This window comes from Peromyscus maniculatus, chromosome 9 (genome assembly GCF_049852395.1).
Source record: "Peromyscus maniculatus bairdii isolate BWxNUB_F1_BW_parent chromosome 9, HU_Pman_BW_mat_3.1, whole genome shotgun sequence".
NCBI lineage: Eukaryota > Metazoa > Chordata > Mammalia > Rodentia > Cricetidae > Peromyscus > Peromyscus maniculatus.
Genome location: NC_134860.1, coordinates 33,861,058 through 33,980,832, shown reverse-complemented (window position 1 = coordinate 33,980,832; position 119,775 = coordinate 33,861,058). Strand labels below are relative to the sequence as shown.

The 119,775-nt window shown below is 51.0% G+C and overlaps 2 protein-coding genes and 1 long non-coding RNA gene across 3 annotated transcripts; 2 read left to right on the top strand and 1 right to left on the bottom strand.

The window, feature by feature from the left end:
* Positions 1-24,492: 24,492 nt before the first annotated feature.
* Ppif (peptidylprolyl isomerase F) lies at positions 24,493-31,500 on the top strand. Its single transcript, XM_006991627.4, has 6 exons — positions 24,493-24,778; positions 26,093-26,123; positions 26,608-26,696; positions 28,643-28,739; positions 29,361-29,436; positions 30,634-31,500. Exons 1-6 carry the CDS (start codon positions 24,584-24,586, stop codon positions 30,767-30,769), a joined length of 624 nt encoding a protein of 207 aa, XP_006991689.1. The 5' UTR covers positions 24,493-24,583; the 3' UTR covers positions 30,770-31,500.
* A 5,614-nt stretch (positions 31,501-37,114) lies between these two features.
* Positions 37,115-39,347, top strand: LOC143267281 (uncharacterized). The gene is made up of 3 exons (XR_013042262.1): positions 37,115-37,398; positions 37,644-37,719; positions 38,411-39,347. It is a non-coding gene; the product is annotated as an uncharacterized LOC143267281 (long non-coding RNA).
* A 2,551-nt stretch (positions 39,348-41,898) lies between these two features.
* On the bottom strand, positions 41,899-96,199 carry Zcchc24 (zinc finger CCHC-type containing 24). The gene is made up of 4 exons (XM_006991628.4): positions 95,763-96,199; positions 83,647-83,847; positions 50,835-50,999; positions 41,899-45,705 (listed from the first exon to the last, which is right to left on the bottom strand). The coding sequence occupies exons 1-4, from the start codon at positions 96,006-96,008 to the stop codon at positions 45,592-45,594; spliced, it is 726 nt and encodes a 241-aa protein (XP_006991690.1). The 5' UTR covers positions 96,009-96,199; the 3' UTR covers positions 41,899-45,591.
* Positions 96,200-119,775: the final 23,576 nt, after the last annotated feature.

The window sequence follows — 119,775 nt, the reverse complement described above, 5'->3', positions numbered from 1 at the left end:
AAGACAGGCTTTTCCTTTGTAGCCCTTGCTGGCCTGGAACTCTCTATGTAGATCAGGCTAGCCCCAAGCTCACACAGATCTTCTTGCTTCTGCCTCTTGAGTGCGGGAATTATGGACTTTGGTCACCACACTCAGCCTGGTGAGACTTTTAAAAATTATTTTATGTGTCTGAGTGTTTTGCTTTCATGTGTGTATATGTACCATGTGTGTACCTGTTACTCTTTGAAAGCCAGAAGGTGGCCTTGGATCCCTTGAAACTGGAGTTACAGACAGTTGAAAGCTGCCATGTGAGTACAAGGAATTGAACCCAGGTCCTCTAGATCCTCTGCAAGAGCAGCAAGCACTCCCAAATGCTAAGCCAGTCCCTGGTAAGACATTCTTCACTGTGACCCACCCATCCTCCACTGTTGGGAGCCCACCAGGTCCCTGTACAGTACACTCGCCCTCTGCAGACAGGGAGTACATGGAAAGCTGCCTCCTCCCATCCCCACCCCTGCCCAGTAGCTCACACCAGGCAAGGTAAGCTAAGTCCCCTGACAGACCTTCCTGAGGCTCACCAGGGCAGAGCATCACCAGAGGCCTGTGCCTGCTCACCTCTGCTCCCCTTCTGGCTCTCCCCCAAGTTCCTGTCTGTGGTAAAGCACAGACCCATGGAGCGAGGGAGTCAGGTTCTGAGTGAATGTGCGCTGTTTTACAGGAGACGGCCACATCAAGGACACACAGAAATGGACCCACGGGGAAAATTAATTAGCTTCTCCCCAGGGCAAGCTTGGGAAGGCAAAGGGTCCTGTCTTTGTACTGGTGTCGCTAACCGTTGACCAATGCGGCTGAAAACTAGCAACTGTAGTCCCCTCCTGCTGTTTGCAGCCTGAGACTGCTCAATACAGAGACCTCCAGCTAAGACTGGCTTACCTTGCCCTCCCCCCCACGCTGCCCACAGTAAATGGCTGAGGTGCCCCGGAGTTGCAGAAGTTGGTGCCGCTCCATCAGAGTGCACACGACCCACCTGACCCTGGCTTCTCTGCATCCGTGTGTCTCTCCTTTCTTTAGTGTCTGTCCATTCTTTCTGCATCCCCTCGCCACCCCAGGCAGGTTTCTAGACCCAAGCTTCCTGAGGTCTTGGCAGATACCTGCATGCCTGCACAGTGAGATATTACTGTGTTGCCTTGGCGTCCCTTTAGGATGAAAGTTCAGTGCTCATCCCCAAAGTGAGCTCAGTTGAAATCATTTCTAGTACGTCACCTCCTCCAAGGACCTCAGTGTGACCAATCCAAATATCTACTTTATACAACCACGTCCCCAAGAGGGAGAGCTAGATTGAACCCTGCTGACCCAGCTCACATGGGTTGTACAGACAGACATGGTTACCCTCAGCTCTCAGTCACAGCTTGGCCTCCTGGAGTTTGCAGACACTTCCTTGAACCCACCAACTAAACTTCCCAGGGACACCTGTTTGGATAATGCCTAGGCCCAGTGAAGAAGGGATGTAATCAATGTCATTTTTATTTCCATCTGTTTCCTCTTTAGTCAACAAAGGGTGTTCCAACTTAAAGATCCTGAATTAAGCATCTACTTCAGTTCTGCTCCTAGAGAACCATATTTAAGACAGAGGTGTGGGAGCAGGCCTCAGAGGCAGGCTCTAATCCCAGAGATGGACCACTAAGCCGGTAACGATGAAGATCCAGCATTAGGGGCAGGTAGAAGTTTTGCCTTGGGGCTCAGGCATCGCACTTGGACTGTACCTGGGGAGGAGAGGGGAGGACCGGGGGAAGTACTCCGCTCTTCTTTGAACTGTGCTCCATTGGGATTACACAGCTCTACCGGGTCCTGCATCGCAAAGATGGACTCCCTCCAAGAGGAGGGCTTGTTGGCCTGTAGTCACAGTTTCAAGCACTAACTACTGTGCCGGTGCCCCCTGGGGGCTGGAGGCTGACAGGCCTCAGCTATGTAGCTCCCTTGAGGTTCTGTATGAGCTCAGCTCTATGGAGGTGATTTCACTCACAGGTGACCCTCTCACACATGGCTAGTGAATAGACTGCAGGCTCCATGGCACCAGTCTCCTTTTTTGGGGTCTTTCCATGTGACAGCTTCAGGTACTTGAACTTAAAACATGGGGGCTGAAAGTGAACACTCAGTTTCTCCACTTCACACACTGTAACCCCTTTTCTGACAATGATTTTGATTGGCTGTGCTTAGAGAGTTCCCACTTCTCTCTGCTTTTTCCTTGAATCCAAAAATGAAATGAAAGGCATCCTGCCCACATCACTTGGGTTTCTTCCTAGGTGACAGCTGGTGGGGAGACATCTCAGTATAAAGATACATATGTGTACTTGTGTACACACACACACACACACACACACACACACACACACACACACACACACACACCTCTGTTATATATGGCTACTCAGAATCTTCCCCCTGCTGAAAATCCTGTTCTACAGAAGAAACCTTTCTCCCATATCTGCTTCTGGTAGCCAGGGTATGTCCCTGCTCCGTAATCCAAGAGCCTGCAAATTTTTCTTTGAAGGATCAGTCATCCTTCAGATTCTATGGGGCAAAGGACAAACTGGAGCATTATATAGGCATTTATATAATTATTTATAACATAACCACTTAAAAACAAAACCTTTGTTATTGTTATTCTGTGTGTGTGTGTGTGTGTGTGTGAGAGAGAGAGAGAGAGAGAGAGAGAGAAGAGGAGAGGAGAGGAGAGGAGAGGAGAGGAGAGGAGAGGAGAGGAGAGGAGAGGAGAGGAGAGGAGAGGAGAGGAGAGGAGAGGAGAGAGATCTGTATGAGTCCATGGCATGCTTGGCTTGTGGAGGTCAGAGGACTATTTTCAGGAGTTGATTTTCTCCTTCCCCCTGGGTCCCATTGTGGAATAGAATTCGAATTCTCAGGCTCACAAGGCAGGCACTTTCACTGCCGACCCATCCCATCAGCCCCATAAAAAGTATTTTTAATGTGTGGGCCAGCCTGTAGAACATTTTCTTAACTGGTGATTGATGGGAAGATCCTAGCCCATTGTGGGTGGGGCCATCTCTGGGCTGGTGGTCCTGGCTTCTATAAGAAAGAAGGCTGAGCAAGCCATGGGGAGCAAGCCAGTAAGCAGTACCCCTCTGTGGCTTCTGTCTCCTGCCTCCAGGCTCCTGCCCTGTTTGAATTCCTGTCCTGGCTTTCTTTAATGATGAAATGTGGTGTGCAAGTGTAAGTCAGATGAACCCTTTCTTCCCCAACTTGCTTTTTGGTCATGGTGTTTCGTCACAGCAATAGGAACCCTAAGACAACAAGCTTTATTCACAAGCAGCTGCGTACATAGAAACAGGAGTTCAAGACTCACATCTGCTGTCTGGAGTGGGCAACTCCAGTCCTTGGCTTCCAGGGTACAGAGAGCCGCTCATGGCAGGCAATGAGATGAGTCAGCCTCCTGTCACAGTTCTTCATCTCCATCATTCTCTTGTCAAGGACTCATGAACCCATATAGCAGCTGTCATCCTACATTCTCAACTCCTCTCCACAGCTCCCCACTTGCTGAAGCGGGGAGGTATTCAGACAGGTGTGACAAGAGCCATTGGGGGGTTCTGTAACTATGGAGCATGGCATCACCCCTGCTCTCATGCCCAGCAGATCTGAGCCTGTCTTTACCCTCGTGGAGCCCTCAGCCTTGGCAGGGAAACTCACTGCCAACTTGTACATATCCAGCGGAGCTAGGGTGGAAATAAAAACACACACAGAGCCACATGGGCGAGCAGAACAGGGACTAGGGTACCAGGCACGTGATTAAGGAACAGTCACTGTCTGTTCAACACATCAGTTTCATGAGGCATTTAGTCTGTTGTATTTACTGTTTCCCTGGTGCCTAAAATAGAACCCAGCATGGGGCAGGTGCCTAATAATTGCATGTTATCCAAATGAAGGATGAAGAGAAGGCTGTCAGGGGAGTTGGATCATTGAGAATGAGTCAGAGGTGAGATGAACAGCATTCCTGGAGAAGGAACGGTATGTGCGAGTGCTCAGAGGCACGAGGGTCCATAGAGCATCTGGAGATGGCAGAAAGCCTGCTCTGCTCGTGGAAGAGGACAATGACAGTCATGAATCTGGTTTTGGGAATCTTGATCCTTATCTTGAGGACACTGGAGCAGGACACAAAGGTGGTAGTTGCTAATTAGTGGCCCTGGGTCTGGTGGGTTGTTTTTTTTTTTTTTAATTCTATTTATTTTTATTTTATGTCTGAGTGTTTGCCTACATGTGTATATATACAAAACACGCATGCAGTGCCCTCAGAGGCCAGAGGAGGGTGTTGAGTCCCCTGGAGCAGGAGGACAGAGGGTTGTGAGCTGCTGTGTGGGTGCCGGGAACCGAATCTGGGTCCACGGCGAGAGTACCAAGTGCTTCCAGTAGCGCAGCCAGCCCGCCAGCCCCCCAGCCCCCAGGTTTGGTCTTTGAACAGCTTTATTGAGACACAATTCCAGGCTGGAGAGATGGCTCAGCCGTTAAAAGCTAGGCTCACAACCAAAAATATAAGAGACACAATTCCAAGACCACTTAGAGTTTTGTTTGGGCTGGGGACATCCCAGGGTAAGAGACATCCAGCATGCTCGGTGCCTTGGGTTCAATCCCTAATGTAGGAACACGTTGAACTCAGTTGTTATATTCAGTGCATACATATCGATTTAAGAAAATTTCGTTGCCCTAAAATGAATACACACCCCCATTAGCATGCTTCTACCCCCAAAGCCTGGGGCAAGCACTGATCTACTTTGTGTTTCCAGATTGGCTTGTTTAGGACGGCTTACATACTCATAGACTGTGTGGTCTTTGGGGGTCAGCTCCTTTAGCATGCTCTCGAGGTTGCCCACACAGGAGCATAAATCTGGATTCCACTTATTTTTCTTGTGAAATAGTGTTCCATTATATAGATTTATCACATTCTGTTTTCTCACTTGCCAGCTGGGGGACATTGGGATATTTAGATAGGGTACCTGGAAAGATCCCCTGGGTACAGCAAGAGAGCTCAGAGGGTAAAGGCTTGTGGTCAAGACTGATGACCTGAGTTCAGCTCCTAGAATCCACATAGTGAGAACGAGAGAACTGACTCCCCCAAGTTGTTCTCCAGCTTCCACTCTTTTGTGCACACTCGGGCGTGCGCGCACGCACGCACGCACGCACGCACGCACACACACATACACAGTAAGCAAGTAAACAAACAAACAAACAAATAAATAAATAAATAATAAATGTAATATTTTTTTTAAAGACCAGTGGGAACAATGGACATTCTCAGGTATTACCCGTGGAAGTCTATCATGGTACAACCATCTGGGGAAAGTTTGGACATTTCTTATACAGTTAGATGGGCCTGTTGTTCTCCTTGCCGTCCAACAACAGGGGCTTCCTAAAAGAAACCCATCTCTGTCCACACAAAAGCTAGAGGCAAAAGCCAGCATTATCCACAAGCCCCCCCCCCCAACCCCCAAGCAGCCCAGCTGCTCACCACCACCAGGAGAGCAGGTAAACAAACCGAGAAATGGAGCAAAGCTTAGCAAATGGAAACCCGCTCAACAGTGAAAGTCGCAGCGGCTGTAGAAGGGCAAGAACAATGTGGTGTGTAGAAGTGGGCGTTTATAAAGGCTGTGTGTGTGTGTGTGTGTGTGTGTGTGTGTGTGTGTGTGTGTGTGTGTGTGTAGTGGTGTTGCTGTGAGGGCCCATTGTTCTGGTAGTCCTTGCAAACGAGCAAAACTCATTTGTGGAGTGGAAGTCAACAGAGAGGCTGTTGAGGGTACAGGGTGCAAGCTTAAAAGAGGGCGCAGGGCCCCTTCCCCAGTGACAGATTCAGTGCCGGCCTGGACTGCCTGACCAGGAGTATGCATTGGTTATAAAGCTCTACTTATAAGCTTTTCGAATTTCTTGACTATGGATTAGCCCTGAACAAAGGAAGGGGGTGATCCCACGACAGCCCTGAGAAGCTAGGGACAGCAACAGACCTCCTGCTGTCTCAGTGTGCAGGGGTGCAGCTTGGACTGGGCCCTGGCTGTGGTGGGGAGAAATGATGGACGAAAGGATGCTATGGAGGTTGGGGACAGTGTGGGCTGGAAGGGAGAGGTGGAGGTCACTCAAGCCTTCCCTCTTGCCACCCATGAAAACCCCAGTCCAGTCCCTTACCATCATAGCTTCTTGCCAAAGAAAACCAGGCCCTTGCTCTTCTTTTAACAGGAAGGTTTACAGGCTGCCACCTGGGTCAGCATCTTGTGACACAACCTGATTCACAAGAAAAGTGGCCCAGGTGACCTCCATGACATCATCAGAGGGAGGCCTCAAGTTTCCCAGATGTGCCTCCTGCTGGGAGAAGCAGCCATGCACTTGCCAGGGCCCTGGGCTAACTGATAGTTGGGGTGCCTAGAGCTTGCAAATAGAGCCACTTGGGATCTTTATCTCACCTTGGCATTCTAGAGACAGGCTGTGGCGGGGGAGGGACACCTGACCCTTTTCCCTACCTGATGGCACAGAAGTCAACATAGACCCAAGAGTCCTGGAAGAGAAGTGGGAAGCCCATGAGGCCTCTGGAGCAGGTCAAGGTGGGGCAAGAGGTGTCGAAGTCCCAGATCCACCTGCGTGCCTCCACAAGTGAGGTGTGCATCCCTGGGGTACAGGCTTCAGGAAAGTCCCAGGCGAGTGTCTTCTGTGATGATCTTTCCCATCTCACAGGCTTCCTTACGGGACCTCAGTAATCTGTCCAGGTCTCTGGCCTCCAGCAAAACTCGGTCTTTTTTCATACAATTCCTTGTCTCAAGATGCCCTGGGTTCAGTCCTAAGAACCACAAGTCTTTGAAGGGTAAGATAATGCTCTCCTGAGCTCCAGCATCTTCTCCCTTTCCATACCACGCACTGAATTCTCCTAAGATAAAGGAAGAGTTTGAGGTCTAGTATGAAAATATGGAGAGGACACAGATCTTCAGGGCCAAGTCTGATTCTCTCTCTCTCTCTCTCCTCTCTCTCTCTCTCTCTCTCTCTCTCTCTCTCTCTCTCTCTCTCTCTCTGTCTCTCTCGTAGAGACATTCCCAGGAATCCAGAAGACTCCCCTGTGGCCTTGCCTGACACCCCCCCCCCATTCATTATTCTGACTTTTGTTAACCATAGGTTAGTTTTATCTATTCTTGTACTTCTCAGGATGGACACACGGTCCATACACAGGCTATTTTTTCTTCTCTAGAGAATGCTTATGGGTGCCATCCATGCTGCTCTGTCTCAGTAATACATCCTTTCTCCCTGCTGAGTTGTATTCTATTGTGCGGGAGTGATAGTACCATACTGTTCATGGGCATTTGGGTTGAGTCTAGTTTAGGGATCTTGTTAACTTTATGTAGAGCATTTTGTGTGGGAGGCACCGACACTTCTCTTGGCCGTGTGCCTAGGAGTGGAATTTCTGGGCCATACATGAACACCTTCTCTGCCTCTACTAGATACCTGCTAAGGGTTTTCTATAGTGACTGTACCTATGCGTACTCGCGCTCATGATGTAGGAAAGTTCCAGCTGTACACATCCCACCAGCACTTGTTCATTCTGGCTGTTGTGGCAGCCAGGTGTCTAAGGTGACCTCACCGCAATGGGCCTTTACCTCATCTGATGACTAAAGATGTTGTGTGCCTTCCTCTCACGTGCTTAGGAGTCACCGGGGTGTTTTTATGAGCAGTCACAAAAGATAGCTCAAGTCTTTCCCTGCTTCTTCAGGGCTCTTTACCTTTCTTTTGGATTCACAGAAGTTCTTTATTTAGACTAGATAAGCCTTTGGTCAGGTGGATGAATGTGTCTTAAATATCTCCTCCCTTGTGGCTTCGTTTCTTTCTTTCTTTCTTTCTCTCTTTCTTTCTTTCTTTCTTTTGGTTTTTTGAGACAGGATTTCCCTGTGTACCAGCTCTGGCTGTCCTGGAACTCAATTTATAGACCAGACTGGCCTCGAACTCACAGAGATCCACCTGCCTCTGCCTCCCAAGTGCAGGGATTAAAGGCATGTGCTACCACCACCTGGCATGGCTTCATTTCTTAACCTCAGTTTTCTTTTTTTTTTTTTAATCTGCCCCCCCACACACACACACACATCCCTCCTCACCTCTAACAGGGTCTCATGTAACACAAGCTGGTCTCAAACTCTTACATAGCTAACAATGAGCTTGAACTTCTTCTGCGCCCCTTGCCTGGACCTCTCAAGGGCTGAGATTATAGATATGCACCACCATGCCAATTAGTGCTGTGCTGGAGAGCAAACCCAGGGCTTTCTGTGTGCTAGGCAAGCTCTCTACCCACTGAGCTATAGCCTTAGTCCCTAACCTCATTTTCTGACTGAGTCTTTTGATGGTGGAAGTTACCGGTGTCGACAGTCTAAGCTTGCCCATTTTCCTTTAGTTCTTTTGGTCCTCTATAGATAATCTTTGAAAAGCCTAGGCTTTGCGCTGGCCAGGTTCACCCCAGCTTCCAGCCTTCCCCCTTCAATCCTGAGATGCTTACTCATCCAGGCCGATCCATGCATCCATCTTTCCATCAATTTACCTGCCCACTCATCCATCCACCCACTGTACACTCACTCATCCATTCACTACCTCCATTGCCATCCCTCCGTCCATCCATCCATCCATTTGTCCGTCAGTCCGTCCATCCGTCCATCCATCCATTTATCTGTTTACGTACTATTTTAATTGCCAGCCTCCAGGTGAATGATGGCTAGCAGTAAGTTCAAGATGGTGGAGGAATTAGTAAGATAAACAAGGCTTCAAGGATCTCATGACCTCCTGGGGAAAAGACAACATACACCAAATCCTGGACGGATTTTGATCCCTGTCATGTTGTCCTGAAGTCTGTGACTATCAATCATTACTCTCTGAAAGTTCCATTTGTTTGTCCTTGATTTGTGACATTCCTTCCAATATTTGTAGAGTCCGGTTCCCACAGGTCTGAGTGTCACATAGAAAAGCTGATTCTTACCTCCATCATTTTAGATGCTTGGCCGTTATTGATAGGACCTGAAATAGTGTGTGGTACTGCCCAAGCACTGAGCTAAATCTTGCTGTGACTGGACTGTATTTAGAGAAGTATTTCCCAGTGGGCACAGTGACAGATCGGTTGTGAGGCTGGTCCTGTGGGACCCATTCTAGCAGCAGAGAAGACAGCGAATATGCCCAGGAGTTTCAGCAAGCCAGCAAGCCAACAGAGAAGGCTCAGAGGGAAACAAGAGAGAGGGGAGAGGAAAAGAAATGGGGGACCATCTGCCATAGGATGCGGGTTCTCCTTCCCGGCTGGAAAACTGAGGTGTCTTTCTCAGCTCTTTGCTCTGGTCTCAGGCCATAGAAGATCAAGGTCACAGCAAGAGGAAGGGCCGTGGGCCAGTGGTGGTCCTTCTGGGAGGCCCCCACCTGGGCTCTGGACACCAGCTTGGCAGATGCAACTCAACTGCCCAGCCCCAGCCTCTGCCCCCACATTCTGACCTCTTCCCAGAGACAGAGGCTCAAAGTACACACACACACACACACACACACACACACACACACACACACACACACACACACCATACTGGCCTCATCTTCCACCTAGCCAGGCACTGTTGCCGCTCTGAATCCAACCACCCAAAGTTCCCGGGAAGGCCTCACCCCCATTCTGCCTGGGAGCCACCTGCCCTCTGAGGACACGGGCCCTTTGTTGGAGAGGTGGCTTGTGGGAACAGTCCTGGGCAGCTGCTGAACCCGGTGGCCAGGCTGGTGCCAGGCTGGCCGGGAGCCTTAGCAAACAAGGCTCCTACACAGTGACCAGTAGATGGGGGAGGGGCACTGAACGACGGTCCACCACCACAGTGCCTCAGGAAAGGAGGACAAGTCAAGGTCAGGAAGCACTGCTGGCTGCCTGTGCCCCAGACTCAAGGATTCCTTCCCCGCTGCACACCCTGTGCTGGGATGGCTGTAGGTAACAGAGGCAGCCCCACTTCCTGTCTCCCACTTCCTGTCTCAGATGTCCCTTCCACCTCACTGTCTGCTGCCCTCCTAATTTTCCTGGGTTCCCAGCTCTCTCTCAGCCTCTGTGCCCTGCTCCCTGACATAGAGCTCAAGTCTCTATGGGGAGGGAAGGGACTAGAGCATTAAGGCTCACCAATGACGAGCCTCAGTGACTTGGTTTCTTCATCTGTACAATGGAGCTGGTGATCTTTGGAACTAACGATCTTCCCATCTCCCGTTATCTATGAGGACTCTGGCACTCAGTGAATGGGCAACACCTTGCCTGGTGGCTAATTAATACCTTCTGTTATTAGGATTTAGCGTCACTTTAATAGTAGACGCATTCCTCCTGTTTTCACTATGAGCATCCTGGGAGCAAGGACGAGGCCCGTCTTGCTCAGCCGTCTGTGTGTGGACCTGGCACAAAGCCTTACACGGAAGAAACTATTTGTTAAAGGCAGTAAATGGATTGGAGTGAGTTGGATGAAGGCTGGTCAGGGGAGAGGGAGGAGCCAAAAGCCATGCCCGGTTTGAGGCTGGACTTGGCTACGGCAGTGCCTTATCTGACTTTGTCTCGTTTAACCCACTGATAGAAAAGACTGTACAGTCCATTTACACTTCACACACTTACAAGAGGCATCCTCCCAGGGAGCTAAGGAGCCTCCTGGGCGAGGGCTTGAGGCCAGATTGGCCCAGGAGTAAATCTGTCATCAGCAGGAAGGATAATTCTGAAAGGAGACAAACCCCGGAGAGCCTGCCTCATGACCGGGTCCTATATGCAGCCAATAGGCTGCAAGCACCAAAGGAAGGCACTGCTTCACTAAAACTTAGGGAGGCGTTGAGGCCCCATTAGGGGGTCCTACTGTGGACTGAATTGTGCCCCCCAACTCACATGCTGAAGTTCTAACCCTAAGTCAACTCAGACTTAGTGAAAAATGGGGTTTTGTACTTACTTAAGATGCTGACATCATGCTGGGTGATAGTGGCGCATGCCTTTAATCCCAGCACTCGGGAGGCAGAGGCAGGTGGATGTCTGTGAGTTTGAGGCCAGCCTAGTCTACAGAGTGAGTTCCAGGACAGCCAGGGCTACATAGAGAAACCCTGTCCCAAAACAAAACAAAACAAAAAGATGCTGCCATCATTGGGATCTTTAACCCAATTGAATCAGTGAGAGAGAGAGAGAGAGAAACTTAACCATCTGTGCACAGCTGTGATCTCAGAATTTGAGATCTTGAGTTTGAGACCAGCCCCATCTAGATAATAAGACCCTGTTTCAAGAAAACACTAAAATCAGAAAATAAAGATAAATTAAGAAGGGGAAATTCGGACATCAAGACAGATTGGTATGGGGACAGGGATGATCCTGGGAGTGAAGAGAAGCTGGGACAGGGTCCTCACTCCCGCTCCCCCCTCCCCTGCACTGGAGAACAATGTGGCTCTGTGTTTTAAGCCTCCCACAGCTATGGCATTAGAGCAGCTCCAGCAAGACAATCCATGGCCTCCAAGACTGACAGGGAGCTCTTCCCAGGCCTGTGGGAGCATCAGCAGAGCAGAACCAGCCTGGGGGGTGGGGAAGAACAGCGCAGTTTGGGGTGTGGGTGAAACTGGAAGGCTGTCACTTCTCAGGTCGGCAAATAGAGAACCTGCAAAGTCTTTCATGTCACAATGCCACTCATGAGCCGCCTCAGCGGGGGCCACGGAGAAGGAGACTGGGAGAGAGGCCAGGCTGTGAGTCAAAGGTGATACGAGGAACAGGAATGGAAAAAGAAGGACAGAGTAGGAGGGAGGAGGAAGGGAAGACGGAAGGAGGAAGGGAGAGAGGGAGGAGGAGGCTTGGTGGGGTGTGGAGCTGATCCTAATCTTCAAAGACAGTCCAGAATGTCATAATCTCAGAAACTGAAATCCTTCAAAATAAAAATTTCTAAATCCTGAAGAAAAAAAAATCACAATTCTGAAAGATTAAAATCTGGAATGTTGAAATCCCAAAAGCTCAGATCCTGAAAAGGCACAATTCCTGCAGAGAAGACAAAAGGGAGATGGGGTCAGTTGTGCAATAAGGCAACCACGAAAATGTCAGTCTAAAACTGCACCCCTTGGGGGCTGGAGAGGTGGCTCAGCAATTCCGAGAGCTTGGTGCTCTTGCAGAGGACCCCTGTTCCACTCCCAGCACGCATCCAGGTTGCTCACAGCCACCAGGAACTCAAGGTCTAGGGAAACCGATGCCTCTTCCTCACCTCTATGGACACCCAACACTCACATATACAAACCTATGCACAAATACACATATACATATAACTTTATTGTCCTTTAAAAGCAATGTTTGGAGACAGCATGGTGACTCACACTGGTTTTTTTTTTTTTCTTTTTTCTTTTTGGAGCTGAGGATTGAACCTGGGGCCTTGTGCTTGCTAGGCAAGTGCTCTACCACTGAGCTAAATCCCCAACTCGCGATTTGCATTTGTAATCCCAGTACTCAGGAGGATTGAGTTCTAGGCTACACTCCCCTACAAAGATAGACTCTCTCAAGCACCCCACCCCATCCCTGTCCCAAAGTCTCTTCTGTCAGCACTGGTGTTCCTTCTAGCAGATGGAATTCTAAAAGCTGCTGACTGGCTGGAACACAACCAGGTGTGCAGGTGATGCTGACCCATATGATGTGTCCCCTGCCTGTCAGCAGCAACATCCTGTGTGGTCTGCATGGAAGGGCCAGGGGATGGATTTCCACATGGTGTGGAACATGGGAACGTGTCACAGAGAATGCTCACGTCTGCCAGTGTATGTCAAATCACAGAGGAGTGTCACGAGCCACAAGTCACATAGACAATGGTTGTAAACATGTCATCTGGGGGGAGCTGAGCCCTAAAACAGTAATAAAGCAACTACCAAGCAAGACTACAATCTGACCATGAAGTCAACCAGCTGTCAGCAACTGGCTCTATACATCTGTCTGTAACCTGTCCCTGCAATTCACTGTGTCGTATGGTTTAATTCCCTTTTAAGTTTTTTTTTTTTGCTATTTTATTTCCCTATTGTTTTAATCATCCGCATTCATTTTTACAATGCACTATGCTATGTATTTCATCTCCAAAGTATTTCAAATACTCACATTACAAATAATAGAAAGGTTTTAGAGAAGTTGATTCATTTTGTGTATCTTTTGTGTGCAAATTTAGCCAGGTGGACATGCATTAGCATGCTGGCTTTGTATTCAAGCACTGTAAAAATACGTATAAAAATGTTGAAATGCCTTCTGCGGGGCATTTACCCACCAACCCCACAGCTCCCCAGAGTTTTCTTCAGTGCGAGCAGCAGGAAATATTAGATAGAAGGATTTAGATTGTGGAGATGAACAGATAGACAACACAGGATAGCCTCGAGAGGGCCTGGAACCTATTCCAACAGGCTCTGTCTCTGCCCCAGGGTATTTATAGAGACGCCAAGGGGTGGAGCAAAAGACCTCCCCCCAGCACAGCCAAGTGCAGACCATCTCAGACATCTACACTCAGGCCGTGGTCCTAATCATCCTCTATGCGGACCTGCTGGGTAAAGCCACGAGGAGCCTGAAACCGGGCTCCCACACCTTCCATACAGAGAGAGAGAAGTTCCTGGTGTATGTTCCATCTGCCAAAGATCTCATCTCTTTAGGGATCTGTTTACACAGTGGTGACCAATGGAGGTTTTTATATTTTTGGTTGTGAGCCTAGCCTTTAACGGCTGAGCCATCTCTCCAGCCTGAGGTTTTTAATTGAACTTGTCAAAGTACAGACTGTCCATCACAGGGGTTCAGATAACCACGTTATAAATCTAGACGTGCACAGCCGCTAACCCTAGTGATGTGCATTCACACACCTGGCTTTTTGAACTAGTTCTCTATGGTAGGGTTCATCTGCTCATCAGGGTTATATCTGTGTGCTTGTCATTGGTGTGTACCTTGTGTTTATGCTTGCAAAAAATATGCATGTTGGGTCTGGCCATGCAAGTACTTGTCATACATGCATGAGGACTGTACTTTAATCCCAGAACCCATATTTTAAAAGTCCAAATGTAGTGGTTGTGCACTTGTCCCAGAGCTGGAAGGCAGAGACAGGGGGATACCTGGACCTCACTGGCTGGCAAGTATAGTCTCAGTAAGCTTTGAGCCAAATGAGAGACTCTATCTCAAAGAAGCAAGGTGGACAGCTCCTGAGGAATATCATCCAAGCGTTGACCTCTGGCCGTCACACGTACATACATGTACATTTATACCTACATATACATGTGCACCCACATGAACATGTACCTACATACCACCTTCTCCCACCCCACAGAAACGTATGTTATTATTGTGTATAGCAGCAGTTCTCAACTTCCTAATGCTGTGACCCTTTACCACAGTTCCCCATGTTGTAGTGACCCCCAACCAGAAAATTATTTTTCGTTGCTAATTCATAACTGCAATTTTGCTACTGTTTTGAATTGTAATGAAATATCTGACATGAAGGCTATCTAATCTGCAATCCCTGTGAAAGGGTCATTCAACCACCCCCAGGGGTCACGACCCATAGGTTGAGAGCCACTGGTGTATAGTATAGTAGCTGATAAAGAGTTCTGACATATTTTCATGTTTCTCGAAATAAATTCCCCTTAAAATGTAAATGTATGTCTTTTAAAGAGTTTTTCTAAATCTTTTTTTCCCTCTAGAATTATACTTTTGAGATTTCAGTCTTTCTGGATTATAAACTTTGGAGATTTCAACATTTGAAATGATGGCTTATAGGAATGTATCTTTTGGAAAGCCCAAATCTAGATGGGTTTGCAGCTCTTTGGAAAGCCCTATAGCCAAAATAAGCCATCGGAGGTTCTCAGAAAGGCATGGCATGGCACCCCTGATGCTTTTGATGGCTGGAGGGAGTACATCTCAGGGACAAAAAACACTTGGGCTGTGCGTTTCAGAGAAGCAGCCTGGGCCCTTCAGGCAGACAGTGTATGGGCAAAGGACCCCAGTGACTGCTGTCTTGTGTTAAAGGAAGCCTCGGGCCACAGATGGGAGCCACAAACAAGCCAAAGGCATTTTAGGGGTAAATGGTGGACCTGTGCAGAGGCCAATTGTGTCAAATGAAGCCCTCTGCTCTTCAGGGATGCTGATTTGGCATCCATGGTGTCCCAGTATCTTCTTCTTTCTTTCCCCCAGCATCTCCTCTCAGTTCTTGACAGCTCAGGAAAGGCGAGGTGATGGGGCTGGAGTGCTGGTTAAAGCTGTCCTTGCTACCATCTGGCTCTGGTCCATTTGCAAAGTCTCTTCTGTCGTCCGATCCAGCCACAAGGCTTCCAAGGTTCCCGGTCTATGGACTATTCTGAGCTTTCTTAGACCCCTTGGGGCATCTATTCCTTACTCCTACTCCGTCTGCCACACCATGGCAGGGTGTGGGGGCTTCAGTAGGCGCCAATATGTGCACACTTGGTTTGTTTGAGGCAGGGTCTTTCTATGGCTGTCCTAATTCACTATGTAGACCAGGCTGGCTTCGAACTTAGAGATCTGCCTGCCTCTCCCTCTGCCTCCACAACGGGGTTAAAGGTGTGCACCATCACACCCGATGAGTTGGTGGCAGTTTGGGGAGGTTTGGGATGTATAGCCTTGTTGGGAAAGTATGTCACTGGAGATGGCCTTTGAGAGTTTACAGCCTTGTACCACTTCCAGTTCACCCTCTTGGCTTTGTGCTTCTGTTTGCAGATATGACATCTCAGCGTCCTGCTCCTGCTGCTTTGTCCTCCACTTCCTGTTACACATCCCCACCATGATGGCCACTTATTGCTCTGAAGCCCTGAGCCCCAGGAAACCCATTCGTCTCTAACCGGTTTCTGTGGTCACAGCAACAGAAAGGTAACTAATACACCCAAGGGGGTACTGGAAAGCAACCCGCCCAGACACACAAGGGAAGGATGCTCTGGACTCTTGATCTACCTGGGATCTACTCAGAAACAAGGCTAGGGGCGCTTCAATTTGTCTTCCTGCCACCTGAGAGGCGTTGGCAAGTCTAGGGTGGATGAAGATGCAAGCTGGCTAGGAAGGCTGGCCAGGCGATCACGAATGATTTGCAAACAAATTACCCGTTTCCTGACACTTTGTTCAATTCTCAAAGCTAAACCCTGACATCCTTGACATTACTTCTGAAGGGTGTTGACTCAGAACAGGGACAGACAGGAAAACAAGAAAGATAGAAACACAGGCCGCTCTGGCCCTGTTATGCCTATGGTACCTTTCGCAGCATGGATGGGTTTTAAAAGGTTGGCCATTGTTAGGGTTGGGTCTGGAATGTCCCCTACGGCCTTTTGTGTTTGAACACTTGACTACCAGATGGTAGCCCTGTTTGGGAGAGGCTGTAGGACCTGGCTGGTGGAGGCAGGTCACTGAAGGTGGGCTTGCTTCCAGTCCTAGTCTGTTTCCTGACCAACCCAGGTATAAGACTTGCCACTACACGCTCCTTCTGCGTTGGCCAGAGGTGTCCCTGCTGCCACGGCTCCCTTGCCATGATGGACTGTACCCAGAGCAAGGTGCCTTTCCCTTAAGCTGTTTCTGCTAGATGTTTTGCCACAGTAATGGGAACCGCAACTAACCATGTCTCCAAACACTTCCATGCTTTTCCTTACACTTCATGCTTAGAGAGCATGGGCTATTTTGAAACCAGTAACCATATCAACGTTTCCTCCTGGCTTTTATGGTTTCATATTGAACTTTGTTGGCTAGTCTGCCAATAAAAGGCTTTGAGCTTGCACTTGGAGGCCTTGCTCTGCATTTGATGCTCCTCCAAGCAGCCTCCATTGAAGTGGCCTAAGCCACAGCCTCAGAACTGAAAAGAAACTCTGAGGTCACCTTGGATCACCACGCACCCTGAACAAACATACTATATGTAGTATTTCTTGCACACCTTCAGTCATGGGGAGCTTATTACTTCAAAGCACTGTAGTATTGCCAAGTGATGGAAAGCTCTTCCCGCTAAATTAATGCAAATTTGGCTCTGGGCAGGCCTATGGTGGACCACTGTGACTCTGTCTCCATACAGCGCTTGTCTCTCTGGAAATGGCAACACGCCCCAGTCCCCTCCCAATCTGCTCCCCACACCCTGATTCACAGGGCCCCTGTTTCCTTCCTCTGGGGCCAGTTCTGCTGAAGACAATCCCCAAGGAGCTAAAGCCTCTGTGTGGTCTCCCGAGGTACCTGGGTAAGCCTAGGACCTGTGATCTATATACTCTGTCTTAGGTGGTAGCTAAATATCAGAGATGTCTGTCACAGAGATTGAGATCTCTCTCAGCCTGACCTCCTGACCTTTTGGACTAAAACAACAACAGCATTAGCGGGAGGAATCACGTTCAGGCCCTAGGCAGAGCTGGCCCAGAACTCAGACTGTGGCCCACACGCTTAACCCCAGACAAAGCTAGTCAGCTTTGACTGGCTCGTGTCACTCCCGTAAGTTTTAGAGGCCACATTCATAAAGAGCAGGATCACACTAGTATGTATCCTCCAGGGCCAGGAAGGAGTTGAGATGGAGTGCAAGTGCTTTGTGATGGGCACTTTGTTTAGCCGTACAAAGGCCACCTGCTATGATTTTAACCAGACCTCAGCCTGCTGGGCTTATTCTAATCAGAAGAAAAGACTCTGGTGGGTGATAGTGATCAGAAGGTAGACAGTATTGATTAGCACATAAACACTGAGGAGAGAAGGGGGTCTATCCTAACAGAGGAAGGAAAGACCCTCGATGTTAGTAGTAAGCGAGACTGAGCGGACCCAGTCAGGAGACTGAAGAAAACTGCATGTGACAACAGCCCGCAGGAAGGGAGGGAAGCTGCAGAATTACAGGCTGTTGATTTCTGCGGTGGGCGGGGCTCGGGCAAGCAGCACTGGCAAAGGCCCAAGCCCCACATCTAAGCAACCTGGGCAGTGGGACCCCCCCCCCCCTTGCTTTGGGATACTGGAGCATTGAAAATGCTACGGTAAAGCATGGAAAGTAAATAAAGGTGGGGATGTTGTCTGCACAAAAAAGTAACTCAGGGCTGGCTGCTGTTGACTCTGGGTGTGAACTGTGCTTCTAAGTGTATTCAGGGTAGCAGGCTTACATGGTGCTCAGCTGTTGGAGGCCATGTGGCTGGGGACTGGCTGTATAGGTTCTCCAGGGAAAGACGGCCCGGACATGGGAAGAGAGTACAGGCTGTGCACTGATCTGGGCCTGGGTTCCAGTCTAAGCCAACCTCCTGGGACCCTTCTTTACGGAGTTACCAAGACTAGGTGGTGGTGACACATGCCTTTAATCCCAGCACTTGGGAGGCAAAGGCAGGCAGATCTCTGCAAGTTCAAGGCCAGCCTGTACTGGAACAAATTGAGTTCCAGTACAGCCAGGACTGTTGCACAGAGAAACCCTGTCTCGAAAAAAACAAACAAACAAAAAACAACAACAGACTAGCCCAGCTGGGTGTGGTGGTACACAGTTCTAACCCCAGCACTCAGGAGGCAGAGGCAAGTGCACCTCTGTGAGTTCAAGATCAACCTGGTCTACACAGTAAGTTCTAAGACAGCCAGAGCTGCCTAGAGAGACTCTGTCTCCAAAAAAACAGACTAGCTGGGATGGTGAATCTATGTGACTAAGCAATGTCAGGCTAGCTGAACAAGGCTATGTGGAGCAATGGCATCTGACATACTCTACCTCAGAGGTGTCATGTGGACCCACCAGGTCCTGCAGAAAGACACACAATTAAGACAGGGTGGGAAGAACTCCACCTTCTACTTCATCCTCGTCACACCTTGGACAAATAGCTAACCCTCTCTGGGCCGCCATTCTTTCACTTGTAAGACAGGGGCAGTAATCTCTGGGGCCTTTCTGAGGCTAGGGGTGACATCTTTGATGCAAAGCCCAGTAGGTGTCTACGAGTTAGCTGCAATCCCTAAACAGCTCAGCTTAACCTCCTTAAGCCTTCCTCCAGCACACACACACTTTCTCTCTCTCCCCCTCCCCCAAGCTCCTATTCATTTCCTTTAGAGAAACAATATAAATTGGCTGAGCAAGAGATAAGCGAGTCTCGTTTTGGTTGAGCCCTTTCTCCCTGCCTGTGCCCATGTGGTCTCTGCCAAGAGCAGCTGGTGACACCAACTCTTAGGTATGGAGCAATGGGATCCTCTCGGGCTGTGTCTGGGGCGGGATGTTTTAGGGATTTAGCAGCCTATAGCTGCTGAGCGTGGGACCCAACACTTGGTGGCTTCAGATGTCGAAGAAGCACTATTCCAGTTTTTGCAGCCGTGGACCAGCTGGGGGCTTCTGCTCAGGAGGCTGTAGGCCAGAGTGAGCCAGGGATACAGTCACCCCCAAGGCTCTTCTGGAGGTGAGGACCAACTTTCAAACACACTCACGTGGTGATTGGAAAGCTGCAGAAGACACATGTTCAAGACCTTGCATGTAGCCACTGTCAGGCTGGTTCCTCTCCACAGGGCCTAGGCGCTTGTGTCCCTCCATGATATGACAGATAGTGGTGTGTGTGTGTGTGTGTGTGTGTGTGTGTGTAAGAGAAAGAGAAGAGAAAGACAGAGAGGGGAGAGAATGAATGAGAGGAGCTGGGGGGAAAAACACAAGTTCGGAGAAGAAATTCCAGATTCACAAATGATCTTGGGTGCACCTTTTTCCATAGGCTGTGATCTGTCCATTACAATCGGGTCATTAGACCAAGTCCATCCTCACAGAGAGCTATGTGTGTCTCCGAGTTCCCCTGGATCACTTTACAGACTGCCTGCCTCCATGGGAGTAGGGGTGGGAAGAATCCCTTTTGTAGTATAACTTTTCTCTGTGCAGTGGAAAGAGCTCTGCTGATTCCTGTGTAGCCTCCCCCTGCCATGACTTAGAGTCTGGTAACCTTCATGGAATAAGGATGCAGCCCAGGCCAGCTGGCCTCACTGACTGCATGGGATGACTAAAGGCTAAGCTCTACTCTTGCATGTGTAGAGCTTCCAAATTGGATGTGGAGGGTGGAGCAAGGATGGGACTGGGATTCCCCTAAGGAAGCCATGGGTAAGCAGAGGAAAATTCCATCATAAAACCCCCAAGGACCCTAACTAAGGTCCTGATATCATGCTTTCAAATCCACCCTTCTATCTAGACATGGCGGGACACCCTATGATTCCAGTGCCTAAGAGACAGGAGGAAAGTGAATTTGAAGCTGGTGTGGCTTACATAATGCAATGAGACTCTGTCTCAAAAGCTGAGAAACCACTACCAACAGCCAAACTCCCTCTTTTATCTGGTTCTTCCAATGGCCTGGACAGGAAAGCATTCATCCATTCACTCACTCATTCATTCATTTCTCACTCATTCCTTTGCTGAGCCCCTCATACATTCGAGTTCCATTTTATTTAACAGGAACCCTTCTCTGAGATATCTATTGCTCACTCCTCTGTGCAGATGAGGAAACCGAGCCTCAAAGAAGCAAAACCAGGCAAAACACCTCTGGGAACATACACGGCCCTCAGGATGAAACCACACCCTGTGCCCACATAGGGCACCTGCTGTCACCCTAGCGCTTCCTGCACAGCCTCTCTAGACAATCCCAATTTATATGACAGCCACAGCATTCACCTCTGCCTCACACACCTGCATGCACCGTCACATCATGCTCCATGGCATCTGCTTTGTCTAGGTGTTGGATACGTTTTTCATGTCTTATTTCATGCATAATTTTATTTTAAAACGAACTCCCAACCTGAGCAAGGTGGCAAACCCCTGAAATGTGTAAACTGAGGCAGTCTGTAGACTGTGCCTCCCTGTGCTTGGGAGGCACAGGCATGAGAATTTATGCAAGTTCAAGCCCAGCCTGATGTACTTAGGGAGCTATAGGCCATTCAGGTCTATACAGCGAGACCCTGTCTCAATCAACTGAAGAAAAGGCAAACAAAAAACAGAAAGAAAGAAAAAGGAAATAGTTGCCAACATCCTTAAAAACTCGATTTTGAGCCTGGGGATGGGGCTCAGTTGGTGTAGTGCTTACCTAATGAGGCCCCAGGTTTGATCCCCAACACCATTTAAAGCAGCTGTGATGGTACACACTTGTCACCCCAACACTCATCAGGGAGACAGGAAGGTCAGAAATTCAAGATCATCATCAGTTATATAGCTAGCTGGAAGCTAGCCTGGGCTACATAAAACCCTGATTCAAAAGGGAGTTTCTGGAGAGACGGCTCAATCATTAAGAGCATTTACTGTTCTTCCAGAGGACCCAAGTTCAGTTTCCAGCATCCAAATTAGGTGGCTTACAATTGTTCAGGGGAATCTGATGCCCTCTTCTGGCCTCCATGGGCACCTGCACTCATGTGTGCCTATCCACACAGTGGTACACACATACACAGAAAGTTTTAAAAAGAGATTTGCTGGAGACTTCAGGTGTTCTGCTCTTACTGGACAGTGTGAGCCTATCCGGCTGTGCTGCTCCCACGGTCCCACCTACGGGTCTCTCTAGCTGGAGCGTGCCTCGACCACTAGGACAGCATTTATCATTTATCTTCCACTCCCTCCTTGTCCTTCCCAGCTTGCATTACTCTTGGCTCCCACGGGCAGCTGAGTTTGCAACGCCAGAACATGATTTTGATGCCAGTCTCTCCTGACTGCCCTTTGGCTCTGTGAGGCCCAAGCATGTTGTTACAGGGTCCCAGGGAACATGAACTGTCAGCACTCTTACATAAAAAGCCACCTGGGCAGTTTGGGCAGTGGCTTTCAAAGACGACCCAGTCTATAAGAGGGGGAGCCAACTGAGGATGTACTCTCAGATGGGCCCCGTATCCTCAGGGCTGGGCATGTGCCTAGCCACAGCTCAGCTTCAGGACTGCCTCACCAGACACCACTGAGGACAGGGTAGGTAGGAATGATGCCGGAATCCAGCCTGTGGTGAAGATGGAAGTTTTCCTGGCTCATACAAGGGAAGAAAGTATGAGGGAGCAACCCAAAGGAAGGAAGAGCGGGGAGCATTGTAGCAGCTACAGCTCTCAGTACTGCCCACATCTGACCTCGGTCTAGCCCCTAGAGACCTCCGTGACTCTCCTCTCATGGCATTTTTAGTTCCTGTTCAAGATAAAGAAGATGCCCTAATTAACGCCAGCCTGGACTGTTGCTGGCTCATTCTTCCCCCAGAATAAACTCTTCCCATTCGTTGTACCCAGAGGTGGTCATGTCCAGGCTGACTCCCCACGGTGGCAATCACCCCCCATGTCCCCTGTGCTCCAAGACTCACGGTTACCTCATTTTCTGTCTTCCTGTGCTGACCCTCCAAGGCTTCTCTCCTGCTCTTTCCCCGTCTTGCTCCCCAGTGACAACCAGGAGGGTTTGCCATGCAATAGCCCTGACCTTGAAGTCAGACAGACTGGTCTCAGCCCAACACACTGCCCCTGACAGTTCACTACTGCACCGTGGGGCCTGGGGACAGGGGCTGCTTCCCGGTGGGTGACGTCTGAGGCTGGGGGAGGCTGGGGGAGGGGAGGGAGTCGTGTGAATGAAGGCAAGTTCTCTTCTGCAGTGGCATTGTGCATACTTTTTCACGGTAGGAGATAGACTGAGCCCCCACCCCCCCACCTCTGCAGGCTTGAAAGATCTAGTTTTCTCAGTTCCCATTTTGGGTATGTTAAAGACTATGGGAGCCAAGGTCTAGAATTGGCTTCAGAAAGCCTGGGGCTTTTGGATGCTTTCTAGCAGAGCGTGTGCGGTCATCCCTCTTCACTCCTGTTATGTCTAAGTGTCAACTGCTGCTGCATAGACGTAGACCGTGCCAATGGTGCTGCATAGATGTAGACCGTGCCGGCGGTTCAGGCAGAGGAGAGGACAAGTGAGTTTTCCATGCAGGCTGCTCATTGTGGTGTACACTGACAAAAAGTGGGGGTTGGACTGGAGAGATGGCTCCGTGGTCAAGAGCACTGGCTGCTCTTCCAGAGGACCCGGGTTCAATTCCTGACTCCCACATGACAACTCAAAACTGTAACTCCAGTTCCAGGAGGTCCTGCACCCTCACACAGACACACACGCAGGCAAAACACTGATGCCCATAAAATGAAAAGAAATAAATTGGATTTTGTTGTTGTTGTTTCGAGACAGGGTTTCTGTGTGTGGCTTTTGGAACCTGTCCTGGAACTCACTTTGTAGACCAGCCTGGCCTTGAACTCACAGACAGCACTCTGCCTCCTGAGTGCTGGGATGAAAGGTGTGAGCCACCACCGCCTGGCTTGAAAATAAATAAATTGTTAAGAAAAAAGAGGGCACTCTGTGGAGTTGGGTGAGCTCCGCCCCTAGACTGGGACTTGGGAAACGACCTGTCAGACTAGTAGCATACAGCATTGGGCTGACAAAGCATTGGGCCATGAACCCTCACAAGAAGGGTCAGGCAAGCATGTGTATGTGTGAGGCAGGGAGCATGCCCTGACTTCGTGGATTTGCTTGGACTAGCCTGGCTGCTGGATGCCTTCCCACAAGCTGACTCTTAGATGGGGCAGGCCAGGCTCCCCTGCTCCCAAGGCTCAGCTCCTCTCTTTCTCTTATCTCTTAGGCTCGTTAAGACTTTGCAGTAGAGATCCCCCACCCCCACCCCACCCCAAACTGTATTCTGAAGCCATACCTGCATCTGTCAGTCTAGGCTATGCCCACCACTGTTGTTTATGGAACAGCGTTTAACAGTGAACAAATGCTTCTCTCATTTATTTATCCCTAGAATGGGTGTGAACAAAAAAATCAGGGTAAATTTCTCATTGCTCCCTTGCAGGACTGGTGCACGCCAGCACTTGGGAACCAGGCTTCTCAAGCCCTAGCTAGAGCTTTTTTCTCTCTGAGCCTCAGTTTCTCAACTGTAAAGTATGGTGTTGGCCCACGTGCCCTGGTTTGCTGGTATTCATTTGCCTCCCAGGCTGCTGTTGCGCACAATTAACTGTGACTCTCTTGCAGAGCCTTTCCTTCTCCATCATACACTGCCAACTTCCTGGCATCTCTTCAGACTGGTTGCTTAAGAAGTTACTTAATCCAGCACCTTTCTGGTCTGGCTGAGGTGGTGGGAATAAGGACTGTCATCCTGGGACTGAAGACTGGCAAGATGCACTATTGAGCAAGCCGCATTTTCAGTCCTGCTGGCCGAGGGTCGGATCTCTAGAAACAAATGGAGCTGGATTCAGCCCAGGATCCGCAGGCCTGAGGTCACTTGTGGGTGTCTTGGAAGGTCTCTCTGCTTATCTGTTCTTTCTGTTATCTTTCCCTTTCTAATCCACCTCAGATCCCCTCGTCTTTCTGACTCCCAGGGTCAGCATCTCTCTGGAGGCGCTTTCAAACGACTTCCCGCCTCTGTGTGCTTAGATGGAGAGGGAGGTGGTGGAGGTGGTGGTGGTGGTGGGGTCATTACACACGAACTGATTGCGCTGCCCGATGAAACCAGCAGGGGTCGCTAGCGAACAGGCTCTGAGGGGGCGTGGCGGAGGCGTGCGTGACGGGGCGTGGTCCCGAAGCCCGCCAGCCAATAAAGGCGGCGGCGCGTGGCCTAGGTATCGCTTCCTGGGTCGTGTGACCTTGGTTGTGGCGCCTCCGAGTTCTTCCGCGCGCTTCGCCCGACCCGCGACCCGCGACCCGCGATGCTGGCGCTGCGCTGCGGCCCCCGCCTGCTCGGCCTGCTCTCTGGCCCGCGCGCCGCGCCGCTGCTCCTCTCCGCGACCCGCGCCTGCAGCGACAGCGGAGCACGCGACGCGAACTCCTCCTCCTCCCGGAACCCGCTCGTGTACTTGGACGTGGGCGCCGATGGGCAGCCGCTCGGCCGCGTGGTGCTGGAGGTAGGGACCCTGGACCCGACCGGCCCGGCTTGGGCAAACCTTACTACTCGGGTCGCGTTCTGTGCCTGGCACTCCGGTGACCTTGAGCCTCTCACTGCCAAACCCTGGGCCTCGGTTTCCCTGTCTTAGAGAAGCGACATCAGTTTGGTCTGTTCCAGGGCGCTTCAACACCCTAAGGAGTGAAGTCGAGAGGGAGAGCTGGTGTGGAGGAAAAGGTCAAGGTCAGATAGCACTGAGTTGTCGACAGCCCACTGGCGGGTCAGAGCCTGAGGTTGGGTTTCCGAGACCCTCTGCGTCCGAGGCTGGACCCAGGGCTGGATCCAGGGCTCTAGGTGGGCCAGGCGTCTGAGGCCCAGGTGTTGCCCGGTGCTCACATAGTGGCCTGAGTTTAAGGCCCAGCGCCCTCCGGATCCGCCCCCGAGGCACCTGGGAAAGCAAGTGGGCGTGTGGTTCGACGGGGAGGCCAACCCTTTCCACTCTCCGAGGTCCACACTCAGCTCTAGCTCTTGCTCGAACCTTAAAAAGAAAAGCAGGAAACCGTCAAAAGGTGTCGGGAGGTCCTAGTGCTTCCTTCAGGCTGTTCCACTTTTAAACAAAGGGACCAGTGAGTGTTGACTGACCGATTTATTTGGGGTGGTGGTGGTGGTATTTATTGTTACGCCTCAGTTTCTCCTTGTGGAAGACGAAAAGTACCTTCCTAACCCCATTTGGTGAAGAGAGATTTTTTTGCTGTTGTTTTGTTTTGTTTCTCTGTGTAGCCCTGGCTGTCCTGGAACTCACTCTGTAGACCAGGCTAGCCTTGAAATCAGAGATCCACCTGCCTCTGCCTCCCGAGTACTGGGGGAAAGGCATGTGCCACCACCAAGGGATTCTGAAGAGAAGCTGAGAGGCAAGTGCAGGCTTGGATGAGGCTGCAGTCATTCCTTAACTGTCCCCTCCTTCCCTTCTGTGAGCCTCAGTTTCTCTCTGCACTGAGGAATGGCAACAGGTTCTACTAGGATACTCTGGGTCCGGGGACCCATGCTTAGGGCCTCCAGCTGCCACTTCTGTCCCGGAAGTGGGCCAGGATGACACTGGTCTCTTCTGATAGATAAGAAACTGAGGCTCCCTCCAACAGGCCTTGGGTTCAGGAAGCAGCTGCCAGAAACGATAGCTCCTTTGGCTGTTCTAGAAGGGTTGGTGGTCATAGGAAAGGAATGGTCCCTGTGGTTCTTTCTCATGATGCCTTGGCCACTGGGTGTGAGTGGTCGGGGGCTCTGTCCTGCACCTGCTTCTGGACTAACCATTCTCTTTTGTTCCTTTTCCTTCCCATAGCTGAAGGCAGATGTCGTGCCGAAGACAGCAGGTAAGGCAGAGGTGGAAAGTGAGCCAGACGAGGCTGACAGGCTTGGGGTTGGAGTGAGGGCTCAAACTATGACAATGTGGGGGTTTCTGCCTAAGCCCAGCTGCTGGGTTCCCCGAGGCAGCCTTTGTCCGTCTCTGGACCTTGCTGACAGCTCTGCTAACCAGTCTGAGAGTCGCTAGACAGCTCAGAACCAGGGGAAGGCCCGTGTCAGCTCCCAGAGATAGCTTCCACCCCGCTTCTGCCCGGTGGCACAGGGCAGGGTTAGATACATAGTCTCTGGGCTGCTTGCCATGTCATCTTGGCTGGCACAGCTGAGAGCTTGTATTCTAGTCCTAGTGTTTGCTCCTGGGTCAAAGCAGGGAAGTATGTGATTAGGAGTGGACTCCGGAGGAGGGAGGACAGGGTCTTTCCGTCCACATAGCTCACCTGGGGGATTGGCAGGGAGGCTGGCCTGCCCTTACCCTGCCTCTCCCTCTTTCTTCAGAGAACTTCAGAGCCCTGTGCACTGGTGAGAAAGGCTTCGGCTACAAAGGCTCCACCTTCCACAGAGTGATCCCAGCCTTCATGTGCCAGGTAATGGTAACACGGCCTCCGCTGTGAATGGAGCTGGCAGTGGAGATGCCCAGGGGGTGGTGAGGATCACCGGTAAGCAAGCAGGGGCCTGGTGCATGGAAGGGACGCAGAAGTCTGCTGGTGGGGGTGGACCTTAAGGCTTTGAAGGTTTCTCTGGTCCCTCCCTGGCCCCACAGTCCCGCAGCCACTTATAAAATAATCACTCAGAGGCTTAATATTAATTATCAACTGTATGGCCTATGGCAGGCCTCTTGCCAGCTAGTTCAGTTTAACTCAACCCATAACTATTAATCTATGTACTGCCATGTGTTCCGTGGCTTTACCTACATCTCATTACATGTTCCTAGGGCGGCAGTTGGTGTCTCTTCCGCCTCTGCCCCTCTTCTCTCCGTTTCTCTCCTTGCATTTCCCACCTGCCTCTAAGCTGCCTGGCCATAGGCCAAAGCAGCTTATTTATTAGCCAATGGGGACAACATATATTCACAGCATACAGAAAGACATCTCCCAGCAGCCACCAGAGGTGGACAGTCTCTAATCTTGGCATTCTGTGTGCCCCTGAGCACTGGGCATGGGAGAAGAGAGGGGATGGGAGGAAGATGGCTGAGTCAGGATCGCACATGCCTGGACTTGGAGGTGTCTTCCTGCTAAAGGGCCTTTTCCCTGTTAAAGGAACACATTCTGTAGGCACCTGTTCTTGTTTTACAAACATGTAAGTGTGGCCGCGTGAGGTTTGGGGATAGGTGTTAGTAACAAAAGCTTCTTGAGCAGACTGGAGGTCAGGGGTTAAGGGGTGGAGACCAGAAGAGCTAGAGATGGGCAGAGATGTCATGGCCTCTCGGAAGTCCTTTTCTGCCTGTTCGGGTTGGGGCTGTGCCTGCTGATACTTGGTTGTGCCTGGTTACACATTGGGTGTGACAGAGTGAAAGAGAGGCAGACAGGGCGAGGGTGGGGAGGGTGGGGATGAACCCACCCAAGCCCTGTGACCTTTCTGCTACAGAGAGGGTGGTGGCTGAGGTAGGCACTGAAGTGGACATCTGGAGTCGGGAAGGGACTTACTCCGTAAGGCTTGGAGGAGTGGCCTCTGGAGGCACAGGCAAGGTGACTGGGGACACCCTATTGGTGTCTGTGGATGCTTTAGCTGGAGAGGGCAGTTTGTACCTCTCACTCGAAGATCCTGTCTCAGAGAAACCACGGTGTGGCCATGGCCAACAACTGGGCACAGAACTGCTTTTGTACTCTTCCGGGCAAGAACTCCATGCAGGTCTTTCCAGGCTGCCCGGACCTTGGGCAGTCTCTAAGAAAGGTTCCCAGCCCCTATGCGCCATGTGTCTACAAAACCTTTGGGCTTGGGCTTGGGGAGGTTGATGCTGAGGCAAAGGAGGACACTCAGCCTGGGGAACTGGCCTTTTCCCCCAGCCCATCTCTTGAGACTAGGACCCCTGATCACCTGCTTGTGACTCTTAGGAATTGAGGGTTGAAAATCAGAATATCGGGGGCTGGAGAGATGGCTCAGAGGTTAAGAGCACTGACCGCTCCTTCAGAGGTCCTGAGTTCAATTCCCAGCAACCACATGGTGGCTCACAACCATCTGTAATGAGATCTGGTGCCCTCTTCTGGCCTGCAGACATACATGCAGGCAGAACACTGTATACATAATAAATAAATAAATCTTTAAAAAAAAAAAAAAAAAAAAAAAAAAAAGAAAATCAGAATATCTCAGGCATGTAGATTACTGAAAAACCAGCTCAGATAAGAAACCAGACTTGTTAGGGTGTGCCTCCAGACCCAGAGGCTTGGTTTTAGCTTTGCCCGTTCTATCTCAGGCACTCTGATGGTTGTTGGCCCCTTTGCCTGTGGGTGGGCCTTGGGTGGGTTGGGGCTGCCTTCTTAGGGGACCCACACTGCCAGCTGTGGTAACCAGTTACAAAGTGTGTTACTGTGTGCAGGCTGGCGACTTCACCAATCACAATGGCACGGGAGGGAAGTCCATCTACGGAAGCCGCTTTCCTGACGAGAACTTCACACTGAAGCACGTGGGGCCAGGTATGTGTGACTGTGAGCCTCTCTCTGGTGTCCTCTGCAGTTCCATACCATCTGGATGCCACCACTCGGCTGCCCAGGGAAGCTGTGGTCCACAGTCGCCTGACATCCCATCCTGCTCCTTAGCATCTGTTAGCATCCAGGCAGTTCAGCATTTCTAGCTTATTAGGTTTCCCTATGGCTTTCTCATTTGTAACTCTGTGAGAACCAGACTTTGTACTGTAATTCCAGCACTTGGGAGGCTGAAACAGAAGAACCCAAAGGTTGAGGCTATCTTGGACCACATAGCAAGACTTGTTTCAACAAACAAAAAACAAACTTTCCCATGGGAACTTGGTTGAGGAGTCTTTAAGCAGAACCCAGCCTAGAGGCCATACCTGGGGTTCTAATCAGCTCTCCAACTGAGATCCCTGAAGTCCTTCCATCCCAGCCTTTCCATAGAAAGCTAGCTACCAGTCAAGGCCCACGAGCTCCAGGGTCTGGATGTTAGTTAGCACTGGTTCTCTCTGGTTCCAGGATCTGCTGGTTCACTTGTCCTTGATGAGTGTGAGCCGTCTGTTCTTCCAGGAGCATCTCAGATGAGGAGCCTCCTGGGTGACACAGCCCCTCTGCTTTGTCTTACAGGTGTCCTGTCCATGGCGAACGCAGGCCCTAACACCAACGGCTCTCAGTTCTTTATCTGCACAATAAAAACGGACTGGTGAGTAGTCACATGTTAGGACTGCTGAGAATGCAGCCTGAGGAGGTTTCTGTACAGTCGGGAGGGCAGTGTGCAGCTGGAGTGCCTGCTCTGGGCCGGGCACTGCTTCCCACGGTTACTGAGGGACAATTTGGGGTGTCCTGTGACTACGTCACACCTGTGCTTTCCAGTGCTGCTGTTGGCTAGGATTTGATTTCTGTCACACACACACACACACACACACACACACACACACACACACACACACACACACACACGAGGGTTCCTCTACCTCACATTTGGGGAAATGCTTCAGTAAGTGACCTCATGGTGGTCTGAGTAGAAGCCATTTTGTCTGGCTTAACCTGATGCTTCCTTGGCTTGCTTCCACCACTTGTGGAATCCTGGGTATTGAGGCAGGTTTCCCTCAGACACCGTTAGCATGGCTGCACATGGCTCCTGGCCCCTTTGTGCCTCTGTCCCGCAGGCCTGAGCTGTCTAGGAATGCCTTTTCCCTGGTAAAACTTGCATTAAGCAGTACCTTTCTCTGCATCGAGTCCTTAGTGTTGCAGACCTCAGGTCCCTGGCCTTGAGGGGCAGCAGCTAACTGAGAACTTTAGAAAGCCTGTTTTCAAGACGTTAAGGAGACCTAAGTGACAGGATGACGTTTGCCAGCCTCTCTATTCTCCAAGCCCCGCAGGGCTGCCAGGCCTGGGCCTGTCATTGCTGGCTCCATCCTCTTTGCTCCTTCCATGGAAGCTGTAATGGGCCTTGCAGTTCTGCCCCCAGCTGTCATCGTTCTTGGCTTTGCTGGAGCTAAGTCCCTTTTCTGTCCTTGGAAGTCACAAATCAAGAGCTGCTCAACACCTCCAGGTTTCTCGCACTTGTCCCAGCTCTCAGTTTTCTTGCTGAACTGGTCTGTTTGTACGGATGTCTTGCCTTTTTGCCTAGCTCTGTGCCCATCATTTTCCTAGGTGGGATAAGAATAGCTCACTTCTCATAGGTAAGGTCACCAAGGTTCAGATCAAGCCGCCAGGTCAAAGGTGACAGAACACGTCCTGGGAGCCCGGCATCTGCTGGAGTGCGCCTGGGAAGCTCACAGAGCTTGATTAAACTTTGGGTCTGGGGTTCCCCGTAAGAATTAGTACCTTTGGTGAATTCTGTACTGGGTGGCCAAGGTGCTGCGTGTCTTCTCACTTGGCTCAACCTTCCTTGCAGGCTGGATGGTAAACATGTTGTGTTCGGCCATGTCAAAGAGGGCATGGACGTTGTGAAGAAAATAGAATCTTTCGGCTCAAAAAGTGGGAAGACATCTAAGAAGATTGTCATCACAGACTGTGGCCAGCTGAGCTAACTCACAGCCAAGGTGCTAGGACAGGAGCAGCCAGCCATGTGTTAATTGGCCCAGGTGCCCCAAGCACAGGTGCCCACGTCCCCTACTGAGTACGAAGGTCTTTCATAGGACTAGGCTGCTCTCAACGGTCCATCCTGCCTCATCCTGTTTCTGGGCATCAGTGTGGCCATTAGGCCATGCACCCTCAGCAAGAGGCCCCGTGATTGCCAATCCGGTGTGCCTTGGACATTGGCATCGCTGACCAATTAGCATCCAGGGACTTTTTCCTTGACCAGTGGGGACAGCAGTTGCGATTTAATGTTGTCTTCCTCTTTGCAATAATTTAATAAGATCTCATAGAAACGAAACTGTGACACTAGCTGCACTGTACTGCGTGTGACCTGAGTTGGCACAAGCCACAACCCCCCGAGCCTGGCTTCTGAAACATAACTCAGGGCTCTTGTGAAAGTCTCAAGATCAATGCATTTCCTCCCGGTTACTGTGAATCCTGCTGGTTGGCTGCTGTGACTTTTGAAGGGACCTGGGGGCAGACCTGTGAGCTGGGGCTGTCTGCTCAATGTGAATTCCTGTGCTGAAAACAGCCCGTGTGCATACTGTCCTCAGGAGGAACGTGTTCCTAGCAGGCTTTGCTTTTTCTGTATGTTAAATAAATCCAATCTATCAATGATAATATATGTAAAAGACTTCTGGAACAGTCCTTTGTGTGATAATAAATCCTATTTTCTATAAAACTGCTGTCTCGGGCTTTAGAAAGAAATCTGAAACTCAAGTGTTTGGGGTGTGTTTGTTTTTGTTTTGAGAAAAGGTCTTGCTGTGTGGTCTGGACTGGCCTAGAACTTGCTGTGTATCCTTGGCCAGCATCAAACTCTTGTGATCCTTCTGAATGCTGCTGGGATTACTGGCGGGTACCATTGTATCCAGCTGGAGCCAACTTTCCAATTACCATGTGTCAGGTTTGGTGCTTTGAACTGTTTTTTGTTTGTTCCTGGTGCTAGGGCCTGTGTGCATGCACGGCCCACCCTCAGCCCTCTGCTGAGGAGTTTTGTGTAGAACATCCCAGTTACTAGCGCAGAGACCTAGGAGACACCCTTGTTGCCATCTGTGCTGTGGAGATGATCCAAACAGAGGCTCATAGTCTCCACACTCCCCTCCAGGAGCTCTACTCCCAGGCAGAGTCCAGCTCTGCTCAGTGACCGAGCTTCAGCTTCCCTCAGGTGCATAATGTGTGCATGACACCTAGATCTCAAACTGGGCGTGGGCCGTGTCAGGTGCATGGCCTTGGGCCTGATGTCATCCTAGCAAGTTCTGGGTAATGACAAGAGGATGACACTTCCCATGTATCAGATCCTTAGGAAAGGGGTCTTGCCTAAGCAAGGAGCTGACGTCACTGGAAGTTAGGGGTGTGTTTCCCTGTCCATGCTGGGCCTCTGAAACTGGGAATTTTTCATATTGCTGAATTCTCAGGGAGGGCAAGCAGATGACTAAGAATTTCCTTAGGTGGGCAGGGACATGGCAAGTCAGTATCTCCTAGAGAAGGGATTTGGGCTCTGGCTGGGGTGAGTAATGCCTTCATTTGGTATGGAATTCCTGAGTCAGTGGTGTGAGGTTACAGGTGGGCCTGGTCACTCTGAGGTCATAGTGGCCAGGCTGGGTCCTTCAGAGTCATGGAGTTTCCATGAAGTCAGAGCTACGCTCCATGACTAGACCAGTAATTTCAAAGCAGTTCTGAGCACATCAGCCATCCTCAGGACACCCAGGGTGTCTACACGGTACTCTCCAGTTCTTTCTACGGTGGGGCTGCTGAGGGATTTCTCTTGAGAAGCAGGCCTCGGCTGAGTAATAACTGACATGGCTCATGCAACACAACAGCTAGCAGTTGAGTAAACTGAGGCTACAGGCTGGACTGAGATTAACCCAGTCAAGACAGTTGGCAAAGGGCAGAACCCTGAGTTCTTGGTAGTGCAGAAAGTACACACAAAAGGATTCTTGGAGGGTCACACAGGCACTTTACCACTGAGCCCTGACCCCCAACACCTCTCCTCACCTTTTTGTTTATTTTCCATAATGGCCTTGAAGTTGCTCTGTAGCCGGGGCTGACTTTGAACTTGTGATTCTTGTGCCTCAGCCTTTTGGGTTATAGGCCTGTACCCAGCCCCCACCCCCTTTAAGCAATTTACTTTAAAAATAAAGTGTTTTTAAAACGTCTATTTATTTATAGATCTATATATTTACTTATTTTACCATTTATGTTATTTTTCTCTGGTGCTATGGGGTGAAGTCCGGGCCTTGCCCATGTAAGTGCTCTGTCAGTGAGCTGTATAGGTCAAAGATGTGCTGTTGCTGTCTCTGGAGTGGCCTGCTGACTTGGGGTGCTCCAGGTACCAGTGACAAGTCGAAGGGAAAGCCAGCCTCTCTGAGCTGTGCCCTGCCTACTGTCAGTTTCTAAGGGGTCTCAGAGGGAGAAGGTGGCAGGGCTTGTGTGTTTTTTCTCACTGAGAATGTGTGTGCTGTGTCTCCATCCAGCGGAATCTAGGGGTACAGCAAGCATGCAAGAATTTTCTAGAACCCTCTCCCCAAAGGCAAAGGCAAGGTCATCTTCTGCAGTCCTCTCAGCACTGTGGAAGGCCTAACAAGCTTTGGAGGGGGGAGGTGTGCAGCATCGTTTTAAGTGACACCCTGGCTTGTTGCTGGCCAGCATCGCTCAGAACCTAATGAGGACATCAGTAGCCCTCAGTATCTAATTCATACATAAGAGGCAAGCCTGCGTGTGCTTCCTAGATGCCATCATATGGGACACCTTGTGTTTTCAAAAGCCCAAAACATCAGTTTTCTGAGTTGCATGATAGCTTTTCAGAATGACTTCACTGAGAAAAAATTTGCATATAGTAAAATTCACACATTTGAATTGTCCTATCAATGATTTTTGAAAACCACATCTATTGAGTAATGACCGTCATTTAAAGCACAAAAGCTCACTGTCTCTTCTGAACCTTCCCTCTACCTCTTTGTAGGTAGCCGCTGAGTTCTGTCACCCCTTCTAGGACTTGGTATGGAAATGGTGTCAAACAGGAGCCACTGTTTTGGACCTGGCATCACTAGCCTAGTGCATGTGAGACTAACACAGTGGTTCTCAACCTGTGGGTCGCAACCCCTTTGGGGTCGACTGACACTTTCTCAGGGGTCATAAATCAAATATTTACATTATGATTCATAACAGTAGCAAGGTGATAGTTATGAAACAGCAATGAAAATACTTTTCTGGTTGGAGGTCACCACAACAGAGGAGCTGTATTAAAGGGTCGCAGCATTAGGAAGGTTGAGAACCACTGCTCTAACATGTCTGGGGTCTGCAGGACTTTGCATCATGAAAAGCAGTTTCTGCAAATTTTTCCTAGGGGTTATAAGGCCTGGGACTCACAGGGTCCTGCAGTGCCTGAGCTGCTTTCTTGAGACTGGTTTTTACCAGAGCTGGTTTTAAACTCCTGCTCTCAAGAGATCTTACGCTTCTGCTTTCCATATAGCCAGGACTGTGTGGGTGAATGCTGTGGGACACAGTGAAAGGCACTTACACTTTGCTCTCAAGTCATTTATTTATTTATTTACTTGCTTATTTGTGTGTGTGTGTGTGTGTGTGTGTGTTGTGTGTGTGAGATGGCACTGGGGATCAAACTTAAGGCCTTACACAAGTATTCTGCCACTGAACTATAACTTAGCCCAGCTGTGGCCTACTGAATGCAAAACCAACTGTGATTTAGCTCAGGGATGCTAGACTAGCTTAACATCAGAGAAATCAATTAATAGAATATTTTGATTTCATATATATATATGAATATTCTAAATATATATATGTATATATATATTAGAATAAGACCCAAAAGTTACAGAATTTAATACTACAGAAGAAACATTTGAAAAACACAGAAACAGTATCAAGCTGCCTTCTAAACACTTCTCGTTATACAGACTAGTGCAACCCTCACCCCTCTTGGGAGAAGCCTCTTTATGCAGTCATAAAGGATGTCAGTCAATCCGGACTCACAACTGGTCAGAGTACAGAGAATATTTGACTGTGGAATGCTCAGCCTTAAATGGACATCTGTATTACACTCCCTCCCCATTTGGCTCAGGGAACATGTAGAAGATGAAACGGAAGGACTGTATGGATTTATATGTATATTTATATTATACTGGAATATGATGCCATTTTGAGATTAAAAAAAACAAAAACCTAGGCTGTTGAGGTGGCTCTTGAGGTAAACGGAGCCTTGCCACCAATCCTGGTGACTTACCTTTAATCCCTAGAACCTTACACACACAGTGGAAGGAGAGAACTGACTCATGCAAGTTGTTTTCTGACTCTACATAGGTGTTGTGTGACATGACTGTGCTTATAACACCCATACACAATAGATAAATGTTTTTAAAAAAGGAATATAAATGGCTAGTAAGCACATGAGAATCATTAGCACCATAAATCATTAGTCATCAGGGAAATGCAAATCAAAACTGCAATGAGATACTTCACACCCACTGGGATGGATAATATTAAAAAGCCGGATAGTAGTAAGTGTTTGCAAGGATGTGGACACAGTCTAACCTTCATGCACTGATGGTCCAGCCAACGGTTCCCTCAAATGATTAAACGGAGTCACCATTTACCCAAGAGAAATGAAAACGTATCCACACAATAAGTTGTGTGGCTGTTTAAAGTGTGGTTACTAGTACTGACCAAAAGTTAAAGACAGCCTAAATATCCATCTTCATGAGTTGAGCTGTGCCTGCTTACAAAAGATTATCACAGCCGGGCTTGTTGACTGTTGACATTCCATTATAGAAGGAGGGAACGAGGTCAGGGGGCAGGGGAGATGTCATGGGACCCCTCTCCTGAGTATCCAGCCACTTTCCCTAACTGGTTGTGAGCATCTCTACCCTAATTGAACATGGCTTCAGGGTCTCAGGAAGGGACTAGGGTATAAGCTGGGGAGAACTGAAAGAAGGGGACCTTCATCTGGGAAGCCACAAACCTATGTTAGACACACATCTTCCACTGTGGCTACCTTAGGCCACCCACACTCTGGCCCATAATTTCTCTCCCATGCTCTGTAAGCAATCCTAATAAACTCATTGGTTCCCTAGGTGGATCTCCAGTGGAATCAAACTCTGGTTTGCCATTGGGATTATAAAAGGAGAGAAGAGGAATTACTTAGTTATTTCCAAGGCAAAAATTAACAGCATATGAGTATGTGAGTATCTTCAGAGGCCAAAAGAGGAGGTGTCTGATCCCCAGGAGTTAAGAGTTGCATGTGGTTGTGAGCCATTAGACATGGGCGTTGGGAACTGAACTCAGGTCCTCTGCAAGAGCAGCAAGCACTCCATATTGAAATGTTCAAGAATTGGCTCTGGGCATGGTCGCATATGACCATGACCATATTAACAACCATTTGATGTGTGAATTGTATGGAATGTGAACTGTTTCTTACTCAGTCTGCTTAGAAAGATGTCTTAGCAGCATCTTCTAATTCTTTTGGTATGCAAGATGATGCTTCTGGGATCCTTCTGTCCTGGAAGATGCTAACATTTGACCCATGTATGAGCTCTGTGGAGGGTCTTCAGTGTCCTCTTTCAAAGTGCATTTCATGGTATTTTTAAAAATGATTTATGTGGTGGTGGGAGGGGGCTGATTGCGTGTATGTGCACTACATGTATGAAGATGCCTTCAGAGGCCAGAAGAGGACATTGTGTCCCCTGGAACTAGACTTACAAGAGATTGTAAGCTGCCTGCCTTGGGTGCTGGGAACAGAACCTGGGTCCTCTGTAAGAGCAGTAAAGGCTCTTAACCTCTGAGCCATCTCGCCAGCCCCAGTTATGGTATCTTTACGCAAAGCAGTCAACTCTCCTCAGACACAGTTGGGCAAGGGACAGACAGGCACTTGAGAGTTCAAGTTGTTGGTTTCATTTGGATCCATCCACATGTCCCTGTTCCAAATTTTAGAGCCCATTCTTTATGCTCTGCCACATGAAAATCTTGTCAAGACTGTGAATTCAAAAGACATGGAGGTCAGCACCCTGCATAAGTAAGGTTTTGTTTCATGTTTTAATCAGCCCAGGGTGTGTAGGAGTCTTTTCCCATTTAGAAGACTCTGGTCTTCAGTCTATAACTTATGCTGAGAACTGAAGGGCATAAATGTATCGTTTTCTTTGGGTAATCCATCAAACATCCTCAAAAGAATTCACGCATCACAGTCCTTATGGTCATCCTTACTGTCATACAGTCAAGTGCCACAGACAGCTGGCCTGTTCTTGTTGCTTACTCATAGGTGATACCATGATTAATTGTGATGTCACTGCCTGATGTGGATTGCTAGCATGCCATTTCCCACTGGCAGGTAGTCCAGCTGTTCCTTCACGTCCAAAAGCGCAGCCACACTCCCAGATCCAGTCTCTGAGGGGGCTTTCCTGGGACTACTCCTGGTGTTGAGCCTACAAACTGGTACCCAGTCAGAGGATGGAAACAACTTGGACAGGGAAGTCAGTATCTGAGGGGAAAGAGAGTGCTGGACTGTTTCCCCGGGGCCTTCTGCTGATAGACTGTCCATCAAAGGAACACTGCCAGTGGTTAGACAAGTCAGGTCAGTCTCTGTGCTGAGGACAGGTGATGATGATGAAGAGAATGAGGTTACAAAAGAGCCAGTCAACCTGGTATATCACACACACACACACACACACACACACACACACACACACACACACACACACACACACACACACACACACACACACACACACACACACACACACACACACACACACACACTCACACACTTCTGTAAGCCAGAGTAAGCCAGAGAAGGAAATCTCCTTTTGTCTTTTACAGAATCAACCTGGCTGCCAGCAGGAAATTGCAGTTCTCAGATTCAGCCACCAGAGGACAGCAAAGGACCAGCTAGTTGGTATAAATGGGGCAAACACGGGGCTGGAGAGATGGCTCAGCCGTTAAGAGCACTGGCTGCTCTTCCAGAGGACCTGGGTTCAATCCTCAGCACCCACATGGCAGTTCACAACTGTCTGTAACTCCAGTTCCAGGGTACCCTCAGACAGACATACATGCAGGCAAAACACCAATGCACACATAAAAATAAATAATTTTAAAAAAATGGGGCAAACACACACACACACACACACACCCCTCAATCCCCAAAGCAGAAGAAATTCTGGACTGGCATGTGAGGGGTGGGACAGCAAAGAACACAGTAGGAAGACTCCATGACATTCTGGGCAAGGGTCCTGTGCCAAAACCCAACAGGGAAACAGGCAGAAGAATGGAACTGGCAGGGCGTGTGCCTGGCCAAGGGAGAGGAACAGTCTGTGGGCCAAGGAGGGCTGACAGGTCCAAGGCTCTTTCTTCCCTGAGCAATGCAGGAAGTCAGCCTGCCAGTGGACTGGAGGAGGGAGGGAGCATGGGGTCAGGACAGTGCAGGAGGCTGGGGGATGGCCAGCCAAATCCAGGGCTGTGTGGGAAGGAGGGCACAAGAGGCCTGCTGTTCACTGGAAGCAGACGTGGAGAGAGGAGCAGCTCTGAGGCTGGAGAAATGGGCTTCTCAAGTCCTTCAACCTCGCTGAACCTCGGCTTCTCCAATGTAGGTTTCCACTGACTCTTACCCCCAGCTCACAAGTTACTGCAGGAACCAAAAGCGATGATGTGTAATGAATCGGGTAGCCCCGTGTCTGGTGCATCACATCATCTGCCCCTCTGCCACCTTGCACCCATTCGGTCTGGCTTGCCTTGGAGTTTACCTCTGACCCAGGTATGGGACCAGAGATGGAGAGCCAGCACAACCAACCTGTCACCAGACTGGCTCGGAGCCACGCCATCCGTTTGCCGGTCCCCTTTTAATGTCCCCGACCCTCCAACTCTGGAGTGTTTGAAAGCAAGCCCAGGAGTTGTCTCATGTTGGTCAGGACACTCCAGTATCCAGTAGATGTGACCCCAGTGACATCACAGCTCCCAAAACATTCCTTAACTGTGGATGAGACTTCTGGCTATGCTGGGCTCAGGGCCCAGGCCTGGCTTGGTCCCTGTCTCAGGTCTTCCACTCCTGATGAGGGACTTAGGGCCGGTGGGAACAGGGGTAGCTGCTTCCACAGGAAATTCATTTCCCTTATGCTCTGAAGCTTCTTCCTCACTGCTAAGAGAAAACCCTGGTTAAGAAGGGGATGGGGGGCTTTCCTGGGCACACTGGCTGGCTCTCTCTACCTTCAGTAGAGCCCTGCCCCCAGGGAAACACACCACCCCAACCTCCACCTCCCAAGGGCTCTCCCTAGCCTGCTGTGTGTTCCTGCGCTTGTGCACACCAGGGGGGGGGGAGTGAGAGTGGGGCAGGGGAACCAAGACCTCGAACACCTCCCCTGGGACTCCAGCATCAGGATAGATGAGGGAGGATGTGTTAAGGGGCCCTGAGCCCAGGACAGGCTGTTCCTAGTTGTGGCCAGAGCTCTGAGGGAACAGCCAGCAGGCCTGACTCCCGAGAGGCAAGCCCACCCCCAGCCATCACCCTCCTCCATCTCAGCCTCTCTTCTCCCTGCCGGGGGTGGGGGGTGGGGGTGAGGGGTAGGGGCAGGCTCAGGCACTCTGGCCGGCCGGTAGCTGTTTGGATATCCAACCCTGGTACTTCCAGGCCATGGGGAGCTAGGGTCAGGACACCTTGACACCAGTGGAGCCTGGTTGCTAATCTTACAGTGGATCCAGCTCCATTCTAGGGCACCAAGCCTGGTCCAAAGGAAGCTGATAATAAATTGAGACACCCCACACACACACCTCAGATGTGGGCATCAGGACCCTCCAGTCTGTTTCTCCACCTGCCCCACTGGCACATTCCCCTCTACTCTGGGCATCCCCCCAAGACTGTTAGAAAGCCACATGAGACTAGTAAGCCCAGAGAGCTGCCAGAGCCTGGGAGGAAGCAACAACTTGAGAATCAAATCCTGCCTCTGCCACAAGCCCGGGGGGTGAACGGTAGGAAAGACTTTCCTAGCTTATTCCTAGAGCTGGGCTGGCTTCTCACATTCCTCCAAGATCCCTTCTTTGGTGGCTGCTGCTCTCTCCTAGGCCCGTCAGTGGCTGCTGCCTCTGGACGTGAGCATTAAGTCCAACCGGAAATCCTTCCTGTCCAGGGGAATTATTGATTTCCACAGCTTCGGGAAGTGTCGAAATCCAGCCTGTGTTTGCTTTGGGTTTGTTTTCTTTCCATGGAGCACAAAGTGCACGTGTGACATACACACACACACACACACACACACACACACACACACACACACACACACACACACACACGGTGGGGGTTGGGGAGGCAAGTGGGAGGAGGCTGGGCCAGAAAACTGAAAGCCAACCTGGAAACTTCAGGCTGGGCTCCTAGTGGACAGATAGCACAGGAGCCCTGGGTTCAAGGCTCACTCCCCTTCCCACTCAACTCATGCAGTCTGAGTGTTGCTGGGTAGCTGCAGACAGTGGGACCAAGAGGTCACCTCCCCTGGGCCTGTCCTAGGGCCAAGCAGCTGCTGAGACTCACGTTCACTGGTCTCTTTTATCGGCATAGTAAGCTGAGGGAGTTGGACCTCAGAGAGGTGGGGGTTGCGGAGGCAGGGCTAACCTAGAAGGCAGCCCTGCAGGACAGGGCACTCTCTGCTTGGCACCCCTCTAGGTGCTAGTTGAGGTCCCAGCAGTTGGCATGTGACCGACCAGCTGTGGAGTTGTATACACGAGTCATCGGGTCCCTTGATCACTCTGCGGGGTGGGGTCTCCTCCACTCACCTGCTTATCTGGACCTGACACCCACTGTATCCAAGAAGACCCCAGCCTGCCTGACATTACACCAGAGGATGAGCGGGAATTCTCTTTGTTACTCGGAAGAAAAAGGCTTGGTGGCTTCCAGGGTTCACCCTACACCCCAAATCAGACAAAGCTCTTGCTTCTGGAGTTAGTCTGTTCTTGCTGGTCCTGTCCCCTCCCCTCTGGTTTTCTCAGCCCCATCTGGAGGCCACAGTCCAGAGGCAGGAGCTTGCCCACACACTTGCACTTTGACCTGTTTAAATCTAGTGACCTGGAAACTTGAAATTCAGAACTGGGATTTCCAGTTTTCCTCCCCATCCCCTGACCACCAGGCAACAGTAGTCTTAGACTGATAAGCTGGCTCCAGCCAGGAACTGGAGGCCCCGCCTCACCAGCCCCTCACTGACTGTACTATGAGTTCCCACAGGTCATAAGGGGACTCCTCAAACCAGGTGCTGCTCAGGGTGAGCAGTGCACCCAGGGGTCTTTAAGAACCCAAGGACATGGGGGCTGGAGAGATGGCTCAGCCGTTAAGAGCACTGACTGCTCTTCCAGAGGACCTGGGTTCAATTCCCAGCACCCATATGGCAGCTCATAGCTGTCTATGACTCCAGTTCTAGGGGCCGATTTCTGTGAGTTTGAGGCCAGCCTGGTCTACAGAGTGAGTTCCAGGACAGCCATGGCTACGCAGAGAAATCCTGTCTCGGAAAACAAAAAACAAAACAAACAAACAAAAAAACCCAAAGGTACGTTCAGACCAGTGTCTTGGCATAGCTGCCTCTGGAGGTGGCTGGTGAACAGTAGGACAGGACTGAAGGGAAGTACTGGCGCTTGGCCAAGAGGCTTCGTGGACAACCTGTAACAGCCTTATCCAGTCCTGACCTTGCTCAAAGGAACTCCCCATTCCCTCTTCCCTTGCTCGCATGTGGTAGTCAGTGTCTCGGACCCCAATCCCGGGCTCACATTCAAACATGTGCAGCCACACCGGAGCCCGGGGCTGCTCTCGGAGACAGAGTCACTCCTATATATGGTTACCCAGGAGTGGGAGTCTCATCTGAGCTAATGTGTGACTTAATCTGCTGACAATCTCACCCCGCTGGGGCCCCACTTGGGGAGAGCCCTCACTCTGGAAAGAGTGTTCACTTGAGAGCAAAGGGGCTGGGAGGGGGGCAGGACAAAGACAGTATGACCAGATTCGGGGAAAGCAAATGCCACCCAAGTTCTTCCTACCCCTGCTTTGTCCTACATCTGTGGAAATGTCCAGCTTCTCCCATGTGCCCTGTAAACAAACTCACAAGCCTCCTTCTTTCCAAAGTCCTTTTAATACAGCACAGAAAGGCTCTATTTTCATAGGCAAGCCGTATATAGAGTCTCCAGGAATAAGGCACACACCGGAATGCCACCCCGAGGCCGGCCCTTCAGGGAAGTCAGGAGCCTTCTCCATGCACCCCCTCCAGGCGGGGCTCACGGGTTCTGTTTGTCTTCTTAGCTGAATGCACACACATGAACAGATACAGACGTGGACAGGGTCACCACATGGAGGTGCAGGGGTTGGCACAGGGAAGCTGGCCATGAGAGCAAACAAGGATCCTCATTGCCATCTCCCGGAAGGCTACAACACCCCTCACATCACTGTTAGTTGTTGACTGGCTACAATGTAGTGAGGTTGGATTAGACTTTTGTTTAGAGTAGATTCAAGTTCATTAGATGCTAAAAGGCAGGTGGAAGGGCTCAGGTGGACAGGTCCAAGTTCAAAGAGCATGGGGTTGGGAGGCAAGGCTCGGGCGAGGAGGAAGCCTGCCTCCTGTGTTCCTGTACCTCCTTGGGTCTTGCGGGCAAGTCCAAATGGGCTGGCAGATCAAAGGACCTGTTCGTCCGATGTGTCCTTTTCCCTTGCCCATCCCCTGCCCTCCCCTAAAAAATTAATAAAACCATAATAACAAGATAATAACATGAAGGTGCAGGAGAAAAGATTACAATACCACCTGTCCACCTCAGAAGCCAGAGGCAGAGGCACAAAAGATCTCTGTTCCCTTTTTACCATGTTGTCCATTGATAACTCCCCGTAAAAAAAGCAATACTTCCAAAAATACACAAATGTATAAATACAGGACAAGAGCATATTAATAAGTCTAACACTTGAATAATATACTGGGTGCTTAATACTGATATTTTCATCCAAGGAAAACAAAATAGAAAAAAAAAACCATAGCTTAAAGGATTACAAAGATTTTTTTCCTCGTTAGAATTATGTACCAACTTCATATAATAATTCTATGTAGATAATATTTCCTTCTTAATGTAGTTCAGTTTGCATACTTTTTACAGACGAAAGCATAGAAAAAAAAAACAAGAAAAAAGGAAAAGTTCTCACTATAAATATCCTCTTACAGATCAACCAGACTTACAAAACTATGTCTAGAAATCTGTTCAATATGGATTGCCCTCTCAAAAGCACTGACTTTTTAAAAAATGCCTCTTTTTGTTGTTTTCAATTTCAACAATATCAAGCAATCCTATTTTTCTTTTCTTTTCTTAAAAAAAAAAGAGAACCTCAAATATATACAAACAAAAATCACTATGAAGAATTTGGGGGGGAGAGGCTACCAAGTTCAGGGTCGTAAGAAAAACTGGTAACCATGCAGAAATTTTAACATCTATGAATTTTCCCAAAATACACACATAGCATTTTTTTTTAAAAAAGAATTCTGTGTCAAGTATAACTCAAAATAAATACAAATTCACAAGTAGAGCTATTGAATACTTCATATGGGGTAAACACCATTCTCTCTCAACTAGATCGCTAGATCTACTGACTGCAAGCGATTGTCCCTTTTGAATGTACTAAACCACACACTTTCTTGTCCCTTGGGTTCCCAGGCCCTCTGAGCATTAACTCTCCAGCACCCAGCTTAGACAGTGGTATCTTTTTCTTGCCTCAAAAAGATCACAAGTTCAGCCAAAGCACTGCAAGGCAGGCCCAGGGAGAGGCTGTCTGAGGCAAGAGGGCCCAGCTGCACACAGACTTCAGTACAGGGACCCAAATGCTCACTGTAGGGAGAGGTCCCACTTTCTGCTGGCCCTGGCTTCCTGAAGACTGTTGCTGGGCTCTCTGAACCTTTGACTTGGTTCACCCATGCCCAACGAGTCCTCATTTGGGACATGAGCACGCTGCCCACTGATGTGGACATTCTCTTTAGAGGCCCTGTGGGATGACTGACAGAAACAGCCCTTTCCTAAGTGACAGGAAGCTTGGCATGGGGCGGCCCTAGTGCAGCAGCAAGGCTGGGGAGTCTTTGGTGCTGGGTGCTCACAGTCTGCAGCCCAGCATGCTACCATTCCTGGGCAGCAGGGTGGCAGCTAGTGCTTTGGACTGCCACAGGTATACCTTTGTTAAGTATTCAGAGGGTATGTTCTCCCAAAAATCTATCCTGCAGCTAACTGGCTGCAGACACGCTCATCTCTTCGACTCACTCCCTGGACCCGTGGTTAACACTTCACTGTGACTCCTCAGTCGTACAAAGCATTCTCATTTGAAACAAAGGGCAACTGGGCACCATGTGTAAACACTGAATTTCAGGCCTATTTCATGGTCTGACTCTTTTCTTCTCCATAGAGGCATAGTGTCGGGGCAAAGTCAAGCTACTCAGTCCTGGCAGCTGGTGAAGAGGAGAAAGGCAGGAGAAATGTGGCTTGTCACAGGGGAGGGGGATGCACTGCTGATCCTAACCGGGACGGCAGTCTTTCTGGGCCATGTGACATGCCAGGAGATCTCCCTGCCTTCCTAGAAAAGTAGGAAACCATTTTCCCCGGTTTCCAAAGGAGAGGTTCTGCGGCTCATTTTAGGCTTGCCCACTGCGAGGGGCTGAGGAGACCTGGGATGGGGTCATCTCCCATCTTCCCCGGGGATGGGACCACCAGGCAAGGAGGGCTGTAGGAGGGGACCTGGCATCGCTCAGCCTGATTTCCTAAGTGGCTACCATGGGCAGAGGTTTGGAAGGCAGTGCTCTAGGGGCACTCTAGGGGTACCCCATCACCCCAGTGATGCCCTGTGTTCCAGAGGTAGCCAGCTTTCTTCTAGAACATCAAAGCTCACTGGGGCCTCTTGGCTTTCTGGTGGCACTTTCTTAACTAGTGGGGAAACTGAGGCTGGAGATGAGATGTCCTTGCCCCAGGTGGCATAAAGTAACTCCAGAATGCCAAGAACTGCATCCTTCATGGCAGAGCAGGCTTACAGTTTCTGTGGGGTGGTGTCCCTGACATGGGTAGGAGGCTAAGGATGAAGAGAGAGCAGCTGATGAAATCCGAGCTTACAGGGCAGTCTGGGGGAGACCATGGGAGGCGATGCCGGATGTCCCCTAGGATGTCTTGGAGCACTGTTCACTGTTTAATGTCCTCCTGCCTACCAGGCCCATTGGCAGAGGGAGGCTGTATTTAGCTACCAGGTACAATGCAGTGATGTCAGGGGTGGTCAGATGTGGGACTCAATGTGGGCACAACAGAGGACCACTCCTCAGCAGCTGCTAGAACAAGGGTCTGCCCTCAGTGGCTACAGCTTAGGAATGAAACAGGGCTTCCCCAGAGTGGCTTTTCATAGGCGGCAAGCTGCAGGGTTCTGGGTGGGACAGGACCTGGATGGCCTTGGAGGGAAGACTTCCCGCAGGCCTCAGGATTCACAGTTCACTAGTGTACTTGGCGGATACAAAGCCACTCAGCTCCAAAGACACTCAGGAAGAGAGCCTGCGGGAACACCAAGGCCTCTGCTGGCCTCTGTCCCTCTACAGAGCCCGGGGCCTATGGTGAAGAGTCCCTGAGCCTCGTGTCTCTGCACCCCGTTGGGAACATGTCAGCCACACTGTTAGCACGCGAGACGAGGACATGCGCCCCCTCTGCTTAAGCCCACAGGCCTGTGAGGTCTCCTCAAGTATGGGGACATTCAGCCCTTCGGACAGCACGGGGAGGTGGCAGCCGAGGGGTGCTGCAGTGGCGGCCAAGGTCACTGCACACGACGACAGTAGTAGCCCAGGACCTTGCACTTTTCACAGAGGTGCTGTGGGTGCTCCTTGCTCTGGTCAGACACATCCAGGCCATCCGGCTTCTCCAGGGGTCTCTGCAAAGAGGAGGAAGGGGCCAGGGGGTGGGGGAGAGAGAATCCACAGTTACAGAGGTAGCTCAGCCAATGCCTTGGCACCCCACCTTTTGCCCATTTCCAGACATATGAGTCCAGGAAGCTCAGGTGAAATTCCTGGGCTGCCTAGAGCCAAGGCAGGGGGTCTCAGAACCGGATCCATGGCCAGATATGTTGCCTGATCCACAGTCCTCTCTCGGCAGCTGTCCCCTGAATGAAGCTCAGAGAGCTCCCAAATGCAGACCAGAATCAATGCAGCTCAGGGGTGCAAAGGCATCTGCCGGATGTAGAAACTGAGTCTCAGGCAAAGGAAACCCCACCTCACATCTGTCTCCCTGTCACTCCAGGGGCCGTGGGAGTCAAAAGATTATTCTGAACCTAAACTACAACACTTCAGCCCGAGGGGCAACAGGACTCTTAGTTCCACAAAGCCAGTCTGGGGTCTCGGGTCAACCCCAGCCTAGGTCCTGGCCCAGTGCCTGCCCGTTAATCGAGTGACTCCATAAACAGAGCCTTATTGTTTTCTTTTTTTTTTTTTTTTTTTTGGTTTTTCGAGACAGGGTTTCTCTGTGTAGCTTTGCGCCTTTCCTGGAGCTCACTTGGTAGCCCAGGCTGGCCTCGAACTCACAGAGATCCGCCTGCCTCTGCCTCCCGAGTGCTGGGATTAAAGGCGTGCGCCACCAACGCCCGGCGGAGCCTTATTGTTTTCTAATGGGGAAACTGAGACCTAGAGAAAGGAGGCAACTTACCAGGCCTGCCATGCCATATGTGCCTCCTCACCGTCTGTAAAGCAGGCCGTTATGGTGCTCATTTGCAAAATTTGGAAGGATCCTGAGAGAGGCTAGCTGTCCTGGGCTGCACTAGGCACACACAAATACCCTTCTTAAAAATTACATTTATTTAATTGTGTATGTGTTAAGTGTGTGTGTGTGTGTGTGTGTGTGTGTGTGTGTGTGTGTGTGTGTATGTTCACATGTGTGCCACAGCCTGAGTGTTGGAGGTCAGAGGACAACTTGTAGAAGTCAGTTTTCTCCTTCCACAGTGTGGGTCCTAGGGATTGGACTCGGGTCATCGGGTTTGGGGGGCAAGGCCTTTCCCCCTGAGGCACCTCACCAGCCCTCAAGCTCTTTTGTACTCTAGACAGCTTGGGTCTCCCTGCCTGCTCTCCCTCCTTACCCTCCCCACAACAGCCAGCGCAGACCTGTAAACACTGCCGAGATCACAAGGAGAGGCTCCGAAGTGGACAGCATTTCAGTTGGCCACAAAGACCTTGTTCTCCTCCTAACCCCAGAATGATACCTGTCTGCAGAAGGGTCCTCTGCACAGACTTGGGGGGCTCAGAGGAAACCGGTCAGGGCCAGCTGGGAGCCATCTGGCAAGAACAGGGGAGCAGACACCAGAGGCTGACATGGGATATGGGGCAGAGACCCTTGGCTACGGTGGCGTGTCGGGGAGGGCAGCTGGGATGAGTGCTGCCCACTGTGTAGACTGGTACTCAACACTAGCAGGCTGCTTTCCCACCTGCTCCAGGCCTTGAGCCAAGGTGACCCTCGGAGGAGCTGGGCAAATGGGATGGAGGGCTGGAAAAGGTGAGGGTTTAGGCTGCAGGTGGGCAGGATTCTACTTTGTAGCTGCCCTGGAAACGGTGTCATACAACTCAGCACTTAAACTTCAGCTACAAAGGGAAGACCTGCGAGGAGAAGAGCCTGGGTGTGGACCTGAGGGCCTTCCAGAGGACTGGCCACACTCGCCCCTCCTAGTCTGTCCCTGCAGGGGAGAGGAGAAAGAGTTGGACTTCCTTACAGACCAAGTCCCAGATGGGAGCTCAGCCTCCAAACACTGGCTGTGTGGCCTTGGCCTGGCCACCCGACCCCTCTGAGACACCATCTCATTCCCTTCTGTAGAGTGGGTAGCTGGCTCTTGTTCAGGGAGTTGTTCTCAGCAAACCTGGCGAGGACGAAGACTAGACAGAGGAAAAGTCCTTCAAGGTACTGGTGTTGTTTATTCTTAATATTAATGGGAGGGGGCAGTGACATGGGGTCATCTGCTGTCCCAAATGTCCCGGAGAATGGGAGCCAGCATTAATCTCTCACTTTATGGGCTTGCATGTCCCCAGGGTCAGGAAGCTGGGCCTCTGCTGGCTGAGCACAGTGCCAGGTTCTCGTATGTTCTGTATGAAGGACTCCATCTTGAGCTGGGATCTGGGTCCCTATGCCTTTATCTTGGAGGCCCCACTGCTCAGCTCCCAAAGGATGGTCTGGCCAAACCCAAGCTGATGTCTAGCCACTTTCTGCTGCTCCCCACAGTCTACTACCCACCGCCTCCATGAACCAGCCTTCTAGTAAGGGACAGAGGGACAAGAGTGAGCCAGTTTCCTCTGCCTTGGCTCCCACTGGTTTGGGCTTTGTGTGGCCAGGCCATGTTGCTCAGGCTGCCTCAAGGGCACAGCTTCCACAGGAGTGGTGGGTCACCACAGATGAGGAAATCTTAAGACATCTAAAAGTCTTGTCCAGAGGCCTCCAGAGAGGAAATAGTGAATCTCAGGCCCCACACTGTCTGAAACGCTGCCTGTCTTCGTCCTATGGCTCAGGGCTAGCTCTAGATCTCATGTACTCTTCTAGCCTGTTCCAGATCCTTGGCTTTCTGTCACCAAAGATAGCATCCTCCTCTGAGGTTGCTCCCAGCCCTGTGGTCCTGGCCCCTGAGAACTCACTAGCATCTGCCTTGCTCTGCCCACCCTGCCGGGCACTGCTGTCCTAGGTTTCATCCCAGGGGTCAACAGAGGTCCAGTGCTCCCAGGGCTAAGGGCAGAGCCAATCACTGAGACTTGAAGAGTATTCTGGGAAACTGCTTCTGCCCATGTCTCTGCAGTGTATCCATGGTTCATGGCACCACAAGTCAGCTTTGAACACCACCTCTGCCCTCCCTTGGCTGGCAGCCACCACCTCAGCTTGCCTTTCTGCAGCCTGGGCTAGTGGGTAGTGACGGGTGCTGTCTTTGCTTGTGTGTGTGTGTGTGTGTGTGTGTGTGTGTGTGTGTGTGTGTGTGTGTGTGAGAGAGAGAGAGAGAGAGAATGAATAAAGAGAGAGTAAATGACTGTCTTAAAGGATTCTATAACCACAGAGCTCCACAAAGACTTCATGATATATATCTGTGTGGACAGCCAGCAAGTCATTTAACCTCTCTGCTCATATTCCCCTCCAAAAAGTGTCTGTACTAGAGGCTCTGTCTGCTAGGCCTGTAGTGAAGGGAGTGGTTAGAATGGCATCTGGTTCGTGGGGAACCTTCCATGCACTGGCTAGTTTGTTTGTTTGATTGAATGATTGATTGATTGATTGATTGATTTTTTTAGTTTCCCAAGATAGGGTTTCTCTGTGTAACTGCCGTGGCTGTCCTGGAACTTGCTTTGTAGACCAGGCTGGCCTCCAACTCATGGAGATCCCCCTGGCATTGACTAGTATTTATGTTGCACATCAGCAGTAATATTTTGAAGGGGAAGGATCGTCAGCTGAATCCCTGGGAAATGCTCTTGCCTGACCCTCCTGGCCGGCCCTAGCTCTGGGTTCCTTTGAACTGCTCTTCTCCTTGGCCTTGGTGTCCAGGCTGCAGTCACAAGCTGCCAGTGGGGAGCTTGGGGGAGCTGTCAGGATGACCCCCCTCTGTGGAAGGAAAGACCCAGCAGCTGGGACTGATCTGGGAGCCCCCCCTCCACCAGCAGGGAGGCAAAGCCCATTAGTGTTTTCTTCTCTTGGGGGGCGGGGGGCTGGGTTGTCTCGGGAGACACAGTTGGAGCCTGACAGGAAACAGATGTAGTGGGGGCAGGGCTTCTCAGAGGGATGAGGTGGCCCAGGTCAGCACTGGGGGGAGGGGCAAGAGCCCTTCTCCATCCCCCTGGCTCCACTGCCTCCTCTAGGAGAGGCAAGGAGGCAGTATTCCCAAATCTCAAGTCAGAGAGAGATGCACAAGAGCCCAGGAACCCAGAACTTGGCCTGGAGTGGGGGTGAGGGTGAGGGGTACAAATCCTTCGTACCTCAGTCTCCCCAGTGCACACAGTAGGTGCTCAACAAACACTGACTGGATGATGGTGAGTGGGGAAAATGGAGCCTCAAGCCCTTGGAGGGTTCTTCTAGATTGGGCCCCTGTGTGTAGAGCCAGGCTGGCAGCTCAGCAGGCTGCATTGAGGCTCTGCTGCTAAGATGTGGGGAGGGGGAAGGCAGAGAAATGACAGGGATGGCCTGGCACGACCGAGGGGACCCAGTAAGTAGTAGCCTGCCTTGCCAGCCACTGGGGCACACAGGAACACTGCAGGGTAGGTGTAGTGGTGTTGTGTTCCCCAAAATATTGTGCACCCTAATAAACTTATCTGGGGTCAGAGACAGAACAGCCACTAGATACAAAGGCTAGAAAATGGTGGCACTCACACCTTTAATCCTAGCACTCCAGAGGTAGAAATCCCTCTGGATCTCTGTGAGTTCAAGGCCACATTGGAAATGGCCAGGCATGGTGACACATGCCTTTAATCCCAGGGAGTGGTGGTAGAAAGCAGAAAGGTATATAAGGCGTGAGGACCAGAAACTAGAAACATTTGGCTGGTTAAGCTTTTAGGTTTTGAGCAGCACAGTTCAGCTGAGATTCATTCTGGATGAGGACTCAGAGGCATCAAGTCTGAGGAAACAGGATCAGCTGAGGATCCAGCGAGGTGAGGTAGCTGTGGCTTGCTTCTCTGATCTTCCAGCTTCACCCCAATACCTGGCCTCAGGTTTGATCTTATTAATAAGAACTTTTTAAGATTCATGCTACAGGTAGGTATCAGGTTCCCCTGGCCCTGAGTTTGTGAGTTGGCTCTGCCCCTCCTCCTAGGTCATCAGACAGTAGGTGAGTCCCCGAGACCCGCACGCAGTCCAGATCCTTGGAACTCTGACACTGAACACCTTGTGGAAATTGGGCTGTCCTAACTCACCATCCCAGGCCACCACCACCGGCCTATCCTTTCTGCCTACCCCACGCCCGCCCCCTCCCCTTTCCCCTCCCCCCAGCCCACACCTACTGCGTCCTTGCCTCGGTCCCACCCCTGGCGGCTCCGCCCCCACCCAGAGGCCCCGCCCACCCACCTGCTTGTGTGGGTACACATTGATGTGGCACTTGATGCACTCCTGCCCCATGTTGGCCCAGGAGTTCCCGCTCATCCATTTTCTCTTGCACTTGGGACACTTGTACTCCCCGAAGCAGCGCTTCTTGCCTTGGTAAGGTGTCAGACCCTCACCTTTAGGGCGTGCCTGGAAGACAGGAAGTAAATACCAGAAATGGAGCCTAGGTCTCCTCTCCAGAGTACACATGCTAATGCCAGGACAGAGACAGTGGGGTACAGGGCTTCGGAGGAGTTACTTCTCCATCTCAGTGTTGCAGGGGCAGCTGGGTGGGCACAGGTTCTTGGTCCCACCAGGGAGATGTCAACACAGGGACAGGAACTAGTGCCTGACAGAAGGGATCTCCTCAGCTGCCCCCACTTCCAACTGTGGGCTCCCCTAACTGGAGGTAATCATTTTCTACGCTGGCTTTGAACTCAAACCTCCCGTCTCAACATCCAGGGTTTGGGGAAGACAGAAAAACACCCTCTTGTCCAGTCTCTGAAGCATCTCTGTGTCTTCTGTGTCCGCCCAAAGGCAGCTCCACACTGGCAAACACATCGGTGTATATGTCTAGGCCGCCTGTCACTCACCAGACAGACACAAATACACATGCCTCATCACCTTGCTTTTTTATTTTGAAGTACAAGGTCTCACGTATCCCAGTCTGGCTTTCACTTACTACAGAGACAAAGATGATCTTGAACTTCTAGCCCTGCTACCCAGTGCTGGGATTACACACAAGTACCACCATACCTGTCTTATGGTATGCTGGGAATCAAACCCAGGGCCTTGTGCATGCTGGACAAGCACCCACCAACTGAGCTACATCTCCAGCCCAACTCATCTTGGTGTCTCCTTCATGTCAGCACCAGCAGCTACTATACTCTGCTTCACAGCTGCCTGGTGGCAGAATTCCTGAGAGCTCAGCACGTGCTACCATGAGCGCTTACTACACGAGTCAACATACATGCCTTTGTAGAGGAAATTTCCAGAAGTGAAACTTCCGGGGCAAAGGGCATGTGCACTATTTTTCGTGACAACCCCTATTGCCGCTGCCTCCACTCTCACAATGCTTTACCAGCTTTGTAGTCCAGATCCCCAGGAGCAGAGTTCTAGCCCCACTTGTCTGCAGCTGTACTTCCCACATACTTGTTTTTCTCTATTGTAGTTGTCTGTGCTCAACCGATCGGGAAGGATTCAACAGAGGGTCTCAGAAATAAACAGCCCGTAAGCTTTGGACTGTGCACAGTTCTGAGGAACACCATGAGAGTTCTCTCCATGTGCCTGGGACATCGAGAGTCTCATTGCCCCATGTATCCACGCTATATATGCTACCTGCCCATTAGTTATTCAGTGACTGACTGTTACCGGATGAACTGCAGTATCTACAGTGCTTATGTTCAGGTGGCCCTCGTTGTACATAGCAATTGCCCTGGGGCACAGGTGTAAGGTAGCAGACAACTCCTATGCCAAGGAGAAGTCGTAAAATGTTTCCATTACCTGAAAAGGGGAAATTTGCCAATATCAAAGAGGAAAAAAGAAATTGGAGGTTGCTAAAAATCTGTGGTGAGAACAAATACTCTGTTGGGAAGCCGATGAAAGAAAGAGACCCATGCTAGTTTTGATCTTGCAACTCCAACCACTAGTTACAGCCCCAGAGTAGGCATTCACCGGGTCCTGAAATGCACCTTTCTACATTAGAGGAAGCCATAGTATCACTAATCTAAAAGGTACACCGTCTTCTCAGAGGAGGTTTGACATACATCTGTTATAATGAGCAAGACACATTTTTGCATGTATTTAAAAAATGGTTTGTTTATATTTCATTTCTGGCGGGGGGGGGGGGGGGGGGGAGGTAACTTTTTTTTTTTGTTTTTTTTGAGACAGGGTTTCTCTGTGTAGTTTTGGTGCCTGTCCTGGATCTTTTCCTGTAGACCAGGTTGGCCTCAAACTCACAGAGATCTGCCTGGCTCTGCCTCCCGAGTGCTGGGATTAACGGCATGCACCACCACCCGGGATGTGTGTGTGTGTGTGTGTGTGTGTGTGTGTGTGTGTGTGTGCACACGCAGGTGTCTGCTGCAGTCAGAAGAGGGTGTCAGATCCCCTGGAGCTGGAGTTACAGGCAACTGTGAGCCATCCATTACGGGTGATAGGAACTGTACTCTGGTGCTCTGAAACAGCAGCAGACACTGTTTCTTACCACTGAGTCATCTTTTCAACCCTAACCTTTCCCTTGTTGGTTTGCAACAAGAAAATTGATTTGTGTTTTATAGATGAAAGAAGCTGGTGCTCTCCTGCACAGCTTGATACCTTTATTGAAGTATGATCCAAATACTGCAGGTCTCACTCATTGAAAGTGGTCAGTTCAATGGTTCTTAGTACATTCAGAGTTGCATAGCCATCAGCACAACCCAATTTTAGGACATATTTGTCACTCTCCAAAAATCACTCTGTACTCATTAATACTCCCTTTCCTGCTCATTTGCTCCTATGAACTACTTTCTGCCCCTGTAGCTTTCTCTAGTTTATATTCTGTCTTCCGTCTGACTTCTTTCACTTAATGTAATGTTTCTGAGGCTCCGCCATGCTGAAGCATGTGTCCGTACTTCGCCTTCTCTTGCTGCCAAATAATGTCCACTGTACGCCAATACCACGGCTCAGGACACACTGGGCTGCTTCTCAGTCGGCGTCAAGCCGCTGCGAACCTACATGCGCTCACAGAGGATGGTTACCTTAAAGTCCTTGTTACCACAGGATTTTAAGCTGGGAGACCTACTCATAGCTATGCACCCACACTAGCCTTGGATTCTTGCTAGCTGAGGCTGAGGACTGGCTGACCAGTAGAGCCTCTCCTCTTCTTGAGTTTGAGGGAGGCTTGAAGCAGGCTCTGTGTGTCATCATTAGTACCCAGCTCGGCAGTGACAGGACTGTCTGGCAACATGCTGGACAGGAAGAATCTTGAGCTCCACCTTAGAGTCAGCACATCAGAGCCTGTGTCCGTGTGTGTTGGGGGTGAGGTGTGCAGGCACATCTGTACACATGTGGAGACTAGAGGTCAAAACAAGGGGGTCTTCCTCAATCGTGCTCCTTTTTATTTTTAAAGACAGTTTCTCACTGAACCTGGAGCTGACCAGTTTGGCTTGGCTGGCTACCCAGCAAGCTCCAGGAATCCTCCTGTCTCCATCTTCCCAATGCTGGGTTACCGACAGGTGCCAGCACACTCAGCTTTTTCTGTGGGCAGTGGAGATTAAACTCGGGTCCTCATGCTTGCACAGGATGCATTTTACCCAATGAGTCATCTCCCCATCCCAGAGCCTGCATTCTGATAAGAACCCCCAAGAATTTCTCCTCCACCAGATTCAGGAAGCTTGGGCTATGGGATGATCGCCGCCATGGTAACTCCAAGTGACTGCTCACTTAGGATACAGGGTATAGAGGTCAGGCGCAGACTCTGATCCAAATCCTAGCTCTGTGACCTTGGACAAGGCTCGAGGAAGTGACTCCATCTGAGAGTGTTTTGGGCCAGTGAGAGGGCTCAGTGGGCAAAGGCACTTACTGCCAACTCTGATGACCTGAGTTCAATCCTCGGGACCCACCAGGTGGAGATAACCAATTCCCACAAGTTGTCCTTTGACCTCCCCCACACACACATGCATGCCATGGCATGCATGCACATACCCATAAATAGTTAATATCTGCAATAAAAACTTTTAAAAGTATTCTGAGCATTAAACGAGATGATGCAGGTAAACCCTGAGAACAGTAGGATTATTGGCACTGCTACTATTTACTAATCTGAAGTTGTATCGGTGTGTAAGATAATCATTTCTGTCAATTATGTGTGTGTGTTGTTGTTGTTTCCCAGAAGCCATTCATAGGTGATGTCCGACTAGAGTTCCAGGCAAAACAATCAAAGGGAAGAGCTGTGCTGAGTGTCAAAATCCAAACCTGGAAAGCAAGCACAACTCGGTCCTGACTTCCGGGTCCTCTGCTTGACGTCACTGGACTTGTTAGGAATGATGATGTCTCAGGAGCAGGATCAATATGAGCCCTGGGAAGGCCCAAGAGAGGGCAGTGCGGTGAGCGATGCACCCCACACTGGCATGATCTAGTCTACTCACTTGGGACAAGAGGCTGCCTCTGAGGCTGAGCTCTTTGGGTACCCAGCTGGCAGGGTTTCTGAGCCCTCTGCAGCCCGTTCCTCCACTTCCATGCAGCACCCAGTACCTCGGCCCTGAGCGGCCTGTGTCCATAGTCTCATTGGGTCTGTCATCCCGAAATACGGCACCAAACACTGGTGCTCTCCTGCCTCCGTTTCCAAAGGTGTCTGCCTGTGCTGAAGGAGGGTGATAGGGCTGGGGAGGAGGCCACATTCATAAAACGCTTACTCTGTAAGTGTGCAGACGTGAGTTTGCCTCTGAGAACCCATGTAAATTAGTCCAGTGTGTGTGGTAGTATATGCTTGTAGTCCAGTGTGGTAGTATATGCTTGTAATCCCAGAGAAGGTGAGAGGTCAGGCAGAGCCCTGGAAGCTCTGGTGCTTTTGCCTACTTGGTGAAGTTCCAGTCCAATTAAAGACCTGTCTCAGAAGAAAGGTGGATGACACCTGGGCTGTCCCCTGATGTCCACATACCACACATGCATACACGCAGTCACACACATATATGTACAAGCACACACACATAGACACAAATTGGTGCGTGTCTTGCCACAAAGATTTTGCTTAGCTGATGGAGAGATTTAGGGCCTGTCCACAGCAGGCTGGCTCTGGAATCTGGTTCTCCAGACCCCTTCTTGCTCAGAGAGCCCTCAAGACCTGGGACTTGCCTACCATATCTATGGCAAAGGACAGAATGGGAGGGATCAATTCATCCTAGCACATTTGGAGCAAAACATGGGTCCTAGTCAGGATTAGAAATAAGCTGTCTATGTCCCAGGGTGTCTCACTCAGAATGCTGGGTGATGGAATCCCACACATGTAGTGAGGGATAGACTGTAACCAAAGGGGAAAGCAGGTCGTTGGACAAGAAGTGAACAAGGAACAGAGCCACAGCTTAGAATCAGAACATGGCCCTTTGGGAGATGTCTGCCAGATACCCAGGGCTGGGATGCCTGACCTCCTACAGGCCCAGACACCCCAGCATGCCAATACCACACTGACAGGCCAGACGGACAGCCAGCTCCCTGATGGACGCCTCATCCCACAGGACAAGCTCAGATCCTGGACTCTAGGGTCAGGTTCCTAAGCCACAGACGGGTTCTGCCTGTTGTTACCCAGGACCCTCGACAAGTCGCTCAGTCTCTCTGCTGGTTTCCACATCTGGACACCAGATGCCGATCGAGGGCCTGAGCTGCAGGCCTGATACCCTCACAGGTGCCTCCGCTCGGTCCAGGCACACCCAGCACTCCCTGGCTTGGTGAACACTGGTGTTTGGGGCATGGCTCTTCCCTCGCAGAGAGGGCCACGGAGCCGCTGCAGATGCCGCAGAGGGAGGGGCTGAGACTCGGCAAAATCGGAAGGAGAACATTTTTTAGAAATGAGACGGCAGTGATGTAGTCCGCTATCTCAAGACGTGTGTGTCGGAAGACTAACAAGCCGAAGAAGAAGAAAGGGCGTTAGGTGTCTTCACCTTCTGGAATAGTCTCCCAGAAGGACCCTCAAAAAGTCCAAAGAAGGCTGCAGAAGCTTGGACTTAGAGGACAAGGAAGGAGGGAAGAGGCCAGGCGTTTGTGGGACACTACCTGTGTCCTGAGCTTTGTGCTCAGGGTTCATGGCCTTTCAGGTCGTCTTTCCACTGACTACAGAAGGCTGTAGGGCAGCTGGTGAAACCGAGGACAGGGGGTTGGGGGCAGGATGCCCAAGAGCATCCATGTGTGAGGGGCTGAAAGCAAGGCTCAGCAGGCTCTTCTGCCTGCCCCAGCTCTACAAAGGCGACCCCCTCAGCAGAGACTGCATGAGAAAATTCCTCGGGCCTCCTGATGGAGGTGGCGTGCAGGGCAAGTTTAAGTCTTAGCAGAGGGAAGGGACACAGGCCAGCAGGCGGGCAGCTTCAAGGAGCCACTTCCTGGAAGTCTCTGTCCTGACATTGTTTATACTGACCAGTGAGGGAGGGCCCAGAGCCCAGAGAGAAGGCCTTCCCCTTGTCTCCTCCCTGCAGAGGTCTGGGCTCTTCTCATAAATGTCAACAGACAGCCCTGCAGGAGTTACCACTCAGCCAAGCGGCCTGCCAGGCCCCAGCAGGCTTTCCTGACCCAGGTTATATACCCCTTCCACCCCACCCCTACCAGGGAATAACATCTCCCAGGAACCCAGGCACGGCTCGGTGGGTCCCAGAAGCTACTCCTGGTAGCACAGACAGGTCCTTGAGGTGCCATAGATGCCAGGAGATTTGAGAGACGACACACAAGGCATCCAGGACGGAGCTGAGGAAAGGAGGGCTTTCGGACCTTAACACTGTGGCTAGAGCAGCAGCAGGCAGGCAGGCAGCCTGAGAAGTGGGAGGCTGCACTGGTGTGGGCCGGGCAGGAGGAAGCAAAGATGGAGGGGAGGAGGGAAGGAGGCGAGGGAGGAGCTGCCACCTCTGGATATGCTTCAGAATGAGGTTGTACTGGCTTTCCGTCAGTTCATGGCATCTCTTGAGGTTGGCTGGGAGTTAGTGAGTCCCCTGTCACTAAGGAGATGTAAGCCGAGGCTGGGTAAACAACCACCAGAAAACTCACCAAGGGGATCCTTGTCCTGGTCAGGAAGAAGCCTGGTGACTCTGAGAGTACTTCCAGCTTTATAGTCCTCTGGACCCTGAGAGCTAGTGAGGACCACCGAGGCAGGTGTGAAAAGAAAGCCTCTATCAGTTGCTGCTGGGAGCAGGGGTTGGACAGGCGTCTCCTACTACATTTTACTGGTCATCCTGGCTGTAAGTCGTCAAGATTCTTTAAAAAAAAAATGGCCTTAAGAAAATGATCAGAGGGGGCTGGAGGGTTAAGAGCACTGGCTGCTCTTCCAGAGGTCCTGAGTTCAATTCCCAGCAACCACATGGTGACTCACAACCATCTGTAATGAGATCTGGCGCCCTCTTCTGGCTTGCAGGTATACATGCAGACAGAGCACTGATGACATAATAAGCAAATAAATCTTCAAAAAAAGAAAATGATCAGAGATACAGACCTTGAGGTACCATAGACGTTTGAGGATCTTACTGCCATGTTCATCAGGACAATGAAAAACTGGAAATGGGACAATCCACAGCAGTCCCAGAGGCTCCCAGTGGGCATGTGACAACAGAGCCATTGAGACAGTTATGATGGACATCCCAGGACATAGCTCAGTGCAGCCTGGGGACTAGAGTTTGAGCCCTGGAGCCCACACGGTAGAAGGAGAAAACTGATTCCTGAAAGTTGTCCTCTGACCTCCACACACGCGCCATGGCACATCCATGCACACACACATAAATAAATGGATCTTTTTGAAAGTTACAATGAGTTTTGTTAGACATTTAGGAAAGTGCTCGAGAGAAGGGAGGATGAGGGATGGAGTACTGTGTAAAGGAAAAGCATATGAGAAACAGCTCAAGGGAATAGGCTAGACGGTTTCAGAATGTGCCTGTAGCGGCTGGGTCAGGTTCTGTCCTGATGAATGCATGCTCCTCCAATGCATGCCTGACTTAGAGGAAAGCCCCTCCTGCCCACCAGGGGGCGCCCGGGGCTCTGCCCAGGCAGTGGGAACCCTTTGAAACCAAAGGCAGCTTCCATTTTCGTCCCTACTATTGTCCCTGCAGGTGTGGACAATGGAGAGGGCACTGGGCAGCTCTGGGTGCTGACTCAGTTGGACCGTGATCTGCTCCATGGAGCTACTTCATCCTTGCCCAAGGCTCCATGGCTCCCCTATCTTAAGGAGTGAGTAGACACTTGTCACAGCCCCAGCAGATCACCTGATGCCTGGCTTCTCTGCAGAGTGAGTCATTTGAGTGAAGCTTGGTCCCCTCAATGGTCCCTTCTTTGTAGAGATGTCAGTCATACTAGCCATTGGCAGCTTCAGGTGGCGCATGACGAAGATGTCGATGGGGGAGAGCGCAGGGGGAGGAGGGGTTGCCTGTTCTCTGACTTCAGGCTGGATTCTTGTCTGAATAAAGGGTTCTCTGGCTGAGGGCCTCTCCTCCTCCAGCTGCCTAGAAGGACAGACCCTGCCCTGCCGAGCATGGGGTATGGATGTAACCTTTACTCTTGTGTCCCTGTAGCTCCCACACCACTATGAGCCAGATATAATAAATCCAGGGTTTCAGATGGGAACAGTGAGGCCACATTGACCAAGTGGTTGTCTAGCCATCTGCCAGGACGCACTTTCTGAACTTCCTTGAAATGTGCCAGAACAGCACAAAGAACCCAGCACGTCAGGATGGCGAGAAACAGGAAGTGGCTATTGCTGTCACAAGTTGCTCTGGGCCTCGGTTTCCCTGTTTCCAGAATGGGCAGGGTCACTCACCTTCCTGGAAGTACATCACTTCACTCAGTGTGTGCTTGGTAGCCCCTTGGGCACCCTCCTCATGAAGCCCTGAGTTGGTCCTGTGCAACCAGCAGAGGAGTTCTGGCCAGAGCCAGAGGAGCAGGGAGAGGAAATGAAGAACAGATGGGCTTCCAGCTGGCCCTATCCTGCCCTGTCTGCGTGCTCTCGTGCAACCTGGCCACTGAGGTGACCCTGGCCTTGGGGAACCAGCCCTAGGTCTCAGGATTTGACATGGGCTTCCCATGGTTAATCCAAGAGACATAGGGCCCAATATGGACTCACCCAGCTGGGGGTCCTGTGAGGATTGATGGCTCTCCCAGAAGGAGGCCCGAACTTCCATGAGTCCTTCTTCTCCTGAGCCCTCCAGCTTCGAGTAAACAAGCTTTGGGAAGCAGATGTGATGTTAGGCCCTGGCTCTTCCAGGCCCTTCTTAGAGCCCATTTCTTTGCTACATGTGTGTGTTGGGGGCGGGGGGTAGTCTCTAGGAGAGCTGGGGACCCTAACTTTCAATGAGCATTATTATACACCAGAATTCCTAACTTGCCCCTCCATAGCCCCTTCCCATAGCAAGAGAGCGAACAGACGCCAGGGACAGCCCAGCAGGGACAGCCTGAGCACCTGCCCAGCAGGGACAGCCCAGGCACCTACACAGGGCCCCACTGCTGTGAAACCAAGGCTTGAATGCCTGCCCACTCACTCGCTTGCTGACTCCAGTGTGACCCTTTCCACCCAGTGCCTGGCCTTTCCCCGAAATGGCTGTGAGAAAACAAGAGAACAATCCTGCTCCGAGTAACACGACCCCTCTGACCTTCGACTCTAGACTGACATATGAACATTCATTCATTCAACTAACGTTTCTCGTACACCCACTCTGACCAAGCTTTGTGGAAAATTCCAGGAACATGCAAAGAAACAAGACAGGGAATGCCCTGCCTTCACAGAGCTCACAGTCTGGGGCCTTCTAAAGAGGTCCTTTTCTGGGGTCACAGCCCCCAAGGTCAAGCCCAAGTAAGATTCGTCTCTGTGGGACAGCTGAACCTATGCCTGCAGGCAGAGGCCACCCTGGCTTCCCAGGTGACAATCTCTGATGCAACAGCCTTCTCAAAATCAGCATTTGGCCTGGTGGCAGTGGCGCACGCCTTTAATCCAGCACTTGGGGAAGGCAGAGCCAGGTGGATCTCTGTGAGTTCAAGGCCAGCCTGGTCTACAGAGTGAGTTCCAGGACAGGCACCAAAACTACATGGAGAAACCTTGTCTCAAAAAACAAAACAAAACAAAAATCAGCACTTGACCCTGGTGGCAGAGAAAGAAACTAAGGCTTAGGGTGGGGTGAAGAGCCATCCACCGTCACAGGGTCAAGTCTCTGTCCAGTGCTCAGGCCTGTATTTTTCCTCCTTTATACCTCAGGAACCCTCTAACTCTTGTCCCCCAACTCCTATGTCCGCACAGCACCCCCAGGCAGGCAGGAGGCCCTGAGCCTCTACAGCCCATTCCTGGCAGCTGCAGGCTTCCAGGAGCCCTAGAGGAAGCAGCCTGTGCAGGGACAGGTGGGCTGGGCATATGCAGCCTGCAGGATGCAGGGACAGAGGCCACTGAGAGAAGCCAGCCCGGCTTCCTCTGAGCCTCAAGGGCCTCCTTGTCTGAGTTCAACGTCTGTCCATGTCCCCTTGCCAGCTCCCTCCCTTTTCTGGGTTCCTGCCACGGGCCCCACATGGGCCCAGTAGGCCCAGCCCCCAGGGCACCCCCCCAACCCCACAAAAATGCCCTCCCTAGCCCACAACACTAGGGTCTGTAAGAGTCCAGGGAACAATGGAAGCTTTCACAGTGACAGGAAAAGGCCTCAGGAAAACCCTGGGGAGGGGGTTGGAGAGTGAGATACAGGAGTGGGAGACCCTGGAGAAGCCAGGGAGAAAAGGCCATGCCTCCGCAGGGTGACAAGGGAGGGTGAGACAATGGATGACGTCAAGAAGGAAGAGGATACAGTCAAAAATGATAAAGCCCAAGAGAGACCATGAAGCCCCCCAGGACCCAGTGGTTCAGACGCCCCAGCACCCCGAATGCCTTCAGGCAGACTCCTCTCTCCAAATCTCCACGCCAGGGGAAGTAATCTTGGGCAAAACTCTCTGGAACGCCAGAACTTGTAAGCATGTACACAGCCACTCCCTGGCTATCTGTTTCCTGCCTCTGGCTTCCCTCCACTGGCCGCAGGGATGGGATTGGGGCTGAGGGCAGGGAGGGGGAGAGGGGCTTATGCAGAGGGGTGGAATCATGGGCATTGCAAAAGACTAGCGCTTCCTCCCCGCTGTGACTTCAGACTTGGGCTGCAGTAGTGCCCTCAGAGGGAGGGGTGCATGGGAGATCTGCAGACACCCCGTGGTTTGCTGATGACTGTAGGCCACTCCCACTGGGAGTCCAGGTCCCTGTGTGCACCTTTGTGTCCTTGTGCATCCAGCAGGTCCTTTCTTCTACCGACTCCCTTCTCTCCAGCTGCAGCCATGATCCCAGTTCAGCTAGAGTCCCCAACTCTTGGCGGCCAATTCAACCTTGAAGTGTCCAACACTACAGCATAAAAATGATGTGCACAAGACAATTAGGCCCCTTCCCGTCTAGCCCCAGATGACCTAGCCTTAGCTTTAATTAACTCTTCCCGTAAAACTTAAAATTTAAAAACAAAATCAGCGTCTTGCCAGTTTGGTGCCCTAGAGTGCTGATGCTTTTCCACTATCCTTCAAGGGCAAAGCTCAAAGGCCATCCCTTCCAATCTCCCTGGGGCTAATTGGCCTTCAAGTATTCTCATTCCATTGTTCCATGTTAGTAGCTAGCTGAGAACCTTCTAGAGAAGGCTAGACTCCAAGGGACTGTGTGGTCTGGGTCATGCCCTTCCCTAAACCCATCTCTAGCATGCCAAACTCAGAGTTCATCTCTAATTTAAAGATATCTTTACAAACTTTCCTGGCTCACCATAAAGTGTGTGTGTGTGTGTGTGTGTGCGTGCGCGCGCGCGCGCGCGCGCGTGTGCGCGCACGCACCCATGAAAGGGCCATCCTACTTCTCCCACAAACATCTGGAGAGGTCCTGGGCATGAGGTAGCGAGCAGAGGTATAAAGAGCACAGGTCTCTCAGACAGGAGACCTGGAGAGAGGCTAGGCTGACCCTGGAGAGGGCACTGTCCACTCCTAAGATGTCTCTCTTTGGCTGCTCCTCTTGAGGTCTTCCCTGGAAGGTCTGCTTACACATACTCAGGAAGAGCTCGTCCACCTGGCCGGAGGGAGGTCCTGCCCAGTCCTGGGGGCAGGCAAGTGTCTGTGTAAGAGGTGGAAAGGCTACAGGCTACAGCGAGACTCTGGGTATGAGGGCTCTAACCAGCTGTGGGAGGAGCAGACAATGAGCTCAGCTCAAAATAGCAATGGGGGAAGGGTGTGGAGATGGCCAAGTGCCAGCAAAGAGATCCGCTCCGCCCTGGATGGGGAACGCTGAAGTCAGCTGTTTGGGGCAGTTCTGGCTGCCTGCTGACTGGCTTGCCTTTCCATCCTCAGTTCTAGTCTCCCATCAATCACCTCACCTGGACAGCTGGCAGAAGCAAGCTTTTTGCTTCACACCTGTGAGCACTGGAGTTTTTGGCCCGCAGGAGACCTGAGAGCCACAGGCAACGGATGGTACTGAGGCCAGCTGAGACCAGCTACACACTAGCTATGTGGTGTCACGGTGACTGTTTCCAGCTGTGGAAACAAACACCCAAAGAGGTTGCCACCTGTCTAAGGTCACTAAGGAAAGGAGAGGCTAGCCTTGAACCCTGGACCTCTGACTATTGTCTGACTCCATCACCGGGGGTGTGAAGTCCACTTGTGGTGACGCAAACTGACAGAGTAGGAGTGAGGAGGTCCCTGTAGACAGCCACGGCATCTGCAGCTCTTCCCATAATTTCCGAGTATCTGCTGGTGTTGGAAATGAGAGAGGCGGGTTCGAAGTGCCACATGGGTAGCACACCCCAAGGTGTCCCACCTCTTTGGGAAGTGTGCCCTGCAGATGAAGAGCTCCTCTCTAGTCCACTGTCCAGGAGGCCAAGAGGAAGCAAGGCTGACGATCCCCATCTGCACCCTGCTTCGGTGTCGGAGGGCTGGACCGTGGCTGCAGAACTGACCCCTCCCCACTGCCCTCAAGAGCAAAGTGCTTGCTGCAGGCCAAAGGATGGAGCATTCCACAAATGGTCAGCTTCCTGATCTGGTCATCAGCTTCTCCCCAGCAGCTGGTCCATAACTCCCATAGACGAGGACTCCAAGACACACAGAGGGTGGTAGATCATTCAGGGTCACACAGCCAAGAGGTAGCAGAGCTGGGATCCAAACCCACGCTGGACCTCTCCCATTGCACCCCATGCTTCTTGCACAGTCTCATTTTCCCACTAGTCTCCTTGCCCTTGTCTGTGGACAGCCTCCCCCACAAGAATCCAGAGGAGGAAGGAGAGGAACCCATTACAGAGGTCAGGGCTGGTGGGTGACTGGTCATTCTTACACCTCAGTCCTATAACCTGGTATGTTGTGTCTCCCAGTCAAATCTAATGGAAGCTGCACTTTCTTCTAAAAGCTTCTCTGACTGCCTTGCATATCCAGAGCACTCCGGTCTCTCACCTCTTATAGAGGCCTTCATGCAGCCCCAGGATTCACTGTATGCTGCTGAGTCATAAGAGTACACACAGCCGGGCGGTGGTGGCACACACCTTTAATCCCAGCACTCGGAAGGCAGAGCTAGGTGGATCTCTGTGAGTTCGAGGCCAGCCTGGGCTACCAAGTGAGTTTCAGGAAAGGCGCAAAGCTACACAGAGAAACCCTGTCTTGAAAAACAAACAAACAAACAAAAAAGAGTACACACATTCTTGCACACGGTTTCTTTGGAGTTCTATTGAGCAGCCGACATAGGCCTGCTACTCATGTAGTTCTTGTCCCAGAAGACCCATGACTTCAGAGCTGGCATCTCCCCAGGGTTAGGTGCTGGCTGTCACACACTGAGGTAAGTGTCTCAACCCCTTTTCCTAACCTGAAGTCAAGCCTCTACTTCCACACAGCTTTGAAGTCAGCTCTCGTCTTTCCGACCCCAGCTCAGGATCTGGAAGACGTGCTGTTCTTATTGATGCCTGGGCTGCCCCGAGGCATGCTGGTAACAGTGCAGCCACCACCCCCACCTCCCCCCACCCCCGGTGTCCCTGAATCTTCATGTCTAATTCATCCCTGGGGGCCGCTGCTGGTCTGTGGTCCCACTTTGGGGAGGGTCCAGGGCACAGCGAGAAGTAGGAGCATCAGTCAGATTCTGTCCCTTGGCTGCCCTAGGTACCCATTCTATAGCCCAGGAAACAAGGCTCAGACAAGGCAAGCAACCTCCTCAAGCCACATAGGAAGTTAAGAGTGAGAGCCGGGAATGGAGCCTGGGCTCAGTGGCCCAGGAGCTGGGCAGATTGCAGGCTTGAAGGTGACAGTCTGGGGTTGGATGGACAGTCCAGCTTTATAGGACCAGACTGGCAGGGCTGGCGAGTGGGGGAGGGAGGGCTGGTTCCCTGGCCAAGCCCCAAACCTGCGAGTCCACAGCATCTGGAAACAATCATAGGAACAATGATTGCAGTGCAGACCTGGCTGCTAGGCTCCGCGGCGGTCTGCTCAGAAAGCAGAGGAATGGGCAGCCACACCTCTGGCCCCCACCTCCCCACCAATGTTTGCCTTGGCACCAGCATTACGTGGCTCCTGATGGGCTCAGCTGTTGAGAACAGTCAGCCTGAGCTCAGACATGGAGGCTGATAGCCAGAGCGGGTGCTCCAGAGCCTGGACAGACGCCAGGCGACCCCAGCTCAACTCCTTGCCCTGCCTGCCACATCTATGGCTTGTGACTTAGCTTCCCCGGGCCTCAGTTTCTCGGCAGGATCTGTCAAAGCTGGCCTGGCTGCTTCCTATGTAGTGGCATGTGTCTGACTACCAAACTGGCTCCAGCTTGTTTTTTTATAGGTGGCCAAACAAGGACCGAGAAAGTGCTAGGCTATGGTCACACAATGACGGGGTGTGTTTTCCACACCTGCTCCATGACACTGCGTTCATACTCTCAACCAGAATGTGCGGGGGCAGTACTATATATGAGGCCCTGGAACAGGACACACCCCCAGCCCTGTGAATTTACAGCCAATGCACAGGACATGTAGCAAGTATTTCATTCAAGTAATTCTGGCTGCTGTGAAGGAACAGGGTGCTGGAATGGAGCCCCACAGGGATCTGACTCTGAGCAGAAGCCACACTGCAGGGTATTTCAGGACAATTCAGACACCCACCCACCCACCCCAAGAATCTGAAACTTTATGACTTGATCTGATCATGTAGACGTCCCTAACCTCCTTCCTGGACCCAACACACTCACCAGCACATTTTGTGGCCTGGGGCTCAGTTTCCCCATCTGTCAGCAAGCGTGGGGGTGGGGGCTGGAGGTCAGGAAGGTCAATGCTGCACCTGGGTGCTTACCCCAAGTGCTTTCCACCAGGGTTTTGCCTTGGATCTACAGCTGCCCCTGAACATGGAAGGCAAGTACGGCAGGATGCCAACAAAGATCCTTCTGGAATAAACGTCCCACCTATTTTATTTTATTTTTTTTATATGCATTTGTGTTTTTGCCATGGGTGTAAGGGTCCCCTGAAACTGGAGTTACAGACAGTTGTGAGCTGCCATGTGGGTGCTGGGAATTGAACTCAGGTCTTCTGGAAGAACAGTCAGTGCTCTTAACCCCTGAGCCATCTCTCCAGCCCCCTAAACATCTCACCTATAGACAGCACTCAGGCTTGAGCAACAGATGGCTTGAGTCATGGGTAGTCCTGACCATGATTTCTCTCTTCCTCCTCCTCCTGACCTGTCCCTCACGCCAGCTAGGTCTGCTGATGCCTCATGAGTGCTGCGCCTTCTTCAAAGCATGACCCTGGCTACAGACATGCTCTAGAACCATGATTCTTCCTCCTAAAAGCCCTCCTATCCAGCTCTCAGGGTACACACCCCCTTCCCGATGGACCCCCTCCAGTTCCTGCCCCTGTGCCTATCTGTAAGCAATATGCCCGGGACCCCGTACTTCTCCCTCTTTGGGGACAGCCTGGGGCTGGCACAAAGCAGGCAGCGCCAGGGCAAAGTGGCCACTGGCATCTACTATCCCCTAAACTGGGCAGCTAGAGGAGAGAGGGCTGGGGGTGGGGTGGCACAGAAGGGGCGGTAGTGACCTGGCAACTTCCTGGACAAGCATGCTGGCCGATGTTCCCAGTTCTCAGTGTGGCTATTGTCCCTGCTGGCCCAGAGAGCTGGCTCAATAGGGCCTCTGTCCCTTCCCAAGCAAGCCATCCTGGCTTGGTGGCATCCCACCAGGCAGCTGGGAGGCGAGATCCGACACTTCCTGTCCCCACTGCACATGTTGGGGTGGTGGGGGAAGGGAGCTCTCAGACAAGCACCCATCTGTGTTCCCTGGAGGAGAGCTGCCCAGCTTGAGGCAGAGGGAGTAAGAGAAGGGGCGACGGCGCTGGGGACATTCTTAATTGTGGGCCTCAGCTCCTCTAAGGCAGCCCCAGCTCCCTCGGAGCCGGAGCCATCAGGCGAAGAACCCCCTCGCCTGGATATCCTTAGAGCCTTCGCCTTAGCTCTTCCTTCTCCAAGGATGATGGTGCCCCAGGTCGCCAGACATTTCCTCCCGGGCTCATTTGTTTCTGCTCTGGTTTCTACACTCTCCGAGAGGTGGTCCCTGACAACCTGTTGGCTTGAACGCGACTTATACCATGGTGTCCCTGACTATTTCATTACTGTCCCCACAGGAATGTGAACTGTTCTTTCCTTGTCTTCCTTGTGCCCTGTGGTCCATGCCAGGCACACAGGAGGAGCTTCATAAGTACACAATGAATGAATGAACAGAGACGAGAAACCACTTGAGCGCTGTCTTGCCCATCAAAGGACATGCCGGGGAAGAGCATGTTTGGGGGTGGTGAAGAGGTGTCAGGGCGTGTCCAGGGAGCTAGAGGAAGTCACAGGTGAAAAGGGTTCCCTGCAGTTGGAGTAGAGCTGGGTGGCGGGAAGCATGAGGTGAAGACCTTGGAGGGGCAAAGGCCAGGCTTCAGGGGCCCCCTGGACTCCATCGCAAGGCTAGGTGTTATCCCGGGAGCCATGGGAAGCCACATGGGTTTAAGATTGGTATGGACAGGTCTCTATGGCCTTCTGAAATCTCTCTGGCCACCTGTGGTGGATAGTGGCAGGCAGGGAGAGACAGTGAGGACTAAGAAGAGGTCTGAGGTAGCATTTTGCAGACAAGCTTCTCTCTGCCAGTGAAGAGAGCCTGGCCATGGCTTTCTCCAACAGAGATGGGTAGAAGAGCTCTGGCTAAGTCTGGAGCGAGAACAGCATGGGGGACAGCCGTATAATGACAAGACTGGTGGGTCTACCCCAGCGCCAGTCTAGAGGCAGGGTTGGGCACTCCGGTGCCGTCCTAACCACACAGATGCAGACTCCTTCCCCAGTAAGTGAGCTGGAAGAGCATGCAGAGCACCCTATGGCAGGCCTCGAGGCTCCCAGCTGCCTGCCAGACCCCAGAGTGATTCCTCGGGGCCAGGAAAGAGGGATGAATGAGAAGGAGGCCGAGCCCACAACAGAAGCAGCCCCCGGGGTGCAAGTGAGGCCAGAACCAGAAGGACAGAGAGCTCAGTGTCCCGGTCAGCAGGCACCTAGTGGACACAAGGTACAGATGCCCACGGGCATCGTCACTCCCCACTGGCCCTCCACACAGCAGAGGTGCTGTGGCCAGAGGCCTGGCTCCTCCAGCAACACCAGACCCTGAGAGCATTTCCTAGAGCTATACTTTGAGGCGGCTGGCTGTTCTGAGACTCTGCCACAGTTTTTGAGGCTCCTGCCTCCAGAGGCCTGCTGCCACACCCCACGAAGGCCTCCGGGGTACTTAGGATGCAGAGACCTTGGGTAAGTCCCCAGCAGGTCTCATGTCCCCATTTCCTGCAACGTGCCCACATGGGCCATGACTGGTCCTCACTGTCTATCCCATCTTGGCTTTGTTCCTAGTGGCCCAAAAAGCAAGAATCCCAGGAGTTGGTGTGCCACCTGGTGATGTTGGTGAGGAGATGGGGGGCGGTGCCTCAGGTCTGTCCAGATAGGCCCTGAATCTGTGTGCAGCCAGGCTGGGCAGCACAGAGCGCGGGAATAAAGCATGAGAAAGTTCGTCCCTCACACCTCATAATGACCTGGATCCTCCTATTAAGTCAAATGACAGGAAGTGAGTGGCTGAGGGTGGCCAAGAAAAGCACAGTGGCTCAAACCAACTGCAGGATTGTGAGGGGGCCTGTTGGTGAAGCTTCCGCCTCAACGCCAGCTCCTGGCTGGGCAGCAGGCACTCAGCACGGCCCTGGCCCTGTTGTAACAGCACAGGCCTGGCATGAGGAGCATGCACCCCCACCCCATGCACTGCCCTGCCTCAGGAGCTCTGTGCGCATGCGCATCTCCACAGCCAAGGTGGGCTGCGGGTGGGTCCACAGCCACAGGCAGCGCTGGATTTCTAAAAATGGCAAAAAGAGCCACATGAGAAATAAGGAGAATTGTGCAGAAGGAGGAAAGAAACCACAGTTCTTCCATCTCTCTTGGAAAAAAAAAAGTATGTCTCCTGTTTCCTTGCTGTGAGGTGTTTGTGGCCCCACGGAGGAGTGGCCACTGTCATCCAGTGATGGCAAATGAAATCAGATCTCCCGCATAGCCCCAGAGACCTGGGTTTGAATGCCAATGCCACTGAACAGCAGAAAGAGTATAGGGGAATTTCTCCATCTCTCTGAGTCTTAGGTTGCCATCATCCAAGCAGGGAAGACAACGATTGGGCTCACTGAAAGCAAATGCTTGGCATATGGTTGGAATTGAGTTTATAGTAGCCATAATCGCAGTCATGATCACCACCACCATCATCATCACCACCATAATCATCACCACCATCGACATCATCACTACCATCACTGCAATTATTATTATCACTATTATCATCATCATCATCATAACTGGTATCACCATCACCACCATCACCACTACGACCTCATCACTATCTTTAGCCATAATCACAGTTATGATCACCATCATTACCACCACCATCATCCTCACCATTACCAATGTGCCTAGTACTTCATGTCTCCTTAGACTCTTCCTCCTGTACTTTGATAGCCCTTTAAAAACCCAGGTCTTCTGAAAAGCATGATTTCACCCCTAAAGTGACTATAAAAGTAGCCACCCAGTCTCCTTCGGCAAACACAAGCTCTCACCAAGGCAGGCTTTGTGCCAAGACTGATAAGCTGGCAGGCACGTGGGCAGCCTCTGCCCCTTCTCAGTGTGCCAGGTTTGTCCTTACAAGATCTTGCTGAATCCTCATGGTCGTTCTGTGAGTCACACTCCACTGTCCCTCAGCATCGAAGAAACCAAAGGGGTGCAGGGACATTTTCAAGGTCACAAAGAGAATGAGGGTCAGGAGGTGTGACTCTTTGCAGCCCACCTTCTATGTCATGGCTCCAGGCTTGAGGTTCTAGCACCTAGCAGAGGTAGGGGATGACAGGTGAGGGGTGGGACACCAGACCTTATGCATGTCTGTGAGTTCTAGCTGGTCCGAAAATGGCCTGAGGTTAGGGTCACACGGGGCTAAGAGAGCCGGGCTCGGTGCAGTTACCAGGTGATAAGTGTATAATCCTGAGGGTTGAGATGGTCTCTGTTACCTTAGAAGGACCGAAGGTCATCTGAGTCCTACAGAAACAGGATGGTTCTGTGCAAAACGTCAGGCCTACGTAGGGCTAGCTGGAAAGAACCATGCAATAACAGCTGAGAGACAGGATGCCGTTCTTACTAAGCAATTCATCTCCTCCTGGGTCTCCGCTCTCCATCTGGAGTTAGGTGTGTTGGTCGGGGCGGAGTTGGAGAGGTCTTTGTATGTTATAGCCCCTCAGGTTGCAGCCTAATCTGCTACCCTGGGCAACGACAGCGCTGCTGTGAGATGTGTGGATATAAAACATAATCCAGGGGTGCTGCCGGGTGCCTATGCCACTGTCCTGGCTGCCCGGTGGCCCTCACGTCTTCTCTATCGTTCACTCCTCCTCTGTAGTGCTGGGGGTGGAGCCGGAGTGCAGGAGTTGTACGGGGTCTCTGCTCTCCCCACTCTCACTGTCCCCCAAGGCAGGGTGGAGTGGCTTGTGTCCATACTCATACGACCACCACCTTGTCTCAGGAAGACAGAGGCCAGGCCCTGGGCTCCAGTAGCCATTGGCCCAGATGGTCTGGCAGATCACTGCAGGGTCACTGAGTTCAGACTCTGACATGGTGTTAAAGCCACAACAGCACTGTATCTTAGGCTCTAGAATTTGGGAGTGTGATTACCACACTCAGGCAAGAGACTTCATCCCCAGAACAAGAGCCCCTGAGAACCCAGACATCTGTGTGAGGCTTAGAATGATGGAACTCGGGCATGGACAGATCAGAGAGCCTTAGACCCAAAACCACACCATCCCGAGAGCCAGGGCCATCTGGAAGGAAGCTTGCTTCCAAGGTACAAGCTCTCTGGCTACTTGGACCAGGAGTCTAGGATGGAGCACAGGCAGGAGGGCGTGGGGCCCTGGGGACCTCAGGACATATAGCTTGCTCCCCTGCAGATCCTCTCATCTGGGCACCATGCCAGTTCACACTGGGCACTGTACTTTTGCCCAGCTGCCCACCACAATGGCCTGAACATCTAGACAAATCTGTGTGTCTAGGCCTGCTCTAGACCTCCCCGGTCAACATTTGCAGCACCCCCAAAATAAACAAGATAAAACATCCCAGGCACTCCTAAGGGGGAATCCCAAAGGAGCACCTCTCTTTCCTGTTATAGGGAAACAGAGACCACAGGAGACTGGGTCAAGGACATCCAGCAGTGTCCTCCAGCCTCTACACCAAGGTCAAGCCCCCAGCCTCTCCTTGTATCCTCCTTCTCGGACCCCTCTAGTTCCAAAGGTTCTGTTGCTTCCCTAGAGGAACCTCTGCTTCGGGTGCTTCTAGAACCCTAGGTACCAAGCAGGCCAGAAGAGAGTGAGCCACATAGGTCTTCTAGGCTTCAAGACAGCTTCTGGCCCTACACATGTGCAGTGACTACCATGGCCCCCAGGAGGGTCACCAGGGTCCTTAAGGCCAATCCTCAATCCTAAGAAGTAGGAAAGAGAAGCTTTGGGGATGGCAGTCAAAATCCAGCCTTGTGCTGAGCCACACCCTCAACCTGAGCCTGCACTTCCAAGCCTCTGCTAAAGCAGCAGCTGCTTCAAGCACCACACCCCAGGCTCTAGCCTCCCGATGTCCAGAAGCAGCCACCTCCTTGATTTTCCTTTCATTTGTCGCTATCAGCTCAGAAGATCCTCACAGAAGCCCTAAGGGACGGGCTGGATGTGTGTTCACGGACCCATCATACAGAAGGGAAGGTTGAGGCACAGCAAGGTCACCCAGTTGGCTTCACACCTCCAACCCCCCCACCTTGTACCTAATCAGAACCAGACGCAGGGCAATGAGCAATTTTTGCCTAGCAAACAACTTCCCATCTGGCCTTGAGGGCAGCAGGGCCTGAGGTCTCCTGGCTCTCCAGCTGATCCTAGAGGACCTGCTGGCTGCTGTTCTAGGCCTCTGGGGCTTGAGCCAGTGAGTATTGTGAAGGAACCAAGAGTCAGCCCAGCCATAAGGCCAGGTTCCCACAGGCACGGGATGGCTGGGGAGGACTCCCTAGGGAGGTGGATTCAGTTGGGCTCTGAAGGGAACAGGAAAGGAGCAACTAAGTTAAGGCAGTGCCAGATGGGGTGCAGCATGAGGTAGGGCTTAGCAGCCTGGAAAACACCAAGTGTGTGTGTGTGTGTGTGTGTGTGTGTGTGTGTGTGTGTGTGTGTGTGTGTGTTAGGGAGAAGTGTCTGTTACATCCCAGTTTTGCTCTAGCCCCAGACTCACTTTACCAGTGAGGATGGGTGAGGCTTTGGGGCCAAGGATCTCTTTTCTTTTTCTTTTCTTCTTTTTTTTTTTTTTTGGAGCTGAGGATCGAACCCAGGGCCTTGAGCTTGCTAGGCAAGCGCTCTACCACTGAACTAAATGTCACGAGTGCAGCCGCACACCAAGTATCAGAGGAGCCAAGCAAGGGAGGCAGCTTGGCCCCCACATTCCCCTCTGCAAGGCAAGAGGACCCATGCCTAGCCAAGGCCAGACAGTGGCCAGGCACAAGACTGAAGTCTGAGTCCAGTTCGGGAAAGCTCTGCCACCGGAAGGAAGGCCTAGCCAGAATCGCTGGCCTTCGAAGCCAGCTCTTCCTTGAACGGTCCCAAGATAAACACAAGCCATGTGAGAAGCGCAGCCTAAGGGCCTGGCCCTGGGGACCCTCCATGGTCCTTCTAGCATTCAGCAGGCACAGCAGGAGGAATCAGAGGAGGCTGACTGGAGGAGGTGCCCCAGCCCAAGGACGCTGCTGTGGTTTGGATACGGTTTGAGTGTCCCCCAATGATGCTGTGTTGGGAGTTCGGTTCCAGAGGCTGAGGCAGTAGGAGGTAGTACAAGGCAGGAAGAGGTCCCTAGCTCATCGGGATGCCCCTTAGTAAGGCATCACAGTGGTTTTCACGTGACTCCTTGGTGGCTCCCCCAGAGAGTGCTTATAAAAGTGGGAGCCGGCCCTCGCCTCTCTCCCCTCTTCTGTCCTGAACCACTCACACGCTCTCATGTGTGTTCCCACCACCAGCCATGCAGCCGTGCAGCCGTGCAGCCGTGCAGCCGTGCAGCCATGCAGCCAAGGGGTGGCTCCAGCCCGAGCCTGAGCTAAACCATTTGGTGAAAGCTCCAGGCTCTATTAATAAACCCCTTCAGAAGGCCAGCTTGTGTCAGGTACTTCAAGACAGCGACAACAGGCTGACCCCCACAGGTGGCCTTGCTCTGTCTCAGCGCCCTGTTCCCCAGGCCTGGCAAGTTGCTCAAGGCTGGGGGTGAGTCCCCCTCCCAGGCCCTGCCCTCTTCCCTGTCCCTCAGGATCTAGGAGATGAAGCACTGACCACGGAGACGTGGAGCCACTGGGGACTCCTTCTCGAAGCGTATGACGCTTACAAAGAGAACCACCAGCTGAGGATGTGAAACTGGCCGCGCGGCTCCTTCCTGTCACGTGTCCTGCACCACACCCCTCTTCCTTCACTCTCATGCCACCTCTAAAGCTGTCCCCTCTTGTCTGTGCTAGGCAGAGTGGACCTGGCGTATCCACCCCTCCACTGGAGCCAGAAGGAGCTGACAGCCACGCACCCCCCAGCCCTCTTGCCGGATTACCACTCTGGGTAGAACAGATCCCCTGAGCCTCTTCCAGGAATCTCCCCTGCATGGTCCCAAGTACTTGGAACTGTCCCCTGATCCTCCCAAGCCCCTGAGGAAACACAGCCTTGTCACCTGGCCCCCTACTGTGGACAGAGGGTGGGAGGGGAGGCCCAGAGCCCTCTAGGGACCCCACAGCTCTGAGGCACACTCCAGACTTTGGGACGCCCCCAAACCAGTTTGAAAGAGCTAAACTGCAGCCTAAAAATAACGACAGCCACTAAGAGACCTAATGTAAGTGCCCAGAGAATGCAGGAGATGCTTCGGGCAAACAGCGGCCTCCCAGCATGCTCTGAGGCCCGACTTTTCAGTATCCTCACTAGAAATAGGAGGAACCAAGACCTGGAAAGACTGGCTTACTTTCCCAGAGCTCACAGCTGGTAAGAGGCCACACAGGGGTGGTATGAGGCAGCAGGGGGTCTCAGAAGGGAGGGAGGAAAGGCTAGCACACAGCCTGAGTCCTGGCACCTCCAACACCAGGGCCCATGAGACCCTAGGCCAAGCATTGGTCATAAGCCCCCAGAAATGCTCCTGAGAACATTTCTGGGCCCTCGTGGCATTCCAGGTACTGAGCTAGGAGCTAGAGCAGCACAGCCCAGGTACCCACAGGAAGCCATCCTGGGTTCCAGAGGAGTCATTCCTACCTGCCCCCAGCCCAGGATTCCTCAGCGGAATCACAAAATGGTGTTGTTAGCCTCCCTCCTTCCCTCCTCCTCCTTCCTCCTCCTCCTCCTCCTCCTCCTCCTCCTCCTCCTCCTCCTCCTCCTCCTCCTCCTCCTCCTCCTCCTCCTTCCTTCCTTCCCTGCTTCTGGCTCTCTCCCTCCTTCCCTCTGCAGATCTTTCTATAAAGTCATCCTAGCTCAGGTTCTATAAGAAAGTCCTTAGTTCCCCCACCAGCTCACTGGTGGTCCTCTCTGTTTTTTTTTTTTTTTGTTAATATTAAAAAAAAAAATCTCACACTTCACGAAGAAAATGTGTTTATTTAACCCACAGTTTTGGCTAAAAGTCCAAACACTAAGTCCTCTGAAGCTCCCATGGAGAAGGACACCAATGCTAGAAAGACCAAGGGGTCACCTGGCAAAGGGAGAAGCCTGCTCTTTCATAATAACCCTTTCCCAAGGGTCCTGGGAGAGTTCCCACCTTTCCTTGCAATGACTTAACCACCTCCTGCCAGGCCTCACCTCTGAAAGTCCCACCACCTCTTGCTTCATCCATCAACCCTGTGGTAGTCAAGCTCCCTACACATGAGCCCTTGAGAGGCACACTCAAGCCAAGTCCAAGCCACAGCAGCTCTGGGCTGACAAGAGGCTTTGTAACCTTTCAGCCCGAGAACTTTCCTGCATGGGTTCTCTCCTATGGGAGGTGCTCCCACGCAGAGGGAAGGAGCTGGGCTCAATGAGCAGGCTAACCTCTTCTAGCTCTCCATGTCGCTCAGCTTGGAGGCTCTAAGAAATGTCTAGTCCCTGGCCTGAGTTCTGCAAGGGGAACCCCACAGATCCACAGTCCCTCTCCATCTGTCCCCTGGGCAACTCTACCCACTCTGACCCCAGGGAATACCCAAACATGCTGCTAGGTCAGGACCAGAATGAGTGGTTGACAACCCAGGCCAGGATCAGACATGGCTGGTCAGCCCTGTTTATTGCCTTTGAACACCCAAGCCCTCTGGGACTGGCTCCTCCAGCCTGTGGTGAGAGGCAAGGCTGGTGCCCAAGGGCAGAGGAGGCCGGGTAGGCTGCAGGGCCAACGCCCCTCTCCTAGCAAGACCCTAAAACTATTTACATCCCACGGTTTCAGCTGTGCTGGGATCTGAGTCTCTCTCTGCTCTATTTTTCTTTTTCTTTTGCAATCTCCAAGAAACCCGAGCTGCCAGCTGGGTGGGGGTGATGATTTTGCTCCGTCTGACATCTGGATCACATTAGCAGCCAGGCATGCTGACTCAGGCCAGTGCTCCCCTGGGCTCCAGCCCTTAGCCGGACATGGAGGCACAGGTGACCACCCTCCCTGGACCTCCCTCGAGACAGGGACCATTGCTCATCAAGGTCTTGGGAGTAGGGGAGGTCCAGGCTTGGAGAATTTCTGCTTCCGGGTGAGGGTTTGCAGGGTGGCTGCCAAGCTTGGCATGGCTGGGCAGAGGGAGGTCTTAGACAAAGGACACTGGGTCCTGAGTAGTATACTGCCCCGACTCCTAACACAGCCTCCAAGTCAAGAGAAGTCCAAGGCCAAATTGCAGATGTGGAGAAGTAGCCCAGACAGGTTAGGCAACTTACCAAGTGATGCACAGCAGAGCAACATGCAGAACGATGACTTGAACTTGGCCTTTGAGCCAAAAAAAAAAAAAAAAAAAAAAAAAATCCAAGGCTCTTTCCTTCTCCTAGTAGGATCCCTCACTAGCATGAGAATCCTTGCTGGTGGCGTGCAGACCCTGTGCGTTTTCCTGGAATCAGCAAGACCACCTAACTGCAAGCTGCTACCAGTCCCTCTTAGGGCTACCTGATGAGTTTCATGTCCACAGGCACGTGTTCTTTTGTGTGGCCCTTCCTTTGCAAGTTACTAAAAATCACATTTTCTGTGTTAATGTAGACACCCAGGCTAGAGTCTAATTACATACTTACTGTTATTATTATGTTTACTTCCTTTCATGGTCTTAAAACACGTAAGAGAAGAGCCATTTCTGTGGACCCCTAAAAAGACTATGGGCCTTGATGCTGCCCATGCTGTGGAGAGGTAGCCAGGAGGGGTCTCTTGGCTCTTCAAGTGTAATGTTCCCTGATTTGGGCTTTCATTCCTACTATTTGCAATGTGCTGAGCCTCTGAGCCCCAAAGGGGCCCTTTCTTCTTTCCCTGTGGTGTTCCAGGCTGCCTCATCCTCCACCTCTGCTCCCCATGCCTTTCCTCTGGTCTCGTCACCTTCCACCCAGACTCACAGGCTGCCCTCTGTAGCAGCCAGGCCTCCTCCCACCCAGGCCCCACCTGCCCCCAGAATGATCTTTCAGACTGTTCACATGAGCCTGTTACCTAAACCCAGATGGCTTCCCTGCCCTCGACACTAAGCCCAGGGTTACAGCCTGGCACGCAGGCCTTCACCACCTGCTCTGACCACACCTCCCGCCTCTCCTCTGGGTGTGCCAGCCGTGAACCAGAGCATGCAGTGCCCAGAGAGGCCTGAGATGCCTTCCCTCCCTAGTCTAGCTCCTCCCCTCTCAAACCTCCCACAGTGTCCCAGGCTGGCTGTACCTACCCCAGTAGCATACCCGCACCCAAAAGACACTTAGAAAGGTTGCATTCACAGCCCCCACTACAAATACACAGGCCGAGCTGGAAGGATTGGAGGCTCAGAACCTCAGGGTCCTGCTCCTGGTGATGTCAACACCGGGCACCCAGACGGCCCTGCAGGCAGCTAGCAGGTACTGCCTAGGCCTCCCCTGCAGACAAGAGTCTACTGCCACCAGAGCTGGCAGTCCAGTGCTACTCTGACCTCTCTGCTTTACCGGGCAGAAGACCCCTTGAGGATGGACCCGTGGTGATTATGGAGCACACCAACTTGGTCAGAATGGGCAGGTGTGGTTTCTTATCCTCTATTTCCAGCAGCCCCTCTCTTTTAAAGACCTCTGATCTTGCCAGGTGGGATGGCACACCCCTTTAATCCCAGGACTCAGAAGGCAGAGGCAGGCGGATCTCTTGAGTTTGAGGCCAGCCTGGTCTACAGAGTGAGTTCCAGGACAGCCAGAGCTACATAGAGAACCTTGTCTCAAAAAACAAACAAAAAAACCCTCTGATCTTAAAAACAGTAGATGTAGGACATAAACAAACAAACAAACAAACAAAAAAGTCTGGGCATAGACTCAGAGGACCTGAGTTCCAAGTTCACAGAGTGACCAGCTGTCTGACCAGGGGCAAGCCATTTGACTTCCCTGGACCTCGGTTTTGTCAACTGGAAACTGAGGAGTATTGCCGTACCCACGGAGAGAGTGAGGGCTTAGGGGCTACTGGACAGTGACTTTACTATTTACCCTTGGGCTTCAAAACTGTCACATTGCTGCACACACCCAAAGTCGGGGACTACAAACAAGGCTGTTTGTTTGTTTGTTTGTTTGTTTGTTTTTCCAAGAGTGAAGTGGTGGCACTCTTGGCTCCTAAGTTTTCCTGGACAAGTGCTCACATCTATAAGATGGGCACTGGCACAGCCTCACCCACAAGGAGTGATGTCCCGTGGGCAGCTGATCTCCATCACCTTCTACCTCTGCTTTGTGGGCTCCAGACTTCTTGTAGCACTCAGTACCCTTCACAGTACTCTTCACAGTGCCCCCAGAGTCATGTGAACAAAGCCTCGGAGACAGCTATCCTGTTCTTTTCACAGTCTCTTTTTCTTTTTTTTAAATTTGTTTGTTTGCTTTTCTGAGACAGAGTTTCTCTTTGTAATAGCTCTAGATGTCCTGAACTCGATGTGTAGACCAGGCTGGCCTTGAACTCATAGAGATCCACCTGCCTTTGCCTGCCAAACGTTGGAATTAAAGGTGTGTGCCATCACTGCCCGGCTTTGGGTCCTCTTCTTTAAAATGAGGTTTCATATATCCCAAGCTGTCCTTGAACCTGCTGTGTAGCCAAGAATGACATGGAACTTCTGATCCTCCTGCCTCCCCCTCTTGAGTTCCTAAATTATAGATGTGAGCCATGAACCCTGGCCTATGAAGTGCTGGAGATTGAACTCAGAGCTCTGAGCATCTCAGGCAAGCATTCCTCCAACCGAGCTCCATTCCCAGCTCCTCTAGCCTTTCCTTAAGTTAGAAAAGAATCAAGTCCCGTGCTACCAGACCAGGGCCCCTAGCAGTGAAAGTGTTAGCTGTATACACTCCTTGCTGCCCCTGTGAAATGCCAGTGCTCATGGGTATATTCTACCCCAGTTAAACTATGGAGAATTCTAAATACATTTGGATCATTTAGAAATTCTTCTATAGAACAAAAGATGAGAGAACAGAAAGAATATTTGAAGAAACAATGGCCTAAAAATCCCCAAATCTAATGACAGCTTCATCAATGCATCCAAGCAGCTCAACAAACTCTGTAGGATGAACACAGGAACAGACCCAGCACAAGTGAGCACCCGAAGGCCCAAACCGGCAGCTCACAAAGCTGTGCAGGAGTGGCATTTCTGTGTGTGCTGCTAGTGAATTAAGATGCATAACATAAACCACATCCCACAAGTAGATCACTACAAAACAGTGTTAAAATCATTAGAGAAATCAAACTGTTACATTAGAAAATGAACACAAAGGACAGAAATAAGAATTAAACAGAGGAGCCAGGCAGTGGTGGCGCATGCCTTTAATCCCGGCACTCTGGAGGCAGAGCCAGGTGGATCTCTGTGAGTTCGAGGCCAGCCTGGGCTACAGAGCGAGATCCAGAACAGGCACCAAAACTACATAGAGAAACCCTGTCTCATAAAAACAAAAAAACAAGAAACAAGACAAAAAAGAATTAAACAGAATAAAAAGATAAACAATCTATAAAATAAAAACTTGTGGTAGAGGTAAATTAAACTACACCAATAATACTAACGGTGAATGGATTAAAGAATCCAATCAAAATGCAGGGATTTTTTCAGATTGGGCAGCAAATTTAAAATCCAATCAATCATACGCTATCTCCAGGAGACTCACTTCAGATTCAAATATCTGAATGTGTAAAAGCAACCACTAGAAAGCCAGGTATACCACTGTCAGAAAAAAAACAGACTTCATGGGGTTTGTTTTGGTTCTGTTTTCCTGTGGTACTGAAGATCGAACCCAAGACCTTGCATGTATTTGACAAGTGCTCTATCACTGAACTACATCTCTAGCTCTAATATGTTACTAAAGGAAAATAAAAGAAATGAGCATTTTATAATAGTAAAAGGATCAATTCATCAGAAAGCTATAACCATTAGAATAATAGGGCATACCTAATAAGAAAACACCAAAATGCATGAGGACAAATAGGCTACGGAAGACAAAGGAGTAATTCAGTAATCATGGTTGGAGACACTGGTATCTGTACTTAATGGCTAGAGAACTGGGCAGAATATCAACAAAGCAACAGGAGACATAAACAGCACATAAGCCAGCATGCCTAGCAGACATCCCCACAACACCCCACCCAACCTTCTCACAGGACAGTCTCCAGGCCAGCCACATGCTGAGCTCCACAACAACCACAACGCATTTGGAAGGAATGGAACAATACAAAGCATGTCCTCTGACCACAGTGGAATACATTCTGAAATCATCAAAAGCTATTTGGAAAACTCACAAATATGTGGCTATTAAACAACGTGCTGCTAAATAACCAGGGAGTCCAAGAGGGAAACTCAAGGAAATATTAGGTGGCACATAAAAGACCAGACACACCGAAACATGGGACGTGGCTCACAGAAGAAGTCAGAGCTATAAACATTTACAATAATGAAGGAAGATGTGGTGGCCTGGGGCGGTAGCTGGGTTGTCCAACTGCTTGCTGTGCGAGAATGAAGGCCTGAGTTTGGATCGACAGTACCCACACAAAAGCCTGGTGTGGCCATGTATGTCCATATTCTCCACATATGGGAGGCAGAGATCGGAAGATCTCTGGAGCTTGTGGGCAGGCCAATCAAGATGAACTGGTTAATTCTAGTGAGTGAGAGACCTAGCTTAAAAAGTAGTTGGGGAGGTGACTGAGAAAGACACCAGATGCCAGCTTCTGGCCTCACACAGGAGCTCACACACACGTACACAAATCACAGATGCACACACGGATGTGAAAGCAGATGTGGCCCAATTCCAGCATTTGGGAAGAGGAAGAAGGGGGATCAAGAGTTCAAGGCCAGATGGTGCTACCTAGCCATCCTGGGGGCCAGCCTGAGCTATATAAGATCCTGTCTCCAAACCAAAAAAGAACAAAACAAAAATGAAGATGTGGCTGAGTATGGTGGTTTATATGTACTCAGCACAAGGGTGGCTAAAGCATGCTGATCACAAGTTTGAGGCCAACCTGGACTGTACAGACAGACTGTCTCATAACAAAAACAAACAATAACAATGAAAAAGCGTATAGTCAGTGAACCAACCTTTGCCTCCACACCAAGACATGAGAACAAGGATAAACTAACTTCACAGAAGGGCACAATAAAGTTCACAGTGGGCCGGGCAGTGGTGGTACACACCTTTAATCCCAGCACTCAGGAGGCAGAGGCAGGCAGATCTCTGTGAGTTTGAGGCCAGCCTGGTCTACAGAGTGAGATGCAGTACATACAGATGCACCAAAACTACACAGAGAAATCCTGTCTGGAAAAACAAAACAAAACAAAACAAAAACAAAAAAAAAACAAACTTCAGAGTGGAAAACCAAAATCAAGGATTTTCAGGATACTTCTAAGCCCACACCCACAGCAGCACTACCCATGGTAGTGGGTGGAAGCAGCCAGCTGTCCACTGAGGACTGAGAAGGCATATCAGTTTGGTGGGGTACCACTCCATCTTAAAAAGAAATCATGACCCATGATACGGCCAGTACAGGGGTGGGTTACCACATCTCACTTACATACGACATATTTTGGCTTGTTGTATATAACATTTCATCTGAATCATAGGTTTATAAAAGCTCAATCGCCCCTTTCCTCTCCTGAGGAAGACTCGTGCTCAACACCTGACAGCCTAAGAATCTCAGCTGGTTCAGGAGTCAGACGGCAAGGATAAAGGGAGGAACGTGGCCCTGTGGCCCAGCAGCTGCTTGTGGTCAACGGAGGGTGGAGAGCATCTAACTCAATGCCAGCCCACCCAATTCCCTGCCATCTAGCACCCAGCTGGGGGGGGGGGGTACTCTCATCATGGTGGTGTCCAAGCAAAGAGAATAAACCCGACATCCTGTACCAAGCATTTCCATTGGGCCAGGCCCTCAGCAGCCTGTACCAAGCATTTCCATTGGGCCAGGCCCTCAGCAGCCTGTACCAAGCATTTCCATTGGGCCAAGCCCTGCCAGGTCCTTCCCCTGTCTTGTGTCACTACACCCAAGTGCTAGTTAGGGTTCTCCTTTGCCTTATCCCAATTCTGCCTCCACCACCTAAGCAGGCAGGGAGGTCCCTGGGCCTCCAGGAGTTCCCGAATACAATCAAGAACGGAGCAGGATAGGACAGTCTCAGCCAGCTCTAGCTGGTCTAGGCTGCACAGAGCACAGGTCTCCAGGTAGGGGTGGTCCCGGTACTCATGGAGGCACCAAGTAGCAATTCTGTGTCTTCTTCAGCTCCGAAGCTCTCGGAGACTCATCTGTCCCACTGCCAACTGGTCCCTCCTCCCTCACCTGCCACAGAACTAAGAGAGAATGATCCCTGCGAAGGGGAGCCGGTGTCAGCACGGTGCTGGAAACCAAGGGCCCCTCTATCCCAGTATTCAGAGGACTCTCACCTGCCCGAGTTAAAATCCTGGCTCCTCCCCTGACCAGCTCAACTTCTGCAGGAGTTCCTTCCATGCTCAAGGTACTCATCTCAGCCTCTCAGAACGAGGCTCACTCGAGTCTGACAGATAGGCAGTCACCAGCGTTACCCGACGGGCTGGCTGTCAGGGTACAGTGGCACAGGGTCGGTCTCCTCCTCAATGTGCATGGGTCTTGCTCACCCATTTCCCAAGCTGCCCACGGCGAGGTGGTTCTGGAGGTGTCCTGAATGGCTTGCATGTGGGAGCTCTTAGCTGGGAAGCAGCTGCCAGTTAGTGGGCCCTGGGCAGACTCTAAATCCTTATCTATTGCCTGATGAGAGTTCTACCCAGAGAGCACTGGAGGAGGAGAGCTCAGCCTCCAGTGAAGTCACATGACTCCAAGGGCCTCTTGCTCACTGCCTCCATGGAAGGATGGGGTGTGGAGTGTGGGGGACATTATCAGTGGTGAGCTCCCACCATGTAGGGCTCCACTGGGGGAGGCAAGGGGGTTTAGGGTGGGCCTGGGGTTCTGCTTTTCTGGCAAGTTCCCTGGAACTGTGAAGAGCCGTGTTGGGACTAGACTTGGAGCACCAAGGGCACCAAGCCTAGCACAGCCCTTCCTGAGAAGCGCCTGGGATGTAACGAGTGGCCAGCCCATCCTGGCTCCCCACCCAGCTCCACTCTGGTAAATACGACATGGCTTTTCAGAGTTGATGGGATTCCATTTCCATTACATATATAAAATAAATCCAGCACCGCATTATAAAATAAATAAAAAACAGAAAATGTGGAAAAAATAGTGGGGGGAAAGGATCACCGAGAACCTCCAATGGCACTAAGAAAGATGGCTGCTGTCTTTGCTCCCCAGGAGCCTGTCTCTGTCCAGGAGTCTGTCACCCAGGGAGTGGAATCAGCTGCAGCAGCCTTGCTTTATCACAGCCCAGGGGACAGAACGGGGCTGCCCCCAACACCCTCCATCCCCCAGTCCTGCGCCCTGAGAAGGATGCCGAGTCTCTTGGCACTCAGTGCCTCTGCCTAGACCTACCCTGGGGCACAAATAGGCCAGGAGGACCCTGATCCTTCCTTGCTCTAGGCAGAGGAGGCTGTGGTGGATCTGAGGGAGGGGGTGCACATCTGGATTCCTGGCCAGGAGCCCACATTCCTTCCTGGTGAGTGTGAGCAGATGGGGCCTCCGGAGAGTTATGAAGAGATTGCTGGCTGCCTCCTGCCCCACTATAATGGGACCCACCCTGCAGGACCACTTGTGGGACCCAAAGGGCCAGAAACTGATGTGAGGGCCTGGTTTGGGTCCAGAATCCCCCAAGTAGATTGCTGAGCAAGCATCACGGACCCAAGTGGGGTCTATGTCCCTCTATCCCAGACAGCCTTAGCTCACTTAACAGTATCAGGGAAACAGAGGGCCAGGGGAAACCATGGTGTCCACTTGCCCCCAGACCCAGGCAGGCAGGAAGCTCAGAGAGCTCAGCAGGGCTGAGCTACCTTACCTGAGGGCAATCCTTAATGTAGTGTCCTTTGTTGAAACAGAGGTGGCACAGGTAGTTGGGCGGAGGCCGCTTGCTGGGCTTGCGGGCCTCGGAGGTGAGCGTCAGGTCTGAGAAATGCTCGGTGAGGGAGCTGAGGCCATCCGCGATGTTGTTGAGGGAGCCATAGGGCGAAGCATTCCTGTACACACTGCTGCTCAGCGCCTGTGGGAACAGAGGCCATTCAGGGCTGTGGTAAAGGAGGCTTCTGCTCACCATGCCACACCAGTTCACACAGAACTTTCAGCCATCCCCAAGGCCCGAGTTCAAATCCTAACTCTAGTTGTGGGTTTGGCCTCAGGGGCCCTGACTATACTGTGGGAACATGAGAGAGACCCCCCTAAGGCTTGCATAAGGGTAAAGTGAAGTCGTGAGTCTAAAGCACTTTGTCATATGTCTGGCCCCTAGGACCCCTGGGTACATGGTGATGATGTTAACAGCTGTGACTGGTGTTGCTATCAGTTCCTGACACACTGCACCAGATGCAGAGGCTAACACTATCAACTCGACAGGATCTAGAATCACTCGGGAGAAAAATCTCTCAGCATGTCTGTGAGGGAGTTTCCAGATTGGGTTAAGCAATTCCGAAAGACCCATCCTAAATGTGGGAGGCACCATTCCATGGGCTGGGGTCCTGCACTCAATAAAAAGGCGAATCAGGTTTGCAGCAATGTGACCATCGGCCCCAGGCTCCTGACGGCGTGACCTCCCTCATGATGGAAGTACCCTCTGATGTGTGCTGAAGCATACCCTTCTTCCTTAAGCTGCCCTGGAAACAAGACAGGTGACTAATACAGATGGCATCATGGGAAGCCACTTGTCACCTGTGGAGGGACTTCGGACACATCTCTGTCCACTCTACTTCCCATCTAGTAAGGACGAGACTTGGGAGCTTGCAGGATGGCTGCCATTTTGCACAGAGGAGCTCGGCCAGCCTGAGCCACCTCTCTGAGAGCCTGGAGAGGGAAGTGGCTACCTCTCCCACCTCCACATGACAGGAACCAGACACCCGCTGAGCTCCCGAGCACACACAGCTCAGGCCCTCCTGGTGTATACAGCCTCTATTTATAGGTATCACGGGCTCCGGGTGGCATGGCACACCGGAATTTAGTGGGGCCTGTGGTGGGGCTGGCAAGGAATGACCAAGGGCTCCCCTTTCCTAGTGAAGGGCCAAGGCTAGAAAGCAGCAGCTTCCCCGGGAAAGTCAACAGTGAACCCCGGCACAGTGGTTGGAGTCCTCTGAGCCCACTACAGATGCCCCAAGGGGCAGAGATGAGCTCTGGCCTCGGGCTGATGTGGAGATGAGGCCTTGTTTTCAGGAGTCTGAAACAAGGTTTTTAGGCTGATAGAGAAACAAGGTCCCTGAACCCAAGATCTCAGACTCCTTTACAAAGTGGGCAGGGCAGGCCTAGAGCAGGGGCGGTCCTCTGTCTCCTCAGTGTGAGAAAGGGAGAGAAGAGAATTGACAGAAGTCTAAGGCACAGGGTACACCCTGCCTAACCCCAAAGAGAATGGCTTCTAATCTCATGTTTCCATCTTCAGAAGCTGGTCACTCAGCTCCTAGAGGATCCAGTCCTCACCTTCCAGGTAAGACCATACCTCAGACACCTGCTGGGTGACCCTGAGACTGGCCCTTTCCTTCTCTGGACCTCTGTTCCCTCTCACATTTTTTTGGCCATAGTCTGGCCATGGAAGAACACCAAGACGCCATACCTGGAGCTGCCCACAGCTAGCACACAGCTTTCCTGCAGTGAGGGAACCACATGGCTCCTGACGACCCTGTACTTAGCCATCTGGTGCACCATGAAACCCAGGTCAGAGCACCCTAGCACCAATCAGCACATGGTCTAGTCCAGCTCTCGCTCTTGGGCCAGCCCAGGATGGCCTGAGAGGCAGCAGTCCCAATCCTGGAGGCAGTGAGCCTGCCTATGCGGGGTCACTTTCTGAAGTACAGGGGGACCGCTCTGGTGGGAATCAGACAAGGTGGCCACGGTGACTAGCCAAACCCTAGGAACTGTGCACTTAGGGAGATGGCTGGCTCTCATCACACTCCAGTGAGTCACTACCCCCCCCCCCCACTTAACAGATGAAATGAGTATTCCAAACTTGTACCGAATGACCTGGAAACCAGTAACAAAAACAGTTTTCTGGGCTCCGCCTCAGAGTCACCACAGCGGTGGCTTGGGACCAAGGGCATATTCTGGTGTGTGATCAAATGTCCATAACAAGTTACCAGTTTAACGATTTTAAAGCGTACAGTTCCATGACACTAAGCATATTCTCACTAAAATACAACTACCACCACCACCACCACCACCACCACCACCACCATTCACCTCCCGACCCCTCCACCTCCCCAAGCCAAAACTCTGAATCCATTGGACCATCTGAATCCATTCCTGACCTTCTTCCTGATCCAAATCTGCTTTGCCCAGTGCCCCCTGAAAAATCTGGGCAGCAGCAGCCACTTCACCGGCCTCAGAGCATCAAATCCCAGGTCACTCTATATCTTGACAGGGAGACCTGTCCCGTGCCAGGAGGCCACCGGCTCTATCGTCCCAAAGTGGCCTGAGTTGGGGCAACACAGCCCCAGCCTCTGGGAGAAAAGTTCATCCAAACAAGAAATCTGAAGCTCCAGACCCTGTGACTCACGCTCACGGCTGGGAAATGCAATTTCACAAAATAACAACCCTCTTCTCTTGCCTGCTTTCCTTTCTTTCCTTTTTGCTGGATAGGATTTAAACAAGTCTGCAGCCTTCAAGACAGCTTTAAGAGGAAGGGGAAGTTTGGTGGACGCCAAAAGTACACTAATTACACCTTAAATAGTCCTCTCCCCAGGCCTGTGGCCACACTCCTAGGCTCACAACAGCCCCTCAGGCGTCCCCAACCAGCCAAAGGCTTCTGAGCAAGCTACCCCCACTCTGGCAACTCAGTAGTCCCAAATGCCCCCAAGGGTCGCAGATAAGCCTTCTCTAGGAGCTCCATGGACACAGCAAGGCTAGAATCCCCCTCCCGGATCCTGGCCTCCACTGTCCCCGAGCCTGTCCACATGACTGCCGCAGCCTTCCTCTCCAAGCCCCAACCCAAGACAAACACCACTCAGAACGAAGAATCCAGAGAGTAGTCAGTTGATTCAACCACATTCCCATGTTATTAGTAGAGAAGCCGAGGTTCTGAGGGCTGCAGGGACTCAGACCCAGTTGAAACTAAGAGCCAAGAGTCCAACTTGCCTGGTCAGGGGCAGGCTTTGCATGTCAGAAAGCCATTTCCTCTGCAAAGCCCTGTTTGAGCTCCAGCCACAGAGGTGAAAGGCAAGTCTCGGCTGTTTTCCTGGCCCACGGGAACTGGGCAGAGCACAGGGTTGGGACTGCCTCTTGGAACTGAAGGGAGAGAGGACAAATTGCCTGTCCCTGCAGGTACAGCATCACTGCATTCAGACACTCGGGTCCTGAAATGTACCCAGGACCCAGCAAGGAAAAGGTGATCAGCCATTCACCTGCGCTGCAGGGCCGGCAAGCAAAGCAGAGATGCATGGGTTCCCAAGGCCCTGCTGTCCAAGGAGGGCAGGCCCACTCATGATGTAAGTGAGCCTCTGGACTACATCATCGTCCTGGGTCAGTGACAGCAGAAGCTGGCAGGGGACATGGGGTCCTTCCACCATATGTTTGAGATACGGCATCAGACTCATGGTCATTGCTGGAACCTTCTCCAAGGTTCTTGATGGGCTGAGAGGGAAAAGTCGATGAGAAGACACTGGTTTGTTCTGACCACTGTTGAGTCGTTCTGGTATAATCTACAGAATCTCTTCTTTGTCTTAGTTCCCCTTAACTGCTAAGACACTTTTATCTGAACACTGATCTCATTTTTGTAGAGCTGGAAATTGAGACACAGAGAGACTTAGTGACTTGCCCAAGGCAACACAGGCAAAATGTGTTGGCCAGTTATATTTTACCCCCACACAGCCTCCAAGACCTGTCTCCACCTGTAAAAAGGTAGCCAGAGGACGATGTCAGGTGTGACATCATATGTAAAGCCCCTCGGTGCTGAGCAAGACATGGTACCTGCTTCTCTGGGTTCTGGAGAAGGTTAGTTCTGCTGTAGACTGTGGCGAACAGAGGCAGAGTCCTAAGGCTGTGCCCCCCTCTCCCCAGAGAAGCCTGCCCAGCTGGACCCTCCCGCAGGACTATCAGAGGGCACCACAGGCTAGGGCGGAACCGGCAGGTTCTGCATAGGTAGGCCGATACTTCTGAGAGTGGCCCAGAGAGAGTGGAATGCTGAGCCATAGAGATGAGAGGTGAGACAGAGAGGCAGGAGCAGCAGGGCAGCAGGTGGAAGTGAGACAGACACAGCCATGGGCAAGGCCAACAATGGTGGAGGCAGTGTTCATGGCTGGGCCACAGGCAGGCTACTCCAGGGAGATTAGCAAACAGAGATGCCCTATGTCCTCCTCTCACCCAAAACAGGCCCAGAGGAAGGAGCCTGATTCTAGCACCAAGTTCTATGGGGTTTCTTTCATCAGCCAGACAACTATCTTCTCATCTCCTAATGCCACCAACCCCTCACCTCTGCACCCAAAGCCACCCAGCCCTCACCTGTTGTGGAATATTAGTTTAACTATATAAAGATGTGTTGCATTTGTTTACGTTGCCTGCCTCAGGCACCTGATTGGTCTAACAAAAAGCTAAATGGTCAATAGCTTGGCAGGAGATATAGGTGGGGGACTTCTAGGCAGAGAGAAGAAGTAGGAGGGAGAATCTAGGCTTGACAGAGACAGAGGGAGAAGGAGAAAAGGAGACGCAAGGGGCCAGACAGACAGACAGACATGGAGGAAGCAGGAAAGTAGGACATACAGAATGAAATAAAGGTAAAAAGCCCTGAGGCAAAACATAGATGAACAGAAACAGGTTAAATTAAGTTAAAAGAGCTAGTGGGACAAGCCTAAGCCTAAGGCCGAGCGTTCATAATAAGTCTCCGTGTCCTTATTTGGAAGCTGGTTGGCAGCCCAAAGAAAATGCATTTACACTCACCTCTGCACCCAACACAAACAGCACACACTGCAATAAGAAACCACCCACACCACCGATGACTGTACCCCTTCTTCCAGAGATCTGTACTTCTGTCCCTAATGCCTAGGGACACCTGGAATGGTGCACAAACCCACCCTCTAAACACAGGTGGGTGGGTATCTGCTGGGTACAGGAGACAGTACACACAGGTGAACCGGGAGCCACAGGGAAATGAGGCACTCCATGACTGAGGGCTTCCCTGCCACACTCAGCTCCGCCCCCTATTCTTGTTTCCAAGGCCAGGAACCTATGAACTGGCCAAGTCAGATCATGACCCTTTGCCTGTATGGGCACTGCTCACACTTCACATGTAAAATAGCTCTCCCTACCCAGCTGGTGCTCAATAAAAGATCCGAGACTAAGGTCGCGTGGAAGGGGGCAGAGAGAAATAGAGACCAGGGACTGCAGGAGTAGACAGTGGAGACAGGATCGAGCCTAGCAGACCTAGGAAAGAGTGAAGACTTTATCCCCACCTCAGTTCTTCAGCCCCCAACCCGGGGTCACCACTCACTTGGTGGTGCTCATGGGACATGGCTCCTTGCCCTCTGCCCAGCTAGCACACAAGCACTGGGGACCCTGTGCCTCACACTTGTGAAGCACACTTGTCAAGCAAGAACAGAAACCACGAATCTGAAAAACCAAGGGCTGGGCAGAACTACGGTATTAGCCAGTCCAGGGTACAACTGAGGCCATAGTCTCTACAGCAGAGGCCTGGACCTGAAATCCACTGTGAAGTGATGGTGTCCACAAACTGTGAAGTCATGGGCAGACATGTGTGCTTCTGTCATATGTACTGGGCTCACACCAGGAAGTCCAAATGCCTTAAGATTCTCGTGACCGAAAAGGGTGAGGGCCATCTGCACATCAAAGCCAATATCAGGACATTTTCACCATTTCTCAAGTCAGCTCGCTGCAATTAATCTAGCCACCAACACCCGTTCCTTGAGACAACACAGGAGGCCGAGACAGGGGAGACCATCCACTTCATCACGAGGCTGAAGACAGAAGAGAGACCAGGTTCCCAGCCATGTGCCCTACCCCTGCCCACCTAGTAGAAGGAGCTGAGCATCCAGGGTGGCCAAAGCACCAAGTGAGTATCAGGCTAAGCTGGGAGAGGCAGGATTTCTACCAACAGCAGAGCTATAGAGAGACAGCTATGGCCCAGTGAACGGCAGCCTAGCTGCCCAGCCTGTTGCCTGGCCTAAAGCATCACACCTTGGCTACCACTGCCCATGCTGTTAGAGCAGCTGGAAGCAGAGCTGCTCCCTAAGGCAGCCACCCCGGGCCTCTCAGGAGGGACATCCATTTGCGCCCTAAGGAACACTTTGGAATCTGCCCATGGGGACGGAGCTGGAAATGATATCCTACTATAATCATAAGCAATATAAAGGCTTGGACACACAAGACTGCTAGGTCCTTCCAGAAATTACAAGTTAACCAGTGCAGCCAAATGAGGATTGAGCCACAGAAGATATTAACACATGCATACAGGCGCGCGTGTATACACACACACACACACACACACACACACACACACACACACACACACACACACACCAGGGTTGGGGAACAGATCCAATGGCACATGCTTGATTCTGTCCCTAGTTCTCTGAATGCAACCTCTTCCTCTGGACAACAGGGCTGCTGGCCCAGGCAGAGACATGGGCATAAAATAGGAAAACATGGTTTTTCTCCTGTGTCTCCTAAACCAGACCAATCTGAGTAGGAACACATTAGGAAACCTAGTCCTACACAAGTGCCCATGACTCTTCAAAAAGGTGGTTTTTGGTAGAGTGCTTTCCTAGCATGCATGAAGCCCTGGGTTTGATCATCAGCGCTGCCTAAACTGGACATGATACATACCCTCGTAATCCCAGTACTTGTGGAGTGGAGGCAAAGAGATCAGAACTTCATGGCCATTCTTAGCTACATAGCAAGTTTAAGGCCAGCGAGACCTTGCCTCAAAAAAAAAAAAAAAAAAAAAAGGATTTGGATCCAAAGCAAACATCAGAAGTAGTGTGGCATGTCAGGAAGTCTCAGGTGAGGTGCCTGACATGCACATGGCCCAGAGGAAGATGCAGGCAGGAGCTAACCCAGAGACAAGCAGCAACACAGGCTACAGAGATAGATCGCTCATGCTGGGATGCAGAATTGGTTTAGATCTAGCTCTACTGATGACTCGGTCATCCAGGGCCTCTGCACTGCTCTCTACACAATGGAAGTGGTGAAGAATTATATTCCAGTTGGGGTTGATGGCTCATGCCTGTATTCCAAGCACTTGGGATACTAAAACAGGAGAACTGACCTAGGTTCAAGGCCAGCCTGGGCTAGGGTGAAGCACAGTCTCAAGAAACAAAAACGACTGCTTGCTGCTCCCCATTTATGCCACCTTGGGTTCTGTTGCCACTAATCATTTATGACTGAAGCCCCTGCCCTCCCTCCACTTGACTGACATGGCCCAAGGCATGGTCTCCCTCTGAGCCCAGACCCATGCAATCAACTTAGTTTGACTGAGGAGAGCCAGGCTGCCTGTGCCAACTCCTCTCAGGTGGCAGCCTCCTTGCCTGAGTCACCGGTCAGCATCCTAGGGGGAGGGGTCAGGCATTTGGGAACTCTTCCCTGGTCATACCAAATCTAGAGCATTCCTCCCATGATCGGGGCTGCCTGCCTCCCATCTCAACCAGACCACAAAGACTGTGGAAGTCAAGCTCAGCCCCCTGCATTGTGACTTTGTTCCACATGTCCACACTGGGGAGCCTCTGGACACCTGCCGTAGGGGCACACGCGGTATTTCAACCAAACTCCCAACAGCTGTCTCGGCTGGGGACTTTAGTTTGTTTGTTTTTAATGTTTGCGCTTAGTTATTTATCTGTGCGTCTGTGGGCACACACCACAGCACGCACGCAAAGATCAGAGGACAACCTGCAGGCGTTGGTTCCCTCTTTCTGCCGTGCGGGACCCAGGGATTAAACTCAGGATGTCAGGCATGATGGCAGGAGCCTTTGCCCACCCATCCTTCTCACCAACCCTACTTTGTTTTTTGAGACAGGGTTTTACTCCAGCCTAGGCTGGCCTTGAACTCATGGTAATCCTCGTATACAGATATGAGCCACCTCCTCCAGCTGGAACCTTGTACAAGACCCTATATTTGTTCCCATCATTTCTCATTGCTATCTCTGTGCGGAAGAGCTGAAGATCCTGGATACCACTAACGAATCTGCAATGGGTGGGCCACAGCGGCCCAGAGTGGGCTCTGCAGCACTGTGGAGAGTAATGTGAGGACTCAGGGGTCCCCACCACCACCTTATGTCACCAAGAAGAGCTTCCTGAAGTTTAGAGCTATGCAGCCCAAGAGACCGTATAGCTGACTCAGTGGAACATCACAGGACCTGGAGATGGCAGGTATCCTGAGCCAAAACCATCCTCTGTTGAATTAACTATAAGAAATGTTGGGATGCCGGGTGGTGGTGGTGCTGGTGGTGGCGGCGGCAGTGGCGGTGGCGCACGCCTTTAATCCCAGCACTTGGGAGGCAGAGCAAGGCAGATCTCTGTGAGTTCGAGGCCAGCCTGGTCTACAGAGTGAGATCCAGGACAGGCACCAAAACTATACAGAGAAACCCTGTCTTGAAAAACGAGAAAAAAAAAAAAAAAAAAAGCAATGTTGGGATGAGGAACTGTTATCACATTTTGGATTGCAGAATTTCTCTAAGCCTCTACTGTGCTAGCAAGCACTGTGTGAACTAAAGGACATATGCTGTGCTTTCCAAGCCTATTTGAGCCTTCCTTCCCCCCCTCACAAAGGAGGGGTGGTCCCTTCAACAATGGGGCAGCACTTTCCGGCTACTTCTAGTCTCAGAGAAAAGGGGAAAGTTGTCCTAAGAATCTGAATTAAATGGCATGGGGCAGTCTCATTTCCCTGGTGTGGAGGGCGTGGGGTACAAAGACTGCCCAGGAGCAGCTCTGAGAACCCCTCCCTCCAAGGGTCCGAGAGGTAATGCTTCACTCCACTTTTCCAGATATGGAATTCGCGGTGGCTACACTGCTGGGAATTTAAATTCCAAACAGAATTTGGCACGGAAGATCCATGCGGTCCAACCCCCTCCTAGGCCCCACCTCCTCCTGCAGCACCTGGAGGACAGAGGGGCTCAGCCAAGGAGTCTCTCTCTCTCTCTGAAGACACACAGCTGTGACCACAGATGCCATTTCTGAAAGTCAGGTCTACCAGGTCTCGGCTCAGAACCCAGACGTGTTCTCAGACACAACCAAGTGTCCATGTCCACTTGAGAGCCACCTCCTGGAGCTTGTCCTGTCCTTGTATGTGAATGCTTCCATCTTCCTCGTGCTCCCAGAGCCGGAGGGCCACTCAGGACCCTTGGCTTATCTTCAGCTCCCAGGGCTGAGGTTTCAGGGGCACAATAGGCTTCTGTGCCCCCGTATCCTCACCTCCCCCAATGCCAGCTGCATTCATGGTGTTTGGCTATTGTGGAGGGAGCAGCCTGCGGGCGGTGCAGGAGGGGGTGGGCTCTTGGCACAGGGGCTGGTGCAGACAGGCTATGGTCAGCGGTCAGCATGCAAGTCACATCCGCAGGCACTGCCACCGGGCCTGCCAGGCCTCGAACAGAATGGCAATGCTTGTAGACCCTGGGTCCCTTCCTAAAGTCCCCTCTGGAGACACGGAACTTGCTGCTTTTTGCACCCAGTCCCTTGGTGGCGGTATTGACTTGGGGAGGGGGGTCCTCACCTTCTCGGCCATATCAGGTCACCAGCTAAGCCCTAGACTCAGGAAAGGCCCAAAACCAAGACCATGGCTGGGGTTTTGAGAGGGGTCTAAGAGGTCAAGGACTGGGAGGTGAGAATCAGGGAGCCAGAACCCAAGAGAGTACAGCTCTCCAGCCTCCCGGGAGGCCATAGGTCTTTTAGTGCGAAAAGTCCCTCTCATCTCCCGGGTCCAGGCTGTCTGCTGGCAGATATTCTCTTGTTTATATATGCCTCCAACCTCAAACATACCACCCTGGGTGACAGCAGAGATTAAATCTACTCGACCGGAAAGCTGAGGACTGGAGAGATGGGAGCTCCCTGGAGCCAGATCGCAAGAGACTTCCCCCACCATGGCTCCAACTCCTCCCACACTGGACCCTTTCTTGAGGGAAACTGAGGAACACAGCAACAAAGTGTGGTAGGAGACGGGTCTCACTGAACCACAGCTGGGATCCCGGAGGTGTAAAATTTCCTGAGAGGATCACGGATTGATGGGCAGGCAGCAGAGCAGAGACCACATGTGAGGAAAAGGCAATGCCGGGTGGGAGCAGAGGGAGTCTTGTAAAGCCTCGTTGGGGTCCTGCTGGACCCCTGGGCCATGGTCATCTTCTCCCTAGATGGAAAACACCCCCCCCTTGAGTGCGCTTCCATCCAACTATGACCCAAGACAGCACCCTATCCACTCACTCGCCTTTTGCACAGGGATTGTCTGCGTGACTCCGTAGCCCCAGGCTCCACACTCCCACTCTTGTTTTCCCATAGAAAGGTTTGGTAAGAGAATTAATAACGGAAAAGATCCAGGTACTAAAGAAACGCTCCATAAACAGTTCTCCAAAGTCATTGGTCACCTGAAGCCAGCTCCTCAAGTGACAACAGCTTGTCATAAGAAAGGAAGATCCCAGCCAGGAACCATTCCTGGGGCAGAGAGCATGCGTTGCGGCTTATAAAGGGCCTTGGCATATGAATACTATCCCCCTGGCTCTGCTGGCACCTTTCCAGCCTTGCCCCCGCACCCAGCCATCCCCCCTCCCCCGGCACCACTTCTACCCCCACAGGGCAGCGGGGCAGCCTGGGAGGGGCTGGTCTTACACCACTGCCTCACATGTCCCTGGTCCTTCAGGAAACCGTGGCAGCGTTGAACACACACCCGATACCAGGAAGAGTGACCTTCTGGCTCCACAACTCAACCCCAACACACCTCAGGATACACAGGCCTTATTCCCAGACCACCCCAGGTCAGAAAAGTGAAAGTGACCCCCGTGTGTGTCCCTCTACCTCCTGCACAAGGGGCCCAGTGAAAGAGGTCCCCCGAGGGATCCGCAATTCCCAAACTGGAGTAAATGGGGGAGGTAGGGTCGTGGGAGATAGATTCTGGGAAGGTTCTGGATAAGACCCCACTTAAAAGGGGCTGAGAGGTCATGGCCACCTGTGTATTTATTTAGCTGGGGACAAGCACTGGGGAAGTAGACTTTGTAACCGAATCTATTGAACAAGCAGCCTTTGCAACACATCCAGGTTTTGGGAAAAGGCTCTAGGCAGCTGGAGCCCTCTCTCCCATAGCCACAGCCACCGATGCCGCTCACCCCCCCCCCCCCAAGGATTTCCCTTTCATTTCCTTCCAGCCTGGGAAGGCAGGGGACAGAGCAGTCTGCTAGGTCAAGCCCTCCAAAACCACTTCCTATGTGGCTGGGGGAGGGCAAACAGCTGCAGGATGGATCTAGGGGTTCCCAAGTGGTGGGAACGGGAGGAAAAGCCCCTGAAAGAGTCACTGCCTTCCAGGGAGCTCTCCAGGCGAAGAACCACGGAGGTCGAAGGAGAAGGCTCTTAGGCCCTTCCAGAGGAGTTCAGAGCAGGCTCTGCAACCCTCGGTCCCTGCTGCCGGCAGCCAGAAAAGTTGATAGCGTTGGGCGAAGGATAGACTAGGAAGGGGGTCCCCGCCCTAGCCGCACCCCGGCAGTCTGAAGAGAATCCGGAGACACCCCTAAGCCTGCTTACTAGGAGCAGAGCTCGGGGGCTGGGAGAGGGGGCGGGAGGGCCCTGCCCAGGCCTGAGCTGCTCCGAGCGGTTCTGCCGGGAGGTGACGCGCTCCGGGCGCCCCAGGGACTTCGGGCGGCAAGTTTGGCAAAGCTGATCCAAGCCAAGCCAAGCCGGGCCGGGCAATGTGGGGCCAGCCCGGGCCAGGCCAGGAAGAGCAGACAGATAGGAAAGGGGGTCTGGAGCAGTGGGCGCGGGGCAGGCGCGCGCTGGGGCACCCACCTCTCCGCGCTGCAGCTGGAAGACGCTGTTAAGATAGCTGGAGTGCAGGGGAGAGCCCAGCTGCTCCGGGCGGCCCTTGCCGAAGGCCAGCTCCGGGGGCGCGGCGCCGGCGGGCGGCTCGGGCCGGAAGGCATCGAAGGCACTAGCCTGGTGTGTGTCCTGAAGCGACAGGTAGACCCAGTTGAGCAGCTGGGCTGGCTGGTACACCGAGGCGGCGCTCGTGTCGATGGCAGACAGCAGGCTCATTTTGCCGTGGCGGTGCCGGCCCCTCCCCGGCCACCCGCTCGCGCCCCCCTCCCGGCGGAGGGGCGGGCACCGGGGAGCCTGTGCCCACTGCCGGCCGCCCCGGCCCCGACGGCTATCACCCAGAGCCCCGTGCCCCGCGCGTTGCCCGCAGCCGCCGCCGCCACCACCGCCGCCTCCCGGGACTGCAGCAGTGGGCGCGCGCGGGCGGAGGAAGGAGGCAGAGAAAGTTGGGCAGGAAACTTTTGGCCCCGCCCCGCCCCGCCCGCTGCCCGCCCCGCCCCGCCCGGGGATCCGCTATCTGCCTCTGCGCTGACCCCTCCAGAGACCGCTTCTAAAGGGTGGGGTCCACCGAGACCCCGCCCCATCCCGACCCGTCTGGCCCCCGTCCTCGCTCCCCCATTGGCTGAATATGGATGTAGGGGCGGGGCAAGAAAGAAGGCGGGTCCGCACATGCAGCTCCCTGCCCGCCCCCATACCAAGAGCGGCCTCCTCCCGCCCCCTCCCCGGGCCAGCGCAGCTCCTCAGCCCGGAGCTCAGAACCGACCAGGCCCAAACACTCTGCCTGCTCCACTATAGACTGGCTCCCAGCCCTCTCCAGCTAATTCGTTTTCACACCTTTTTTTCCTCTCTTCCCTCTTTTTGCTGTTACTCTGATTGTATTTCTGTGGCTGTCTTGGTGTTCTCCAACGCCTGTTTTAAACGTGTCTCGTTTGAAGCTTCCTTCTGTCTCCCTTTACACACACACACACACACACACACACACACACACACACACACACACACACTCCTCTCGCTATCACCATAGAACCCTCCCCCTCCCCCTTAATTCCTTCCATCTGCAGAATCGCTTTGCCTGCGCTGAGGGGGGCCCGGGTTCCTGCCCAGGAAGGGCTCCCCTTCTCCACGCCCCCACGCCCCCCACCCCCCTTGCACTTCTCCTGTTTCTGCTCCAGGCCGGCTTAGGCTTTTCTCCTCTATTCTGCTCCCTGGCTCCATCCTCAACCCTCCCTAATCTCTTGTAGGGGTTCCAGGACCCTGACCTGGTCTAAAAGATCCCAGAAACCCACATCTGCCTGGAGAAGCCTGCAGTAGGCACTGGCTTCCCAGATCCTGGTGCCTTAACCTCAGGGTCCCAGAAAGGTGTGTGCTGCCCCATATCCCGGGACCTAACAACTAGGCCCAGCCTCTCACTGCCCTGTGGGGACTCAAGTCACCTGTCTCCAGTCTGGCCCTGGAGCCGTTCATTCAGCCTGGAGTTAAAGTGAGGGAAGATGGACTTGTGAGTAGCCATATCACCTCTGCCGACCAGCCTGTGTTCTCTGTAAAATGGGAATGATGGAATTCAAACTTGTCTGTTGAGTGGAAGCTTGGATTTGGTAAGTAGGAGCTGTTTCAGGAAGGCCACTTCTTCCCCATCAACCACCATGCCAGGGCACCTCAGCACATCTGCAGATGCTTGGACCTGACAGTGGTGACCAAGAGCTGACCAGTGTCACCAACCAAGATCCCATTTGATCTCAAATCTCCATGTTTTGAAAGAATTTGTTTATCAAGCAATTGACAGTTATTAATTCAAATGACAATGTGTATGCCAATAAAATCCCAATATTTTTATTCATCAAAGACATATCTATAAGATGGATGGAGTGGTGCATGTACGTAATCCCAGCATCATGGAGGTGGAGGCAGGAGGATCAGAAGTTCAAGGTCATCCTTGCTATCCAGTGAGTTTGAGGCCAGCTTGGGCTACATGAGACCCTGTCTCAAGCAGAATAAAACAAAACACCTCAGCATTTTTACAATTCTGCTAGAGACTTTGAGCTCCTAAAAATATGAATTAGGATTTGAAACCACCCTCCACAGACTTTAAAGATAAGTGATAAACGCTGGAGAGATAAGGGTTAGCAATTAAGAGCAAGCATTGCTTTTGCTGAGGACCTGAGTTGGTTTCCAGTACCCCTGTATCGTGGCTCACAACCACCAGTAACTCCAGCTCCAAGAACTCTGACACCCTCTTCTGGTCTTGTTGAGCACTCAACATGCCCATATACCTACACACACACACACACACACACACACACACACACACACACACACACACACACATTTAAAGTAAAATAATAAATATTTTTTACAAAGGTGGATGATATCTTCCAGCTGCACAGTGGGGAAAATTAGGAAGCCCAGAGGAGAGCCTGAGACACCCAGAAACTTGACTCTATTCATCAATCTAGCTTTCTAGATGAAGTCGCCCTGTGCTGTCAAAAATATTGACCTTTCCCCCTTAGTGTGAATTGCAGATCCAGACTCCTTTAGAGGTCAGACAGGTAACCACCAGACAAAAGTAGAAAGGTGGTGCTGGCCAAACACCTATACTCACCTCAAGACTTAAGTCTGACGTTGACGCCTGCTTAGAGAGAGACGCTGGTCTCTTCCTGGTCTCCAGAATTATTTGACACCAGGAGGGTGCTTGCTTAACTGGTAATCTATGTCTCTTTCCCCCACCCCCTCCTTGCAGTTCCTACCTAGAACCTGGTGCACCATGAGGGGTTGATAGGGAAATACTTGGTGGGTTGAGAGATAGGCAGATGAAAGGATAGCAAGATTGGGCCTCTTGGAAGCCTGGGTAGCCTCTGTGGGTTTACATGTCTCTCCTTCCCTCTGTCCTTAGGGTACTTGCTCAATATGTGGGCTCTGTACCCAGTAAGTGATCAATAAATGTGAACAGCCTATGGGCAGTTTGTTTGACTAGCCATCAGCTGGCCTGAGGTCAGCCCCCAGATAGCTGCTGGAGACAAATACTACAAATTCCCTGAGACAACATGGGCTGTGGGATGGGGTTGTGGGTAGAAGTGGCAGGGAGTCCCCAGGGGACTAGTACTAGGCCAATAGGCTGGGCCAGACCAGTCCCCATGCCTCCCTGCCCGGACACACACTTAACAAGAGGACGCAGTGAGGCCCAAGCAAGGGAAGGGACTTGCCGAGGTCACACAGTAATCCTAATGACTAAGTCACCTGTTCCTAACCATACCACTGAGTTCCCTTAGTGGTCTCTGATGGACCTTTACCCCTGCGGGTAACCTTGAAACTGGAGGGAGGAGGGAGTTTCATGTGAGGCCCCAGTCACCTGGGGATTCTTTCTAGTCTATGGTCCACAACATGGGACAAAGGAGAGAAATCAGAATTTAGAGAACCTTAGGCAGGTTCCTCCCTTCTCTTTAAAACTGTGAGAGTGGCTAGCTCATCCCTACCCACTTCTCCAGGGACTAGAAGAGCTAAAAGAGGGTGTGAACAGAACATGCTCTGCTAACTGTTAGCAGCCATGTGGCAGAGAAAGGGGGGCACAGGCCATCCCGATAACAATAATACTCAGGCTGTCTAGGAAAATGAGGGAAGAGATAGCAGCTATGTCTCTGTCCTGAAGTCACTCAGGAAATGGGTCTGAGAAGTCCTACTAGGGTTTTAGACAAGAACTCTGAGGTCAAAAGACTAGGAGAAACGGAGGAAGGAGAGGGCATTGGGGAGGCCCTGGGGAGGGAATCGGTCTTCACTTGGGGCCAGTAAGGCAAAGGAAATGCCCAGGGAAGATGGGGCTTTACTATTCTGTACAAGCCATGCTGCTTATCTCTCTGCCAAACAGAGCGTGGTGATTTATCACACAGAGGAAGGAATCCAGGAGTCTGCAGATCTCTGGCTGTTCCCAAATAGCATCAGGATTACAATGACGTGCCCACTGGACAAGCCTGAGGTTCCTCTCCCCCTGGGCCAGGGCCGGGCACTTGGGTGCTTTTAAGCTGTGTGTTGACAGAGAAGGTGTCAGTTTACAGCGGAGAGGGCAAAATGACAACCGCTTTCCTGACTCCTGTTCCTGTCCCATCCCCCACCAGGAGAGCTCTCTCCCGGGCAGACAGACCTCCCCAGACCGGGCTTTAGGTCCTTCCTCTTTAATGCAACACTCCAGGTCCGCCCTCATAAGAAGATGGCATTGTCCCACAAAATGAAATTTTCTTCGCACCCCGGCTTTCTGTTCCCCTTCCCTGCATGTGTACACTGAAGGCAACGTCTTACCCAAGGACCCAGCCCCTTGTCATCGAGGCACACAGCTTACTAGACACCAGCTAGGGTTTGCCCCCACTGACCCCAGTTGCCCTTCTGAGCAGATGGTAAAGCCCTAAGAGCAGCCTGACCACACTAGAGCCCTCATACAGGCTCTTGACCAGCCTTTAAGAGAGCAGCAAGAGACCAGGGATGTAGCTCGGCCCAAGACTGTTTGTCTGGCATGTGTGAGGCCTTGTATTCCATACCCAACCGAGAGAGAGAGAGAGAGAGAGAGAGAGAGAGAGAGAGAGAGAGAGAGAGAGAGAGAGAGAGAGAAAGAGGTAGTAGAGGGAGAGGCAGAAGAAAGAGGGGCAAAATGTGAACACATTCACCAGCCTTGGGCTCAGTCTCCTTCTCCTAACGGGGTGCAGCTTCTGAGTGGTGGGAAGGGCTTGGTCCCTTAGAGATCAAACTCTTCCCAGTTATGAGACACTGACAAGCTGAGTGTCCCACCTGAACAGTGTCCTGATTAAAAAAAAAAAAAAAAAAAAAAAAAACCTCCCGCTGTTGCTTGAATCCCAGGACCACCCAGGGAGAAATGGGTGGCCAGGAAGGCCCCCGTGGGTACCTGCTTGGTCTCAGGGCTGCAGGACAGTGACAGATAAGCTTGAGAAGGACAGCCAGTGGGCAGGAGGCCTGGACAGCCTGCACACATGGCCCAGGCAACCTGGCAGAGTCCCCTACATGTCTGGTACCTGGAAGTCACAGAACAAGCCCAGGAGCATCCTCCAAAAAGGGAATGAGTGGACAGCAGACACTCTGCTCTACCTTCTGATTCCACATTCACTTTCAAGAAACGAAAAGAAAGAAAAAGCAGGTGGTGTGCCTTTCCTCAACGGTCTGTCAGCAGGCTTCCACCTCTGGAGGAACCCCAGGTCTCCAGGGGCTACTGGTCACTCCAGAGATGCCTGCTTCTGCAGGATCCGTGATCCAAACAAGAATATTCGCTTCTGTGCATCGCAGCGGTGGGAAGCAGTCTGGAAGCTTTCTATGTTTTGACTTACGGGACATTTGTTTGGGAGATGGGATTAAGAGACCCGCCCCGAAACTCAGTGAGCAGAACTCTCTATGCTACTTTGAGAAACCCCTTGTCCATATCAAAGGGCAAAGGGGGAGCTGACATTAATTTGAGGACCCTCTCTCTAGTCATCCCAGACCCTCTTTTCATTCTCAGGTTCTTTTTATGGTAGCTATCTGCATACAATCCAAATAATCATTGGGCATGGCACTCAAGGACTTGTCCGTTTCTGATTCCTGTCCCCCTCCACGTTCCCCCCCTTGGCCCCTCCCCCGCTGCCTTCTACCTTCTACCTGAATTATCTCCCAGCTCTAACACATGTGGATAGCATCCTCCAGATGAGTGAGACGACTGGCCTTTCCCAGGCCTCTGGAACAGCCTCCGAAGGGAGTCTTCTGCAGTATCCCACCCTTCAAGCTCAGCGGGAAACTGTGTGTGATGGTAGTCCCCACCCTCACTCCTACCCAGGAAATAGCTCCCCTCTCTGCTTGACCCTTCGGTGTTCCCCTGGTGTGACAGGTGTAAAACCCACCCCCCTCTCACTTCCCACCCAGCCCACCACCTTCGGCAGCAACCATCATCTCCTCGGTTCACTCAGCTCTGCCCCAGAGGCAGCCTTCTGTTTACTTTAACAAACTCAGTGCGTCCTTGTGTTTACAGGCTGAAAAATGGAGACTGTGGGGCATGTTGTGGGACAGCTCAGAGACACAGGGATTGGACGATGGCAAGGAGCTCCCGCAGGGACTGCCAGCATGTGCTGGCCGTCTGTGTCCTCTGCTACATTTGAATGTGCCCTACCATCCGTGTCCTGGACATGTAGTCCTTGCAGAATCAGTGTAGAGAGGTGGAGCCTCCAAGGGGTGATCAGATGCTGGGGACGTGGCTCAAGAGTAGAGAGTCTGCCTATCATGTGTGAGGTCCTGGGTTCGATCCCGAGCATCTCAAAAAAAGAAAGAAAGAAAGAAAGAAAGAAAGAAAGAGAGAGAGAGAGAGAGAGAGAGAGAGAGAAAGAAAGAGAAGGAAGGAAGGAAGGAAGGAAGGAAGGAAGGAAGGAAGGAAGGAAGGAAGGAAGGAAGGAAGGAAGGAAGGAAGGAAGGAGGAAGGAAGGAAGGAAGGAAGGAAGGAAGGAAGGAAGGAAGGAAGGAAAGAAAGAAAGAAAGAAAAAAAGAAAGATTAGATCATGAGGGCTCTGCCTCATGGGTACACTAATACTACTTTGAAGGGATGGGACTTATCACAAAGGTCAGCTGTCCTAGTTAGGTTTTCTATGGCTATGATGACACACCATGACCAAAAGCAAGCTGAGGAGGAAAGGGTTTATTGAGTGTACACTTCCACATCGCAGTCCATCACTGAAAGAAGTCAGGACAGGAGTTCAAACAGGGCAGGAACTGGGAGGCTGGAGCTGATGCAGAGGCCATGGAGGAGTGCTGCCTACTGATTTGCTCCTCAGGGCTTGCTTAACCTGCTTTCTTAGAGAACCCAGGACCACCAGCCCAGGGATGGCACCACCCACAATGGGCTGGGCCCTCCTACATCAATCACTAATTAAGAAAATGTTTACAGCCAGATCTTATGGAGACATTTTCTCAATGGAAGTTACCTCCTTTCAGACAACTCTAGCTAGTGTGGAGTTGACATAAAACTAGCCAACATACCAGTTTTCTGCCTCCCTTTTGTATATGTATGTGTGTGGCTGCATATATAATTACATGTAGGTGTGTTATGTGTGTGCGTGCATGTGTGTATGTGTGTATGTGTGTGTGTGTAGGTATGTTTGCATGTGCAGCATGTGTCTCACTCAAATGCTCTCTACTTTGTTTTTTGTTTGTTTGTTTGTTTATTTATTTGTTTTTTGGGTTTTTGTTTGTTTGTTTGTTTGTTTTTTGGTTTTCCGAGACAGGGTTTCTCTGTGTAGTTTTAGAGCCTGTCCTGGATCTCACTCTGTAGACCAGGTTGGCCTCGAACTCACAGAGATCCACCTGCCTCTGCCTCCTGAGTGCTGGGATTAAAGACGTGTGTGCCTCCACCACTACTTCTGCTGCCGCTGCCGCCACCGCCACCACCAGGCTCTACCTTGTTATTTTGAGAAAGGGTCTCTTACTGAACATGGAGATTATGAAGACTGAGGCAGAGGGAATCTGAGTTTGAGGACAACGCACAAAGAGTTTGAGGCTTGGGCTAAGAGTGAGACCCTGCTTCAATGTCCCCTCTACCAAAAACAACAAAATACTACTTAGATGTGGAGTCTGCTATTTGAGTCCCCACAAGGCCAAGTTCAGACATGAGCCCATCTCCTCTCAAGATGTCGGCTGTCCCATTATGAATGGCCATAAACAGTACTCTCCCCAATCCCCAGCCCTCGGCTTCCTGCAATTCTAGTTCTCGGGTCAGCATTGCAGGAGATGGCCCACTCTGCGATGCTGCTCCTGGATAGACACATTGGAAGTGGAGAGAAGACACAGGAGCAAAGACCTCGCTCTCCCTCCCACCCCAGCAGAAGCAGCTGCATCTCTGGGTCTTGGGATGACCACTGTTAAGGAGCAGCCTTCATAAGGGTTGCAGCTCAACTCAGCTCTGTGATGGAGGATTCCCTCCACTCTGGGGCTCTGTACAGAGGACGGTCTGTGCCTGTCCAGAACCTTTAGGAGAGATTTTGGTCTGTGTTGTTCTTCTTTGTGCGTGTACAGATGTGTGCATGTGTGCCTCTTGTATGCACACAAGCACATATGCAAATGCCTCTGTCTTCATAGAGTTTCACGATGGAGTAGACAGACATGACCTGATAACAGATGTCCAGTGCCAGGGTTGTGGATGGTCTTGAAGAGTGGGAAATGGGAGTACTGAACAGTGGTAAGGGAGGAAGGGGTGTGATCTGTGTGCTCCTGTCAGGACACTGGCTGCTATGTGAACTTGGGCTGGAAGGGAGAGGAGTTACTCATTCACCCAAACTCGCGGAGTCTCTGCTTTGTGTAGCAGAGCACATGTGTTCCACGTGCCGGAAATAAGACTGCCAATGCAAAATATGAAAATGGGTGCCTTCAGTGAGCTTGCATTTTAAACTATGATGAACAGCATGATAGAAAATGAGGATACTGGTAAGGCCCATTGCTGAACACACAACACACTTTGGTGGCAAGACAGAAATCAAGCTGGAAATTGACTGAGAATGTCCTTTCCTGCTGGCTAAATTTCATAGTCCTGGAATGTGCTTTGCACATCATTGGGGGAGAAACCCATCCATGAGATCACCCAGTGGCAAACCCTGCATGCTCCAACGTAAACTCGTCGGGAGTGCAAGAGGGGCGTGAAGGTTGTGAGGGTAACCAACTGGTTTTAACTGGATTTGAGCCACAGGAGGAACTCAGACCTGGTGCCATAAACATGGTCACATGCTTATGACTAAGACAATCATAGGCCCAAGGCAGTACCTACAGCTGTTATCTTGCTCAGTGGACATATTGTGAAACATTTATGTTTAGATAGATGGATAGATAGATAGATGATAGATAGATAGATAGATAGATAGATAGATAGATAGATAGATAGATAATGCCAGCCTCAACCTCAAACAAAAGAAGCTTCTCTCTTCAGTGGCCATCAGATAATATGGAGACCCATAAGTGACCCAAGTGCTAAGAACAATGAGAATACTGAGTGCTCGGTGCTAAATGGGACCTATCAATCATTCCCCTACGGCTGAGAAAACATGGGGGAAGAAAGGGTGGAGAGAGTGTGAGAGCTGGAGGGTGAGGAGGAGGGCGGTGAAGTGCGGTCTCCTGGACATGACACGGCCGTTGCCCACATGAACTCACTGCAGCAATGGCTACCTGCCAAGATCAAGCCAACACGGTGAGTCAGCGTTCCGACAGGCAGCACCGATGGGCCTCAGTGTGCTGCTAAGAAGGAAAGAAAGGAAAAAGGAGAGATGAACTCGGTGTGTTCATTAAAACAAAAAGAAGAGGCATGAAGCGGGGAAGGGGATGCAGGGGTGGGGGGGTGTGGGAGTTGGGGTGGATATGATGGAGAGGCATTGGTTACATGCATGAAAGTGCCAACGAATAAATAAGAGATATTAGATTAAGAAAATGGAGAGTGACAAAGCAAGAAAGTGGGACGGAAAAGTCAGGTGTGGGGACTGAGGTGACAGCTTAGTCAGTGGAATACCTGCCCAGCACCCACAAGGCCCTAGATTCGATCCCCAGAAATCAAGCGTGGTGGCACAGGCCTGTATTCCTAAAAGGTGGTGAAGGCTGAAGGATAAGCAGTTCAAGGTCATCTTCAGCTACATAGTGAGTTTGAGGCCAGCCTGTGGTACCACACCTCCAAAAGAAGAGGAGGAGAATAAAGAGAAAGAAAAAGAACCCACCTGTGCACAATGGCCCCGCCTTCATCCTAGCTTCTCAGAAGGCTGAGTCAAGATGATCACAAATCCAAGGCCAAGCCAGGCATGATGGTGCACGCCTTTTATCCAGGGACAGGCAGATCTCTAAGTTCGAGGCCAGCCTGGTCTACAGAGAGAGTTCCAAAACACCCAGGGTACATATAGAGAAACCCTGTCTCGAAACAAAACAAAACAAAAACAAGTTCAAGACATACCTGGGCTAAACTTAAAAAAAAAAAAAAAATCAAGTCAAGAATTGTTTGAACGAAGCCACTGGGGAGAACCTCTCTGAGAATCAACCAATGAAGACCTGAATAAGGGGATGAAGTGAATGAAGCCTGGAAACAGCAGAAGGAAGGTGCTCCATGGCCAGAAATCAGGAAGTTAAAGGCTGCAAGGTAGAACTGTGTTTCAAGTGTCCAGGGGGCATAAAGAAGAACAAAGGAGCCCAGTGGAGGGTAGAGGGTGGCTGGAGGGGAGAATAAGAACAGTGCAGAGCTTCGCGGGTCACTGCGAAGATGGGCGTTCTTATTGGGAGTGGATAGAGAGATTCCCGAGGGTCCCGAATGGAGCGCCATGCTCTGAGCTAGACTGAAAGCCTGGTCTACAAATCGAGTTCGAGGATAGTCAGGACTGTTATACAGAGAAACTCTGTCTCAAAAAAAACAAAGGGAAAAGAAAAAATTTTTTTTCCTCATCACCTTAGTTAAGTGACAATCCAACATGACAAGCTTCGACTCTTCCCATGGCCTCAGAGTCAAGCAGATATACCGGCCCCAGAAGTACTGTCCAGACACACAGTGAGGCTCTCAGGGTGGAAGGCCTGGAATCTGAGGCTGGTATGTCCTGGGCCCCCATGCCCTGGTAAAGGCTCTTAACTGATCTGGGAATATCCCTATAGGGATAGGCTCCAATTTCCAGCTGGCAGAGTGTTCGAGACCGGAAGCTGAGCAGTGCCTTCCTGAGTCTCCCACCTCTCAAGCCTGGGTTCAGAGCGCTGGACCTTGATCCTGTGTGGGCACCATATTTTTTTTCTCTTGGAGCCGGAGCCCACACCATTACCCCAGCAAAAGCATTGCCCTGGGCCAGGCGGTGGTGGCGCACGCCTTTAATCCCAGCACTCGAGAAGCAGAGCCAGGCGGATCTCTGTGAGTTCGAGGCCAGCCTGGGCTACCAAGTGAGTTCCAGGAAAGGCGCAAAGCTACACAGAGAAACCCTGTCTCGAAAAACCAAAAAAAAAAAAAAAAAGCATTGCCCTGAGCTTGATAGGAAGCCAGGATGGACAGTGGTCTTGTTTCAATTAGGACAGCATCTTTGGACCGCCCTCCCCAACTGTATACCAGGGTGGCCCCTATCTCAGGGTCATCTCCTGTGAAAATAAAATGGATTTATTCTGCAGTATGAAGCAGACCCAGGGGAGAACTTGGTGACCCATGATCACCGTCATTGGTCATCATTAAAAGCTCAAATTAATGGCATTCTGTTGGCTTGTTTTTTCAGGGCTGGTCACTACCCCTGGGGAACTGGTTATCTGAGACAGATAAACTTGTTCAAGATGCAAGTGTTAGAAGCGAGGCTTGCAAACACAAGGAAGAATCTGGAACTCAGCAGATGGAAAGGATCTGGACAGGGGGAAGATGACTTATGTCCTGGATATGACACCAAAGGCTCACGTGGCCATCCAGTAGACAAGGGACCTTACGAGAACGAGGCTCTTTTGTGTTCCTAAGCACACTGTCGACGCAGGGAGAGGGCAGCCCGAGGGACAAGGGAAGCATTTTGCCGTTCGTGTACTTCAAGAGGGACTTGCATCCACAACAGATGAAGCACAGTTTCAGCTCTCCAATAAAAAAGACAGTGCAGGTGCTGAAGAGATGGCCCCATGGAGAGAGATGCCGGCTGTACAAACATCAGGACATAAATTTGGATCCCTACCCCCACAGAGAGGCCGAATGTGATGGCTGTGCCTATAACCCCCGTGCTGGGGCAGAGGAAACAGGAAAGCCCCGGCCTCTACGGCCAACCAGTCTAGCTGAAGAGGTTCATTGAGAGACCTTGTCTCAGAAAATGAAGTGAAGGAGCTGGAGAGATGGCTCAGAGGTTAAGAGCACTGGCTGTTCTTCCAGAGTTCCTGAGTTCAATTCCCAGCAACCACATGGTGGCTCACAACCATCTGTAATGAGATCTGGTGCCCTTTTCTGGTGTGCAGGCAGGACATTGTACACATAATAAATAAATACATCTTTAAAGAAAAGAAAATGAAGTGAGAGGCTGGAGGGATTGCTCAGCAGGCCAAGGTACCTACTGCCAACCTGATGACCTGAGTTTGACCTAAAGGACCTACATAATGGAGGGAAATAACTACCATTTGCGGCTAACTGTCCTCTGTCTGACCGCTACACAAACACCAGGCACACCTGCCCCTTTACAATTAATCAATCAACCAATGAAACTTAAAAATTAAAAAAATAAAAATAAAGTGGGGGAGAGAAGAAGAAAATACCTGACATAGACCTCTGGGCCTCTACATGTGCACGCACAGGTGAGTATAGCAGCATACATATGTACACGTACAAGCAGGCCCCTCCCACATACACACGCAAAATGTAGCTTAGTTTGTGGAATGCTTGCCTGGGATCTAACCCCAGAACCTCATAAACCAAGTATGGTGGTGCACACTTGTCATCCCAGCCCTCAGGAGGATCAGAAATTCCAGGTCATCCTTAGCTACGACATATGGAGCTTGAGGTAAATTTAGGCAAGATGTATGACATCCTGTCTCCTCCCCCCAAAAATATAAATAATCCTGTTTTTAATGGCAAATAATCTGATTAGACACTTTTCCAAAGAAGATGGATGAATCACCCGAAGGCACCTGAAACATACTGAACCTCACTAGTTATCAGGGAAATGCAAACTGAAACCTCAGTGAAATACCTCCTTACATCTACGGGGACTAGGGAGGATGTGGAGAAGTCAGAGCCTGCACACTGTCACTGGAAATGATGCAGCCATTACACACATTTTGGAAGTTGCTTAACAAATGAGACAGGCTCGCCAGACGGTGGCGGCGCACACCTTTAATCCCAGCACTCGGGAGGCAGAGCCAGGCGGATCTCTGTGAGTTCAAGGCCAGCCTGGGCTACCAAGTGAGTTCCAGAAAAGGCACAAAGCTACACAGAGAAACCCTATCTCGAAAAAACAAAACAAAGTAAAAAAAAAAAAAAAAAGCCAAAAAACAAATGAGACAGAAGCTGGGCAGTGGTGACGCACACCTTTAGTCCCAGCACTCAGGAGGCAGAAGCAGGCCAGTCTCTGAGTTCGAGGCTAGCCTGGTCTACAGGAGGGTTCCAGGACAGCCAGGGGTACACAGAGTAACCCTGTCTGGAAAAAAAAAAAAGAGTGAGACAGAATTATGACATGACCCAACAATGAGGATCTACCCAGAAGCACCAAAAAGGGGGATGTGGATGTACAGATGCTCATGGTAACAGTGCTCACACTATAAGAGGCAGTGACCACAGACTCTATGATGTGGGGGTGGGGGATGTTAATATTCACCCAAGAAAAGGAATAAATTGCTGTACTAGCACAGCACGGACAAGCCTAGAAAATATTAGGTGAGTGCAAAAGCCATGCAGAAAAGATGATTTTCTTTTTTTTAATTCTACTTAAATGCATGTCTGAAATAGGCAAGTTCATTGACCCAGAAAACCATCAGCTGAGGCACAATGGTAACTGTTTAGTGGGCATGGGTTTTCATTTTGGGCTGAAGCTGATCTGGAATTTAATAGTACTAACGGTTTCCCAACTCGGGACTACAGTAAGAAACAGCACCTTTTAAAGGAGCCACTCACTCTTCTGCATGTGACTCCTATAGCAAAGTAAAAAGAAGGTTGAGGAACTGCCAGGATCACAACAGGAAGTGTCTCTTCAGCGCCCCCTGTGGGTGGGTATGGGCTCTTTTTTCCATCTTGGGCTGTGTTTAAGGATGCAGATAGCCAGGGTGGCAGCATTAGAGCCCTGTCATAGCAACTTGAGCAAAAGAGAAGAGCGGCTACCAGGCTGGGTGGATGGTGCCCATGGGTGCAGGACACTCGAGGGAGAGGAAGCTGAGGGGGAAGCCACTGGGAGGCACAGCACCCTTCTCCCAGCAGGCTCTATTCAAATTTCCTTCAACTGTGCCGCACTCTCATGCCTGCGGGAAAGCTTTTCTCCGCTCACCTACAAGCTGAGCATCACCAGACACATGGCCATGACTGGATTCAAATGCTAGGATACCCTAGGCCGGCTAAGCTTCTGAAATCATTCCCCTTGGTCAAGCGTCCCCCCCAAACCAGCTGGACCTCTGAAAGGGGTGGGGAAGGGCTGTTCCTTGTCTGTTGGTTGTACCATTAGGCTGTGGGAAAGGCAAGGCTTAAAAAAACCAGCTGAGTCTCTCTCTCTCTCTGTCTCCTGCTTCTCTGGAGGTCTCAATGCAAACTGAAGAATCTGAAAAGAGAACTCCGCCCCAATCAGCTTAGGCTGCGAGGTCTATGGAGACCCATTGGACAGAGGAGGAGAACTGACTATTGGCGTTTTTCCCGTCTGGCCTCCAACTGTGTTCTAAATATTTACCCTTATATCCTCAGCTAGTGTGGCTTTCACCCTTCATCAGTTTCTTTTTTGCAGCAGACATAGGCTGCCACAGAGCTCTACGATTGGTCAGGAGGCAGAGAACAAGTGGACATGGGGGCCCTGACCTAATCCAGACACCTACAGAACAACCCCTAATGCCAAAGACTCGGGGAACATCTTAGAAGAGGGACAGAAGGACTGTACAAGCCAGAGGACCAGGATAGTGGCTTCGAGACAGAATCTTCTAGAAATGGCAGGAATGCTCAAACAAGATCATACCGATTGACATGCCAATATGGATGGGGAAAATTTAGCAGGGCTCCCCACTTAAATGAAGAGCTACAGGCAGTTGGCGGCTACTGACGGAGAGAGAACCGGTTTTCTCCAGGAATGAGCCCTCTGATAGACTCCCCAGTCCTGAGTGATCAGTCCTAAAATACATATGACAACACTAACTGGATTCAGCAGGTTGTGTATATATACAGTGTGTGTGTGTGTGTGTGTGTGTGTGTGTGTGTGTGTGTGTGTGTGTGTAATAATAATTGTAGAAGAAGAAGAGGTAATGAATTTGAGTGGGGATGAAGGGGCATGGAAAGAATTGAAGGGGGAGAAGGAAGAGTAGAAATGATGTAAATATAGTGTACTTGTGTATGAAATTCTCCAAAAAGAATTTAAAAAGAGAAAGGTGAGGAGAGGGTGGGAGGTGGGGAGGGGGGGGCCGCGGCGCGAGCTGGTGGGAGAGTTACCAGTGGTGACGTCGTGTTCCAGGATTGGCAGAATCAATGGACTCCATCTGCGGAGGAGGAGCAGGGGCCACCTTCCCAGGGAAGAGCTGCAGCCCTCTAGGACTGCTGCAGGCTTGTGTTTCCAGTGCACCCCACCGATGACTTTCTGTCCTTGTTTTTCCCAGAGGGCAGACAAGGCCGAGAGTCAAAGGAACTTGTCCCAGTAGAACAAGACTTCCTTGAGGATGCTCCAGAAGTGTGCTCCCTCTCTCTGTGTGCACTGCTCCTCCCTTTACCCACGTCTTATGAGGTGGCAGGGTCAGGGCCAGGGTTAGGTGTGGGGTCTGAGTGCACGTGGCCAGATTGGGGCAGCTCAGATTGGGCAAGGGATGCTGTAGAGCACATGGCCATCCCAAGCATTGGAGGTCCCTGTGGGAGCTGGTGTAGGAGGTGGTTTAGAGGTCACATCCTCCAAATCAGCACAGCCATGAGGGAACTGGGACTCCTCCCTGTGACGGAGGCCATTTGGTTCTGAGCAGTAAACTGCAGCTGACCTGGAGACTGGCCAGTGCTTCAGAGGATGAAACTCACCCATTAGCCCCATAGATCCTTGAAGATTGGCCAACAGCAGCTCCAGAGGCCAGGAGGGGACCAGCTGGACCCCAGAGGAAGCCTGTTCCAGGAAGTGAGGCAGGAGGGACAGAGCTAACCTCAGTGGAGCATGGACTGCCCTGAACCCTTCTCATCGATCTTCCCCAAACTCCATGAGGTGGGCACTCTGGCTGTCGCTTCCCACTTTACAGGACCGGAAACTGAGGCACAGAATAAAGTTGTGACATCTCACAGCAACTGTCTAGTAGACTCTGACTATGATCCAGGCTACAATCCACACTCCTAAACTCATTCCCATGGACTCTTTGCAGCCAGAGAAAAGATTAATGTGCAAATGGTGGGTAGCTATGATCCCAGGAGGAGATGTGTGAGTTAGAAACTGGGAGTTTACTGGCACAGGCTTGAGGACGGTGGGAACATTGCCTAAACCCCCAGTAATTGGTTAAATAGCTATGGAGTCATCCTAAGGAGCAGATTTTCATCCCATCCTTCCCATGGGAACAAAACCCTTAGCATGTTTTCCAGAGAGGAAAAAAGGACGACTGGGAAGGTCTTGACACAGCAGAAAACAGTGTGGTAATTCAGGAGGAGTGTGGTTAAAATAACCCCAAGAAGGCCGGGCAGTGGTGGTGCACACCTTTAGTCCCAGCACTCGGGAGGCAGAGGCAGATAGATCTCCGAAAGTTCGAGGCCAGCCTGGTCTACAGATGGAGATTCAGGACAGGCTCCAAAACTACACAGAGAAACCCTGTCTCAAAAACAAACAACAACAACAAAGAGGTGGTAGGGGGAGGAGGAAGAATAGTAAGAAAAAGAGGAGCTGGAGAAGAAAGGAAGAAAAGAACTAGATGAGAGAAGAAAAGGAGAAGGAAGTAGAGGAGGAAGAAGAGAGGGAGGAGGAAGAAGAAGAGAGGGAGGGGGGAGGAAGAGGAGGAAGAAGAGGAGCAGCAGCAGCAGCCCTGGAAAGAAGGGGTGCCTTGTTCTTCCAACCCTGAGTCAGACACCTGTCTTGCCTTCACACAAATATTGCTAAAATATTCTAACAAAGATATTTTAATGCTATCAAATAAATACATAACAGTTAACAGAAGAAAGAGAAGATGTGTAAGTGAACTAAACGTGCCAAGGGACCCTTGATAAACCCCTCGAGATAGAGATGAGTTGAAGAGGGGCTGGCATGAGACTCACATTGCTGGAACGGCTGTGGTGCGCTGTCTCTGCCATCAAGTTCTCAGGAAAGGAGTTATGGGTGGAGATGTCACTAGGGCCATCTTAAGGATGAGGCTGTTGGTGAGGATGCTAAGTGGCTGGCATCCTCCAGGGGGAGGTGTCATGGTGGAGAGGAAGATGCAGGAGGAAAGGGCAGAGACCAGTAAAAGCAGGCAGGGAGATGGCTGCACTCAATGGAAGATTCATCATTACCTACTCTACTCTACCCCAGACCAAAAAAACCTCTGTCACTTCCCCAGAAGACTGGCCACGAGATACTGTTAGGAACTGTGCATGGAGTGCCAAATAAAGACTAGCAAGAGGTTGAGTGCCATTGATCTATTTACAGGTTCTTTTTTTTTGGGGGGGGGGGGTTGGCTGGTTGGTTTTTGTTTGGTTTGGTTTGTATGTGTGTGCTCGGGATGGAACCCAAGGACTTGGGATGCTCCCGCTGGAAAACACTCACAAATCTATTCATGGTGCTCCTGCTGCATGAATTCCCTTCCTACCTCCCCATTTGCATCCATTCCCTAGGCTCAGTCATATGTAGACAAAGTCATGCCCTGAGACCTCCAGTTCAAATGCTGAGCCATACTCCTTCCATAGGTCTGGGCCAACAAAGCCCTAAGCTTGCACAAAGGTTTGGACCTTGAACCTGGCATTGACAAGGGGTGGGGATTTGTAGGCACAGAGTATTCTTATATGCCTGAGGTCAAAGAGGACATGACTTTGCTAATATCCTGTCTGCCGGCTGGGGTTAGGATGGGGTGACCGGCCCCCTCCAAAGGATCCACATGCTTAAAGGTTGGCCCCCAGTGTGGTGGCACTGAGTGAGTGTGGAACCTTTAAGACATGGGGCATGATTACGTCATGGGGTACTTTCTGAGAAGGGATTAGTGCTGGCTCCTTGGCGTTGGTTTACTATCAAGACACCCTGTGCAACTGGCCTCTTCTGCATGTAAGTGACCCCTCTCTATTTTCAGCCACGTTGAAACCCAGCCAAAGAGGCCCTTACCATAAGCTGAACAGACAGAGCTGCCCCATCTTGAACTTTCAACCTTCAAAGCACTAAGCTAAGTAAATTTTTTCTTTATTATTATTATTATTATTAAAGTTTTAGGTTACTATACAAAATAAGTTCATTGTAGTAAGTCTCTTTTCTTTATAATACATTCAGCCTTAGGCATTTTGTCATAGCCACAGAAAAAAGCCCAAGAGACTTCTTCATGCCTGGGGAACTCAAATTTGAGCGTTAGGCAATGGAAAGGGAGCCATCACTGATGGGGTTAGTAAACTGGATGCCGCTACTTACTCCCACTCCACCACTCCATCCCACTTAAAATGACAGGAAGAGACCGAAAACATATAAAACTCACTAGAATAGTGAAAGAGGGGGAGTGTAAAACCAATGGAAGAATGTAACTGAATTAGTGAGCTAAAGGAAGCTGGCTGGTGATAAGCCGGCTTTGAAGCCATGAAGCGGGCTGACTTACACCGTGGACTCAGCAGCAGGCTTTCTCTCTGATAGAGGTAAACATGGAGGTGGAGCCAGAAAGAGACAGGATCGCCAACTGCCTGCTTAGTTTCCCAAACACTGAAAACTTGTACTCACACAGAAATCTGGTCCACAAATTGTTCATAACTGCCCACGACTGAAATCAGTCAATGTATCCTCCGCAGTATGTGAAGGGCAGGGGAACTGCCATACCTCCACACGGCTGAACAGACCCACCAAGCCTGGAAAGACATACACAAATCTTCATCACAGGTTGCTCAAAGAGCCAAGTTTGAAAAGGCTGTGAACTGTACGATCCCTGACACAGGATATTCTGGAAAAGGCAAAACTAGGGAGAAAGAAGCAAAGTCAGCGATGGCAAGTGAAGGGAAAGATGGGTAAACAGGGACATCTCGGGGCTGTGGAACCATTTCTCATGACAATTTCATGACGCGTTTGTCAAAACCCACAGGACATTACAGCACAAAAAGATGAACCTAAATGCATGCAATTTTTTAATCATTAGGATATTATCAAATCTCAGGATGCAATGAAGACCTGACAAAATAAATAATCTACTCCAAGTACTGGAAACTTCCAGACCAGCCAGGGATACATAGTGAGACTCGGTCTCAAAATAAAACAAAACAGGGTCTGGTGAGATGGTCCAGTAGGTAAACGGGCTTGCCACTAAGGCTGAGGACCTGAGTTCAATCCCTGGGACCCACATGATGGAAGAAGAGAACCAACCGCTGTGACATGTACACACACACACACACACACACACACACACACACACACACACACACACACAAATAACGGGCTGAGCCGGGTGGTGGTAGTGGCGTGCCTTTAATCTCAGCACTTGGGAGGGAGAGGCAGGCAGATCTCTGTGAGCTCAAGGCCAGCCTGGTCTACAGAGCAAGTTCCAGGACAGCCAGGGCGACACAAAGAAACCCTGTCTTGAAAAACCAAACAAAATAAAATAAAAATAGCTGGCTGGTGGGATGGCTTAGCACTTTGCCACTAAGCCTGGCAAGTTGAGTTCAGTTCCAGGCTTCCTTCAGTAATGAACAGAAACCTGAGAGTCAAACAACCCCTTTTTCCTCCAGTTGGTCTCAATTAGTGTTTTTTTTTTCTTTTAATTTTTTTTTTTTTTTTTTGGTTTTTCGAGACAGGGTTTCTCTGCGTAGTTTTGCGCCTTTCCTGGAGCTCACTTGGTAGCCCAGGCTGGCCTCGAACTCACAGCGATCCGCCTGGCTCTGCCTCCCGAGTGCTGGGATTAAAGGCGTGCGCCACCACGGCCCGGCTCAATTAGTGTTTTATCAAAGCAACAGAAAGCAGACTAGAATCCCAATCTTGCCCAGGACCTGGGTTTGGTTCTCAGTACTCACATGGCAGTTTACAACCATCTGTAACTCCAGTTCCAGAGGATCTAATGCCCTCTTCTGACTTTCACAGACACTAAGCACATATGTGGTGTGCATATACATGTGCAAACAAAACACTCATAAATATGAAAGTAAATAAATGGGAATAATAAATGCTCAAGAACGCTATCTCCCTTCTGGAGTTTCCTGGGTAATTTAATCAAAAGCTACTAGATGGACATGCTGGTGCATGCCTTTAATGCCAGCACTTGGGAGGCAGAGGTGGGAGGATCTCTGTGTGTTTAAAGCCAGCCTGGTTTACACAGCCCAGCTCCAGGACAGCCAGGACTACACAGAGAAACCTTGTCTCAGAAAACAAAACAGAAGCTACTGGAATAACTTCTGGTAGTAATGTTCCTTCAAACTCATCCATTGTTTGAACAGACTCCAAGTTAAAAAGCTGGACTTGAATAGCAAAAAAGTACAGCGTTTTTTCATATTTGTTTTTCCTTTAAGACAGAGTCCTGCTATATAACCCAGGTTGGCCTAGAATTCATGGTCCTCATGCCTCTGCTTCCTGAGTGCTAGGATTAAAAGCTTTGAGCTAACATACCAGACTTTGAAGGTCTTTTTAGCACAATCTTATTTTAAGGTAACAAAAATAATGCCATCCTATTTTTATTAGAAGAGGGCTGTGAAGAGCTGAGGGTGTGCTGGGAGGTAGTGGTGCACTTGGGAGGCAGGGGCAGGCAGATCTCTGAGTTAGAGGCCAGCCTGGTCTACTACAGAGGGAGTCCCAGTACAGCCAGGGCAACACAGAGAAATCCTGCCTCAAAAACAGTGCCCCGCCCCCAAAGAAGCTAAGGATGTGTTGAGTTGGTGGAGAGCTTGCCTATCATGCATGAAGCCCTAGGTTTGATTCCCAGCACCGCATAGAGCCCGCATATAACCAGGAACTGTAGCATATGCCCGTAATCCCAACACTTGGGAGACAGCCTTGATAGAGTCGCCTTTTGGAACTTCACAAGCCAGGCCTTCATCCTCTGCACTGCTCTCAGCATCACCCTCCAAATTCCCTCAGCATCACCCTCCAAATTCCCTCAGCATCACCCTCCAAATTCCCTCAGCATCACCCTCCAAATTCCCTCAGCATCACCCTCCAAGTTCCCTCAACAGCCTACCAAGCTTTGAATCCTCAGTGGCTTTCCTAAGTCAAAGTTTCAAAGTCCTTCCATGATCTTCCCCAAAACTTGTAGTCAATTCTGTCATAGCGATACCCCCACAGCCTGGTACCCATTTGTCTTATTTGGGTTTTCTATTGCTGTGATGAAACACCATGTCCAAAAGAAAGATCCTTGGTTTTGTTTCTCAAAGTTTGTCATTTTCAGTCAGCCACCCGCCAAACATATTAAATAGAGATTTCTAGGATAAATAGTTCAAAAAATTGGAATAACTTGCATTATAGTATACTGTTAAAACTTGTGGGTGGGCTGCGAGTCGTTGTTCATCGTATACCGACCTAAGAGAAGTTCAGCTTTTCCCCAGGACAGTGAGTGTGGTGGGAGACATGCGCCCCATGTAAGGGTTGGTGTTGTCTGAGATTTCTAGCATCCGTGGAACCTGCTGGGACATATTCCCACGGATACGGGATGCCAAATTACTAGCTAGCATAGAAGAAATAAGCAAATAGAGAGGTGCTCACACACAAATTGAAACAACAACGGCTCACTACCACAACTCTCCCAGCACGGCAAAACCCCAAACCCCATACACCAAATGCTGCTGAGCATGGGTGGGGACAAGAGCCCCAACTCCCTGCTGGTGACAGAGCAAGATGGCACTTTGGAAGATATGCCCACCATTTCTCACTAAGTTAAACCAAGTGACTTGGAAATTACGTCAATACAAAGACCTACACACAAGTGTTTGTAGCTACTTTATTCATGATTTTTGCTCTGTGCTGGAGGCAGCCAAGATGTCCTTTGACAGGTGACTAGATAAACTGTGGTACATCCAGACAGGGAAATGTTTTACAATAAGTTAAAGAGAATGCTGGGTGGCGGTGGCGCACACCTTTAATCCCAGCACTCGGGAGGCAGAGCCAGGTGGATCTCTATGAATTCGAGGCCAGCCTGGTCTACAGAGCGAGATCCAGGAAAGGCACAAAAACTACATGAAAAGAAACCCTGTCTCAATAATAATAATAATAATAATAATAATAATAATAATAATGAAGAAGAAGAAGGAGAAGGAGAAGGAGAAGGAGAAGGAGAAGGAGAAGGAGAAGGAGAAGGAGAAGGAGAAGGAGAAGGAGAAGGAGAAGGAGAAGGAGAAGGAGAAGGAGAAGGAGAAGGAGAAGGAGAAGGAGAAGGAGAAGAAGAAGAAGAAGAAGAAGAAGAAGAAGAAGAAGAAGAAGAAGAAGAAGAAGAAGAAGAAGAAGAAGAACTGTGCTATCAAACTACACAGAAGCATGGAGGAACCCTAAACACCCCCTGAGCCGTCACATCAGCCCGTAATGAGTGTTTTGATATTGCTTTGGCTAACCTAAAATACATAAGAATCTTCCTGCTTCAGTCTCCTGAGTACTAGGAATACAGGCTTGAGCCACCACGCATAGCTTTAAAATAAAAATGAAAATAAATAAATAAATAAATAAATAAATAAATAAATAAAAAGAAAGAAAGAAGGAAGAAATAATTATCTAGGAGAAATGAAAAAAATACAGGCATGGAAATCAGAGTGAAAAAGCTGAGCCAGAGGGATACCCACTCAGGGTCCAACATCTGAGTGATCATAGCCCCAGAAACCAGAGACCAGAGAGAACAATAGGAAGAAAAATCAGCCCTAAATAACTCGAGCATCTCCTAGACCCAAACGCTGTGTGTTCCCGGGACGACGACGACGAGTCTCGGCAAAGGCTCCGCACAAGGGGGGAAATAAATCTGTGCCTAGAAGATGACAAAAGGAAACGCTGGGGACACAACGGGACAAAAAGGAAGTCCTAAAGATTTTGGAAACACAGCCCTGGGTAGCAACAGAAGCAGCCAGCAGCTCACAGCGCCAGCCCTAGAAGAAAGTGGTGGATCAGTGCAGAGTTTGAAAGGAAATCATTCCCGAGTGTTCTAGCCGCGTAGAATTTTACTCCATGCTCAGCCAAGCCATCAATCAAGGTTGAGGGTGGAAAAGTAGTCTTTGGATATTTACCCCATTGACTGCTTAAAAAAAAAAAAAAAAAAAAAAAAACTAGTAAGGAATATATGAGGCTATAAACTGAGAAAGAGAAAGGATTGGGGTCTAGGAAGCGGGAGCTCAAACACAAGAGAGAAAGTGGATCCCTGAGGCTGACCCGGTTGAGCGCGCAGCGATCAGGACAGCTGCCAGCTGGTGGGAGGGACCTCAGAGGAGAGGGCTGGATTCCCAGATGCCACTGAGAGAGGACAGATTACACAATGTGAGTGTACGGGGGGGTGGGGGGGGGGGGAGGACAAATCTCACCCAGCAATCCAAAACCCAATCGAACAAACTCATAATTACTAATTCCACCAGAAATAAAAAAGAAAAAAAAGAAAAGAAAAGAAAATGCCGCTGGGGGGAGAAAAGGCTACTGTGGTGAAATGTACGACATCTAAGCAAGGGACACTGTTTACATAATCATAATAGATGCAAATCCGGAAAGTGACTCTCGCCAGGATTAGGACAGTCATGGGGGGTGGGGGTGGGGGCAAGCACAGGAAGTGTGTGTGTGTGTGTGTGTGTGTGTGTGTGTGTGTGTGTGTGTGTCTACATGTGAGTGCATGTGTAAGAGACAGACGGGGACAGAGGATAAGAATGGAGGACACGGAGGAGAACCCAGCCCTTCATCTCACATGGTTAAAAAAAAAGTCAGTTGACAAAGTTTAAAATGGAAACTTCAAAAGCAGTAGTGCAAAGTTGTTATTTCAGTGGAGATACGGAGATAAAATCCCAAAAGAACTGTTTTACAAAGGATTGAGAGTGGTTGCCTCCTGCGGGGGTGGGGGTGGGGGCACAGGGCAGGTAGCTGGGTTTGTCGTCGTCGTCATCGTAAAATAATGATTTGTCTGTTCAATTGTGCACACACTTCCTCTCAGTTGCCTCATTCAGTCTCCACCACAAAGCGTGAACCACACTGTCCACCCATACTGCCCAGGTGAGAAAAGAGGCCCCAGGACTCAGAACCTCCACAGCTAGCAAAGTCCTCCTCCATCATTTGTTCCCCAC

What these genes read in the sequence shown, in the direction of transcription:
- Zcchc24 (XM_006991628.4), bottom strand. Translation starts at nt 96,008, where the DNA reads ATGAGCCTGCTGTCTGCCATCGACACGAGCGCCGCCTCGGTGTACCAG. An exon ending in TCCAGCTGCAGCGCGGAGAG is followed by an intron (nt 83,848 to 95,762) that starts GTGGGTGCCCCA and finishes CTGTTCCCACAG; the next exon opens with GCGCTGAGCAGCAGTGTGTA. An exon ending in ATGTGTACCCACACAAGCAG is followed by an intron (nt 45,706 to 50,834) that starts GTGGGTGGGCGG and finishes TCCTCTTTGCAG; the next exon opens with AGACCCCTGGAGAAGCCGGA.
- Ppif (XM_006991627.4), top strand. Translation starts at nt 24,584, where the DNA reads ATGCTGGCGCTGCGCTGCGGCCCCCGCCTGCTCGGCCTGCTCTCTGGC. An exon ending in TCGGCCGCGTGGTGCTGGAG is followed by an intron (nt 24,779 to 26,092) that starts GTAGGGACCCTG and finishes TCCTTCCCATAG; the next exon opens with CTGAAGGCAGATGTCGTGCC. An exon ending in TGTCGTGCCGAAGACAGCAG is followed by an intron (nt 26,124 to 26,607) that starts GTAAGGCAGAGG and finishes CTCTTTCTTCAG; the next exon opens with AGAACTTCAGAGCCCTGTGC.